This window comes from Pinus tabuliformis, chromosome J, assembly GCF_031772625.1.
Source record: "Pinus tabuliformis cultivar Carrire ecotype Pingquan chromosome J, CPIR1, whole genome shotgun sequence".
Lineage (NCBI taxonomy): Eukaryota > Viridiplantae > Streptophyta > Pinopsida > Pinales > Pinaceae > Pinus > Pinus tabuliformis.
In genome coordinates this window covers 584,687,376-584,831,554 of record NC_142295.1, presented here as the reverse complement: position 1 = coordinate 584,831,554, position 144,179 = coordinate 584,687,376, and the positions used below count along the sequence as shown (strand labels likewise).

At 38.0% G+C, this 144,179-nt stretch overlaps 1 protein-coding gene across 3 annotated transcripts; it reads right to left on the bottom strand.

Moving 5' to 3' along the window:
* Positions 1 to 46,169: 46,169 nt before the first annotated feature.
* On the bottom strand, positions 46,170 to 130,506 carry LOC149228337 (uncharacterized). Of its 3 annotated transcripts, none has more exons than XM_089378158.1 (14): positions 129,549 to 130,506; positions 110,705 to 110,879; positions 110,020 to 110,103; positions 109,691 to 109,932; positions 109,337 to 109,574; positions 97,718 to 97,797; positions 97,532 to 97,616; positions 94,945 to 95,076; positions 94,693 to 94,806; positions 87,695 to 87,742; positions 86,926 to 87,010; positions 50,339 to 50,389; positions 50,148 to 50,246; positions 46,170 to 46,686 (listed from the first exon to the last, which is right to left on the bottom strand). In XM_089378158.1, the coding sequence occupies exons 1-14, from the start codon at positions 129,770 to 129,772 to the stop codon at positions 46,553 to 46,555; spliced, it is 1,791 nt and encodes a 596-aa protein (XP_089234284.1). In that variant the 5' UTR covers positions 129,773 to 130,506; the 3' UTR covers positions 46,170 to 46,552. The 3 variants fall into 3 exon arrangements, with proteins under 3 accessions (XP_089234284.1, XP_089234283.1, XP_089234285.1); XM_089378157.1 differs by having other exon boundaries at positions 50,339 to 50,392; positions 129,549 to 130,504; XM_089378159.1 differs by lacking the exon at positions 46,170 to 46,686 and having other exon boundaries at positions 49,414 to 50,246; positions 50,339 to 50,392; positions 129,549 to 130,500.
* Positions 130,507 to 144,179: the final 13,673 nt, after the last annotated feature.

Sequence of the window (144,179 nt, the reverse complement as noted above, 5' to 3'; positions counted from 1 at the left end):
ATGGTGTATGGTCATATGTGGAGAGGGTTGGCCCTCTCTTTCCCCAACTGCCACGTATTATTACTTTAAATGAAAAGTGTGCCCCATATTTGTTTAGAAACATGGTTAGGGAAGAACGATAACACATTGGACTTGAGTGGGCTAGGTCGTGAGTTCAACTCTGCCAGCCTTCCAAATAATTTTACATGACCTTTGAGAGGGCACATGACGACCTCCGTGCTTGCCATGTGTTAGCCTCTCATTGGTCCACCTAAAATGCACTTGACCGGTAATATGCCAACACTTGCCACAATTTGATTGAGCCACCTGTGGGAATATTATTTTTACTGACTAGGCTATACGGATGCCTAGTCAGCATCCCAGTTAGCTTGTACCCAAAATTTTGCATGTTTGATAAAGTGGACCAAAGTCTCTATCTTTCTCATACGAACTCTGTTTTGAATGAAATGAGTTGCATTGAGATTGTATCACCGAGATGGACGCGATCGTTCAGGTTTTAAGCAATTTTGATCACTTCGATTTTTGAGCAAATTTTTTCCCCTAATCCAGGTTTTGATCACTCCTTCCCACTGACAGGATTTTGGACCCATAAAAACTGGTTATCTCATGAGAGCTTAATACTCTTCTCCTTCCCAAGTTCTATCAATTGATTCTACCTGGAAAAATCTGCATGACAACCACTTGGTTTCACTGACATGCTTGCCTTTCAAATGGCTTGGCACTTCAATCAATGTTCTCATTTTGTTGTTGACCCTATCCAACACTTGTTGGATGCTTGTTGATTAAACACCCTATTGTACCAAAGCGATCCCTCGGTGCTTGTAAAGCTAATTGATAGCCTTCCCACTGAGAATCATGTTTCTCCTTTGCAACACTTGCATTCAATGCAAGCTTCTCCTTAGCAACAACTTTTCCAAGTTAAGCCCATCTGAGTGAACTACAGTAATGAGTTCCAATTTCAGTAATAACAAGAATATAAATAACCATTATTATACCTCCACGGTTCCAAATTCCACATCTGGAAGAATGCATTTGCCATCTCTTTCGCTTCTTGGCATCAACACATCAAATGGTCTACGACGGCTGCAAATTTTTTTGGCATTTTTGTCCACTTTCGCTTCTTGATTCCATCATCCTCCAGTATTAACATGCTGCTTATTTCATGATTTGAAAATGAAGGCTAATCATGAGCCTCTTACTCAAGCGTGGACCTTCCAAAATCCTGGGACATCTTATCACAAGAAACACCATTAACATTGAAAAACACTCATGCAAGAATATAACTTGACGACCTCTTTCTTTTGCTTCTTCAAAGAAACAAATGTCACATGATGTGAACATCACCATGCACTCTTACATCTTAGTGTATAAACCATTGACTAAACACAAGTCAACAAAACATGCTTCTTCAAACAATTGACTTTCAAGTCAAGAAAAAGCATGTACAACAACTTGATGATTTACAACAAGAATTCCACATTCTCATGAAACAATTTGTCACATCTCCCTTTCATCTTTGGAGACAAAATCAACTCTTCCAAGTCGAAATAACATACATGTAACACTCATGTATGTGCAAATGATCAACATTCTCAAGTTGACAACATACATGTTAACAAAGAAATCAAACAACACAAGTCAATCACTCATGCATGTTCAAGCACAATGAAACTATTAAAAATTCCATTGTTCACACACGCAAACTCTCATGCATGTATAACAATTATCAACTCTCTCACAAGTACAATAATCCCATTGGTATGTATGAGTACTTAATGAGCTGAAATGACCAAATTCACTGCAATAAAGTGAATCAACATACTCCACTTTCAAACACCTTCCTGGTGTAAACATGCAAGTTCAAGAATGCAACATGCATGCAAATTTGTAGTTGAAAATTGCCATCTTTGCTGCATCTAAGTGAGTCAACATAACTCTACTTTTCCAATATCTTGCTTCATGCAATATGCAGCATACTTTCAGGAGAAAATAAATGCATCCAAATAACAATGAAATGCATCAATAAGGCAAGATTTGCATCAATTATCAAAAGAAATTCAAGGCCTTAATTGGTTAAAAAATCTAACCATCTCTTTCCAAACCATTTCAATGACGCTTCTTTCAGCTACACTTCATCATGTGTATCATCCTGACCCACATCAATTATGGAATCCTCCTTTCCATTCTTGCCAAAATCTCTCTCCACCTTCTTCAAATGTCATAGATGACTTGTTGGATGCAAAGTCCAACACTTGTCTACAAGATGATCCTGCTTATGAAAATGAGTGAAAAATAATTACATCTTATTTTCAACATGGTTTCCATTATCCAATGGACCTTTGACTTTCTGTCTCTTTTGTTTTGAAAGTTTCCTGTGTATGGCTATCCTCTTCCAACACCTTGAAACAGTATGGTGATTCAAACCACAAAAGGAACATGTAAATTTTCTCCAAACCTTATGTGAAGATTTACCATGTTTATCATAATCAAAAGAAACTTGATTAAAGGCAGATTTGTACCTTGCACATTCACCTTTGTCGCCTTATTGAAGAGGTGAATTTGATGAGGTAGTGGCTCTCTTCGAAATACCAGCAATGGTTTCAATCACCTTAGATATTTCAACATCCCCTTGTTTTTCATTTCCACTAGTTGCATGCTTATGAGCATATTCTTGCAAAGTGGGTATAAAACTTTTGCATTCCTCGTGAACACAAACTTCACAAGCTTGAGGTAATGAACATGTAATGAAATTCCTTCTTGGAACACCTTCATGTGCCTCCTTGGCTTTGGATCATTCTCCATCATGTTTTCCATAAACAAGACCCAAATATTGAGGCCTTTACTCAACAACAATTGGCTCAACTATGCCTTGTGCATGTTTGCCTAACCCTTTACCTTCACAGCCCATATTCATCAATAATTTGGACCCTATTCCTATAGTGTGTCTTTCAAAAGCACCAAAACATTCATTTTGAGAGGAAATTGAAGATAAATTTGAATTGGATAACTCATTTTCATGCACATACTTGGCTAGGGTTTCCTTGGCATCATGGAGTTGAATCTCCATCTCATGCATCTTTTCAAGAAGCTCTTGCTTCTCCTCCTTCATGGCCATCAACTCCTCTTGAAGTATAGTTTTCTCCTTCCTATCTTCATTCGTCTCTTTCACCATATCTCTCATGATGATAAGCTCTTGCAACATCTCTAAATCAAAGAGTCTTGCTAAGGAAGATGGATTAGAAACATCACTTGTTGAAGTTGCCATCACACTTGTAATACATCATAAATCTTGACAAAGCTTCAAAAATTTTCTAAACAAATAAGCATCTCAGACCATCTCCCTTCTTCAGCTTACACACATAAACTTGCACACAGTTAAATTCTCCTTGCACAAATACAAAACCAATAGCTAATTTTCTAGCTAACCTTGGCAAACCATCTCAGGGTTAAAATGATTTAAGAGTGATCTGATACCAACTTCATCTGAATGTTGGGCAAACTTTTGAATGCTATTCAAGCTCCCTCATTAGTATTAAAAATAAATGTGTTTAGGATCATCTCAAATTAACCAAAATGTGAGGAATTATGTGTCAAATGTTGAGTGTATTTTATGAGAAATTTATGAGGTTAATTAGCTGTTTAAAACACATATACAGCAATTAAATTTCAGAGAAATAAAACACATCAAACTCATAACACAAAGTTGATAAAGGAGTTCACCCCTCCTGGGCTACATCTCCTTGGACTTGCTTCAATGGCTAGGCCCTCTTTGGATTAATGGTCAATTCTCTGATTACATGCACCTATAGTGCTCCAATGGCTTTTAAACCTACTCCATTTGATTTATAAGACCTAAAAACCCCAAAAATGACTATCCAAGCTCTACAATTGGACTTCAACTGATCTAGGCTTGACCTCCTCTCCTGGTGGCCGCAGGCTTCTTTAAACTTAAACGTAGAAAAATCACATACATAGGTGCCTTTCTGCCTCTGAAAAATATTCCATTGTGTTCAGAGCATCCAAATCATCTAGGAATGACTATTTCTGAGCCAAAATTGGTCGAATAATGAAGAATTTATGGTCTCTTCAATTTTCCCTAGGAAAACTCTACCAAATCTAGAGAAACTCCAGTTAACCCCACCAAAAATGGAGCAATTTCGGACCTGCCAAACTACTGTCAAGTTAATCCGCAATTAATTAGGGATAAGCATGATTTAATTAATGTTAATCCTGCTTAGCGCGTAGCGCTGGCCTCCAGTTATGGTGTATGGTCATATGCGGAGAGTGTTGGCCCTCTCTTTCCCCCAACCGCCACATATTATTAGTTTAAATGAAAAGTGTGACCCATATTTGTTAAGAAACATAGTTGGGGTAGAATGGTAACGCGTTGGGCTTGAGTAGGCTAGGTCACGGGTTTTACTCTGCCGGCCTTCCAAATAATATTACATGACCTTTGAGAGGGGACGTGGCAGCCTTTGGGCTTGCCACGTGTCAGGCTCTTATTGGTCTACCTCAAATGTACTTGACCAGTAATATGTCGACACTTGTCACAATATGATTGAGCCACCTGTGGGAATATTCCAAGGTATATTGCTTGGAATATTCTTTTTGTTGATTGGGTTGTACAGATGCCTAGTCAGCATCCTAGTCAGCCTGTGCCCAAAATTTTGCTTGTTTGACAAAGCGGACAGAAGTCTCCATCTTTATCATACGAACTCTGTTTTGAGTGAAATTAGTTTCATTGGGATCATATCATCACTATGGACACAGTCATTCAGTTTTTAAGCGATTCCGAGCACTTTTATTTTTGAGCAAATTTTTGCCCCTAATCTAGATTTCGATCACAAATATAACCACTGGTAGGCTATCAATTTGTGGTATAACTGGGCCACTAAGACGAAAAGGAGTTCCATTATTTCAAGAGAATTTTGTTCCATAAACAAACACCAAAGCGAAGAGGGATAGGGAGAGAGCACATAAATAGGGTTTTTGCATTATAGTCACTCACGAGCCACATGCCTTACTTCTTTGTACTCACAGCCATTTTCTATTCAGAGAAAGAGAGCATTGTCGCCTCCCCTTCTAACTGGATTTTGTCTTGAAAGGGTTTCCCATGACACTTGTGTCACTGGAAGTTTGAAAGTTTTAATTTCACTATTATGCATAAATATGATTTGCATGCATATGCAATTAATAGTAATTTACATATCCATAAATGTAAAGAGAAATAAACCTTCATAGTGTAGATTTCGTATTTTTAAGTATAATTTTATCAGATCTGTTGTGACGAACTATCTACTGGAGTATCCACCATAGTTTACGAATCACCTAGAAAATCCCCTCTATGTGAGAAACGTACTAAATCAAACGCACACTTATTCCTCCATTATCACTTCTTAAATGGATTGTGGAATAATGCAATAGTCCTTCTTAAGGAGAAGTTCTAGGAAAATTTGTATATTTAAATTTGGCTTTAGGTAGATGGATAGGACTTGAAAATGATAACTTTGAAGCTCAAGTGATCCCTTTATTAGTTTTATGGTCGGCACAACTGGCGTGAAAGGAATCAACTTTCAAAGGGAAATTGATGAAGCCAAGAGTTATCTTCAATTAGATGTAAGAAGTAATCCCTTCTCAAGATTTTGAAACATAGGTGAAAACTCCTTGGACCTTAGTCCCTTTTCTCATTCCTAATATAGTTTAAGTATTTTTCGATGGGGCACCTTAAACAAAAATGTGAAAAAGTGGAGCAATACGCATATTACTAATTCCATATGGCTCCTATATTTCCTTTAAACTTATTCTTGGTTAAGGGACAAATAAACCAATTTTATGATTAAAATTTATCTTATTTCCATTACCTAAGAGACAAGCATTATAGACATAGAATTTATAGAGATTATCAAGTGGCAGTAGGGTATATTCAAGAAGAAATTCAAGTTCAAAATATTTGCCAATGTCTATATTTACCTCTTACTTCACTAATGAGACCAATATTCCGAAATCCAAGATCAACTTCAAATTAGTGTAACAACTCCCATATAGAATGGAAGAAATTAATTATCAATTAATATAATTGATGAACTAATGAAAACGCCTAATCGAAGACAACGTATTTTCACATATTTCTATTTTACACATTTTTATGGGACTGTACAAAAACTTGTTTTAGAAATCATAAAATGAAGATTTTTAAATATAATTTGTAACCTTATAAATTTTACTTAAGTCTTGATGGATTATAATACATATGTACTTAATTATCAATTTTAATAAATATTGATATGTATTTTCATATGGAGAATACACACAAGGAGTTATATAATTCATACACATGAATTTGTCAAAAATATATGACAATTCATAGTAATGTGTCATTTTAATTTGGTTATGGTATCTGAAATAAAATCTATACCTCATAACATATTCTAGTAATAAAAATTAGCAAAAAGTTTGTTGTTAAATTGTCAAGCAACTGTGACACTACAAAATTAACATGAATAAGAACTAATACATTTACAAATTTCATAATTATAAATAATGGCTATGAGGGAAATGTCATAATTTAAAACCAAACACACAAACTATGCAAATTTTATTTAAACAATATGAAGGATGGCATGGTATTTCTCTTTCAGAGGAATCATAATCTTGGTAGGGAGTATTTATATTATACTACTCGATAACTTTTGATATGGACATAATGGTATATCAAACATAAATCCATTATCCATTCCATATGGAAATATGGTCTTTTAATATTTTATAATAAAATTTATATTCATGGGTCCTTGAAAGGAATCTGGGAACCTCTGTGAAAACCCTAGCTCTGAATCTTCATTTTGATGTCTACTCCAAAGGGGTATCTCCCCCTCCCCTCCCGCCATCCTTGCCGAAATATGAGGTAGATGTTTTTCAAGTGCTGGTGTCTTCTCTGCCTAAGCATTAGAAGCTTGTGGAATAACAGTGAAAATTCGTGAAAAGGAATGACGAAGTCAAGGACGTCGTGTTGTCGACTGGGGCCAAACAAACCATGTTGGAATATTCGGATATGGTGTTGGTAGGAAAATTCACGGGCATGCCACCATCCCTAAGAACGATCAAATCATGGACTGAAAACAAATAGAAGGAAAAGATGAAATGTAATATTGTGATTTATGAAGTCTGAAATGGATTTTTTGCTTTCTTTTTGAGCTTTGAGAAGATAGGGATATAATTTTCTGTAACAACCCTTATTTTCTTCGGTCTCGGGGAATGTATTTAAACAAGTGGACTCTGGAATTTAATCTGGATGAAGACGCTCCAACATCCATCCCGGTGTGGGTGAAACTCCCCCGCCTTCCGCTCTCTTGCTGGAATGACAGTTGTTTAAGGGTGATTGGCAACGGGGTTGGAAAATACATCGACAAAGTGGAACCAAAGGGATCACAGTTCATTTGTGCAAATATTTGTGTGGAGGTGGGCCTAGAGAAAGGGCTTCTAGCTGAAGTCAACTTGATTCTAGGTGAATGAAAACATAGATAGGTCCTAGATTGTGATAAAAATCCTTTTAAAAGTAGGCATTATCATGAATATGGTCACTTTGCAAGGGACTACTCAAAAAAAGCTTCATCCTCAGGAGCAGAACAAAACCCGACGGCTGAAGAACAATGGCAGACCCAAAAAAGAAAAGGAAATAAAGGCTTTGTTGATGGGGAAAATTTTCAATCAAATAAATAAAATAATGTGGCGACAACATCATCAAACCCTTTCATTGTGCTGGAAAATGAGAAAGAAAGGAATGGGAACGAGGTGAGTCAAGGAGAAGCCCAAGAAAATATCCAAACTAGAGATGAATAAGAAGAAAGGGAAGAAGGTGAAATGAAATAGAACACTCCTCCAAAGACAGGTAAGGAAGTCTTGATGCCTCCTCATTGTAAATCAGTGTCGCCTAGTTCGAAAACCCCTTGACAGGTGCAAAGTCCATCGAGTATGGCTAAGGAGATCATGGGGGTTGTTACAAGGCATATGGCTCAAAAATTGGTATGGGATGATGAAGGCAGTAGTAAAGAGACATAAGGCAATAAAAAAAGGAATACCAAAGAATCAAACCCTACAGGAGAAAGAGGCAGAACAAGACAAAAAATTGGGAAACCAACCTATAATTTCAGAAATACTAAAAAATATAGGGGTTAAAGGTAAATTTGGAAAGGATAGTGGGTCATCTCAAATCCCCACTTTGAAATGATAATAATATCCTGGAATATCAGGGAGATGGGTAACCCTATTAAAACCTAGGTGATAAAAGATAAAATTAAACAAGAAACTCCCTGGATACTTTTTCTCCAAGAGACAAAAATGAAGGAACAAGAGGTTAATAAGTCAATAGAATCCTTTTGGAAAGATAGCATGGGAGTTACGCTACATGCTAGGGGTACCTCTGGAGGTCTTTGGTTCTTCTGGTCTCCCTCTTACTTCCACTTAGTAGAAAGTGTGAAGCAGAAATTTTGGATAATTGTAGTCTTAGAGGAGAAGGTAAGTGGTGAAAGAATTACTATGATAAATGTGTATGCCCCCGTTCAATATGGGAAAAAGACAAAATTTTGGGACTCTTTACATGAATTCATATTGAGGGGAGGAATTCAAAATTGCATCATAGGAGGAAATTTTAACATAGTTATTAGAACCAGTGACAAGTGAGGGGGGTCATTGGTATGGGATCTGTTTAGGGAACAAATGGAGGACTTGATGGCAGAGTGGGATCTAATAGACGTGGCTTCGAAAGTTGGAAATTTTACATGGACAAATAGAAGAACGAGAGAGGCTCACTTAACAACGAGATTGGATATGTTTTTTATACATAATGGTTGACTCCACAAAGGAATTGAATGCACGTATGCTATTATCCCAAATGGAACTTCTGATCATCGCCTGATTTGAATAAGGTTAGATATCCCTCTGAATTATGGACCGATCCCCCTTCAATTTAATCCAGCATGGGTCCAAGAAGAAGGTGTGAAGGATCTCATCATTGAAGCATGGAAAACTTCAACATAGGGCCCTCCATGCCTTATTTGGGAGTCCAAGCTTCGCACCATGAAAAATGATCTCAGAAAATGGTTGCAGGAAATGTATCAGTGTCTGAGAAAGAAAAAGAAATCTCTTAATTACCAGTTTGAAAATAACTACCAGCTAACAAAAAAATGCAGATAGAAGAATGGAACTTAATAAAAGAAAGAGAACAGAAGAAGGAATTTTTCTTTGTCAGCAGACAGGAGGAAGCCTTATGGCGACTCAAATCCATGAGTCTTCGGTTGAAATAAGGGGACCATAACATAGCTTTTTTCCATAAGAAGGAAAAATCAAGCGAGGCAAGGAACAGAGTAAAATAAATTATTCTAGAAGGAAAGCCCAAAATTACAGAGTTTGAAGAAATAAAAATAGAAGCCTTTTAGCACTTTAGAAGCCAAAACTCTGAAGAACAAGTGCATATCGAACAGGTAGATGATTTTTTTAGCAACATGCCCTCAATCATTTATCGAGAGGCAAATCAAAATATTTTGAAGCCAATAGGAGAGGAAGAGGTCCTTTTAGTTATCAAATCTCTCAATCTGGAAAAATCCCTAGGACTAGATGGTTTCCCTATAACATTATATCATTCATTTTGGTCCTTGATTAAAGATGATATCCTGAAAATGCTCAATTTTGCTTGGGACAAGAAAAAGTAGGAGGTATCAATTCAGCCTTCTTGGCCCTTATTCCAAAATATTTGAATCCTGTAATTTTCTCCAGATTCCTCTTAATCCCTCTCTACAACACATCTTATAAAACCTTGACCAAAGTCATAGCTAATCGACTTAAACCCTTCCTTTATTCCTTTATCTCGAAAAATCAAGGAGGTTTTATGCAACAAGGGAACATTTTGGATAATGTCATCCTAGTCCAAGAAGTATTCCACTCCAATAAAGAAGCAAGTCATGAAGGAATGGTTATTAAACTAGACATGGAAAATGCCTTTGATCAGGTAAACCACTCATTTCTCTTTTTTGTTATGTCTAAATCAGGATATGGTCAGGACTTCATTCTTTGGTTCAAGGCATGTATAGGTCACCTCTGGATTTCTCCTCTTATCAATGGGAGGTTGACCCCCTTCTTTTCAGCCTCTCGTGGGCTGAGACAAGGATGTCCCCTCTCCCCCCTTCTTTATACAATCATGGTTGAAAGTCTCAGTAGGAAACTTCAGGCAGCTAGGGAGGATGGTATTTTGCATGGTCTCAATATAGCTAGGAATGTTAAGGAAATAAATCACTCGCAATTTGTTGATGATACTCTCTGGTGGAATAGTGAATAAGATTAAAAGCTTAATTTTGGGTTGGAATAGTTTTGAAAACAATTTGAATGAAATTTCTCGTATTCTAGGATTCCCTTTGGCTAAATCATGGAGAACCTTCCCTTATCTTGGTCTTCCAATTTCATTGGGCCCATCTTCTAGAGAGGATTGGGGAGCGGTTCTTCAAAAAATACAAAAGAGGATCTTCTCTTGGGGATTAAGGTGGCTAAATGTTGCTGGGAAAACGATCCTCAACAAGTCTATAGTATCTTATGTCCCCATTTATATTGGATCAAATCTTCTCGCTCCGAAGAGTATAATGCACAACATCAACTACATGTTAGGAAATTTCTTCTGGCAAGGAGAAAAAGATAATGAGAAGAGATTCCATCTGATAAATTGGAACACAGTAAGATTACCAAAAAAATGGGGAGGATTGGAAATTAAAGATCCAAAATATATGAATTTGGCACTAGGATAAAAATTGGTTTGGATACTAGTGTCAAATTCTAAGGAGTGGTGGAAACAGGTCTTCCTAAGAAAATATTTCCATAAAAATCGGCTCCTTTGACCGGAAGAAGAAAGTTGGGAAGGAAAAGGAATCAAGATATGGAAGTTATGTAAAGCATCAACCTCGATAGTGCTATGAAAATATAGGGTGGAAAGTGGTGTAGAAATTTTGAATAATATGACACTTATTCACAGAGATTATCTTGATTATACACTATTGCGGAATACATGCATAATACATAACCTCCTCTACTTTGATCACCAATTTAGCAGCATTAAAATCAATGAAACATCAATCGCATGCACACATTAACACAGTATGTAATCCGGGGAAAGCATACAGCTAAAAACCCCACACTATCTGTATATTATAATGATTGAGAACATGTAACAATACATAGTACAATACTCCTCACAAGTACTCAGTACTATATCCACCTGTTACACACAAACTAGCTCAAATCTGATGCCTCAAATCTCCTCCACTGTTTGCCTGCCTCCACTGCGCAATCCTGCAAGAGAATAATAATGAATGGCTGAAGCAAACTCGTATTTCCTTGGCTGAACCACGCAATCTTCATTGGCATTACTCAATCCCACTGATTGTGCAAGATCTCATGCACAACTATAGTCACAACTGATAGCAATCTCAACCTCTAACACCTGTCTCCACTGAATTGTCCATGCACTGAATTAACTGATGTATTCTTTAGTTGCTTTATGAGTTAATAATCAGTGAATTAATTTAAAAATTAATTCACATCACTCATCACTAGTCTATTTGCAGTTAGACTAAATACAGCTAGTTTAACTAAGTCAAACTGAACGCAACTCCATCAACTCCACCGAAACTCAGCCACATGAGTTCTAACTGAAGTCCTGCATGCAATAGCTCAACTGACCCACAAGGAAAGCGTATTTCCTTCTGACAGCTGCATGTGCCACATCTGTAGCTCAAACTGAAGTGCTCCAAGAGGATAAGATAATGTTTATAGTCCAAATATTATTATGAGACAATAATATTCTACTGTTCTATTTTTAGCCTAGCAGTCTAAAAATAGAAACCGCCCATATGTCTAAAAATAGAAGTCCATCTATTTTTACCAACATGACCAATCATCCACAAATAGCATCCTGCAACTCATAGACCATGATCCATATGTCTAAAAATAGACATAGTCTAAAAATAGACTATGCGCCAAAAATAGCCTACGGGCCCACTTAGTGAAGGCGACTTCTTTCCACTAAGCTCCATCATCTTGTTGCATTCTCAACACTCCCTCTCAACAAGATATGGATTATCAGCAACCCTTATCCTGCCTCGGTGGTATTCGAATTTTCTCCTGGTGAGCACCTTCGTCAAGATATCAGCATCCTGATCCTCCATTGGAATGTACGAAAGTAACATGATTCTCCGCTGCACACAATCTCTGATATGATGGTACCTGATGTCCGTTGGGCTCCCTGCCCAATCTGCATCCGTGAAGCCACATAGCTTCACCTCATCCTCCTGTTTGTACCACAATCCATATCCCAATGTGCCTCTGAGATAACGCAATACATGCTTGTCTGCCTTCCAGAAGAGCTTTGTTGGCTTAACCATAGCTTGTGAAAGCTGGTTAATAGCATAGCATATATCGGGTCGTGTATTGACCAGATACATAAGCGACCCCACCAACTGTCGATAAACAGTGGCATCCACTACTTCCGCCGAAGTAGCATCCTCCTTCCTCCAACCTCCAGGAAGAGGAGTATCAACAGGCTTGCAGCCATGCATGTTGAACTTCTCCAGTATCTCCCGAGCATACTTACCCTGAGAAACAAATAGTCCATCACTGCACTGCCAGATTTCCAATCCCAGGAAATAATGAAGGAGGCCCAAGTCCTTCATCTCAAACTCCTTAGCAAGATCATCCTTGCATGAAAGTATCAACAACTCATCACCTGTTAGAATCAAATCATCTACATAAAGTACAATGATAAGCAACTTACCCTCCACCACAATCTGGTACAGGTTAGGATCCGCCTCACTCTTAGAGAATCCAAGTCTGGTGAAATAACTGTCTATCCGTGTGTACCAAGCATGTGGTGCTTGTTTCAACCCATACAGCACTCTCTTGAGCCTAAACACATGTGACTCGCTGTTGAAGATCTCGAAACCTTCGGGTTGTTCTATGTACACCTCCTCCTCAATGACTCTGTTGAGGAACGCAGTCTTCACATCCATCTAATGAATGTGCCACCCCATCTGCGCTGAGAGAGCAAGAATCGTCCGTATGGAAGAATACCTTGCGACAGGTGCAAAGATCTCCTCATAATCGATCCCCTCTATCTGTGAAAAGCCTCGGGCAACAAATCTTGCCTTGTACTTCTCCACATTCCCGTCATCTGCCTGCTTAACTTTGTAGATCCATCTCGAACCCACCACTGATTTCCCTTCCGGTCTTGGGACAATCTCCCATGCACTGTTTCTGACAATCAAATCATACTCTTCCACCATGGCATCTACCCATGCGGGATCCTCCACAGCTTCCTCAAAAGAGGATGGCTTAGTCACAACACATTTGCTCACAAGAGCCATGTATCCAGTGTACCGATCAGGTGACTGTCTCTGTCTACGTTGAGCTGTAGGTGGTCCTACAACCTTCTCTGCATCTTGAGCCAGTCGCTCAGCTTCTGTCAAGCGCTTTCGCCCTCTGATGGTTGGCGCTGCATGAGTGGTCTCTTCCACTCCATGAACTTCGTCCTGTGGCTGATCCATGTCCTGAAGCTCATCCTTAGGAACTAATAGCTCCTCATCTGCATGCAAGTGTGGCTCCCTCTCAAGCGAACACTTCATGGCTTTCTCCTCCTGAAATTTTATATCCCGTCGCACAACAGTCTTGCCACTGTCTGGCAAATACACACGATAGTTGTGGGGCATATCAGTGTACCCCACAAATATCCCAACCTCTGTGGTCGGCTCCAGCTTCTTCCTGGCATCCTTCGTCACATGCATGTAAACGTTAGAACCAAAAATCCTCAAATGAGAAATATCAGGCCTCTTACCAGAATAAGCCTCCTCGGGTGTACTCATGCCAAGTATCCTGTGAGGACAACGGTTCTGCACATATACTGCAGTATTGCATGCTTCTGCCCACAAGTGAAGGGGTAGGCCCTCATCATGCAACATCACCCATGCAGCACCCACGATCGTTCTGTTCTTCTGCTCAGCAACCCCGTTCTGCTGTGGGTTATGGGGAGCTATGAGCTCTCTTCGAATCCCTTCTGCGCTGCAAAAATCCTTGAACTCGCCAGAGATGTATTCACCACCATTGTCGCTCCTAAGAGCCTTCACCTTCTTCCTCGACTCCTTCTCAACCAGTGCTTTGAACTCACAGAACTTTGAGTATGTCTCGCTCTTCTTCTGCATGAATAATATCTAGCACTTCCAAGAGAAATCATCAACAAAGATCACATAATACTTGTGTTTTGTTGTCGAAGCTACTGAGAAAGGTCCACACACGTCTTTGTGAATTCTCTCAATGATCGTCGTGGCGCGACTATCCTTCTCGTGAAAGGTGCCTTTCACAAACTTTCCCAAAGTACACCCCTTGCACTGATCTGACTAAGCAAGAGTGCCTTTAGGAAGCCCAGTAGTGATCTGCTGCAATATCTTCAAGGCTCCATGGTGAAGGTGACCCAATCTCCTGTGCCACAGCTCACCATCATCCTGGCTCACCAATCCTTCTGCCTTGCATTCCATTGTTGTGCAGCCATCTACATGCAACTGATAAAGGTTCCTGACTCGAACCCCTATCTTCCAAGTTTCTCCAGTTGTCTTGCTGCGTAGGAAAGCCTTTCCCTCGCTAAAAACAACATCATATCCCTTGTCTTCTAACATCGCCACAGAGATAAGATTCTTCTTCAATCCTAGAACATGCATCACTTCCTTCAATACGAAGGGTTTACCAGACTCCCTCTCAAAGGAAATGGTACCAATACCGGTCGCACTGTATCTACCATCATCGCCCATCTCGATGTGCACTCCAAGATCTTTCTCCTCCAGATCAGAAAACAAATCTCGATCGAAAAGACGCACCACTGTCCAAGAACCATACCAATCTCATCACACTTTATACCAAGCATGCGATCAATGAAAAATCAAGCTCAAACTACGAGGCTAAGGCCTCTCCTGCTGCAGATCCAGTAGCTCGCTTGTTCTTCTTCTTCTGCGGACAATTAGTGGCATAGTGTCCGTGTAGGTGACAGTGAAAGCACTTCACCTTGGACATATCTTGCTTCTTGCCTTTTGCACCTAAATGAGAAGCTTTCTTGTTCTTCCCCTTCTTTTCTTTGGTAGCCTAAGCGCAATTTTCTTCATCAGGTGCCTTTGATGAAGAACCGTCCCTGGTATTCTGCCTGATCTCCTCCTGCACAAGATCTGACCAAAGTCTCTCCCATCCTGGCAATTTCTCCCGACCATTGACAGAGTCCTGATAGGAATGCCAACTCTTTGGAAGACCAAGGAGAGCCAAGCTCACCAAGTCCTCATCATCGACAGTCACCCCCACACTTCCCAGCTCATCCCTACACTGAGTGAACTTCGTGAGATACTTGGGCATACTGTCTCCCTTCTTGCATTTAATGTTTCTGAGTTTATCCTTGAGCGCCAGCTTCCTCTGATTGCTCTTGCTTTGGAATAGATCTGTCAACGCTTTCCACATCAAGTATGGAGAAGCCTTTCCATGCAGGCTGGACACAATGTGATCCTTCACGCCCTCCAACAGAATCCTTCGACACTTTGCTGTCTTCTTTTGCCAAACCTCAGCTTCGGCAGCATCAGTAGGCTTTGGGACCTTAGCCTCTATGAACTCCTTCAGCCCATTATCATCTAACACCGCCTCCATCCTGTCCTTCCATGCAATATAGTTCGAGCTGCCCTCAAGAGCATACTCCAATCGCAATCCGTTGAAAGACATTGCAACGTTGACACCAAGAAAACACTGCTGCAAATTCGAATTCCACCAGCTCAAAACTCAACCGCCTTTGATCTAGAATTCGTGAGAACAAAGTATTTCTCGTACAGAGATTGACTGTATGGGCTTTTATCGGATATATCACCTTACAAAGGAAGGATGAATCCAGAGGCTACCTGGCCCGATTACAGACTCTGCCTGAAGAAATAAAATGTAAACACTTTCTGAATAACAGATCTGATGGTCAACTACTCTGATACCATGTAGAAATTTTGAATAATATGACACTTATTCACAGAGATTATCCCGATTATACACTATTGCAGAATACATTCATAATACATAACCTCCTCTACTTTGATCATCAATTTAGCAGCATTAAAATCAATGAAACATCAATCGCATGCACACATTAACACAGTATGTAATCCGGGGAAAGCATACAGCTGAAAACCCCACACTATCTGTATATTATAATGATTGAGAACATGTAACAATACATAGTACAATACTTCTGACAAGTACTCAGTACTATCTCCACCTGTTACACACAAACTAGCTCAAATCTGATGCCTCAAATCTCCTCCATTGTTTGCCTGCCTCCACTGCGCAATCCTGCAAGAGAATAATAATGAATGGCTGAAGAAAACTCGTATTTCCTTGGCTGAACCACGCAATCCTCATTGGAATTACTCAATCCCACTGATTGTGCAAGATCTCATGCACAACTATAGTCACAACTGATAGCAATCTCAACCTCTAACACCTGTCTCCATTGAACTGTCCATGCACTGAATTAACTGATGTATTCTTTAGTTGCTTTATGACTTAATAATTAGTGAATTAATTTAACAATTAATTCACATCACTCATCACTAGTCTATTTGCAGTTAGACTAAATACAACTAGTTTAACCAAGTCAAACTAAACGCAACTCCATCAACTCCACCGAAACTCAACCACATGAGTTCTAACTGAAGTCCTGCATGCAATAGCTCAACTGACCCACAAGGAAAGCGTATTTCCTTTTGACAGCTGCATGTGCCACATCTGTAGCTCAAACTGAAGTGCTCCAAGAGGATAAGATAATGTTTATAGTCCAAATATTATTATGAGACAATAATATTCTACTGTTCTATTTTTAGCCTGGCAATCTAAAAATAGAAACCGCCCATATGTCTAAAAATAGAAGGCTATCTATTTTTACCAACATGACCAATCATCCACAAATAGCATCCTGCTGTAGAAATTTTGAATAATTTAACACATATTCAATGGAGATTATCCTGATCATGTACTAATGCGGAAAACATACACAATACATAAGCTCCTCTACGTTGATCAAGAATATAGCAGCATCAATAACAATAAAACATCAAGAGCATTCACACATTAACACAGTATGTATCACGGGGAAAGAATCTCGCTAAAAACCCCACACTATCTGTATATTAATGATTGAGTCATGTAACATTACACAGCATAATACTTCTCACAAGTATCTCCACCTCTGTTACACACAATACAGCTCAGATCTGATCTCCAAATCTCTTCCACTGCTTGCCTGCCTCCACTGCTCAATACCTGCTCAAGAACTGATGAGAATTGCTTCCCAAACTCGATTTTTACCTGCAAAATAGTCACTCACTCTTTGTGGACGTGAGCAAAGGCTAAAATGCGGGCCAAATACGTGAGCAAACTCATTGGCATACTCAATCCTTTGATTGTGCAAGATCTGGTGCACAACTATAGTCACAACTGATAGCAATCTGATTCTCTACCACCTGTCCCTGTTGAACTGAACATGCACTGACATGCAACTGAGTTAACTGATGTATTCTTTAGTTGTATTATGAGTTAATAATTAGTTTAACAACTCATCGTTAGTCTATCTGCAGTTAGACTAACTACAACCAGTTTAACTAAGTTAAACTGAACACAACTCCATCAACTGTACCTCCAGTCCACTAAACTCAACTCACTTGAGTTCTAACTGAAGTCATGCATGCAACAACTCAACTGACTCATAAGAAAAACGAATTTCCTTCTGACAGCTGCATGTGCCACTTCCGTAGCTCAAACTGAAGTGCTCCAAGAGAATAAGATTAATTTTATAGTCCAAATATTATTGTGAGATAATAATATTTGACTTTTCTATTTTTGACAGCCAGTCTAAAAATAGACTTGATCACTCACACTGTGATCACTCACACTTTCATCAAAAATAGAAGTCCATCTATTTTCCCAACTTGATCAATCATCCATAAACATAGACATGATCCATATGTCTAAAAATAGACATAGTCTAAAAATAGACTTGCGCCAAAAATAGCCTACGGGCCCACTTAGTGAAGGCGACTCTTTTCACTAAGCTCCATCATCTTGTTGCAATCTCAACACTCCCTCTCGACAAGATATGGATTATCAGCAACCCCTATCCTGCCTCGGTGGTACTCGAATTTGCTCCTGGTGAGAGCCTTCGTCAGAATATCAGCATCCTGATCCTCCGTTGGAATGTACGAAAGTAACATGATCCTCCGCTGCACACAATCTCTGATATGATGGTACCTGATGTCAATATGTTTAGATCTATCATGAAATACAGGATTAGCCGAGAGTTTAATGCAACTCTGGTTATCACAGTAAATCACAGTAGGATCCAAATGAGAACCGAACAAACCAACCAGGATCTTCCTCATCCATATAGCCTCGCATGCAGCCAAACTTGCTGCCATATACTCGGCCTCCGCTGAACTGAGTGCCACAGATCTCTGCTTCCTGCTGTACCAAGAAACTGCTGTCGATCCGATACTGAAGACCCCTCCTGATGTGCTCTTTCTGTCTGTTGGGCTCCCTGCCCAATCTGCATCCGTGAAGCCACATAGCTTCACCTCATCCTCCTGTCTGTACCACAAACCATATCCCGATGTGCCTCTCAAGTAGCGCAATACATGCTTGCCCGCCTTCCAGAAGAGTTTGGTAGGCTTAACCATAGCTTGTGAAAGCTGGTTAACTGCATAGCATATATCAGGTCGTGTATTGACCAAATACATCAGCGACCCCACCAACTGTCGATAAACAGTGGCATCCACTTCTTCTCCCGAAGTGGCATCCTCCTTCCTCCAACCTCCAGGAAGAGGAGTATCAACAGGCTTGCAGCCATGCATGTTGAACTTCTCCAGTATCTCCTGAGCATACTTGCCCTGAGAAACAAACAGTCCACCACTGCGCTTCCATATTTCCAATCCTAGGAAATAGTGAAGGAGGCCCAAATCCTTCATCTCAAACTCTGTAGCAAGATCCTTCTTGCATGACAGTATCAACAGCTCATCACCCGTTAGAATCAAATCATCAACATACAGTACAATGATAAGCAACTTACCCTCCACCACAATCTGGTATAGGTTCGGATCCGCCTCGCTCTTGGAGAATCCAAGTCCTGTGAAATAGCTGTCTATCCATGTGTACCAAGCACGTGGTGCTTGCTTCAACCCATACAGCGCTCTCTTGAGCCTGCACACATGCGACTCGCTGCTGAAGACTTCAAAGCCTTCGGGTTGCTCAATGTACACCTCCTCCTCAATGACTCCGTTGAGGAACGCAGTCTTCACATCCATCTGATGAATGTGCCATCCCATCTGCGCTGAGAGAGCAAGAATCGTCCGTATGGAAGAATACCTTGCGACAGGTGCAAAGGTCTCCTCATAATCGATCCCCTCAATCTGTGAAAAGCCTCGGGAAACAAATCTTGCCTTGTACTTCTCCACACTCTCGTCAGCTGCCTGCTTAACTTTGTAGATCCATCTCGAACCTACCACTGATTTCCCTTCCGGTCTAGGAACAATCTCCCATGCACTGTTTCTGACAATAGAATCATACTCTTCCACCATGGCGTCTACCCATGCGGGATCCTCCACAGCTTCCTCGAAAGAGGATGGCTCAGTCACAACACACTTGCTCATAAGAGCCATGTATCCAGTGTACCAATCAGGTGACTGTCTCTGCCTGCGTTGGGCTGTAGGTGGTCCTACAACTTTCTCTGCATCTTGAGCCAGTCGCTCAGCTTCTGTCAAGCGCTTTCGCCCTCTGATGGTTGGCGCTGCATGAGTGGTCTCTTCCACTCCATGAACCTCGTCCTGTGGCTGATCCACGTCCTGAAGCTCATCCTTAGGAACTAATAGCTCCTCATCTGCATGCAAGTGTAGCTCCCTCTCAAGCGAACACTTCATGGCTTTCTCCTCCTGAAATTTTATATCCCGTCGCACAACAGTTTTACCACTATCTGGCAAATACACACGATAGTTGTGGGGCGTATCAGTGTACCCCACAAATATCCCAACCTCTGCAGTCGGTTCCAACTTCTTTCTGGCATCCTTCGTCACATGCATGTAAACGTTAGCACCAAAAATCCTCAAATGAGAAAGATCAGGCTTCTTACCAGAATAAGCCTCCTCGGGTGTACTCATGCCAAGTATCCTATGAGGACAACGGTTCTGCACATAAACTGCTGTATTGCATGCTTCCGCCCACAAGTGAAGGGGTAGGCCCTGATCATGCAACATTGCCCGTGCAGCACCCACAATCCTTCTGTTCTTCCGCTCAGCTACCCCGTTCTGCTGTGGGTTATGGGGAGCTATGAGCTCTCTACGAATCCCTTCTGCCTTGCAGAAATCCTTGAACTCGTCCGAGATGTATTCACCACCATTATCGCTCCTAAGAGCCTTCACCTTCTTCCCCGACTCCTTCTCGACCAGTGCTTTGAATTCACAGAACTTTGAATATGTCTCGCTCTTCTTCTGCATGAAGAAGATCCAGCACTTACGAGAGAAATCATCAACAAAAATCACATAATACCTGTGTTTTGCTGTCGAAGCAACTGAGAAAGGTCCACACACGTCTGTGTGAATTCTCTCAAGGATCGTCGTGGCGCGACTATCCTTCTCGTGAAAGGTGGCTTTCACAAACTTCCCCAAAGTACACCCCTTGCATTGATCTGACTGCGCAAGTGTGCCTTTAGGAAGCCCTGTAGTGATCTGCTGCAGTATCTTCAAGGCTCCATGGTGAAGGTGACCCAATCTCCTATGCCACAACTCGCCATCATCCCGGCTCACCAATCCTTCTGCCTTGCCTGCCATTGCTGCGCATCCATCTACATGCAACTGATAAAGGTTCCTCACTCGAACCCCTATCTTCCGGGTCTCACCAGTTGTCTTGCTGCGCAGGAAGGCCTTTCCCTCGCTGAAAACAACATCATACCCCTTGTCTTCTAACATCGCCACTGAGATGAGATTCTTCTTCAATCCTGGAACATGCATGACTTCCTTCAATACAAAGGGTTTACCAGACTCCCTCTCAAAGGAAATGGTACCGATACCGGTCGCACTGTATCTACCATCATCGCCCATCTCGATGTGCACTCCAAGATCTTTGTCCTCCAGATCAGAGAACAAATCTCTATCTCCCGTCATGTGAAAAGACGCACCACTGTCCAGAAACCACACTGATCCCATCACACTTGAAACCAAGCATGCGATCAATGAAAAATCAAGCTCAAACTGAGAAGCTAAAGCCTCTCCCCCTGCAGATCCAGCAGCTTGCTTGTTCTTCTTCTTCTGCGGACAATTTGTGGCATAGTGTCCATGCTGGTGACAGTGAAAACACTTCACCTTGGACATATCCTGCTTCTTGCCTTTCGCACCAGACTGAGAAGCTTTCTTGCTCTTCCCTTTCTTTGCTTTGGCAGCCAAAGCACAATTCTCTTCATCAGCTCCCTTTGACGAAGATCCGTCCCTGGTACTCCGCCTGATCTCCTCCTGCACAAGATCTGACCATAGTCTTTCCCATCCTGGAAACTTCTCCCGACCATTGACAGAGTCCTGATAGGAATGCCAACTCTTCGGAAGACCAAGGAGAGCCAAGCTCACCAAGTCCTCATCATTGACAGTAACCCCCACACTTCCCAGCTCATCTCGACACTGAGTGAACTTCGTGAGATACTTGGGAATATTGTCTCCCTTCTCGCATTTGATGTTTCTGAGTTTATCTTTGAGCGCCAGCTTCCTCTGATCGCTCTTGCTTTGGAATAATTCTGTTAATGATTTCCACATCAAATATGGAGTAGCCTTTCCATGGAGGCTGGACACAATGTGATCCTTCACGCCCTCCAACAGAATTCTTCGACATTTTGCGATCTTCTTTTGCCAAGCATCAGCTTGAGTAGCATCAGTAGGCTTTGGGATATCCGTATCTATGAATTCCTTCAGCCCGTTATCATCCAATACTGCCTCCATCCTGTCCTTCCATGCAATATAGTTTGAGCTGCCCTCAAGAGCATACTCCAATCGCAATCCGTTGAAAGACATTGCTGCGTTGTCACCAAGAAAACACTGCTGCAAATTCGAATTCCACCAGCAACCAACTCAACTGCTTCCGATCAACCCTCGCTTGATATCCTGTAAAAATCTCTTCTACAAATCAAGCTGCTCCGATACCATGTAGAAACTTTTTCTACAATTATCTAGCTCGCTCTGATACCATGTAGAAATTTTGAATAATTTAACACATATTCAATGGAGATTATCCTGATCATGTACTAATGCGGAAAACATACACAATACATAAGCTCCTCTACGTTGATCAAGAATATAGCAGCATCAATAACAATAAAACATCAAGAGCATTCACACATTAACACAGTATGTATCACAGGGAAAGAATCTCGCTAAAAACCCCACACTATCTGTATATTAATGATTGAGTCATGTAACATTACACAGCATAATACTTCTCACAAGTATCTCCACCTCTGTTACACACAATACAGCTCAGATCTGATCTCCAAATCTCTTCCACTGCTTGCCTGCCTCCACTGCTCAATACCTGCTCAAGAACTGATGAGAATTGCTTCCCAAACTCGATTTTTACCTGCAAAATAGTCACTCACTCTTTGTGGACGTGAGCAAAGGCTAAAATGCGGGCCAAATACGTGAGCAAACTCATTGGCATACTCAATCCTTTGATTGTGCAAGATCTGGTGCACAACTATAGTCACAACTGATAGCAATCTGATTCTCTACCACCTGTCCCTGTTGAACTGAACATGCACTGACATGCAACTGAGTTAACTGATGTATTCTTTAGTTGTATTATGAGTTAATAATTAGTTTAACAACTCATCGTTAGTCTATCTGCAGTTAGACTAACTACAACCAGTTTAACTAAGTTAAACTGAACACAACTCCATCAACTGTACCTCCAGTCCACTAAACTCAACTCACTTGAGTTCTAACTGAAGTCATGCATGCAACAACTCAACTGACTCATAAGAAAAATGAATTTCCTTCTGACAGCTGCATGTGCCACTTCCGTAGCTCAAACTGAAGTGCTCCAAGAGAATAAGATTAAGTTTATAGTCCAAATATTATTGTGAGATAATAATATTTGACTTTTCTATTTTTGACAGCCAGTCTAAAAATAGACTTGATCACTCACACTGTGATCACTCACACTTTCATCAAAAATAGAAGTCCATCTATTTTCCCAACTTGATCAATCATCCATAAACATAGACATGATCCATATGTCTAAAAATAGACATAGTCTAAAAATAGACTTGCGCCAAAAATAGCCTGCGGGCCCACTTAGTGAAGGCGACTCTTTTCACTAAGCTCCATCATCTTGTTGCAATCTCAACACCTGCAACTCATAGACCATGATCCATATGTCTAAAAATAGACATTCTAAAAATAGACTATGCGCCAAAAATAGCCTGCAGGCCCACTTAGTGAAGGCGACTTCTTTCCACTAAGCTCCATCATCTTGTTGCATTCTCAACAAGTGGGGAATTGAAATCAAGTCAAAATCTGGGAAGACAAACTAATTCCTAATGAGATAGCTCAAGACTCTTAGGAGATGAAGGACTTTCCTAATTGGATGAAATCGCAGGGGAAAAGGAAGCTTACAGACATCTTGGTTTGGGATGAAAAGGGGCACTAGGTGAGATGGTCCAATATAAATTACCCTTCACAGATGGAATCATCCTAGGAAAAGGTATTCAAGACTATAAAAGGAAATGCTCCAATTGCTATTGACAGATTGGAAAGAGAATATGGACTGGTATAAAACGGAGTTTTTATATAGTGAAGAAAGGGTATGACCATTTAGTGAAGCAGTTACTGCATCCTCTCGCTTCAAGTATATGGGCGAAATTTTGGAACAAGGATGGTCTTCCAAAAGTAAACATATTATGTTGGGAACTGGTACATGGGAAAATTCTAAGGGCAGAGAATTTGAAAAAAAGGCAGATTCAAGGTCCATATTGGTGTGTACTCTGCAAAAAGGTGGAGAGCATCCCTCATGTTTTATTATGTTTTCCTTTCACATTAGATGTGTGGAAAGCTACTTTACAGCCAATAATTTAGATCTAGGTTATCCCACAAAGCTATACCGATATGTTTGAAAATTGGTGCACTTGTTCCCCTTGGACTCATGGTCAGTCTTCTAGTATCTCGAGATGCAAGAATGTGCTCCTAAAATACATTTGGTGGAAGGTATGGATTGCAAGAAACAACTCAATATTCAATGGAAATTTGGATATCGTCCAATCCACTACCTGGAAATCCCTGAATATATTATTTGACGCGATGTCGGCAAGAGGATTTGACCCAAGTGAAATTGATAGACATAAGGGAGAAGAGAAAGAATGGACAAAAAAAAAAATCCATCACTCATCTTGCTAGGTTTGTATCATGGCCAAATAAAGAACCCATATCTCATTCGTATGTCAAGAGACCAATTTGAGAAATGGAGGACAGATCTGGGTCGGCTTCAGGTCTTTTTTGATGGAGTTGCGAAAGGAAATATGGGGGGATAGAGAGGGATGGGTAATACTTAGCCCTGACTGAGAAGTAAGAAAAACATTCAGCTTGGGACTAGGAATATTCATAGACAACCAAGTGGAAGAATATTCTTTGTGGCAAGGATTAAGGTTGGTGCTAGTTAGAGGAATAACATATATAATAATTTTTGGGGACTCCCAGATCACCATCCAAAAGTGTGTGAACTGGCTAAAAACCAAGAAATTAGATCCAAACCCAACAATTCCAAGAATAACATTATTGATGGATAAATTTGAATCCTTAGATTTATACCACATTAAAAGGGAAAGTAATGGTTTATAAAATACGCAAGAAAATCATGTTGCTTTGTTAGGACAAGGTGAACTAAGGGTTAATGAAGGCGCACCCACCATATGTCATATCCCATGAATTCATATGAAAGGAAGGCCTCAAATATGAGGAAGAATCTTGACAAAAGAGCTCTTTTTTACAAGGGAATTAAGTACCGTAATTATTCCATGGTATAGTTGTTAAGCAAGGGAAGTATAGAGAATAAGTTGGTGACATTAACACATAGTTGGACTTTATTAAATACTAGTGGTAGGATGAAGGACATTTGGGCTCATGGAGGAAGAAACTTAAGGCAGAAAGGATGTATTGAAAGGGTGATCTTCGAGCTTGAGGAGGATCAACTTAGCTCAATCGTGTGGCCTTACAACTCGAGGCAAGCAGTTATGAATTCTATCATGGTTATAGGAAAGGAATTATCACAACATAGTAATAATGGGAAATCCTCTCGCGTTGTCAAACTAGAATTGATCATAGATATAATAATATGGCTCTGTAAATTCTATGCATTATGGTTAGAGGCACATTCCCGACAAGCCGAAGTGATGGCTTCATCATCGGGCAATGCTACTGGAGATGCATTTGGGAATTCCTTTGAAGATTTCAGGCAAGAGGTCAAGAATATGGTCTCAAAGATAGGAGGCCAAATTATCTCGAAGGCCATGTCTCATTTCACCATTATTGTGAACCAGTTGGAAAGTTTTCAAAAGGATGTAGAGAGAGTCTAGGCATCTGCAGAGGTCATTTGGACGAAGCTGGGAACTCTGGATAGAAATGTCAAGAACCTCAACGAGAGGGTGGAGATTGTTTTGGTGTTTGTCCTCAAATAAGTCTTCGTACTTGATGAGGGTGGTACCAATGATCACGCCGAAATGGGAGTTACCTCTCCGAAGCTAACCATGCAAATGGATATGCAACAAGATTCCGAGCAGCGGGAACCTAAGGTTGTGGGTCAGTTGAGGCACGTAGAAGAGGAAGAAATTGAAGACACAACGCAGCATCCCACTGAGGGCGCTGAATAGATGTAGTACATTAATGGTTTTTTGTTAGTATATATATATATAGATATAGATATTATGCAAGTATGTTGGAGTTAATGGATTTTTTTGGAGAATGTACAATAAAAACCATGTTGATTATCTCGAAAGGACGCATGTGAAAGCTCTTTATCTCTAGTTAGAGCGGTTGTCGAAAAATGAAGAATTGTCATGGCTTTGGCCAGATTCCAGTTTTATTAATATCGATACAATCGTTTCTTCAATATATATATATATATATATATATATATATATATATATATATATATATATATATATATATATATATATATATATATATATATTCAACACATTTCTTCTGAGGAATTCAAATCATTCAACAATTCTAATTATGTAATTTTAGATAGTGATAAATCACAGTCTATAAATTATTTAATTGTTTAATTACATTGATATTTCAATGATGGTTTCCTACACATAGCCGTGTTACTTGAAAAAATAGAAATATATACGCTAGATCTATCTAACTTTGGATCGATCATGCACTGAGAGGGATCAAATCACTCGACGTGCAAATTTTATTTTTGGAGTGTAGAACTTGAGGAAAGGTTTGCACCTCAAGGGATTTGATCCCTCTCGACACATGATATATCCAGAGTTAGACGGATCTAGGCTAGTTCCAATTGAGGGAATCAATGTCACATTTTTAGATTATCATTATTATGTATATGTTTGAAATAAACTTCATACTTTGAAATTTACATTTTTATTATTATATATTTGTCAATGCAATCTTCATTGTACTTGGATTGAGACTGGTGATTTCATAAATTTGAATTTGTCCATTATACACAAAGCTTGTAGGCATTTTTTGCATTAGGTCATTGTTAAAGATCTATGGTGAGTTTGTAGCTTTAAATCATGTTTTTCTTTTTCTGCATTTGGTCATTATTAAAAAGTTATGTAGTGGATTTACATCATGTTTTATTTTTTGTACATTTAAGTGTTGTTAAAAACTATGTGGTGGCTTTACATTATGTTTTATTTTCCTAACCCGAGCATAACATTCTCTTCTTTAATTTAGTCTATGTGGATGCTTTGAATGGGTTGTACATCTATGCTTGGATGTTTTGAGTGGTCTATGTGTTTATGTTTCTAGATTTGGATGGTAATGTTTGTGGGTGTTACAGTTCTTGTGTTGTATTTCTATATATATATATATATATATATATATATATATATATATATATATATATATATATATATAAAATTGTTTGTTAGTATTTAATTGTTGGTGAACAAGGGAGACGATCTTCTGAATAATTAACTTGCAGTTTGTAGGAGCATTAATTTTGCACATCTATTTCATTTAATTCTAGGTATATTAACTTTGAAAGCCAATTAATTATTAATAATGTCCCTCCATGTATTACTAAATATACCTTGAAGTGTATTTTAATAATTTACTGCCTGAATATTACTTATGAAATAATTTGTCTCTTTGTAAATGTTTGAAAAAATTATTTCCTTCAATATATTTTGATGATTTTTTATCTATAGTCTGATTTGTAAAGTCAATAAATAATGCATCTTTGAATTTTTGTAATGAGTGGCCAGGTTTACAAATTCTCCAAATAATTATCACATCTCCATTTTCTATATATCTCAAAAATGGATCTAGGATAGCATTTTGATGGAATTTTTTGAGACACTGATTGTTTTGAATGTTTATAAATATATCTTTTCCTTTAATAAATATTTTGAATATATTGTTTTATGCAATTGTCTATTAGTAATTTTGAATATATGTAATTGTTTTGAATGTTTATAAATATATATTTTCCTCTAATAAATATTTTGAATATATTATCATACACATTTGTTTGTTAGTAATTTTGAATATATGTAATTGTCTAAAGTAATTATTTCCTGATGCAGAAGGGAGATGATCTTGCCAACAATTAATTTGTAGTTGCAACAAAATTGATTATGCACATCAATTTCATTTAATTCCAAGTATCGCAACTTTTGAGAGCTAATTAATTCTTAATAGTGTCCCCCAAATTATTATTAAATATATCTTGAAGAATATTTTTAGTAATTTACTACCTCAATATTATTCCTGAAATAATTTGTTTCTTTGCAAATATTTGAAATAATTTATTTCCTTCAAGTATATTTTGATGATTTGTGGGTGTTACAGTTCTTGTGTTGTATTTCTATATGCATATATAATTGTTTGTTAGTATTTAGTTGCTGGTGAACAAGGGAGATGATCTTATAAATAATTAATTTGCAGTTAGTAGGAGCATTAAATTTTCACATCTATTTCATTTAATTCTAGGTATATTAACTGTGACAGCCAATTAATTATTAATAATGTCCCTCCATGTATTACTAAATATACCTTGAAGCATATTTTAATAATTTACTACCTAAATATTACTTATGAAATAATTTGTCTCTTTGTAAATGTTTGAAAAAATTATTTCCTTCAATATATTTTGATGATTTTTTTATCTATAGTCAAATTTGTAAAGTCAAGAAATAATGCATTTTTGAATTTTTGTATTGAGTGGCCAGGTGTACAAATTCTCTAAATTATCTGCCTCTCCAAATAATTATCACAACTCCATTTTCTATATATCTCAAAAATGGATCTAGGATAGCATTTTGATGGAATTTTTTGAGAGACTGATTGTTTTGAATGTTTATAAATATATCTTTTCCTTTAATAAATATTTTGAATATATTGTTGTATGCAATCGTCTGTTAGTAATTTTGAATACATGTAATTGTTTTGAATGTTTATAAATATATCTTTTCCTCTAATAAATATTTTGAGTATATTATCATACACATTTGTTTGTTAGTAATTTTGAATATATGTAATTGTCTAAAGTAATTAGTCCCTGATGCAGAAGGGAGACGATCTTGCCAACAATTAATTCGCAGTTTGCAGCAAGATTGATTATGCACATCAATTTCAATTAATTCCAAGTATCACAACTTTTGAGAGCTAATTAATTCTTAATAGTGTCCCTCCAAGTATTATTAAATATATCTTGAATAATATTTTTAATAATTTACTACCTCAATATTACTCTTGAAATAATTTGTTTCCTTGCAAATATTGGAAATAATTTATTTTCTTCAAGTATATTTTGATGATTTTTTTTATCTATAGTTTGTTTTGCAAGGTTAAGAAATAATGTTTTTTTTTTAAATGAGTGATCAAGCTTAACAATTCTCTAAATTATATGTCTCTCCAAACAATTATAATAGATTTGAAGGGTTAGGAACTATTACAGAAAAGTTTTGAGAAAGAATACCACATATTTATTGAAGTCGTTGTTATAGTTAATTGGTACAGATATTTATTAAGTAAATTATTTTCATATTAGGATTTCTTATGGAATTAGTTTTGTAAATAATCTATATATTTATTTCATCATATCCCCATTTTCTATATACCTTAAAAATAGAACTTGATAGCATTTTGATGAAATTTTTTCAAACACTGTTTGCTTTGAATGTGTATAAATAAATCATTTAATCTAATAAATATTTAATATATTGTTGTATGTGATATGTTTCAATATTTTATATTGATCGAATGTTGGGTCAAGGTTAAGAAAAATAAATTCTAATCAAGATAAATTATTGTAGAATTTCATCTTGTGAATTATATTATATTGCAAAAGATTAATTTAATTTTATTATTGTTAGATGGGCCAGGTATAAAACTGTAAACCTTTCAAATTCATGTCAAATATTGAGGGCCTCATCAACACCTTCAATGGTCGTTTCACGACATTTGTTACTTTCATGGGGTTTTTTTTTAATAATTCATTTTGTAACATCGTAGGAAGTTTAGACCTTACATTGGATTGTTATTCGACCATGAATCATTTTTTTTCAAATGAGTATTCTAGTGGTTATTGATATCACCTTGGAAGTTGTCTTGCTATCAACAACCACCTGCATGCCCAGTGACACTTTGTTATTTTTTCAAATTTTGTAGAGACTGACATATGGGGGGAATCAATAGATTTTACTACACGAACAATTGTGAAGCCATAGTAGCGTGGAGCTAGAGATCAAAGTGTATAGAGTTGTGTATGTGAAAGAACTTGTGTGCCTGCAATCCTTGTGAGATCCATTGTGAGATCCATTATGGGTGGAGCAATATGTTGTTTAATGGAATAAGGGAAGATCACTGTTTAGAGGGAGCATTTAACCTCTACTCATGGAGGGAGCGGATTTCAGTGGTTTTGGAACATATTGAGGCGCTATAATTTGTGTTGAACCCACAAATTGCACCTACATGTGCCAAACATTTGATCCAGCATAACAGGAATGAAACAAAGGCTAGAAGGATCATCCTTGAGGGGTTCAAAGACCACATTATCCTTCATATCCATGGGAAGGCGAAAGAAAACAATGTCGAAATTCATCTTAGCTTTGTCAAGGATCCAGTGATGCCAGCAAGCTTTCTTTGAAATACAAGTTAAGAAATATATGGATGAGAAAAGGAGAGCCCATCATTGCATACATTTCCAATTTCACCCAAGTTCGAGATGATTTAGATGGAGTGGGCGAGACTGTAATAGAAAAATACCTTGTGAGTCTTACGCAACTTGGACTTCGTAGGTCTCTGGAAATTTTCTAGGATGTAGTCAGTGGCTGAGAGAATCTTCCAAACTGGGAGAGGTTGTTGGGAAAGAGGAAAAGTAGAACTTTTCCTTGGTAGGAAAAGGAAGAAAATCCAAGGGAAAGAAGAGCCAAGGCAGGGCCAAGCTCATTTAGAAGGGCAAGAAGAAGAAGAAACATTTGAGAAAATCTCAAATGTTTATCTTGCCACCAGTTCAAACACTATGCCACTAAGTGTCCTAACCAAAACAAGAGGTCTAATAAGGACCATGTTGTAGCCTCAACTGAGGTAGATGTCTGCAATTCTCAGTTCAAGAAGGATTTATCATTGATATATTGCATGGCAAGCTTAGTGGGAAATAGTGTTTGGTACATTGATTCTAAAGAATCCTTTCACATTATCAGGAACAAGGAATATTTAGTCAGTTAAAAGAGAAGCACATGTGGTTGCATACTGAGCTAGGAGATGATGGCAAGTACTTGACCAAGGGCATGTGTACTGTCAATTTTGGGAGGGATTCTAGTAACTCTCTCCATCTCAAGGATGTCCTCTATGTCCCAGGCCTTAAAAATAACCTTGCTTTTGATTCCACCCTAGAGTACAAGGGTTATGGTGCCATTTTTAGCAGAGGAAATGACTACCTCAAGCACTTAGCATCTGGAACCATGAAGCAAATTGGTGTGAGGGTGAAGAATCTTTACAAGACGAAGGTTGAGACAAACGTACCCTTGAGCAGCAAGGTAAGGCATGAGCATGGTAGAGACGTGGGGGAGCTTTGGCACATATGCATGGGGCATTTTCATCATGGGGCACTGAAGATCATTTAGTAGATAGCCACAGGGCTACCACCATGGATTATTGACCAGCATGAACTATGCAAGGGTTGCACAGTTGGAAAATATTCCAAGTAATCTTTTCAAGGCCAAAATAGCAGAGCCAAAGGGATTTTACAGCTGGTACATTCATACGTATGTGGGCCCTTCTCTTCTCTGTCCCTCTTGAATCATGGGTAATATGTCATTTTCATAGATGATTATTCTCGAAAAATGCGGATACTCTTTATGAAGGAGGAGGTCTTCTCCAAGTTCATGGAACTTAAGGCCTTGGTAGAAAACTAGGGCAGGAAGAAGATCAAAGCATTGAGTAGTGGCAATGGTAGGGAATATGTCTCTAATTCTTTCAGGGACATGTGTGCAAAGGAGGGCATTAGGAGAGAGCTTACAGAAAGCCATAACCCTTAGCAAAATGGGGTGGTTGAGAGGAAGAACCGCAACATAGTTGGAGCGGCTAAGGCCATGTTTCATGACTAGGATTTTCCCATGTTCTTGTGGGAATAGGCATGCAACACTATGATTTTTGTGCAAAATAGGAGTCCTCACAAGGTTCTTGGATGAGTTACATCGAAGGAATCTTTCACGGGAAAGAAGCCAAATGTTTCTCACTTTCACATCTTTGGGAGTAGAGTTTACTACCATGTGTCCAAACAGAGCAGGAAGAAGTTGGAGCCCACAGTTGAAAAGGGAATTTTTGTGAGTTATTATGAGACACCTCAGGCATACAAGGTGTACATACCATCACTCAAGAATATAGTTATCAGGCAGGATGTGAAGTTTGAGGAGGACATAACTCTCAGGGAGTCCTTTGAGTGTGAGTAGGTTGGAGTGCCTAAGGAGGAGCTTCTCACTCCCAAACAAGAGATTCAACCAGTACTACAAACTGAGTCTCAGCCAAGTTGCAAGTAGGCAACACAGCAAGATGATAAGAACTCATCGCAGAATGAGGAGGACAGACTAGGACAAGTTAAGCAGTCACTTAATTAGTGACTCCCAACATAGTGAGAAAGAGAGTCAAGTGGGTCGAGATGTTGATTTAGGAGGCCCAGGAGAAATTTGAGGCCCCCAGCTCTACATTCAAGCAGATCAAGCATCCATAGAGGTACACTAGGTACATGGCATTGATGACTAAGTTTTTAAATTCAAAGCCTTCTTATTTCGAGGTAGCCTGTCAACAAGTTTGGTGGGATTCTATGGTGGAGGAATATTCCTCCATCATGAAGAATGATGTCTAGGGGATTGTGCCACGCCCAAAGAGAAAATTAGTGGTAGGCTCATGTTGGGTGTACAAGGTGAAGCATGGAGTATATGGAACTGTGTAGAAATACAAGGACATATTTATGTCCAATGGCTTCTCGCGGGTTGAGGGAATGGACGATGATGAGACATTTTCCCCAGTGGCTCGTTATTCATCCGTCTGGACAATTATGACACATGCATCTCAGATGGGGTGGAAGACCCACTAGATGGACATGAAGACAACATTCCTCAATGAGGTGGTTAAGGAAGAGATTTATATGGAACAGCCAGAGGAGTTTGAGACTTTCAACAGAGACACTCATATCTATTTGTTGAATATAGCTCTTTATGGGCTCAAGGAGGCACCAAGAGCTTGGTACACTCGCATTAACAACTACCTTCGAGGATTGGGCTTCACGAAGAGCGAGGCAAATGCCAACCTGTACTACATCATGGTTGAAGGGCTTCCACTCATTCTAGTGACCTATGTTGACAATATTGTCTTGACTGGAGCAAACAGCTTGATCCAGGATTGCAAGGAATATCTTGCAAGAGAGTTTGAGATGAAGGACAGAGGGCTTACGAACTATTTCCTTTGGTTGTAGGTATGGAAAGGTGATGGGGAAATATTCTTGGGGCAGGGGAAGTACACTACAGAGATTCTCAGGAGGTTTTGTATGCAGGAATTCAAGCCCATGACCACGCCTCTAGTCATAAACTGGAGGAAGGTGGACGCTAATAGAGCAGAGGGGGTAGATGCCACATTGTAAATGCAACTTATTGGGTCATTGATGTACTTAGTCAACACACATCTTGACATATGTTTTGTAGTGAATTAGTTGAGCCAGTTCATGATGGATCCCACCAAAGTTCACTAGGTTGTTCCCAAACATGTCTTGAGGTATTTCAAAGGCACAATTGATTATGGGTTATTGTACAGATAGGTTGATGGAGTGAGGGTTGAGGGATTCACAGATGCATATTGGATGGGGAGCTCCATAGATTGAAATAGTACTTCAGGTTGTGTCTTTAGCATTGGCTCAACATTTGTTTCTTGGTTTATCAAGAAGCAGAGATCAGTTGCTCTCAATTCAGCAGAGGTTGAATATATGGTTGTCAGCTTGGAAACATGTGAAGCCATCTAGATAAGGAAGTTTCTTGTGGGCCTTTTCAGATAGGAGGTTGAGCCCATCATTATTTATCGTGACAATAAAAGTTGCATTAATATCTATGAGAATCCAATTTTTCATGACCACTCCAGCACATCGAGATCATGTAAAATCATCTCAGGGACTATGTGCGAAAAGGGATAGTAAATAAATCATACATTGTTGGCTGCAAATATCTTAACAAACGCCTTAGTCAAAGGCAAGTTCAGTTTTTCAAAGATAAGTTGGGAGTTGCACAAAATCCCTTCCTCGCTAAGAGGGAGTGTTGAAAATATAGCGAAGGAAGGTCTTATGGCTTGTGCCTTAGCCAGTAAAGACATCATATTGTCTTTCTTTACGCATGAATGTGAATTCATGAGATAGACTTCAATATGATGACTTGATTTTTAGTTCACTGGAATGGTCATTAGTAGATTTCATGCGTAGTGTTGAAGCTTCAATTCGTTGGAGTCTCCTTTTGTTAGATTACAAGATGAGGTGTCAGAGACAAGTCCAATTAGGACAAGTTAAGACTGCAGAGTCAATTTCAAGTTAGCATAAGTTAAGACTTCAAATACAAGTGAGGAAATAATGAGTTAAGTCCTCCATTAACTTGGTTTAATACTAGAGGAAATCAAGGAGCAACTTGAGCTACTTAACAAAGAGCTAGTTTGTTGTATTATTTTCTTCTCAAAGATGTACAAAAAGAATCCACTTAAGGCTATGGATGACAAACAATATCAACAATGTAAATGGCTGCTAAACATTGTAGATCTGCAGCAACTGATAGAAACAAAACCTACCAAAGTCCTGATCTATGCCACAATCATAGTTAAACAGCAAAAAGAAACAGTAATAACTCCAATCATCCAATGGAAACCAGATATACAAAGAATAGATTTTATTATAACACCTGTGAAGGGAACAAATAATGTTACCAGACCCCCTCTATGGGATGGGTTCTTGGCTATCCTTAAACGTCTTCAGATTTTTGATAGAGTCTCTCTCATCTATAATGTGTATACCCAGCAAATAAAATGTTTGAGCTCAATGGGAACTCAAATGGAAGAAAAGTGGTGGTAGACAATGAAAATAATCAGAGTTACAACAATGAGTACAACAATGAAAATAATCAAAAGTGAATAATGAATGGAAAACCCTTATATTTATAACAAAATATTGAGTTATCCTCGAACAATGAACAATAATAAAATATTATTAACCCCATTCTTGGAATAACCACTTGGAATATTTTATTATATTTGGTTAGGAGGGAAAAAGTATTTAAACTTTTATTTATAAATAATAAATAAATAAATGATTTATTTATCGTTTCAAGAAATTGGTTAAGGAATAATAAACAAAGAATGATTTATTTAGTGTTCCTAAAGGATTTAGTCGAATTTGACAAGGAATAATAATTAATTAATGATTAATTGATTATTCCTAGAAAAAAATAAGATAATTAATCATTTATTTGTTGATTTTTTATAATTGGGTCAAATATGACAAGGAGTAATAATTGAACAATGGTTTAAATAATTATTCCTAAAATAAAATCAAATAAATATTGATCTATTTAATTATTCTTCATGGGTTTAATTATAAATTACTTAAGAAAGGTGGTTTATTAAGTAATTTCTCATAGTGAAAGCAATTTTACTATGGTAAAATTGGCCTTACATGGTGTACTTCGATCCATCTAGTAAATTAGGCTAGATGATCAATTTTTTGGTGATAACATAGTTCAAGTGTAATTGATACTTGCTCCAGTTAACTCGAAAAATGAACTTGTTGCACTAGTGTGAATAGTCATTCTAACTTGGCCTCTTGAATGCATCGAAAGTATATTAAGGTAGAGGACGAAGGCACAAACATTTATGATTCTTTGGTGTTGGCAGTACGCACTGGTTGAGGAGCTACGATGAGGAATTCAAGGAGTAAGCCGAGATTAGTTTCAGCAATGAGAAATTGTGTATGCAGGTCAAGATCAATAGGCAGGGCCAAGGACATCTTCTAAAGGCCGAGAGCAGTGACCAAGGTAGGGACGAGAGAAATTGTGAAGCATGTAAATTAGACTCTCGGAGGCTATTTGTTCATTGCAATAGCAGCAAATTGAATTTGTAAATGATTTATTTTCTCAAATAACAAACAATAAAAATCCCATAACAATGAATGCAGGTTTTCCCATTTGGGTTTTTTAGGTAAAACGTTGGTGTCAATTTAATGTGAGCATGCGCTTTTATCGCAAGTATTTTTTTGTTGCTTATTAAATGTTAAGAAACTTTATATCTTGGTAAAAGTTAAACTTGGTTTTAGTTTTTAGTTACCTTTATTTTCAGAAGATTCATCTAAGTATTTGCAAAGTTTCAAGAAAATTAACATGGTATCAGAGCATAATCTATCAAAAATTGAATACATAAGCATAATCTATAGCTCATATTCCTTCAAGAAACTTTGAAGAAGGAAAAAGCATGCAATTATTTTCACTCCAAAGATTTAGCATGATGGATTTTAAATTTCTTAGCTTTGAAATTAATTCTATATGAGTGGCCTCTATGTGGAACCAAATCTTTATCTACATAAATTCCCTTCCTCTATATTTTATTGTGCTCCTATCTTTCTTTTTTAAGTGATTTGTGTTTATCCAAACTTGTCTTATGGCTTGAGAAACCGCGACCTAGGGAATCTAAGCCATCAAAATCACCTAGGGATCACACCTGGCCTGGGCCACACTAGCCTTAGGCTAACTGGATTTTAGCAAATCTCCTCCCTCTAGCACTGGCACAACAGCCTTCGTGAGGTTTGATCCTGGGTCGTCTTCCTAACGAGGCCCATCCACAACCAGTTGTGCTAGTGGGACTTGACTTTTATGCTCCTATCCTTATGTTTAAAGGAGACAAACAATAATTTGACTTCCTAATTAGCATGTATGGCCCATCTACTCTGATATGTAAAATATTATCGATATTCCACTAGAACCGTGCTTCACAACAGATCTTATAGTATTCTAAATATCTTAGATAATGCAAGTTAAAATTTCCTTAGATCCAAGGTCATGGAGGCGACGTAGTGGTAAAGTCGGCCTCGTCATGACGGACCGGTATTATGTTCGATCCCGAGCAAGGTCGTAGCTCGTCGTGCGAGTAGTTAGTCTAAACCAGGCCAAGCCCACTACTTTTTCCCCGGATGCGGATGGTAGATGAGCATGTAAGTCAGGCGTGCTTCCAGACATGCAAGAGGCGGAACCACATGGTAACCCGCTTTCCCTTGTGGGAATTTAACGCAGACCACTATCCCTCAGCCAGCACCATCATCACATTGGGAGGATCGAGACATCCCATGCAATAACATAACCATGGAGCCATACCCTCTACAATTTTCCATTCAACCTCTGAGCTGCGCTTGCCACCCTGCAGCCGCATAGCCAAGCCTTCGCACCGCTACGGGTAGACGTTACAGACTCCTCTGTTGCGTCGACCTAGGAAATGGTCTGCACTTCTCTCAATCCCTCCATTGCACCCGGTAAATTGAGGGCTCAGCCCCTGTCTCTGGCTCGAACTTGACTTCACCTGTTCAACTCAATTTTCCCTCAACTGTTCTTACACCACTCCCTGCTCCTCTGGCTCATTCCTCGTTGCAACTTCAAACCCAGAGAATCATGCAGCAACGCCATCGCATGCGAAGTAGGCGAGGTGGCAGTCGTGGTAATGCCACTCGGCCCCCGTCTTCACCTCCATCTGCTTCTACTTCCCCTTCAGCCTCCCCGCACCCTAGCCCTTCCTCTTCCCGCTTCCAGGGGAGATATCTGGATACTCGTAGCGGCCGAGGTCAAGTTGGCTCCCGTGAGGCTCAGCACGTCGGTGGAACCACCCAGCACACGGATTTCTCTGCTACATCCCAGCAGGCTCAATTCAGGTTTCTCTGCTCCATGGACCAGCCGGTAATCATCGCCACCGTCACGGTGGACTTCCGGGAAGTCCCTGGCTCATGCGTAGTTCCAGAACACAACCAAGAGACACACCAAGCCTCTCCTTCAATTGTCAATATCCAGGGGGAGCCAAGCTCCAGCCACCCGCCGATAGAAATGGACCATCCGTCCAGTAGAAAACAGAAGACTCCAAGAGGCAACGCCACCCGCAAAGACAAAGGCATACAGGTGGAAGACCATGAGCCTTAGGACACTGCAGGTGGCAAACAGGCAGCGGAAACTGACTCTGAAGATTATGGCTGGTGTCCGATCATGGAAGAAAAGCCGCCATCCTAAGACACCTTGCAGCTGCATGCTATAGGTCACATGTCCTGTTCGGGATCTGAGTTTTGTTTTTTTAGTTTTACCATGGTTATTACTGGCCAATGTTTTTGAATTCTATAGTGGTCAATTTTGGCAGATATTTCTGAATTTTACAGTCTTTTTGTTAGTAAGTTTTGAGTTCTGGAATTGTTGCCCCTGCGTGGGCAGAATGAATCAAATTTTATCTCGTTCTCGGACTGGTTTCCCCATCTGGGGTAGTCTAGACTTCAAGACTTGTTGTTTAAAATGGTCATATGGTTTACCTAATCCTGTAGAGGCCAGTGCCTCACTGTAAATTATGTTTTTATTAATAGATTAGTTTTACATTTTAAAAAAAAAAAAAATCCTTAGATCCTAAATTAATTAATCATTAGCTTCACTTGAATTATCAAATACTGAAATAACAATGTAAACTATCAAACGGGAACTATAAACTTAAAACGAGAACTCTAGCAAAAAAAACCCAAAAAAACATGAACAACAACATAAAAACGAAAAATATTGATGTTGGAATACTGTTTTTTTTTCGGGGTAAATTTTCAATATTTTAAAAAAATGACAGTAAAAGTTAATAAAAAACAATTTTTTTGTGCAAAAAACACCCTGAAAACAAAAGGTATTGATGTTGGACTAACTTCCTTTTTTTCGAGGTAAAATTTCAACATTTTTTAGCGATTGCGTTAAGGATAAAATATCATGACTCCTAAAAACCTTAAAATTCCAACGATTTTTAGGGATGACATTAAAGATAAAATATCACGTCTTTGAAAAGCCTTAAAATTCCAACATTTTTTAGTCATGGTGTTAAAGATAAAATACTTATAACTATTTTCAACCATAGCATTAAATATAAAATATGATGACTTGGAAAAACCTTAAAATTTTGACAATTTTTCAACCATGACATTATGGAGAAAAAAAAATAATAGTAAAAATAAAATAAATAAAATAAAATAAAATAAATTAATAATAATAATAAAATAAAATTATGACAAAAAACTTTAAAAATGAACATCTGAATGAAAGAGTCAGTATACCAAGAGTAATTTCATTTTTAAATCTTAAAAGTATAATGACTTTAAAATCTTAATCTAAGACAACTTGACACATTACAACAAAAAATTAAAAATCAACTATCAAATTGACACGCAATGTAGGGAAACTTGACTCGTTGTAATGAAAACTTAAAGACTCACCATGAAATTGACACATAGTGGGGGCGGACTCGGTCCTTTATAGCAAAAACTTTAAAATCAACTATCAACTTGACACATAATAGGATTGAGTTGTTATTTCAAGATCACAGGCCCTGTAAGCAAAATAAAATAAAACAAAATAATAAATTAATATATAAATAAATAAAAATAAAAAATACAAAAGAAAATAAAAAATTAAACAAAACACACACACAAAAGTTTTTAAAACAATAAATAGATAAAAATATATATTTAAAAAAATGTGACCAAGAAAAAACATTGAAAAGAATAAAAGCAAAAATAAAAACATGAATTTAAAATTATATATATTAGAATATAAAAATAAAAAAAATAAAAAGCATGGAATAAAAAACAAATATAAAAAAGGCAACAATAATAATACATAAAAATGTAAAAAATAAATAAAAACAAAAATATCTTTAAAAAAAACTATAAAAAAAATTCAACAAAATATTTCCAAACAAATATAATTTAAGAAAAAAATTAAAAAATTAATCCAAAAAATAGAAAAATAAAGAAAATATTAGATTATACATATATGTATAAACACGAAAAATAAAAATAAAAATATTAATTTAATTAAAAAATAATAATAATGATAATAATAATAAAATAAACATTTAAAACACTATTAAAAAAAAAAAAATTGTGGACCTGCCTCGCGGCCTAACGGCCCTGGGCTTGGAAATCTAATTCCCGGAATCAGATTGTCAAACCCAGGGTCGTTGGGTTGGGTGGGGTCCAAGTTGTGGGCAGCTCTGAACCCTACCTAACTTAGTGTCCCTGCACTTGGCAGTCTGATTACGGAAATCGACCTGCCAGCAGCCGTGGGCTTGGCAGTCTGATTCTGAGAATCAGCTTGCCAGTGGCCCAGGGTCGTTGGGGTGGGTGGGCGTGGCAGGACTGCCAAGCGCAGGTCGGTTAGGCGAGACTGGCAAGATTGCCAAGCCAGGTCGGTTGGGCGAGGGTGGCAATTGCATGTGTGTCACCCCTGCCCAGCCCAACGGCCCAATGGCCCTGGGCTTGGCAATGTGATTCTGGGAATCAGTGTGCCAATCCCAGGGTCGTTGAGCCGGTTAGGGGCCACGCGTCCCAACAGGGCCTGGGCGGGCAAGGCCAACAGCCAAGCCTCACCTAGGGCTCATGGGGTCGCTGGATTTTTTTTTTAAATGTGTTGTATATATATATATATATATAATTTAATTTTAATTTTTTTTGTTCCCTTCAATTTTTTAATGTCTTTTTGTTTAATTTTAAAAAAATGGTTTTAATGTTTAAAAAAATGTGTTTATTATTTTTAATGTTTTATTATCAATGTTTTTTTAAATTGTATGTTTTATTTTTATTTTTATTTTTTAAATTTGTTATTTTAAATTGAAATTTTATCAGAATCAGTTTTTTTAAAACAAAAACCTTACAAATTTCATCACTTTCAATGTAAAATTCATAAATATTTCATAAATTTTGTTATTTTTCCAACATTTTTTATTCAATTTTTTCAAAAATAAAATATTTAACATGTCGGTTTTAGCGAAAAGATCCTGAAATATGTATTTGAGGAGACATGTAGAAGTTACTCAAGTAAAAATTTCATAATCAAATTGGATATGTGGCATGTTTTGAAAGTTTGTTCATGGGAAGACGACAAAAACAATAACTTTTAAGAGACGCAGAGCTAATGAAGCTAGAAATAGCAAGCAAACCTATTGAAGGTAAAACCAGCAAGTAGACCTAGTGAAGGGAGAAGTTGCGAATAGATCAATGAAATAAGTTGGTACCTATGAATATTTGCAACAGTGGGGGGTTTGGTGTTTCTAGTAGGTTGGTGCCTACAAATATTTGCAACAATGGGGATTGGTGTCTCCAATAAGTTGGTGCCTATGAATCTTTTCAACAATGAGAATTGGTTTCTCCAATAGGTTGCTGCCTACAAAGAATTATAACCAAAAAAAAAAAGGTTTTCAAGTTTTCTCCCAAAAGGGTTTCTACATAAATCTTCTATTCCATGTTCTTCAACTATTAATTCTCATATGTGATTTTTTTTTTGGTTCATGAATGTTTGAATAAGTAAAAAAAATTATGTTGATTCCCCCCGACTACTCTAAGTGTGTGCTCAACATTCTAGTTATTGTTTAGTAATAGATATTGTTGTATATGGCATATACTCGAGCACTTTGTGTATCTTTAGGCACACAATTGTATTTCCATTAGAAAAAGGTGGATATTTGATTGTCAGTGATCCACACAAAATACATTTTCCTAAGAAGAAAAATTATATTTGTACTATTTTTATACCTCAATAAAAATAGATAGATAACTCTCTCTCTCTCTCTTATATATATATATATATATATATATATATATATATATATATACATATTAGAAACACATATATCAGTGATATTAATGGAAAAAGGATATTGCATATTTTTATCGAAATGCAAGTATTATAGCTTATGATTCAAACTCTCAATGCCCAAATGAGCTCTACTAGAGGGAATTTATAGCTAGAAAGAGGAATCTAGAGCCCTTGGACCAAATTACAAGTTGAGGGTTTAGATGAATTCACGTTTTTAAAAAGAAAATTAACTTTGAATAGCCAAAAGTAAATAGCAAAAGTTTACTATTATACATAGTGAGGAATCTACTTTATGGAAAGTTCTCTAGATGTTGTCAACAAGCTTGGACGACTAGCTAATTAATATTGTTTCCAACATGCTTCTATACAAAGTATGGTCAAAGGGGTTGAGAATCAAATCTTATATGGCTTCAATGCGGTTGACATCAAGATTATTGTTGGTGGAGTCTTCAATATTCCAATAATTCATGCCACAAAGGCTAGATTGACAAATCTAAAAGGATTTTATTCTAGGTAGTTGTGTTGAATAAGTATGTTCATGAAAAGAACATATATCCAACAGTTTGTATTCTATATATAGCATATTATATTCAACAAATAAAATGATTTTGTCCCTGTGACAAAGGTAGGAATATTGCAAGGAAGAAATTATGAAATAAAAATCTTGAATGAAGAAACCCAAGACCTATAGTGGCAACTACACATGCTACTAAGTGGTAAACAAACTTTGTTGTGTTTACTTACAAACATTAAAATCTCTTGGTATGTGAAAACAAGCATGAATCCATCAGTTATTGTCAAGGTCTTTTCATTTCTTCATTCTAATTTCAAGAAAAATGATTAGTATATTTCTAAAATTTTACAATCACTTCAATAGGAAAATAGGTTATGAATGTGAATATATCGCATTTACTAATGAATTCTCTGAAATTTAATGGAATTCCCAAGTCTAGGTTACTTGGTGATTGCTCGCTTGATCTAAGTATCTTCGCAATATGGACAAGAGTATGGAATTCTCGTCACAAAGTCAAGTATGGCATTTCAAGCCAAGCATGCCAACTAATTAATTTGGCATTTCCAATCTCTTGTATTTTTGGTGGTCATAAACTCGACATATTCTTTTAAAGAAACAACTATGGGTCTTTATATTATAAGAGATTTGGTTTCGAAGCCATGACCTATTACATCAATTACTTCATCTACATCTTCTATTGTCTAATATTTCCAAAGAAATGTTCTTATTTTCCCACCCCTTGAGCACGCTATTCTATATAAAATATTATATGTACACACTCGCCAAAAAACTCTTGAAAATTCTATGTATCAGCAATACATAAAGTAATCGTTATTTTGGTTTTATTTTGCTTTGACTTATGGTTTTTCTTAGTGAGACATTTTTCCCTTTCTTCCCAATTTGTATCCATATGGTGCTTTCCGTTTATTTTGGTTGAACATGCTGGGTTTGGTTCTCAAGATCTTCACCTGCCTGGTCTACCCAAGAGGTCGCCTCTCCAACTTTATGCATGTTTTCTTTTTGCGGGAGCCCATTTTCCACACGATTTCACTGCTCTTCCTCTTTTCTAGAGTCTGGAGGACCCTATTGTGTTTCCCCCTTGTTTCATCTCTAGTGCATCTTTTTTCTCAGCACCAGCTTTCAATATGTTATATAATTCTTTCTTTCTTTGATTGATCCTCGTTGTGTTTTCTTTATCAGTGCCTTATTCATATTTATTTTTTGAGTCTTTCAATTCTTCGAGTTCTTCCTTTTTATAAACCGCATAGTGATCACCCTTCATTCCTTCCCACCAATTTGACCTCCAGTATTTTCTTCAATCTTTATTACCATGCCGCTTGGGCAATATTTAAACATGTGTAATGTTTCATAACATGCTCTACACCTGAAAGCAACATTTTTGTAACCTAAATTTTGGGCCCAAACATAGTTTGGGGCCTTCAAATTTATTTCAGCAGGAAAGCCCTTACTAAAGTCCATCTCCAGACAAATGCAAGGATTAGTTGTTTAATAATAATACTCAATATCTAGACAATGGCAGCGAAATTTTCCAAGAATGTTCCCAATAGATGCTAACGTTTGAATGTTCCACAAATGTAATGGGAGATTCGAGAGTCTTCCCCAAACTAGAGTCGCGAAGATTGAAGTCGTTGCGAGATCGAAAGTGGGAGACCATGGTTGTAGGAATAAATTAACACTACCCCAAAACCATGATTTGCAAATAACCTTCTTATCATCGATGTTGTCAAAGACAACAATGAAAAATCCTCAAGCCATGGGGTAAATATTCAAGTTATCTGATATATGGGGCTTCCAAGATGCATATATCCATTTATGCAGAGCCGCCAACCACAGCCAAAAATCATTCAACCGACAAACCAATCCTTCCTCTAAGAAAAACTTTTTGTTATTGCAAGCTTCCTTGTCTAGATCCATATTAAGAGAAGAGACTTCTTGAACTATCGAGAGGGCAGAGCCTAACTTCAAAATGGAGCCATAAGAGGCATAGGATGAACCTGCCATTCCAACCAACATACCAACAATAGGGATTGTCTTCATCACAGAGTCACCAAGATTTGTCATTGTTCCATAAACCACAAAAATTTGTAAAAAAACTACTCTATCTAGACGTAAATCGGCCCATTTGTTTTTTTATCAGACCCTACAAATAAACTTTGAATATTTTTTAAGGCAAATTTAGATAGTAAAATTTTCTACAATCATAAAAATAGTGAAATTATTGACTTTTAATGGTTGTTGAATTTCTTTGTCAGTGGAGTGATAGTACAATTGTGCTCCATCAAATGCACCTAATGCAAACCTACATATTTCTTCATGTCAATGCAAAGTGGTTTCTATAAGGTTAATGCCCTAAAATTCATCGTAGACATCTATATTGATATTGTTATGTCCATCATGTAGTAGCTTTAAGGGAATCAAGGACTTGCATTTTCTTTAATGTCTTTAACTATAATTATATGGTCAAGGTGGTATTTTCTTCTTGAGACATTAATTGAGAATATATTATCTATTATAATTTGTAAGTATAAGGAAATAATATAATTAATACTTACTAAGAACCTTTGTGACTGAGGAATATATACAATGGCATCAATGAAGTATTGAATATTTGTAATTACGTTACCCTAGAGAATATTTTTCCAAAAGAAACAACTTATCCCATTTGGCTAACTGCATTTGAGAGAGTTTACTAGCTTCCACTCACAAGTTTACTAAGAATGTCATCCATAAATGTGACTAAGCATCCATTTAATTTTCCCATAAGTTTTCCTTGGATATCTAATCGTTTAGAATTAAATTTGTTATTACATTGTCAGTGTAACACTTTTAATGTGTACCACAATAATAACACCAATTTCATTCTCCAAAACAAATCCAACCACAATATGAGAAAAAATTATAAGAACATATTGTTATACTTTATCATCTTTCCATATAGAAGAGATTGAAGATGATATTACTATGCATCTAAACATATTGCAAAAAAAATGGCATTAACTAAATAAATAAATTTGCATATTCGATGTTCTTCACAATTTTGCTAATTTGATCAAGAAGCCATGAGCATCATGCAACTAATTTGAGAATTCATTGTTATAGTCCAATTCATTTCTAAGTAGGATTGATTACATAATAGAAAAATCATTTTTTTTCATTTTTTATAGAATGATAAATAAAGCTACTGCATAAACTAAATTTGGTACCCAACGTAGTTGTCATACAACAAATTTGAGAATTCATGGTTATAGTCCAATTCATTTCTAAGTAGGATTGATTACATAACAGAAAATTCATCTTTTCATTTTTTATAACGATAAATAAAGCTATTGCATAGACTAGCTTTGGTACCCATCGTAGTTGTTATATGTATAATTGCATGGTATCTTGAATTGTTATTTGCTTGACCATGTAATTATGCTTGACTATGTAATTATTCCCATATATGGAAAATTTTCCAATTATTATTGTTAAGTCACTAGGCATCCTCCCTAATGAAAAGTGGCGAAATAATCTCTTTCTTTTAATTAAAAATCAGAATATCTCTTTCTTTTAATTAAAAATCACAATCTTATGGTCAAGAACCACAGAATAATCTCTTTCTTTTAATTAAAAATCAGAATATCTTTCTTTTAATTAAAAATCACAATCTTATGGTCAAGAACCCAAAGATGTCAAGACATATTGGCATCCTCTCCAAGGATACATCCTCTCCTAGGAATTTTCAATATTAATTTCTTTGCATCTCTAAAGCTAAATTTATAAGACTAATTAACACATTTAACTTTTACATTTGCCTATTTACGATTATGAAATTACTATATATGTTTTCAAATAACAAACGACATCTTGGCCTATGAAATGGATAATGGTGTGTGAACTTAATTTGCGGAAAGAAATCGGTGCATGCATGCTAAAAACATGAATTAAATATTTACCTTAAAGCAATACTTATATTAATAACACAAAATTCAAATTTTTTAATCTTACTCTTATACAAGAAAGTGCCACTACCTATAATGGGTATTATTAATTTTGATATATATATATATATATATATATATATATATATATATATATATATATATAATACAATGCACTACTCAATACTTTTTTGTTTATCTTTAATACTAAATCATTATTCCACGATACACGACTTGCAATATTCCAATACACTATATGGACAATGTCCAAGTGGCAACTTTTCGCTATTATGTCATAATTAAACAACAATAGAACAGTGACGCTTATGCACAAAGTTGCAAACACCACCTTCAACTTTTGAACGGTTGATAATGTGAATGATGGCAGTCAGTCTACGCAATGCAATGCAATGCACTGCTGTTACTTTCCTTTGCCTTCCCTTGTAATAACCTTAGAGGCCCTTGCAAAAGCGGATTATCCTTTCTGCTCCACTCTCTCGGGTTGCATCGTTTCTCTTGAAAAGTGCCTAATGCAATAAGATATGAAGTCACTGTAAGATACACTTTGATGCAAGGTTCGATAGTTTGATGCAACATTTGACACAGATTAAACCGATTCTTTTTTAGTGGCCACAAGGTTTTTTTGTCAAGTACTTTGATTCCTAGCAACGGCGATAAATGACAAGAGGGTGATTTTAATTCCAGTGTATATCCGTAAAACACTACAAAGGAAGCAATGGCGGGTGCCTCAACAATTTGGGGCTCTGCTAAAAGACACATGCTTGACAACCGTTGCTATTTGAATGGGTGGCCTGTACTAATTGGTTAAACTAACCACCATTGAACTTTCCCAGAACCAATGGTACATTGGCTATTCATAATGTTTCTCCTTTTGTTAACAATCGACCACATTTTCTTGAATAGGGAGGGTCATCCGCTGTTTACAACGGGACAAGTACAACGGCAACAGCTAACAGAGGTGATCTACACTTGCATTGGTCGAAGACTATGATACAAAACACACCTAGCCTCAATGAACACTTGAAAAAATATCGGTATGCAACACAACAATGTCCGAAAGCGATGTGGCAGACTTCATATAAATATGTTATCATTTATTAATATGTCCATAAGATGTGTCTTTTAATACATCATTCAGAATGAATCGAGAGTAGGCTTCTTTTGATATATACCACAGTAATGATCCTCTTTTGTGACCAGGTGACATAAGATAAATCTTGGTTGTTACCTAATTTTTTCAAGTACTCGTCATCGAGCTTCTGTCACTAACCCGAAAAATGAATGGCTAATCACATTACAACACGAATGTGAATTGTAACTTATGACTATGAATATGAAAAGTGGATAATGTGAATATGAAATCTGAAAAATGCCTTTACAATGACGATGAAATTACTTACATAAATACTAATTTCCAATGTTAACAAAAGATAGGATTTAAAAGCCTCCAGGAAATCAGGTTTATCGGGTCATAATAAATAGTTTGATAAACGTACCAATAAGTAATACCATATATCTAAGTCGAATATTAAAATAGTTAACCGCCATTTCCAACCTTCTTTTAAAATGTAATTTTTAACCTTTTGTCCACACAAGCATATACAATTATCTTGAATGCAGACAAACGTTAGGCACCTTGTAAAAACAGTTGCAACCATATATAATTGCCTTAAATGTAGTCAAATTATTCACTTTATACAAATAGTAGCAGCAAAAACTGGCAACTAAGTCTGTTATTTTGTAGAATATACACTAAACAAAAATATTAAACCAATAATAGTCTTTACAGTAATGATGAAATTACAAACATAAATGCTGATTGCCGATATTGAGAAATGTATAGAGATATACAAGCCTCCACGAAAACAGGTTTACAGCTACATTATAAATGCGTAATATAAACATCACCAGACGTAAAACTTGGATGTCAAAATAATTTCCCAACATTTAAAGTCTTTCTCTAATAATTTTTAATCTTTTGTCCAAACAATGCTTCAGTCCTTTTCCAATAATTGTTGACCTTTTATGCAAATAATGCTTCGTGGGATAAGTCCGTTTTGATTGTAATATGATAGTCCTAAATGCAATCAAATATCATTTTCACCTCTAGAAATAGTTGCTCCAAAAACTGTCACCTAAGCTGCCTACTGTGTACAATATATATTCCACACAAGAATTGAATTACCTTTAGTGTCTTTTAGAAAAGGCACTTTCATGTGAGAATGAATAGATTGCCTGAGTTTATATTCTACTTTTAATATGGAGGATAACAAAAACTAAAAAACCTTTCACAGATATTCAATTCACCTTAAAGTTTATCCAGACACTATATAGCTTATTCAGCATTCGATTAGGAAATTGATTAGTGCATCTGCGGGTTACATAATGTTCAAAGAATATAAGAAACTTCAAAACTATTTATAGATATTTAATTCACTCTGAATTTTTTGCAGTGACCCGACAGACAGGCAGGCAGTTCAACAAATGATTTAGATCATGGGCAGGTTATCCAATGTTTAACATCATCACAACCCAGAAACCTTAAACCGATTGACTCTTTTAACTAGTAGCCTAATTTTGTAAGTGTGAAAAAGACCAACTTCCGCTGCCTAAGAAAAACAATGAAGGATGTATTTTTGACCCCGAGTGAAAATTCAGGAAAGAAATGCAACTCTTGTTGAAAGAAATTAATTTGAAGGAAAACAAAAGTTGAGAATGAAAATGCTTCATTAGAAAAAAGAGAATATATGCATTAGTTTCCAACTATTTATTGGTTTGAAGCATGTTATGTGCTATGTAGTTGATCTAACATTTACCAGTCATGTTCCCCCATTCACTTCGAAGTTTTCTATGTATTACATATACCTTAAATATGATCAAAAACCTTCAATGTTATCATCAACCACGTTATCTTCATATTGGTTTTGTATTTTAATGGATTGCAATCCAAGCTTTTTTCGAGGCACTTAATCGCCGACAACATCTCATAAATGTTTTATCAAGATTAAGCTGTGTAGTGATTAACTCTGGACCTCTGGTCATTTGGTTTCTCATCATTTTCTTTAAAACCATTAAGTTACAATCAGACCAAAGTTCCGCTTCAGCTTAATGAGACTCTAGCCACTATTAACACTTAGTACAAGACAACAAGATGACAAAAGACTGTCTCAGTACAGCTGGATTCAAAATTTAACTTGAAAAAATTTAGCCACCAGATGCAATGGCTCAATCTATTAAGGACAAATGTGTTGCTTTTCTTCCTTGGTCATTGTCCAAAATAATCACTATATTTGAAGAACAGATGTCGGTTTTATCTATCTAACGCTACAACATGATTGGTACATGAAACATAATCATAATGGCAGTGAAGAGTTGAATATATTTCCAATGCCAACAAGGCAACTAATATAGGACGAAGTCTGAACGAATAAAGCATAGATATGCATATGACCCCTTGCAAACATATATGACACACCTTGAAAGAATTTCTTAAGTAGTTTAGACTGATATACAGAACTCCCCATTCATAGAAAAGGAGACGATTTGAAAACTGATTATAGCAATGTATGCTCATTGCTTATACCACAACCCTAGCAATCACTTGAGTGATCCTGAATTCAAGTCTCGCTCATTGGCATGACAACCACAAGCAACAAAAAAAATCCAGTAAGACTGCCTCTTGTGACTAAAGGCAGGCACATTTATTGCAAGATTTTGGTCTTCTAAGAAATCAGGAAACTTAATCAAAAAAACTAATAATATCAACATTATGGCACAAAGTTGGCCCACAGGTTCCCATATGGGTTACCCAAGGGTCCAACTTCAGTACAAATATGGACATGCAACTTACACTGCAATACTGTCACCAATGCATGGCAACACTAACAAAGCAGATCAGAATAGAATCATCTTGGACGCAAAGGTTGTTGCTGGAAAGAACACAAGCGAGTTGGTGAAGACATACTACCTGGAGGAGAAGGTTCTGGACTCTCAGATGTTTCAATTTGTGTTGGCAACATATTCATAAAACTTCCTTGGTAAGGTTGGCTACCAACAGCTGTTGAGTCTGCAAATCATTTAAGCATTTTTATAGTTATGGGTATAAAAAGGAAGATAATTAACATGCCCATATCATGACTACAATGAAAGATGACATACCAAATAACGTTTTGATGGAGGGCCGCTTAGGTTTACTTTTCTTCTTCAACTCTGCTGAAGAAAGAATCCAACTATGATAAGTTTAAGAGAAAAGTAGCATTATATGCTGTCCATAAAAGTACAGTAACTATGAATTTAATGCTTTCAAGAAAAAACAATAGTTAAATCATTGCATGACTTTTGCTGAAAAGACAATTGTTCTACAACAATGTTCAGTTTGCAGCAATGTTACTTGGGAGCGGGAGCGAAAGCGGGGAGCAGGAGTGAAAACGGGAGCGGGAGCGACATTTTCAGAAGCTCCCGCTTTGGGAGCGAATCCCGGAGCGTTTTTTATATAATATATATATATTATATTTTTTATATTTTGATACATATATGTCAACAAAAACATGTAGAATAATGAATTAGATATCAAAAACAAAAAAACATAGATTAAACCATAAAACAACAATCATCTAGAAGTTATAATCTTCATCAACCACGTCCACAAGTTAGTAACATAGTAACATACAACATATTGAGTCTCATGATTCATCAATCTTAAAGTTTCAAGCTTTCAAAATTCAATATATTACATTTATCATCATTGATCACCAAAGTTGTACTTGTAAGCTAAGTGTAACCATTACAACAAATAATATCTAACATGAAATGAAATGTTATAAAATGAAATGAAATGAAACAACTTTCAACTTTCATGAAGCATCATATTCATAATTCATTACTAATGAGTTATAATTGCCAACTTCAAACTTAAATTGTCATATATTGTTTAAAAAAATATCATAATAAATATGAAAGAGTCAATAGTTATAAAAGCTACTAGAAACTAGTAAAGTAAATCTATTATCTATTTCTTATTCTTGGGCCTCTTGCCACCACGAGAAATGTCTAATTTTTTAGTCTTGTTGGAAAATCGGGATCTTTGTCATTAATATCACCCTCTAAGCATTAATATCCAGAGGTATCTTTGTCATTACCTCTGTATCTGTATAGGGATCTTTGTCATTAATATCACCCTCTAAGCATTAATATCCAGAGGTATCTTTGTCATTACCTCTGTATCTGTATAGGGATCTTTGTCATTAATATCACCCTCTAAGCATTAACATAAGATAGAAAAGGCACAGCATGTCAAGTCAAGATTTTGTTTGAGTGATGCATACATTTTTAGGAGGGTCATGATAGAGGAGTTTGACAACCAATGTCACTAACATCAAGGTACATAGAGGGATTGGTGCTCTTGATTAAATACGAGTTCCATACCCTAATACATGACAAAATTCAATGGAAACATTGCAATCCCCCAATCCTGAAATCCTGAAAAACTGATAAGTCTGCTGGATTTTGAATGAAATCTAAAATTCTACTTTCTCCATATGAAATCCAATGAGGCCAAAACCACTCTCAAACATCCTGAGTCATTTCATGGTAATATTAAAAATTTAAGTAAAAGGATGAATAGCATATCAATACTAGGGCCTAGACTTTATCATTAAGTTGCCCGACTCAAAAATTATTTGTTTCTTTCAAAAAAAATGCATTTCGAACATTACTACAAAAAAAAAATTACAAAAAAGGCAAAATGCTCCCAAAAAGGCAGGGAGCGAAAAAAAATTTAAGGAGCGCGCCCCCGACCCGCTCCCGAGTCGCTCCCGCGCGGATTGGGAGCGGGATCGAGAGGGGGGGAGCGCTCCCCCGCAACACAGGTTTGCAGTGTTCCACCACCAAACAATCAAGGTTATTCATGTCATCAAACTTCTGAGAAAACTTTAGGTAGACTACCTGAACTCAGGTATATGAATAGCTACAACTCATCCCAAGTATATCATAAGATGAAAGTACAAAACCATTTATAATGGCCTAACTCAAGAAAGTGCATACAAAATCCACTGAGGTGGGGCAATATCTCGACACTACCATCATCATCAAAAAGAGCGGTCTCCATGCTCCATCCTCTAAATTTTCCTATTCCGGATAGTTGTCTGAAATCTGACCTCTTATCCATCCTCGCCTCCTCACAATAATAGGACACCACAAGTTGTAATGTACATAAACCAGGCTCTCTGCCCAGTTTTGACACAATATGAAATTGTAGGTGCTTCAACACCTCTCTGCACAAGAAAGTGTTCCAGCCTAGGAAAGCACCCATTTCACCAAAAAATGTGAGAATGTTAATGTCATTAACGGTTTTCAATTGGAGGCTTGCAATGTTCTTGGGTGATGCAACAAAAGATGAGGAGTCATGGGCTGCAAGGAAGATTGAACAACTAGTCAACACACCAAGAACATTTATAAAATGTTAGTTTTCAACATTTGTCCCGCTGCCAAATATAATGGAAACCACACTATATGGCCACTCATCTATAAATTGTCCTAGACCTTCCTAGACTTCAGGTTTTTCCCTGTCTAACAATTCAATTCTAGCTTTCTCATATCTAAGGCACTTACAACCTTTAAAAGCATGGTGGATGGCCTTAACCATAGCATGCCAATCAGGCAAGCAAAGAACATGTAATGGTATACCACATGCATAAAAAAACTTTGCAACTTTTGCATCCACCTTGAGCCCACAACCAACATTAAGGAGATACCCTATTGTTCTACTTAGACTTCCACCACGCACATGTGAGATCCCAACCCCAACGCCCACTAGAATAAGGAGAACTAGATATGGTAAATTTGGAAGTGGCCAAACATTCATGATATGCCATCAAATTGAAATTTATGTTTTGAACCACACTTTATTTGTGTTGCTTCCTATTCCTTGATGTACTCTATCTTAATTTACAAATCGCTTAATAACATCATTAGTTACTTTTATAGAGGCTCAACCAATATCTTACCACATTCATTTATAAAAAGGAGATTTTAAATTGTGAAAAATAGAGTCAGTATATCAAAGGTATTGAAGTGGGGGACGTGAAGTAGGAGGGAATTATAAATTGTTGGAGGGTACAAAAAAGAGTATTCGAAAAAATATGGATCATTTTTATTAGAAAGATGTATTGGGAGGGGGTTAAACAAAAGGATTTTGGGAGGACCGGCACGCTTTGATTCCACCAACCGTAACGATTTTGGGAGGGTGGACAGGCTTTGATTCCACCAACCATGTTGTTGTTATCTTACAATATCACACAAAGATGCAAATTCTCACACAAGTAGATGAACAGGTGCTTTCATAAGTTGTGAACATTTTCTTGTGAATCACTACCCTTCGATGGCAACACCAATAACTTTGTTCAAGCAATGACAAACAATATTGAGTAGAAGCAATACACATTGTTGTTTATGCTTTCATAAGTTGTGAACATTTTCTTGTGAATCACTACCCTTCGATGGCAACACCAATAACTTTGTTCAAGCAATGACAAACAATATTGAGTAGAAGCAATACACATTGTTGTTTATATGTTGAATTGCTGTTCTATAAAAGCAATGTGACAAGTCACTCTAGAAGAGAATTCATCATGCAGAAAGATCAATCATCTTAAACATCTTGATTTGATAACATATGTTCTAAAGCCTAAAGAAAAGAGAACAAAACAAAATGCAAAACTAGGAAATTGATGGATCTCAGTTATAGTAAACAATGAAAGAAGTATTGGTTGATAGATGTTGCAACTAAGAAACTGACAAATCAGTCGAGATGCTATGATGAATGAAAATGAAGGTGCTTATTTCTTGATTCAGATATGAATTCTCATCTCCAACTTGATAATGGTCATAGTTTTGAGGTTTGAAAATTCATCCAAGTTGTATTGCAAGAAGGTGCAAGATGAAGGATGTTCATTGGGAGCTGACAGCACAATGACAGAGTGAAAGCAATGCTTATTGCACGAGAAGATCAGACAAAAGAAGTAGGGTTGGAGGAGCATCCTCAACCAAAAGAGAAAACAGGCCAAACAGAAAATTTATTAAGTAGAGGTAAGCAGTTTGAACATGTGAATTTTTCTTTAATATTTGCTGTTCAAAACTATTTTGAACCTCAAAATTATGAAGAACCCAAACCCACGATGAGTGGGTGTAGAAAGTCCATGAAATTCTGATCTGCTGATAAGAACAATCTGAAAAACACTTTCTCTTCTTATAAACACGGAATTTCTCTACTTGATTTGCAACGGAATTACGAACAGAAATAAAAGCACAATCACACAATTGAACAGCATAATTTTTACAAGGAACCCAACGGGGAAAACCCTCCGCTTGATTATTGAAAATTTATTGAAGAAAATTGAGCATTAGATCTCTTACAATACAACTGTTTTAATCTGAAAGACACACTTGTCTTTCCTGCTTAGTCTAAGCTTGAAACCTATGCAAGAATTCTGATCCCTCCTTCCTCACCCAAGGAATTCGTCCTTCTCCAATTCCAACAAGCCTTTCCTAGGCTTGTTAACCTTCTCTCACAAGCTCCACGCACAACCTTGTGCTTCTTATTGTTTGGTCTCACCAACTCGTGCTCACCAAAACAATGATTAAACTTGTGCCTTCGTTCCTTCTTTTAAAAGCAATTTGAATGGTTAAAATTAGTGAGTTTCTAGTCAAGGATTGAACTACAGCTTTTCTAGTTAACAAAAGTCAACAAAACTAGTTAACTAGATCCTCCTAAAATTTAGGAGGCTAACTCCACTTAAGCTTTCAATTCCCAATTTAAATCACACTAGAAGATCAAAACTTGACCTTCAACTTCAACAATCAGTTAACTACCTCGTGCACTCCTACTTTTTAGGGAAACTCCTAAATTTTAGGAACTCGACTTTGACTCCTTGAATTATGGCACAAATCAAGGAATCACTTTTGTCACTAATTTCAACACTCCCTCTTAGCGAGGAAGGTGTTCCTAGAAGAACCTCGTCCACCTGGATCTATCCCCAACACTACCAAGTTCTTTATTCACTACCAAGTTCTTTGTTGTTGTAGTTGCTCCCTCTAAACTAAAAGGCTTCCCTACTTACTTCTATGGAACCTGCTTTGAAGACATGTTTTTTCCCACCATACTCTAGGAGCTCTGGTCCTCCTCAACATCATCCTACTGGTTAGCCCAACTACCAACTAGCTTAACCTGAAACTGAGATACTAGTTGAGGCTCTATCATAAGAGCTCTATCCTGCTCCCGCTCAACCATCACTTCTCTACTTTGTGCACTACCTGCCTTGCTGCTCAAGGCTACACTCGTCTCTACATGCAACTTGTAGAGATTCTTCACCCTCACACCTATCTGCTTCTTACATCTAGAAGCTAGGTAGTGCCTTGCTGCTCAAGGCTACACTTGTCTCTACCTACAACTTATACAGATTCTTCACCCTCACACCTATATGCTTCTTACATCCAGAAGCTAAGTGTTGGAGGTATGCCTTACCTCTGTTGACTTGTTGAGATTCTTCAGCCTCGCACCTATCTGCTTCTTACATCCAGAAGCTAAGTGTTGGAGCTATGCCTTACCTCTGTTGAAAATGACATCATATCCCTTGTCCTCAAGGGTCGCTATTGAAACGAGATTCTGCCTCAATACTGGGACATAAAGAACATCTTTGAGATGAAGGGAATTACCTGACTCCCTCTGAAAGCTAACAATACCAACTCCTCTAGCTACATATTGACCATCATCTCCTAGCTCAATCTGAACCTGCATGTCCTTCTCCTTCATGTGGCCGAAACTCTTGCTGTCCCCAGTCATGTGGAAGGGATCTCCTAAATCAATATACCACATTGATATCTGCTAAGCTTTCCATGCAAGCTATCAACGAGAAATCCTTCTCGAACTAGGCAGAAAATTCATCTATCTCCGCTGATGCAACAGCATGATATTTCTCGGCCCCCTTCTTCTTACCAGGACACTTAGAAGCATAGTGTCCAAACTCATGGCAATGGAAGCACTTGATCTTACTTAGATCCTTCTTCTTGCCCTTCTCATTGGACCCAGCCTCTCCTTGGCCCTTCTTGCCCTTAGCCTTGCTACCCTTGCCTACCATGGCATAGTTCTCCTCGTCCTCTGTCATAATTAATCTCCCTTCTATGGTTCCTCTTCGGATCTCTTCCCGTATGCAACCAATCCAAAACCTTTCCCAATTTGGAAAGTTCTTTCTCCCACTAACAGCATCATGGAACCCTTTCCACAACACGTGAAGTCCAAGTAAGGCAAAACTCACAAGATCATGATCAGATACAACCACAACCACCCCACCTAGTTCATCTTGTACCTAAGTGAGCCTTGTCAAATATGGGATGATGGGCTCACCCTTGCTCATCCGGATACTCCTCAACTTCTCTTTAAGAGCAAGCTTCCTGGTATCACTGGTACTCTAATACAACTTCAATATTGTATTGTACATCTCATACGTTGTCTTCTTTTCATGGATGTGAGGCACTATATGATTTTTGACCCCTTCTAGAATGATCCTCTTTGCTTTGATATCATTCTTATTATGTTGGGCCAATTGCTAGGGGTCTTCAGGTGGTGCTATCGCTTGCTTGATGTACTCTCCCACCTTATTATCTTCCAGCACTATCGTGATACTCCCTTTCCAAGCTATGAAGTTCAATGCTCCCTCTAGACAGTGATCTGCTCTCAACCCTTGGTAAGCCATATTGCTTCCCTTGAGAGCTCTCTAAAAAACTTGCCCACTAACAGTCTTGTAGTCCTTCACAAGAACTGTACTTAGGGCCTCTAAAACTACCTCTCTTAGCAGACCAAACGTCCTTCTCTGATCTGCACTTAGGCCTCCTTTTGACACCTACTAGCAGCCCTCCTCACTACTCTTAAGATGCCAAACAAACTATCCAACCTGAGCAGTATCCACTTGGCAACAAAATCAACTTAAAAAGCATCATTCAACATGCCTCTAGCTACTCTAGTCCTTCTCAGCCTGTGCAGTATGTTCTGTGGCTCTCGGCCCTGGTTAGGGCTGCCTGTAGCAACTGCTACAGCCCTCCAACTAGGCTTCAACTTGCTCAAAATGCCTTGTTGTCTCCCTTCCAAGACTCCTCCCCTCCTGCGCAATTTCCATCCCTACATGCACTATTGTTGCAACACTTTTTTGAGCACAGACCAGCCCTAAACTAGGGCTCGGCCCCTCCCATAAAAACACAGAACCTTGGATGCCTTGATCACAGAGAATAGGATCAAAACTTATACACAAAACCAGCCCAAACTTGCTTCTCCAACTCACGACATGCATTCCCAAGCAAACTCGGCCCCAAACCAGTCACAAGAAGATACATCACAATCCTTATCTTCGGCTAGGGCTCCTTCTGATCTGTGGCCTATTTCAAATTGATGTTTTCTATGAATTGTTGCACTTGCATGTGCTATTTTATTCTGCTCCAGGCTCTGATACCATGTATAAAATCCATGAAATTCTGATCTGTTGATAAGAACAATCTAAAAAACACTAACTTTTCTTACAAACACAAAATCTCTACTCAATTTGCAGCAGAATTAGGAACAGAAATAAAAGCACAATCACACAAATGAACAACACAATTTTTAAAGGGAACCTGTTAGAATTGACAACTAGGGCCAAATTCCACTTTGGTCTGCTCCTTTGAGGAAGATTATTCTGGCATTGAATTCCTCTTTTTGAAAGGTCCAAAATCGACCTTAAGATCACTAAATTTGGATAAGGAAAAATATTTATTCATTCAAAAGCAATTTCATAAGGCGTGACCTTATCAAGGTAGGCAAAATTGAAAGTTGCAAATTTGAATTTCCCTCCTCAAGTGACCAAGTTGGCCTACCCATGAAGGATATAAATAGTCTATTCAAGGCACATCAATCATACATCATTCTTCTCTCTGAAATAGCCGCAGAAGAAGGAAGTCTCCAGCGAAGGTGATAAGGGCATGATCAACATTATCTTAGTCTTCTTGATGGGCCGTATTCCACAGGCAAGTGACCGAGGTTGTTTGGGCTCTTTTGTGACTTGATCTAGGGCTTATTTATCCACCATTATAGATCTGAATTTGGAGCAGAGGTTTCCACACTGTTTAAGGGCTGCTTCATACTGTTTTAGACATGAACCTCGTGGAAGATCCCTCCTAGAAGCAGGCCACACTTGATATGGCCACCTTCATCCAGGTCACAAGCCTTGATCATCAGTTCAGGAGACCGAGAAGTTACTAAAAGGAGGCCACTGTCTGTCATTCTTGAACAGTGGGTGGTATAGTTCGTTCTTGAAACATAGAAGAAGATTAAAGGATAACATTCTGATCTGAAAAGAGGCCGCAGTCATATCAAAGGTTTGCTTGGTGTGAACAGGTGCCATAAGCAGACTGTATTTTGACCTAACCAGTATTCAGAATTACAGAGAAGATGTCTCCAGCCTTTGATGCATCAGAATTTCAGATTGATTGGACTTAAGGGCAATGCTTTTAGACCTTGAATTGGCAAGACAATTTTTATTGTACTCTCTCTCTCTGCTGAATATTTGACATTTATAATAAGAACAATTAATAAAGGGTTTTTCCCTGGCTTGAGCCATATGCTTGTGTTCTTGTCTTGGTTTGTCTTCTGCTCTTATTGTGTATGTTCTTTCTTCAGTTTTGAGCTATGAGATAATTAATGGAAATGATATGGAAAGTTAAATGTGCTGATATGGATCTCTGTAACTGTCCTAAGCTAAGAACATGTTCAAAATTTAAGAGAACCCAACTGGGGAAACCCTCTGCTTGATAATTGAGAATTTATTGAAGAAAATTGAGCATTAGATCTCTTGCAATACAAATGTTTCTATCTGAAAGACACACTTGTCTTTCCTGCTTAATCTAAGCTTGAAACCTATGCAAGAATTTTGATCTCTGCTTCCTTAGCCAAAGAATTCGCCCTTCTGCAATTCCAACAATCCTTTCCTAGGCTTGTTCACCTTCTCTCACAAGCTCCACGCACAACCTTGCGCTTCCTATCATTTGGTCTCACCAACTCGTGCTCACCAAAACAATGATTAAACTTGTGCCTTTGTTCCTTCTTTTAAAGCCAATTCAAATGGTTAAAATTAATGAGTTTCTAGTTAAGGAATTGAACTGCAGCTTTTCTAGTTAACAAAAATCAACAAAAATAGTTAATTGAATCCTCCTAAAATTTAGGAGGCTAACTCCAATTAAGCTTTCAGTTCCCAATTTAACTCACACTAGAAGATCAAAACTTGACCTTTTAACTTCAACACATCAGTTAAGTGCCTCATGCACTCCTAATTTTTAGGGAAACTCCTAAATTTTAGGAACTCAACCATGCATAAAAAAGGAACTCGACTTTGACTCCTTGAATTAAGGCACAAATCAAGGAATCACTTTTCTCGCTAATTTCAACAGTGGACACTGGAAAACATCCAAGAACACTAAATATGAAGAACTAATGACAAATGAGACGAGCATTAGAATAGTTGCCTCCGGGTAGGAAACCCATTAGCTGCAAATGGATTTATCAGACAAAATATATGGGGAATAGTTCGTTAGACAATCAACAGGCAATGTTGGTTGCAAAAGGATTTGCACAGTGATAGGGATGGCTTCTGAGAAAAAAAAAATCCCCAAAAGCAAAGTTGTTGACCATTAAGTTGGTTTTGGCCATGGCAACACAATTTTAACTGGAGAATTTACCAAACGGACTTAAGGAGCACTTATCTCAATGGACACTTGGCAGAGGAACTGTATATCTATTTGTACCACAGATTCCAGGTTGCAAGGCAAGAGCATCTAGTTTGCAGATTGACAAATGCTCTTTATGAACTGAAACAAGCTCCAAGAGCTCAGTATATAAAATTGACAAAGAACTTACATGATCTAAATTCAAAATAAGTCCTTTGATCCAAATCTTTATGATTTAGTGATTTTAGTGGTTTATGTTAGTGACATCATCATCATCAGTAGTAAGTCTTGAATTTTCGTGATCTTTTAATCTGATAATTATTTTCCAATGATTTCTTCATTAATCCATCTTAGGTCATATTCATCATTAAGAAATTATACATAGAAAATCTCAACATAAATGCAATAATAACAGTAGAGCAGTGTTTTAAAAAACGGCCGGCTCGGAACCGACTCGACCAAGTTGGTCCGAGCCAGCCTTGGATTTTGTGACCCGGCCATTGAACCGGTTCGGCCAGCCGTGTTAATACCGAGCCGGCTGGCTGGCTCGGCCAGCACAAGATTGAAAGAGGTTTCTCAATGAGTGTGTGCTGGGTCTTAGAGAGTGCAGTGAGGCTGTTGATCAGTTTTGTAATTTGTATTTTCTCAGTTGGCCCATTATCCCAAGACGGGAGCCCAAGTAAGTTCTGTGATTAATTTATGAATGAAAAATTGTTGATTGGGAAGATATCTGTTTACGTGTATGTGATTCGGATAAAGTAATGTTTGCTTTTGTTAAATATTCTGGTTAGGAACTTAGCCATGTATAATTGTTGGGAACCAAATACAAGGTGCTGGGTTCAGGAAATTCTAATAATGTTTTGGCAAACTATCCAGTGCGTTTGTTTCACAAAACAAGTATGCAAGAAGTTTGTTGCAGAAGTTAAATATTGCAGTGTGTAAAGCAGCATCTACCCCATGGAGTTTGAAGTGAACTTAGCAGCCACATCTAACTCTAGATCAGCCATGCAATTTTATTTATATTTGTCTCTTATGTATCTGTTTTTTTTCTTTCTATGAGCTAGTTACTGATGTCCTTGGATTTTTTCTTATTGCAGATGATGTAGCTTCTGAGATGCTTCTGCAATCCCATTTTTCATATTACATTAGATGTACCCTTTTTAATTCCAATTGACCTACCTTTGTAGTCATATGTTGGACTAAAAGTATATCATCTCGTCTTATCTGAGACAACAGGTCAGATTTGAGTTTGCATCCAACAACATTTCAAGATTTATGAAATATCCTAAGGTTGATCATTGGATGACAGCAAAGATGATTTTGAAGCGTGTGAAAAGTAGCTTGGAGTACAACATCATGTATGTCAGAAGGGACGATTTCCAACTAATAAATCACACAGATTTAGGTCCTGCAAGTTCAGTAGATGAAAGGAAATCCACCATAGGTTATGCTTTCATCCTCAGCACGTCTACAATTTCCTGGTTGAGTAAGAAGCAGCATGCAGCAGCTCTTTCCTCCAGAGACACATACTATAGGGCAACAGTGAGTGCAGCTTGTGAGGTAATTTGGTTAAGGAGAATAACAGTCAACTCGCATGTTGAACAAGTTGATCCCACTAGACTTATGCAACATGTGAAGTGTTCCATGAAGCTGGAAATCTCATTTTCCATGAGCCAGCAAACCTTGTGGGAATACATTATAAACGGTTCAAGGCATGACAGTGAAAGATTCATAGTGGGTGACAATGGTAGATTCATAAGGGTTGGTGGATAGTGTAGAGACTCAAGTTAGTTTACTTTGTCATCAATGTTATGGGCATTTAAATTTCCAATAACAATTATTCTAAGTAGGCTAGAAACAGTAAGTGATCCAAGCTTCTATTCACAAGGACGACAAGATGTGTGCACCATGTTTGGTTGAAGAGCAGCACAAAGAAGTTAACAAAGGTAGAGCTTAGAGAGAACACAAAATGTTGGAACTTGTGCATGCAAACGCTATTGGTCTAATCTGTAGTAATTTTCCAAGCTTAGGGCAATTAATGCAACTTAAAAAATTTCAGCTCCTTACTAGAGGTTGTAGAGCTTAGAGAGAACACAAAATGTTGGAACTTGTGCATGCAAACGCTATTGGTCTAATCTGTAGTAATTTTCCAAGCTTAGGGCAATTAATGCAACTTAAAAAATTTCAGCTCCTTACTAGAGGTTTATTGGATCTTAAACTTGCAAATTTTCACCCTTAAAACTGCTATGAAATATAAATAGAACAGCAACAACAACAAACAATATTTCACCTCTTAAAAACTGCAGTCCACTGGGCAAGTCAAGAGAAAAGCTACCAAGTGTTCCAACAAATTTCAAGTTTTCGGCCCTCCAAGGCAATATTATCATGCAAAAAACAAATATGAATTTCACTTTATGACAGCTGTAAATTGAGCATTTAATCTGCCCTATATTCTTCAATATTATTGTTAAATCACTTAACAATTTCAACCTTAACTTAAGTCAAATCAACAAGACATAAAAGTGTTAGAAATTACAAAACCATGAAGAAATGGATGGCTGAAAATCAAATTTGCAAAAGGGAAAATTTTGAAGAGTTGAAGACTTCATATATATGTATAAATATGAAGTTCATGCACATATTATATCCTCGTCTTCAAGTACAAATGTCGCTCCAAGGTGATATTGTACACAAGAAAGGCTCCATTGCAAGGGAACTCCACAATAAGTGTCAAAGCCTCCTCCTCCAAGCACTAAGCTACCCCCATGCTATCTAGGGCTAAACACCCTCCTCTTGAATGTCAAACACCCATTCTCCAATATTGGGCATTGTCTAAGAAAGCAACCTCCTCCATTTGGCCACCATGTAAGATGTCACCAAGTTGTCTCAATATCTCCAACACCATAAGGAAAAATGTCATGCAAGCACCCAACTAAATTCAAGCAACCACTAAGTTAGTCATCTCCAATATGCAAATCCATCACAAACCATCCAAGGGCTAATCATATACCATGTACCCCAAATCCCATGATGCACCCCAAAATATGGTTTAAAGTTTAAACACTTTCGTAGTAACCCCAAAACCATTCAATTTCTTCAGTAGAGCAATAGAGATCATAGTGAACAGTAAGACAAGAGACACCAAAATTTAGGTTAGCAGCCAGGGCAAAACCCACAAGGGGAAAACCCAACAATCTTTCCTTATGAGAGAGAATTCAGTTCATCAAAATGTACATCAAAATATTCCAAACAAGATTCCAAGTTTCTGACCTCAGCATTACCAAGTCAAACCGGTCAAAGGAGAGAAAATAGTCAATGCTAGTCAATGTTACAATCTGCAATACAGGAGCTGAATTTCAGCCTGAGGTAGCTGAACAGAAGGGCCAAAATTCAGTCAAAATCACAGTCAACAAATCCAATCAAATATTAGTCAAAGCACAAAGTTGACCTACGGTCAACCTTCAGTCAAGAGACCAAAATCAGGAGCAAAATCTCTATCAAAGTCAACGAACCTTTAAAAGTTTTGGCCTCCCAAAATAGTCAACAATTCGGTCAAACAAAGAGTAACGAACCAAATTCAATGCTGGTCAAAACAGTTGTCAAAAGGTCAGTCAACACAGAAGTCAAATCTCCTCCTTTCCTTCGCACATGTGATCTTCTCCTTCTGTTTCAGATCGAATGATGTGATGGATGAGATGCCAAATTTGAGGTCAACGAACTTGTATTTATACGAGTTAGAAGGAAGGTTTTGACCTTGGGGTCAAACCCATTCATTTGTGTGGCCCTGAATTGGGCACTTTAGGCCAACTTGGTCAACATTCAAAAAAGCAAAATTCCCTCTTTGATTTGCCAATGAAAATACCGACCATAGCTACCAATTTTTAACACTCCCTCTTAGCTAGGGAGGTACTTTTCATTCTCTCTCTCTCAAGATCAATCTCCTCGACCAATCCTCAAGTCTCTCAGCAACAACCAAAGGGAGAGATCAAATGTACAAGTCTCTCTCTCTTTCAAGATCAATCTCCTTGACCAATCCATAGGTCTCTCAAAAACTACCCAAGGGAGAGATCAGATGCATAAATCTCATTATGAGGAGAGATACATATCGCATTCCATAAGCCAAAACCCTATGGCATCAAGGCCAGTGCCCATCTAACCATGGGATCAATCAAAGAGGCCAAACTCTCCAACCATATGCAATGGTTACACAAGGTCCATCTCCCCAACCATGAACAATGGCTCTCAGTCCATGACCGGAGGGAGGAATCCTTATCTCAATCCCCGACTATATAGTCTCTTAGTCAAATGACCCAAGGGAGAACTAAAAATTAGTGTCCCTGACCAAATTGTTTTCTCAATCATCACAACCTAAGGGATCACTTCATGCCTCAGACCCAAGCTCCACGGCCAAACTCACAGGCCTCTCAGTCAACTGACCTAAGGGAGTGACAATCTTCCTGACCATAATCTATGGCCTCTCAGCTACATCCCAAGGAAGATTGTCAATCACATGATGTTATACAATCAGTGCTCCCTCTCTCTCAAAGAGGGATTCTCAACAACTCCAAGTTGTTCTCTGAAATAAGCAAACTCCATCTGAGACAATGGCTTCATCAAAACATCAACAATATGTTGAAAATTGGCAGCTAAGGGATGAATTTCTAAAAAATAGAAAGTCATGTCTATCATTGCAACCATGAATTTCCAAAAATCAGTAAGTCACCTTGCTTCAATTGGTAATCATGTATAAATGATGAAAAATCACTTAACTTATCCTTAGTCAATCTAAATTATTTAATTTTTATTAACTTATCCTTAATCAATCAAAATTGTTTAATTTTTAGTTTAACCATCAATATTATTAATACTATTATTATTACACTTACGATACTATAATATTATCTAAAGAGGAATTACGTTTTACCTCTACTACTTGGCACTCAATCATGCCACTTCACATCTCTCTCCTTGATGGCAAATCGAACTCACATTCAATGATACATTACTCTCTCTCTCTCTCTCTCTCTCTCTCTCTCTCTCTCTAAATGGAGTCATTCCTCTCTCTCTTTAATATTGTCCAGAAAACAAAAGAGCTCCAAAATCCAATTTAACATTCGTTCCAACAAATCTGATTATAGAAGAAGAGAAGCTCCTTCTACTCGTAAAGAGAGCTTCCATTCTTCAAGTTACCCGAGGTATGATAACAATGCAGCTGAAACACAATCAGAATACTTTCTTGTTTCTGCTCTTTCTAGTTCCTCTCCTGCAGATTCTTGTGATGGTTTGTCGATAGTGGTGCCTCAAGGCATTTTACTGGCTATAAATAAGTGCTCCATAATCTAGTTGAGAGGGAGACCGATTTGAAAATCATTCTTGGAGACAACACTACATAACTTATAAAGGGATCTGGTTTTGTTTCCTTCCATCTAGATCATGGTAAAACCTTATCTCTTCAAGAATTTTTGTATGTACCTAGTCTAAAAAAGAATCTTGTTTCTATTTCTGCTTTAGAAGATAAAGGAATGAAAGTTGTTTTCATAAATGGTAAAGTTCTCTCTTGGCCGATGAGATCTAGCATGAAAGATGCCTTCACTCTGAGATCAAGATGTGAAGGTTTGTATAAAGTCAATGGAAGACCTATTCATGCATTGATCCATGACAACAATCATCAAAGTGAACTCTGACACCGAAGGTTCGCTCATTTGCATTATAAAGCATTACTTCATGTGAGAAAGATGGTTTCCGAAATGCCAAACATTAAATCTGATCATAATGGAGTTTGTCAAGGGTGCACTAGTGGGAAGCAAGAAAAGGGACCATTAAATTCGAGCAAAAGTAGAACTAGTCAAGTACTCCATCGAGCAAAAGTAGAACTGGTCAAGTACTTCATCTTGTACGTTCTAATTTATGTGGACCAATGCTAACTTCTCTTGGCAGCTACATGTATTATATAATCTTTGTGCATGATTTTTCTTGCAAGACATGGATCTATTTAAAAAAAATAAAAGTCAAGCATTTAACATGTTTTAAGATTACAAAGCTTTGGTAGAAAAACAAATTGGAAAACAAATCAAAACCTTCAAAACTGACAATGGAGGAGAATTCACTTCAAACGATTTCATTGACTTCTGCAAAGAAGTTGGAATCAGGAAAGAGACCTCAACATCGTATAACGTAGAACAAAATGGTGTAGTTGAGAGAAAGAATAGAACTATCATGTTAGCAATCAAACTTATGTTGCACGATCAAAAACTACCAATGTTTCTATGGGGAGAAGCTACTAACATAGTTGTTTACGTTCAAAATAGATCTCCTCACCATGCCCTAAACAACAAGACTTTGAAAGATGTCTACTCTATTGAAAAACCCAAGGTTGGGCACTTGAGGATCTTTATTTGCCCTATTTACTTCCACGTGCCAAAAGAAAAGAGGAACACGCTAGAAGCATCAGGTAAGAAAGGTAAGTTTGTTGGTTATTGTGAAAAATTGAAGCTTACAGAATATATGTACCTAGACAAAGAAATAGATAGTTTGGCAAGGATGTAACATTTGATGAAGATGCAGCTCTTGGAAAGGCAAGAGACACTCCTCTTCCTCCTGCTAATGTTGATAGTCAAGATGATGCATTTGAGATACAAGAAAATCCTGAGCCTGAAATTGATCTTGTTGATGAACCCATGGAGCCCATGGATCCTCCTCCATGTGATCCTCCTGCTAAAAGGAGACCTTTATGGCTTCGTGACACCCTTCAAGATGCTGATAAACATGCTACTCCCAAAGGAACCTTCAGAGAAAGCAAGAAACCATGTTGGTTCCAAGGATATGTTGTAGCCATGAGCAACATTATTCAAGTTGAACCATGCACTTTTGAAGAAGTTGTGAAGGCTCAAGTGTGGAAAGATGCAATGGTTGAAGAATATGAGTCCATCATTCATAGTGATGTATGGGAAGTGGTTCCAAGACCCCAAGGTAAATTTGTTGTGTCTTCTAAATATATGCATAAAATTAAGCATGGTGTTAATGGCAATATTGAAAAATATAAAGTTAGATTTGTGGCTAGAGGGTTCTCTTAGAAAGAGGAAATAGACTATGATCAAATCTTTATACTTGTTGCTTGTTATACAACCATCCGATCTATTGTGGCTCTAACTGCTAGCAAAGGATGGTCCTTTCACCAAATGGATGTGAAGGTTGCTTTTTTGCATGGCTTCCTCAAAGAAGAAGTATTTTTGGAGCAACCACAAGGCTTTAAAGTACATGACCGGAAAACTCATGTGTATACTAAAGAAAACCTTCTATGGTTTGAAGCAAACTCCAAGAGCTTTGTATGCCCGCATTGATAGTTTCTTGATGAAACTTGGTCTTACTAGAAGTAATGTTGATCCAAATCTTTACTTCAAGACAGTCCAAGCTATGTTTTTGATTTTGGTAATATATGTCGATGATTTATTTCTGATCGATGGTGAACCTCTTATCCTCCAGTGTAAGAGGGAGTTAACTTCTGAATTTGAAATGAAAGATCTTCATTTGATGCACTACTTCCTAGCCCCTGGGTCTTGAAGTATGGCAGAAACTTGGTGAGATTTTCCTTTCTCAAGGAAAATATGTTGTCAAGCTACTAGAAAGATTTGGTATGACAAAATGTAAATCCATGAATACTCCAATGGAGATGAACTTCAAGAAGTTGTGTGGTGAAGCTGCAGGTCCTGATTTGGCAAATCCTTCTGAGTATCGACAACTGATTGGAGCACTGATGTTCTTAGTGAACACTAGACTAGACATATGTTTTGTGGTCAATACTTTGAGCCAATATATGATTAAACCATCTCATGCACACTAGATTGTTGCAAAGCATGTGTTGAGATACCTGCATGGGACCATCAATCTTAGATTGAAATATACTGTCAGAGATGTAAGACTACTTGGATACTCTGATGTTGATTGGGCTAGTAAGTCTACTGACAAAAAAGCACATCTGGGTGTTGCTTCAACTTAAGACCTACCATGATATCTTGGATGAGCAAGAAGCAAAAGTTTGTAACCCTCAATACGGCTGAAGTTCAGTACATTGCGGATAGCATGGCTAACTGTGAGGCAATATGGTTGAGGAAGCTCTTTGGGGAGTTGTTTGAGCATATTCTGGACACAACAGTGATTGACTGTGAGAATAAGAGTGGGATTCGACTTGCAGAAAATCATGCGTTCCATGACAAGTCCAAGCATATTAAGATCAAATATCACTATATCCAGGATATGGTGCAGACAGCAGCAGTAAGACTCCATCATATAGCAACTAATGACCAGATCACTGACATTCTTACCAAGCCTTTGTCGAAAGGGAAGTTCTTAGTTTTCAAAGAGCAGCATGGACTGACAGATGTGACCCTTCCTAGAGAGGGTGGTCATGGATGATGTGCCTCGGTTGTGCGAGATCATTGTCATGCGTTGACAAATGGATCCCCCCAAGCAAAGGTGTGACTTGGTTGTGCAAGATCCATGACAAGTGGGTTATCCCCCCAAGCAGAGATGTGACTTGGTTATGTGAGATCCTTGACAAGTGAATTATCCCCCTAAGCAGAGATGAGACTTGGTTGTGTGATATCCTTGTCAAGTGGGTTATCTCCCCAAGAAGATATGAGACTTGGTTGTGTGAGATCCTTGACAAGTGTGTTATCTCCCCAAGCATAGATGAGACTTGGTTGTGTGAGAACCTCGTCAAGTGGGTTATTCCTCCAAGCAGAGATGAGACTTGGTTGTGTGAGATCCTTGTCATGTGTTGGCAACTGGCAATCCTCCCAAGTGAATATAGGGAGATGGATGAATCTCCCCTATGATAATTTTTCTTCAATAGGTTGTGACATCATTGTTCCAAAGCAAAGATTGCAAAGATCCTTGTCAAAGAGAAACTCCTCCCTAGCTAAAAGGGAGTGTTGAAAATTGGCAACTAATGGGATGAATTTCCTTGAATAAAATTTCATTTCTGACTATTCTAGAGCAACTTTATAAAACTAGAAAGTCATGTCTATCATTGTAACTATGAATTTCCAAAAATTAGTAAGTCACCTTGCTTCAATTGGTAATCATGTATAAATGATGGAAAATCACTTAACTTATCCTTAATCAATCTAAATTGTTTAATTTTTAATTTATTCATCAATATTGTTATTATTTCACTTATGATACTATAATATTATCTTAAGAGGAATTACACGTAACCTCCCTTACTTGGCACTCAATCATGCCACTTCACATTTGCGATTGATGGCAAATCGAACTCTCTCATTCAATGTTACATTACTCTCTCTCTCTCTTAATGGATTCATTCCTCTCTCTCTTAATGGATTCATTCCGCTCTCTCTTTAATGCTTTTACGCACCTCTTACCCTCTCTTACACACTTTAATGACTCGTGATAAAAAGATTCCTCTTACACCTCTCTAATGCATATGTTACAATTCTCCTTAATGGCTTGAATTACTAAGGCATGCGTTCTCCTTCTTTATGGCACAAGTCACTAAGGTGTGTGTACTCCCTCGTGATGGCATGAGTTACTAAGGCAAGTGTATCTCCTTTATGGCATAAGTTACACTCCTATTTTGGCATACGTAACTCATCCTCAAGGCATGGGAGTTACTCCTTCATGAATTCAACCTCCTTGCTCTTCCTATATATTTGTGCCTCTCATCCTCTCTACTACTCACCTGTGCAGTGTGAAAGGAGAGTACAAACTTGAGAAATAGAGAACTAGAGAGACAATAAAAGAATTGAGAGAGAGAGTCTTGAAGAGTAAGAGCAGAACTTGGTGAGCCAAAGTAATTCAATGTTTGCATCAACTACTACTATCAGAGATCTTCTTCAGATTTGGGTGAACTTCTTCATTCTCTCATTGTATTTTGTATCTCTGTTGAACATTTGATTTCTAATAGAAGAAGAATCTGGTTGGGTCTTTCCCTTGTGCGTTTTGCCCTGGTCATTGGACCTAAACTCATTGTGTCTTATTGAGTTCTTCATTGTCTTCTATTGCGTATATGGTTTATGTTCTATCTACAATTGTTTAATTAATATTGCAGATTAAAAAAGTTATTGGATCAAGTAATTGTTACATCATAGAACTTCAGAATTTCAACACAATATGCTCATCAGTAGGGCCATATTCGAGCCTCACAACTCCCCTCTGGACAATATTCTGAATGTAATGATATTTGACGTCAATGTGCTTCGACCTGTCATGAAAAACCAAGTTCTCAAAAAGCTTTACACAGCGTTGATTATCACAATATACAATGGTCGATTGTAGCACTTGATCAAACAAACCAGTTAACAGATTTCAAAGCCACACAACTTCACAATAGGTTGAACATCTAGCTATATACTCAGCTTCAGCCATAATCAATGGTGCCACGCAAATATCTCAATATATGTTTCACTATAACCCAATGCATATGTCAAGAGTCAACCAAGAATTGGATCAACGTGTTCACAACATAGAAAATATCAACTCTAATGTTCACAAGATAGTTCAACGAGCCAATCAATTTGTGATGCATAGAGGGATCAATTAGATCAAAATCACAATCACGTATCTTCTTCAAATTTGTCACCATAGGAGTGTCCATGGACTTGTAATCCATCATGCCAAATTTCTGAAGGATCTTAATAGTGTACTTGCCTTGTCCAACAAAGATTCCATTAGGCTTTTGCCAAATTTCCAATCCCAAATAATAATGCATAAGACCAAGATCCTTCATCTCAAATTTAGAAATCAGCTCCTTCTTACACTAGACTATGAGAACTTCAGCCACTGTCAGGAACAAATCATCTACATACGGCATCAAAAAAAGGGCTCACCTTCAACAACTTTTAAGTAAAAATTCGGATCAACATCGCTCTTTTTGAAACCAAGGCTCAACAAATACCTACCAATGCAAGAGTACCATACACGAGGAGCTTGCTTAAGCCCATACAAGGCTTTGTTCAATTTGCAAACGTGTGTCTCTCTATCATGAATCTCAAAGCCTTGAGGCTACTCAATATAAACCTCCTCTTCAATGACTCCATTCAAAAAAGCAGACTTGACATCCATTTGATGCAATTTCCAACCTACACTAGAAGCAATAGCAATGGCAGATCTAATAGAAGCATACCTATCAACAGGAGCAAACGTGTCTTCATAATCCTCTCCCTCTTTCTGGGAGAATCCTCAGGGAACTTCTCAATACTTCCATCAGCCGCATGCTTGATTTTGTAGATCCATTTGGAAGACACAACAGATTTCCCTTCAGGCCTTGGCATGATTTCCCAAACATCATTCTTCAATATAGATTGGTACTCTTCAATCATAGCATCTTTCCAAACTTGATGCTCAGTTGCTTCTTCATAGGTGGATGGCTCGGACTCAATGATCTTACACATCATGGCTGCATAACCTGAATACTTCTTCGGCCTCTTGCTTTCCCTGAAGGTCCCACGAGGTGCAGCATGTCCTTCAGCGTCCTTCAAAGTTCTTTCAATCCAGGCAGGTCTCTTTCTAGTCTCAGGTACAGTGGTTCTTTGAGAGTCAACAAATTCATGATCACCAGACTCTTCATGCGAATATTGTTCCATAGGTTCAAGTTCTTTGGATTTTGATATTCCACGTTCTTAGGAGCCACCTGCATCTCATCATCACAATCCAAGGGTGATCCCTTGCAATGTTGCGAACATCGACATCGGGATAAAATCGGCAAGGGTATGGAAAACCAAAGAATCGTAAAAATCAGGAAAATATCGATAAAAAATTGGCAAACATCGACAAAATTAAGATACCATAAAAATATCTTTAAAAATCGGAAAACATCGACTAGGCCAAAAAATCATGATTTTGAGATAAAATCGAGATGTTCGCAACACTAATCCCTTGGACTTCCAGAAAGCAGCATCCTCATCAAAAATACCATCCTTGAAAGTTTCAATAAATCGTTGTCCTGGTACACAAAACCTAAAGGCCTTTGAATTTTCACTATAGCCAACAAAGGTTCCTTCTTCCCAAAAGGTTCCAACTTCGTCCTTTTCTCCTTGGGCACATGAACATAAACAAGACAACCAAAGATTCTTAAATCTTCCACATTGGGTCTCTCACCTGTGAAGACTTCTTCAAGAGTCTTATAATCCAATATTCAATGTGGGCATCTATTTTGAACATAAACAACTGTCCTTGAAGCTTCTCCCCATAGAAACATTGGCAACTCTTGATCATGAAGCATGGCCTTGGAAACTTCCATAATGGTCCTATTCTTCCTTTCGACAATTCCATTTTGTTGAGGATAATAAGGAACTTTCAACTCTCTTAATTTCAGCATCCCTACAAAAAGCAATCAATTCTTAGATACATACTCTCCTCCATTGTCAGGCCTTAAAGTCACGATCCCTCTTCCTATAGCATTTTCAACATGTGCCTTGAATTCCCGAAACAACCCAAATACTTCATCTTTGTATTTCAAGAAATAAATCCATGCTTTACGAGAGTAATAATCAATGAAATTGACACAAGTATAAATGACCACCCAAGGATATATCAGACATAGGCCCACAAACATCAGAGTGCACAAGATCCAAGATTCCTTTGGATCTACTATCACTACTAGTATATCTTTCTTTGACATTTTTCCCAAGAGCACATCCCTTGCGAACTCCATCATGCTCAATTTTGATTTCAAGTACACCTTTAACAACATCTTTCAATCTAGACAAAGCTTTATAATGAACATGAGTGGACCTTCGATGTCGTATCTCACAAAGATAAGTGGTGTTGTGTAACAAGTCTTGAATAGATCGACTAAGGAGACGATATAGGCCTCCAATTCACACACCAATTACCTTGGCAAATTCAAAGGAGAATCCTTTTTCCAAACTAGAACTTGTCCATCAACGAAAGCAATTGTGTTGAATTTCCACCAAATTTTGCAACTGCTTGAATGAATAATCTAAAACTAATTTATTTTCACCAAGACACAAAATTTCCCAACAATAGATAAGCACTGGAATAAAACGTAGGGATAAAGAATGCAATCACACAAAGACATTCTTACAAAGTATGATGCCATAGTATCATTCTTTGTCATCTTGATCTCATGAAGTTGACCCCTTAGACTTATGAATGAATGAAATTTTAACGTCCATGAGACTAAAAATAGTCTATGGGACAACCAGCCTCCTTGCTTTTCGCCTTTTTCAATTCAATCTTTTTCTTCCTCAAATTAATGATGAGCTGACCCAACCTTCTAACAATCCCCTCACTGAAAAGACAATGCGAAGGAACCGATGTTAACATACTGGCGTAACTGTCTCTGATGTCTCTGAAAGAATCACACTCCAAAATGAAATGTTTTTCCGATTCCACTGCCCCAGAAGTGCAAAAGGTACACACCCATTCTTCCCAAGCTTCTTTAGGTATTTTCCACCGACCCATTTCGCATCAAAGTTAATGCGAGTTAGTTCTTAATTGAGTAATAAGAATCTTTGCTCTCCATGGAATGCTAGCTCCAATGTACTCTTTTTGTTGGAGATCACAAGTGGGCTTGAATTCCTTAATATAGAACTTCCTCTTTCTACCCAACTCTTTTCTCCGTAACAAAATTCTTTAACTCCTTGCTATTTGTGGGACAGACATTGAGTTAAATATTCCATTTTTGCATCCATTTGTTGTTTTGTCTCATCCATGATTTCTTTCTTTCACTCATGCCTTCATTGAAGATAACTTTAGGCCATCTACCTACTCCCATTTGCTCAATTCTTTTTAGGTACCTTATGAGACGCACCATAGCAATTGCTTCGATGGGAGTTGCTCCTGTTTCACTCAACATTATCTCATAAGGAACCGAACTTTTTATTTTGAACTTGCTCATGATCAAGCGTTTTTGGATTTTCTCAATTTGCTTCCATTTTGAGACAGGGATGTTGCTAGCCCACAGTTCACACCCATATAATATCACTGGACAAACTAGGAGCCCAAAAACCACTTTAATCGTTTTCCAATCCCATAACTCTGCCTCTCTACAATCCAATGAGGGCATCATACATTTCCTTGGAAGTTTCGTGAACAACAATATAGGGAGTTAGATGATCCCTAACAGATTCCACAATGATGCTTCTAGCCAAGATATCTGTTCCTAAAACTTGTCTTTTCCTGCTTCATTAGTTGGTTAGGTGACTTTTCCCAATACAATACCCAAGACTTTATGCCTAGCAAGCACTAGGTCAATTTTAGCCTTCCATGCCATGTAATTTGTAGCTCCTGCAAGCTCGTTCTTTGTCTTCATGAAGGAATTCATGGTGAACATGTCCAATCAAAACAAAAGATGTAGAATCCCAAAGCTCTTCAAAGTGCTCTCAAAGCTCTTTAAGGTGATCTCGATGATCTTTCTCTTCACCAAAGCGCTGACCCCATGTTGATTTTCTAATGCAATCAAGACTAGTACAATTTTTCAAATTGATAACTACTTCCAATGATACAATTGATAACTACTTCCAATGATCCAATCATTTATACACGAAAAATTTCAACCATTCACTTCCTTCAATAGAGCAATAGACATCACAGTAAACAGTAAGACAAGAGACACCAAAATTTAGGCTAGCAACCAGGGAAAACCCAACAATCTTTCCTTATGAGAGAGAATTCAGTTCATCAAAATGTACAACAAAATATTCCAAACAAGATTCCAATTGTCTAACCTCAATAATGCCAAGTAAAACCAATTAAAGGAGAGAAAAATAGTCAACATTGGTCAATGTCACAGTGTGCAATAGAAGGGACGAAATTCAGTCTAAATCACAGTCAATGAATCCAATCAAAGCACAAAGTTGACCTGCAGTCAACCTTCAATCAACAACGCACAAAAAGGAAGAGAATCTCGATCAAACAGAGTCAACAGACCTCTGAAATTTTTGGCCTTAAAAACAATCAACATTTTGGTCAAACAGAGAGCAATGAACCAAAGTCAACACTAGTCAAACAGATGTCAAAAGGTTGGTCAACGCAAAAGTCAAATCTCCTCCTTTCCTCTGCATGTGTGATCTTCTCCTCCTTGTTTCAAATAGAATGATGCGATGGATGAGATGCCAAATGTGAGATCAATGAACTTGTATTTATACATGAGTTAGAAGGAGGGTTTTTGAAATTGGGGTCAAACCCATTCATGTGTGGAGCCTACTTGTGCACTTTAGGCCGACTTGGTTAACATTCAAAAATACAAAATTTCCTCTTTGATTTTCCAATGAAAATACTGACCATCGCTACCAATTTTCAACACTTGATATGCCTGCAAAAGATCTTCCGATTGATTATTCTTTTTCTTTTTCCATCCTTCAAACAATGCCTTCACACTTGGTTTTGTCTCAAGAAAATATTGGTTTCCCCTCCTTATGAAGATAGTATGCCACATATAAATATAGGGGATACCGAACACTAATCACAAATAACAATAGGAACTACATTGACTTGCATTTCATCAATGAAATTCGCACTAATAGAAATCTAACCTTACACTATTTGGCAAGGTATAACTCTACATCCTTATTCACCCAACCCACAAGGTATGGATGATATTGAACAAGCATTTCTAAACCAAGTTTACTTACTAGATCTCCTGCAATGATGTTTTTCTCTAAACCTAAATCAAACAATGCATCTTATTCTTCTTGATATGAATCTTGATATGGGAAAGCATTGTCATCTTCTTCTCCTCTATTATGGGGACTACTCAAGCTCACTTCCATCTGAGTTATTTTCAATCTATTTTCCTACTTTCATTAGAAGATTCTTCTTCTTGGAATCCCCCTAATTGTAGCTACTAGGATTCAATGTTAGATGCTAATTCCAACATTTTTCTCTCGTATGGCACTCACTATTTCAATGGTCATAGTGGCTATTAGGGTTCTTGCACACATGCTTGTGGCAATAATCTTCTTATTTTTCCCTTTTCCATTCTTATTCTGACTCAAAGCTCCATGCTCGTTTGACTGCTTTGAACCATTTGGTTGCCTTTTGTTCTTGTCAAACTCAATGTATTGGGCCGATAAACAGGCCTCATCATTTGGAATAGTTGAAAAATTGCTTCCTCATGCAAATTCATACATTTCACCTCAAAATTGGGGTTTCCCGAATCTATCTCCTATGAAATTTCAACCTTAGGGGTGAATACATAACATAAATTACACCAACATATAATTCATTTTTGTCCAAACAAATACACAAGGACACCCAAGAAAATAACATCGAATAAATGAACTTTAAGGAAATAATGTTTCCAGTGGTTAGGGCACAAATTCCAACATATAATACACCTAAAAATTACTTATTATAATATATTTATTACATCCCACTTAACTTCTATATCTTTGTCAAATTACTCATCCAAATCAACTAGTTGTTCATGTTAAATCTACATACCAAAAACCCCTATATTTATATAAATATAGAAAGCATGCCTCTCATAAATAGAGGGGATACTGAGCAAGCAATCTCCAATGTGCAAATTCATCACAAACCATCTGTTATGTGCCAAACCATCTCAAACAATCCAAGGGTGAAATATACACCATGTACCCAAAATCTCATGAAGCACTCCCAAACATGGTGCAAACACTTTAGGAGTAAATTGAAAGCCAACAATAGACAGATCGAGATCATATTCCAAATTGATGAGCAGTGCTATGGTGGCATTTTTTCAAGAGTTGAACAATTCTATATTGATGATCGATGAATATCTATAAACCCTTCCACTTTAATATTGAGTTGCATCATCAAAAACCTACTCTCTTATTTCAAATATCATTAACTCTTCTCTGAGTTGGGTTTCCCACTCACTCTTGTATCTTCTCTCTCTTGTATTCATGTCTCTATACAGCACCTCTTTATAAAAAGTACAAAACAAAGATCATAATCGCTAAGTTGCACTAAAACGGATATGGGAACAAATACAAATATGAGGTTCGAAACGGATACGGCAAATATTCAAAAAAATCTAAAAATGATACAAGGAAACGGCATATATATATATATATATATATATATAATTCATACCACCATTCATCTTTTAGAATCTAGATTCTATATTTAAAAATACATAAACATCATCATGAATTCAACATAAACAAATCATCATCATCAATTCAGAAAAAAAACCTGCGGCAATATAAAGATTATGAAAATTTAACATCCATTGATGTTAAGTGAATAAATTATAGGTCATATTAAATCCCCACTTCATTCCAAATTCTAGCAACAACTATTTTCAGAATAAGCAATGTCACATGGTTCGGGTTCGAGATTGAATTCAACAACAATAAAGTTTGAATCAAATTCATATTTAGCGATAAAATTCGAATAAGGTTCGATATTAGGTTCGTGTGTGTGTGTATATAATTTTTTCAAAATATGTAAAAAAATTATATATAATATAATTTATATTAATTTTAATTCTATATACAACTAAAAATCATATTAATTTATAATATATATGAAGTATAATAATTTATAATATCATAATATATCATATTATTAGAATTTATTAATTTATATATATATATAATTTAGAACATAATTAAATTTATTATTTGAAACGTGTGCTTTAATGAATCACCCTGTAAATACATGACCCTATAACTCCCGTCCCCAATACAACTCATGTAGAGTCCCATAACATGCCTCCAGTAATTTAGGTTGACAGCTGTAACCTACCCAGCGTAATTTTCATTGACTCTCTGTTCACGCATAACTTGCACACACTTCTTTAGTTTGGTTAATGGACATGCAATTCTTATGGGTTATATTTCTTAATCAAATTGTTTATTCATGTGATCACCCTCTCCATTGACAATACTTGAAATGGGGATTTGTTGTTTGATTTATTTAAGCCTTGAACACCTGAACCTGAACCAAAGTTTTTAGATTGGCCTAAACTAAACCCTGGCTCTTTAAATCCAGCAAACCCTAACTAGGTTAAGAGGGGGGTGGGCCCAAAAATGAAAAAACTCTATGACTTCACGTTCCCAATTTTGGGGTTTTACAGGTGGTGGATCTGTTTTCGGAAACGGATCACGATTTTACGTGATACATTTCCAGATTTCAGGAAACAGCTCCAAAATAAATTACCAAAGTCTGAAACGTTTCGAAACTAGGATTCGATGCTTCTGAAAATGTGAAGCGCTATTAAATGTTTCAGTGATGTTTCACTGGCATATCATACGCGTCTCTGTTCCTAAAACGTTGAATAGCATTTCTGGGGGTTGGGAGGGACGATTCCAGTAACTTAGCACAATCGTCAGATGATGACCAATTCAATGGTCACATTTCTTCAAGAGTCCAATGTAGAAATTTTGAATAATATGACACTTATTCTCAGAGATTATCCCGATTATACACTATTGCGGAATACATGCATAATACATAACCTCTTCTACGTTGATCATCAATTTTGCGGAATTAAAAACAACGAAACATCAATCGCATGCACACATTAACACAGTATGTAACCCGGGGAAAGCATACAGCTGAAAACCCCACACTATCTGTATATTATAATAATTGAGAACATGTAACAATACATAGTACAATACTCCTCACAATTACTCAGTACTATCTCCACCTGTTACACACAAACTAGCTCAGATCTGATGCCTCAAATCTCCTCCACTGTTTGCCTACCTCCACTGCGCAATCCTGCATGAGAATAGATGAGAATGGTTGATCCAAACTCGTATTTCCCTTGGTTGAACCACGCAATCCTCATTGGCAATACTCAATCCATTGATTGTGCAAATTTCATGCACAACTATAGTCACAACTGATAGTTGTATTGCCCTTTCACTCACCTCTTACACTTGTCTCCATTGAACTGTCCATGCACTGAGTTAACTGATGTATTCTTTAGTTGCTTTATGAGTTAATAATTAGTGAATTAATTAACAATTAATTCACATCACTCATCACTAGTGTATTCTGCAGTTAGACTAAATACAACTAGTTCAACTAAGTCAAACTGAACACAACTCCATCAACTCCTCAATCAACTCCACCAAACTCAATCACTTGAGTTCTAACTGAAGTCCATCATGCAATAGCTCAACTGACTCATAAGATAAGCGTATTTCCTTCTGGCAGTTGCATGTGCCACATTCGTAGCTCAAACTGAAGTGCTCCAAGAGGATAAGATAATGTTTATAGTCCAAATATTATTAAGAGCTAATAATATTCAACTGTTCTATTTTTAGCCTGGCAGTCTAAAAATAGACTCCGCCCATATGTCTAAAAATAGAAATCCATCTATTTTACCAACATGATCAATCATCCATAAATAGCATCCTGCAACTCATAGACCATGATCCATATGTCTAAAAATAGACATAGTCTAAAAATAGACTTTGCGCCAAAAATAGCCTGCGGGCCCACTTAGTGAAGGCGACTCCTTTCCACTAAGCTCCATCATCTTGTTGCATTTTCAACACTCCCTCTCAACAAGATATGGATTATCTGCAACCCCTATCCTGCAACTCTGGAATGTTCTGCATGCAACACATTTGCCCGATCCACTTGCTCCAACAACACTTGGAACAAAAAAAAACACTCCCAACTGACCACTCTGTTGGGCTAGGAACATACTCTGATGCTGAAGCTCTACCTGCTGCTGACAAGTGCTCCCTCTCTGACATCTGCGCTACTGCAACATCTCCATGCATCTCGTACCATTTCACACCTCTCTGTGCCACCTAGCATTGTGCAAAACACTTGTGCCTCTCGCATCGCTGCAGCCTGCTAGCTATGCGTTGTCCTGGGATTCCCTGCACTGTCGCTCTCTCTGTCGCTCCATCCGCATCTGTCTCTACCCAATCAGTCAGTTCTTGCTACTCCACATCGGGGCTCCCGTAGCAAGGTCTCATCCAAGAGGTTGGGTACCTCAAGGATCCTGCCCCTCCTCCTTGGGACGATCACTCTATATCGCCCCACCTCCTACCTGGAGGTATGGCTGCATGTGATCCCTCAGCCCACCTGGTTCGAAGTTTCCCCCTACTGGAGGTCTCTGTTTGAGTAGATGCCTCTACTAGATCTCCTCTCAGCTTCCCTTGTTGTGGCTGCTCCACAACCTCCTGAAGCTGTTGCACCAATCGTGGCTCCTCCACAATCGTCTGAGACTTCTTCTGGCTCTGCATGTTGAGAGATAATATACGCTCCCTCTCAACCACCAAGTCTCCATCAATTGCCTCACTGCTCAAGGCTTTGCATGCATTTGAACCTCAAGAGCATACAGGTTCTTGACTCGTGAACCAATCTGCTTCACCTGTCTAGTGATGATGTGTCTAAGGAAAACCTTTCCCTTACTGAAGACTACATCATAGCCTCTGTCTTCCAGCATCGCGATCGACACCAAGTTTCTCTCCAGTCCTGGTACATACTTGACATCGGTCAAGGTAAGGCGAGCTCCATGCTCCCTCTGAAAAATAACCGTGCCTACACCTGAGACACTATACTTCTTATCATTACCCATCGCTATGAGTATTTGGAGATCTTTCTCCTCCAAAGTACTGAACAAACTCTTGTCACCAGTCATGTGGAAAGAAGCTCTACTGTCAAGAAACCAACCACTTCCCACCATGGATGAAACCATGCATGCGAAGAGTGTGAAATCCAACTCAAATTGTGAAGCAAGTGCCTCACCTTCAGATCCTTCCTTGGATCCCTTCTTGAATTTCCTCCGTGGACAATTTGCAGCATAATGGCCCACCTCATGGCAACGAAAGCATCGTACTTTCGATTTGTCAACCTTCTTCCCATCATTGGAAGAACTGGATTCAGAAAGAGAACCCTTCTCCTTCCCCTTCTTTTCTTTGGCAGCCAAAGCACAATTTTCTTCATCAGATGCCTTTGATGAAGATCCGTCCCTGGAATTCCGCCTGATCTCCTCTTGCACAAGATCCGACCAAAGTCTCTCCCATCCTGGCAATTTCTCCCGACCATTGACAGAGTCCTGATAGAAATGCCAACTCTTCGGAAGACCAAGGAGAGCCAAGCTCACCAAGTCCTCATCATCGACAGTCACCCCCACACTTCCCAGCTCATCCCGGCATTGGGTGAACTTCGTGAGATACATGGGCATACTGTCTCCATTCTCACACTTAATGTTTCTGAGTTTATCCTTGAGCGCCAACTTCCTCTGGTCGCTCTTGCTTTGGAATAAATATGTCAACGCTTTCCACATCAAGTATGGAGAAGCCTTTCCATGCAGGCTATATACAATGTGATCCTTCATGCCCTCCAACAGAATCCTTCGACACTTTGCTGTCTTCTTTTGCCAAACCTCAACGTGAGCAGCATCAGTAGGCTTTGGGACCTCAGCCTCTATGAACTTCTTCAGCCCATTGTCATCTAACACCGCCTCCATCCTGTCTTTCCATGAAATATAATTCGAGCTGCCTTCAAGGGCATACTCCAATCGCAATCCGTTGAAAGACATTTCAACTTTGACACCAAGAAAACACTGCTGCAAATTCGAATTCCACCAACGCAAAACTCAACCGCTTCTGATCTAAAATTCGTGAGAACAAAGTATTTCTCGTACAGAGATTGACTGTATGGGCTTTTACCGGATATCTCACCTTCCAAAGGAAGGATGAATCCAGAGGCTACCTGGCCCGATTACAGACTCTGCCTGAAGAAATAAAATGTAAACACTTTCTGAATAATAGATCTGATGATCAACTCTGCTCCGATACCATCTAGAAATTTTGAATAATATAACACTTATTCACAGAGATTATCCCGATTATACACTATTGCGGAATGCATGCATAATGCATAACCTCCTCTACGTTGATCATCAATTTTGCGGAATTAAAAAACAATGAAACATCAATCGCATGCGCACATTAACACAGTATGTAACCCAAGGAAAGCATACAGCTGAAAACCCCACACTATCTGTATATTATAATGATTGAGAACATGTAACAATACATAGTACAATACTCCTCACAAGTACTCAGTACTATCTCCACCTGTTACATATAAAATTAGCTCAGATCTGAAACAATCACAGGTTCAAATCTCCTCCGCTGCTTGCGTGCCTCCACTGCGCAATCCTACATGAGAATAATGAGAATCGTTGATCGAAACTAGTATTTCCCTTGGCTGAACCACGCAATCCTCATTGGCAATACTCAATCCATTGATTGTGCAAATCTCATGCACAACTATAGTCACAACTGACAACTGTCTTGCCCTTTCACTCACCTCTAACACTTGTCTCCACTAAACTGTCCATGCACTGTTAACTAATGTATTCTTTAGTTGCTTTATGAGTTAATAATTAGTGAATTAATTAACAATTAATTCACATCACTCATCACTAGTGTATTCTGCAGTTAGACTAAATACAACTAGTTCAACTAAGTCAAACTGAACACAACTCCATCAACTCCTCAATCAACTCCACCAAACTCAATCACTTGAGTTCTAACTGAAGTCCATCATGCAATAGCTCAACTGACTCATAAGATAAGCGTATTTCCTTCTGGCAGTTGCATGTGCCACATCCGTAGCTCGAACTGAAGTGCTCCAAGAGGATAAGATAATGTTTATAGTCCAAATATTATTAAGAGCTAATAATATTCGACTTTTCTATTTTTAGCCTGGCAGTCTAAAAATAGACTCCGCCCATATGTATAAAAATAAAAGTCCATCTATTTTTACCAACATGATCCATCATCCATAAATAGCATCCTGCAACTCATAGACCATGATCCATATGTCTAAAAATAGACTTTGCGCCAAAAATAGCCTGCGAGCCCACTTAGTGAAGGCGACTCCTTTCCACTAAGATCCATCATCTTGTTGCATTTTCAACATCCAACAGTTCTATATTGATGATGGTTGTGTATTCATATTGAGTTGGGTCATGATCACAAAGCCACTCTATCTTATTTCAGCTACGACTATCCTTTTATTGAGATGGGTATGCTCGCTCCTTTGGTAATTTAGCATCCTTCTTCATGTCCCCATGCTCACATTACAAGAGAATGTTGAAATGATGGCTCATTTGTAACATCATATTGATTCATATTGCAATTGATTATTTGACCTACCAGCACCATATCTTAAGTGTTTTAACTTTTACTTGGTTGGATTAGGCTTTGGTGAAGGTGTCACCATAGATCTATGCCTTCAACAACATTTTCGCTTGCTTGAACAAAAGGTGGGGTTGGGGGAAAGGGGGGGGGATACTAAAGCAGGTTAGTTGATGCTAGTCCATTTGAAATCAACTTCTTTTAAGCACCAAGTCTAAGGGTAGATTCTGCACCAACAAGCATTGGTTGTCAAGAGTACAATTCATTAGGCAGGTGTGACAGGTGTTGCTTGTGTTTTGTATGGCAAAGATGAAATGGCCATGCATGTATTTTGGAGCTGTCAGGCTAAGCTGGAGTTTTGGAAATGACCTGGGGTTGAACTTCACTTCTTTACTCCCCCCACTTTGGAAAGGCCCTCTCATAGGTGATAGTAGATAGTAGATACTTGAGTGGTTCAAGACTTGCAAATAATTGTGGCACTTACTATGGTTGATTGTTATTAGTTTTCTATGGAACCATGAAATGTCCTGTTACTTTTCAATAGGATTCTTCTTTTAGCCTTGGCAATATGAGGAGGCTTTAAGCAAGAGTTTCCTTTGCTTCTGAAAGTTAAACTGTCTTCGCCGTCATAAAGTCTCTCTTCTTTGTGTACAATGACATATGTAATTTTTTTGTTCCCTTTGTTGATTTGACAATGAAGTTTTAAGTAATCTATGCATCTTTTTCAATAAAATGGAAAAAGGGCACAACAAATTTGTAAATTTTGTACAAGTTCAAACATTAAATGTCGTGTTCATGCAAGTCATTAAAATACCTCCAATTAAAGATTTTATGACTCAAATCATCATTGTGTCAAAAGGGTCAAAAGGATCCTCTCTATGCAAGTTCAATTCCAACTTCTAATTGCTTGCCGCCCTGTGACAATTTGCCTCTGCAGGGAGCCAATTCATGTGAATAGAATTAAGCAAGACTCTTGATGACTTTGACCAAATAGATTCCCTCTAGCAACTGCTTAGCCAAGTTTTACATTCACAGATCCATGAATGCAATTCCCTTCATTGAACAAGGCATTTCAAACAAAGAAAATGTAATTGCAAATCATGACAATGTCTACACTGGAAAGGAAGTAAATCAAGAGTATTTCTTCTTGGATAAGAATTCTTTTGGAAAGAACGATGTTCACAGAGGAAATAGGATGTAAAAATAGGGAAGTCTTTTACAAATGTCAAAACTAGATTGATGTTGTATATTTAGAAGAAAAGTTCTAAGACACTGGTTGGAGGTAATCAAAAAAACTTTTACTAGTATTGAACATGATCCTATAAAGAGCTCTGTGATTTACTTGTGTCCAGGAATGACATAATCTGCTTGATCGTATATAGCATGAAATTGATCTTTTTAATATACCACTTGCACTCGACATCAGTCCTATCTAAAGAAGGTAGACACTAGACTGCTGCCTCACTAAATAGGCAACAGAAGGACCTTTTATCTTGAGGTACACTGGTAATCTAAGTACTAAAACATTCCATCTCCAAATCCAAGAAGCAAAATTTGCATGTACCTCACTTTTAAATTTTCTATATTTGAAAGAAAAGGTGGAATAAACTTGAAAGTTAAGAGTAAAGCCAAAGAGGTACCTCACTTTTTGTTCAACTATCCACCATGTTCCTATAATGAATTCTGATAATCCACTTGCATCAATGATAAACATAATCCAGATTCCACATACATAGTGAACAAAAATACTATGAATTCCAAATTTTATGTAAATGATTATTACAATTATTAGTCTAGACTCTAGAGGCAACATTCTAAAAATATAAACCTATACATTCTAGTCATGATATCCATAGAATGCAGAGATTAACCTGCTGTCATCATTAGACTGCAATCTGAATCTCTAAGAAACAAAATGTTTTATGTCCCCATCTAAGGGAGTTAGCTAATGTCTTCCGCTCTTTGGATATGCTGTTCAACATCAATCCTATCAAGGGGATAAATGACACCTGTGATATGCTTAAAAATATTGAGCATAAAATGTATGTTAGAAATAAATGTCCTCTTAATAAAAGTATCGAACATATGTAATCTCTTAACAATCAGGTTTAACTTGGGAAATTGGGCCATTTGAAGAAAACTTTGAGAAAACAGACTGAAGTTGTGCCCATGGTTCAGAGAAGTAAACAGATTAGTATAAACAATGGCATAGTTAGGTTATTGGGAACATTTAGTTTCAAGTGCAAAGAACAAGATTGAGAGATTTTCTCTCGTCAAAACTATGTCAGCCATGAAACTTATCATATTCAAAAAACTTACAAGTATAAACCAAGAAATAGTTTTCTCATCCCTTCCTCAACTCAAGTACAAATTGGTCAAAAAGAGAATGCCCATAAGGAAACATGGAAATAGTTTTGAGCAGAAAGACCATAAAGCAAGCTGCAATCCAAGTAAAAGGGAATGGATCGACCTAGCTCCTTTATGTTATGTCAATCATAATGCTTCCATTCGATATCACGATTCACACCAAAGTAATTAGTTTTAAAACCAGTTAACATCACATTTTACGATGGTCTAAATTCAAAATGTGTAAACTTTGAATTCATGTCTTAGACTTTTAGCTAGTTGGAATGATAAACCAAAATAGAGTGGGATAATGATGAGGTGCCCTATAGCCTAAAAATATAAAATATAAAATATAAAATAATAACAATAACAATAAATGGAAGGAAAACTCTCTTGCAATGTTGAAGGAAAATGTTTATTCATCCATGGTTATAGAAACTCTAGCCAATCTAAATTAGTAACGATGACATAAAGGATGGACCAAAACTTTCAGATAAATTTCTGCTGAGTAGTAGCAAGAACTCATGTCCACTGCCTATCAACCTCAACATATGTCAAGCAGGGAATTCTTTAATACTTTGCTAAGCTATATTACGGATGGTGTTAGCTGTACAAGAGTAGACAGAAACATCAAGAATTCACTTGATTAGCAGATGGTTGTGTTAAGTCCACAGAGATCTCTGGATCAAATATCACAGGTCCTTTCGGGTTACCACTTACCAGCCACATATGCAGTTGGTGTTTGATCCACCTTCCATCTGGAAATTCTGAGGAAGAAGGGAGAGAGCTCAGCAAGGGCTGGTATGGTGCCAGTGCCCTCAATCTTTGCTTGAGCATTTGAGAATGGGGTGAGATTATTTTCCTCGGAAAGGGAGGAGCTCCACAAGGGCTGGCATGGTACCAGCACCCCCCAATCTTTGCTTAAGTGTGTACTGGTAGGGTGAGATTATTTCCATGAACAGAAAAAAGGATAGACAGATCATACAATACATTTTTGGGAAAACAATGTCAGAAACTAGCATGCTTGCCCTCACCTAGTATTAGCAAATGAAGTGATGTGGATGATGGTAGGGTGAGAATATTTCCTCGGACAGAAAAAGGATAGACAGATCATACAATACATTTTTGGGAAAACAATGTTAGAAACTAGCATGCTTGCCCTCGCCTAGTATTTAGCAAATGAAGTGATGTGGATGAAAGGTGAAAGGCTGATACCTTATGCAATGCATGTCTGCACATGTGCATCTGTGTGTGTATCTAGGTGCATATGCATACAACCTAGGGTGAGAATATTTCCTTGGACAGAAAAAAGGATAAACAGATCATACAATACATTTTTGGGAAAACAATGTTAGAAACTAGCATGCTTGCCCTCGCCTAGTATTAGCAAATGAAGTGATGTGGATGAAAGGTGAAAAGCTGATACCTTATGCAATGCATGTCTGCACATGTGCATCTGTGTGTGTATCTAGGTGCATAGGCATACAAACTATAAATAAGCATGTGTGTGTGCCATGTGTCTTGAGAAAGAGGGAGAGCGGGAGAGAAAAGAGGACTAACCAACACCAGGTACTTGATGATCATTGACAATTTCAAAATTCTTGTAGGTATAACCTACAAAATTTACATCCTTTGACGAAAGCATCTGCCATGAGACAATGAGCATGTAATTAGATGCCCATACTTTACAATACAATGATGGGACATTCAGCACATTGGAACCATATTGAAATACTTTATAACTATATGCATACAAAACAATTCCCATCTTCACTCTTAACCATACAAATCAATTACCATCTTCACTCTGGGTAACCAATAGATCATTCACCAAAAAAAATCAATATCAAACAAAACGAATTTTGTGGTGAGGCCAATAACAAGATCATAGCAACAAAAACTTTAAACCCATAAATAGATTCCATAATTTTCTAGAAAAATTCTCATGCAAGTAGGTAGGAGAAGTATAACAAAAGCTAATAATAATAAACAGTACAAAACATAGATGTAACAAAGATCAAGAGAATTTGATATGAAATACAAACAAAGATAAGGATCATCATTCTGATTGGGTAGAAAAAACATAGATGTTTTCAAGAAATAAAATGAACAAGATTGCAACACACAACAAATCATAATTAAGTTGCAACTCCTTCAAACTGATAACAAAACAACAACAATTTCAGAGCCACTCCACATCCGAATCCTCAATTTCACAGGTAGGAAGATTTAAAATATTTTTACAGGTTAAGATCACTAAGCTCATTTTTAGAAAGTAATACAGCAAAAAAATGTGCATGTCTCATGCTTGCATGAACCATCCACTTACCTTTCTCCATGGACCTGACCTTGAAGAAGACTGCATTTGGGGTCCAGCCTGCATTCAAACATGCAATTAAAATGTCATGATTTTACGAAAGGAATCAACAGCATGTTACCATATTCATTAATTTACATAAATACAAAAATAAAAAGCATAGACATAATGACACAGGAAATCATGTGTGCTATGGAAGGACTTTCAGAGTATAATGATTCTACAACGCATATACTAGCCCAAGACTTCATGGACACTATCCAGAAGTTTTCCAAACAAGAACCAAAAAGTTAAATACCATTTACAGCATCACACATAATCACAGATGTGAGACTGTCTGAGCAAACCACAATATTCTGGGTAGGAAGAGTCCACCATGACACCACTAACAGGGGAGGAGCCAAGCCAAAAAGTTGATGCAAAGATAAAGAAGGAACCACAAGAAATGTATCAAGGATGGATAAATTGATCACTACAGTAGTTACAACTTTTGCAGGAGCTAATCCTAGCAATACAATCACAACAGTAGCTACAGCAAAAACTAATAATCGATATGCAAACAGAGCAGGGGCATGGGGGACTTGTCACAGACCCAGGAAGGAAGATCCAAATAAAATTTGCATGGAAACTGGGATGCAATCAAAATAACATATCAGATATGCAAGCACTGGATAAAGGTCTTGATCTAGCACTCTCAAAAAATATTAAAGGGGTTGTGTTAAGGCCATTAGAAATTGGCCACGGACATTGTGAATGGATCCTATATTCCAAGGAGCATCTACATTAGAAGAAAAAGTGATAGGGTGTAACTGAAAACCCGAAATTCAAATAGATTACCTTTACCCACATGAATAGTGAATTTAAGGGGTAGCAGATGAATTAACTAGTAAAGGGACTTATATTTAGTCCCCAAGACTTTACAATTATGGAAGATTAATGAGGCTGGGACAACACAACAATATCTATCTCACACAATGTGAGATACAGGTGATCCAGCCTCACCACCTTGAAACAACCGGTGCACTGGAAGATGCAGAGAGTATGTGAAAGCAGCAGTAGGGGATGAAGCAGATCCCCAACCTGCACTGTTAAGCATCTGTTGTGCAAACAAGCCAGGAGAATATCACCCAAAAAGCTGAAAACCCAAGTGGTCATATTAGCAGAAGAGGTGACTGCACTAAAAGAGACATTTAAGCAGCTAATTGAGAAAACGACCAACTTAAGACAATACCAAAAGGCCAAATTTTGTCAGATGTTGAAGCAAATAACAATGTCAAAGTGGAATTCAGAAACTGGCAATCTGAAATTTTGACAACTGGAAGAAAATGTAGGCGGCTCCCGAAAAAAGATTGGAAACGCAAACCTAGAGTCCTACATGGAACACTAGAGTACTCAGGAGGTAAATGAAAGTCCTATAATACAACTGGCAGATCAAAAATTGGTGGGTGACTCTGAAACACCTAACAGCAGCTCTAGCAATGACTGGAAGGAAATGAGCTCAGCATGGGACCAGACACAGATAAAAGGAAGGACCGTTATGCTCCAATGCCTGATGTAATGTAAGTAGGCTATAATGCATTGTACAGGCTGAATTTGCAGCTTATCCCCTTTGACTTCAGAGCATTTTCAAGCTCACCTTCTTCCTACACAGGATATGCTAACACAGCCACAGATCATGGGAAGTATTCTTATTTGGCTCTTTAATCCTTGTCAAGATTGCTTCTTTAGGTCTTTCATGTCTGAAACAGTGTTGGTGGTCCAAGTCAGTGCGATCTCCTCTGATCGCTTCACACTTTACAGGTTCTCCTGGAAACAGGAAATTATCAGGGCAATAGGAGATTTACCATCATTAAATCCAGACCACTTCGATCACTTCTCCCTGTCCCCTTAGCCCAAGGTTCTCCTTCTATGGATTTACTTCTTGGAAATTGTGGATGTTCTTATTATTTGGTCGAATTATTTACAGCAGCAATCTCATGGTCTTCTTTGGGTCCCATTGGGCCAGTTGAAAGTGCACTCTCACCAGCATCATATTGAGTTAGATTACCATATTACTCAAGAGAATAGATTCTGTTGGCCCTGTTCTCCTCAAGAGGTTAAGACTACGGAGCACTTCATCTTTAGGTGGCAATATGAGGAGCACTTCAATGTCTCTATAGAGACTTCACAGGGTCAATGTCCTCTTTCTTCTGTTACCTCAACCAATGACACCTAGCCTTGTGCCTCTAACAGGCAGTTTACCTTTAGGCAGTATGCTCTATGCAGCCCCTCCAAATCTACAACATTGACTTATCCTTCTTTTAGGCCATCTTACCAATGGAAATGTTAAGCACCACACTAACAATATGAATGTCAACTTAAGCAACAAAAGACTATTATGACAATGCCTTCCCTCATGGAGTACCCCACAGAGATTGGTACACTAGTTCTCAATGATAGGGGACCTTTCTTTTCCCCCTCCTATAAACAATGCATTTCCTCTAGGCAAGACCATATTATGAAGTGCGCAATGTCTCTTAGCATCAAAAAGAAAATCCATTAAGCATCCTTTCCATTCAATGACAATCCAAATTGTCTCAATTATCGGTTCTCACACTCTACACCAATGAAAAGAGACAACTTTTTCCTTGCCACAATATGTCGCATGTTGTTTACAACATAGGCGTTTCTTCAAACTTCTTTTACTCACCTCTCTGCTCTATTCACTAGCACATCAAATCATTACCTATTGACCTCCTTCCCACCACCTTTGTGATAAAATAAAAACTATTTGATCTCCAACTGCAGTAGACTTGACAAATTGAAGTTACCTCCCTCCAGCCCTCTACACCCTCCCTAACAAGTCTGCCCCTATCCATGTGAGATCCCAATGTCAACAGTCTCCTTGCCTGTGTCAATTTGAGGTCCAATTTGCAGAGCAAACTAACAACCTCTTCATTTTCATTCTCAGCAGCTTCAACAATTTTTTCAATAGTGAAGGGTTGTGACTTCCGCTCCTGTTAAGACTTCCTCCTTGGTATAGAGATTACAATATCATCATCTAAAGAAATACATTAAAGAAATTAAAACAAACAATGAAAATGTCACCACCATACACTTGACCAATTCCCATGCACTACATGTTATGTGCACTTACTCTTAACATTCTGTCACTCTATCAGCTTGGTAGATTTCACCAACTAAACTAGAATCCTTCCCACCCATCTCAAAAATCTCATCACTTGGCAATTTCCCTTCTCAAATTCCAAATGCAACAGTGGCACAAAATATTGATTGTTCAATCCACTTTAAGTTAGGAGCTTGGAATAACATGAGACGAAGTTAATCAAGAAATAATGCTGTGACTTCCTCCTCAGCATAGAGATTACAATGTCATCATCTTGATAAAGGCATTAAAAAATTAAAATAAACAATGAAAAAATCATCATCGTATAGCTGAATGATTCCCATGAACTATAACCATGTGGAGATGCGCCTAGTCTTAGCACTCACTCAAAATGGGGGACTTATCATGAAGTTCTTTACATTATATTCACGTGATCAACAAAAATGGACATAATGCAAAATATACAATAACTACTCTGCTTGTGATAAATACTCAAAGGAAAAGAGCCTCTTCATATTCATTCAGGAACACAAGAAACCTAGTCGATAAAAGACCACTCACTCAACTATCAAGATTCCCTAACTAGAGTCTAGAACTTCATAATAACCTCACAATGTAACTCACTATTTCTTCCACCTATCTTTTTGTAAAAGCTTATTACTTAGTTGCCCAATTAGTTGCCCAAATGTCAAATCAACATCTCAAGAAGTTATATTCAAGGTTTCAACGAAATTTTCATACCAAATAGGCTTTTTAATGTAATTATGCCCGTGTCTTCCACTTCAATTTTTCTATCAATAGCTTTCAACTAATCTCTAGTCTTTGTTATTTTCAATTAATGTTCCTAAAGCGACTCATTACTCCATATTTATTGAAAACAACAAATTTCTTGAGAAAAAATTTCTACCTTTACTCATCTCATGCATGTTTTTCAACCACTCCCAAATCTTGAAAACATCATCATCATCTTACACTTCAGGCAACATATCACCAGTTATCAAGAGAGTAATAAGCATCACACAACTTCCCAATTTCTTGCATCAAATGCAGCTTGAGCATCTTCATTAGATGTACTATGCACCTCCTTTCATATGAAAATCTTGTGACTCGTCTAAGAACCTATCTTCAAAAATCGCAAGCATTTTTTATTTCCGTGTGAAAAAAAAAATTACAGTTAAACATTTGATTGCTCTTCCAACATAATATGGGATAGACCAGCCATCCTTGAAAGGCCAAATGAATCTGAATGGAAACTCTAGTATTGTCTAAAACACCAAAATGGCAAAAGGTTAACTACATCTCTAGTGTTTTTCTAAAACAATATCTTTGTGTGCTCGTCTTAAACTCATATATTTATTATCTTACACAAACAAAGTTTTTGTTTTTACATTGAGCTGATTTCTCCAAGATCACACTAAATCTCAAAAAGTTTTCTGAAAGATCCTTTTTATGCCCAAACAATTAAATGGACTTCAACAATTTTCAAATAGCCATGACAAATTTTCTTCCTGGAATACAATCTGATTTGAAACAAAATGACCAAGAAATTATCCTTATTGTATCTTTGGAAATCTGGATGGAAATTAACATTCAATAATCGTGTCAACACTTCACCACAATACTTGAGGTGGGCCTTCACCAGGTTGCAATAAGTGTTTCAGCCCTCACTGGAATCTTTGCTCGTGCTGCTTAGGTTGACCCAAGCCAAGTACTCTGGCTGCTCCTATGCTTACGAAAACTCCACCAAAATGATGGTTGCTCTATCTTCAAACCCTTGACTCCTTTCCTTACGGGATTTCCTTTGCTTTTCTCCAATTCATCACCCCCATAACAGATTTGGGGCTCATAATCCCCAAATTCATAATCACATGACAATGCTATAGTTGTCCCTAGATTCTTCATTCAATAGGACGTGCAGATGCCTCTGACAGTGTTAACATTCTCATTGCACTGAAAACACCTTCACATCTGGATGAGGTGACTCTTCACACAAACATAACAAATCTTTAACCCAACTGCAATACCCCTACAACTCTAAGGAAGCTCAAGTAATTTCCTTATCACAACGTTGCATGTAACGGGCTCTTCACAACACAAGGTTTCCTTATCTTTGACTAGGATCATAACAACACACAGCCTTGACAACTTCTTTGACCAGGGCAATAGGAGATTCCTCTGACAAAGGCTCTGAAAAATCTTTTCAGATTTTGCCAACAACTATACCTCAGTTTTGGTGAGCTTGCCTTCTTCTGTCTAATACTAGCTTGATATGTGTTTGCAAACACTAATCACTAGTGTCTCTCAGGTTCTTCGCCCATCAGCTGCTTCCTCAGCTTATCCTCACTGTGACTCTGATACCATGTCAGTTTTTACACTTATACTGGAATGCACAAAAGAATAAGAGAGAATATATTGATTCATTATTAAGCAATAAAATATCTCATTACATGGTAAAAGAGAGAGTAGTTATGCAACTCCCTAATGCCTAATATTTTAATGATGACATTTATTAACTAATGATTACATAAATTTATTTGAAAGTCTCTAACTAATCCCTTTATCAAAAGTCTAAAGTATGCCCAAGTCCCATCTACTAAATATTGTACCATGAGGTTCGAGATTCCAAAACAGTTAGCTGGCAAAGGCTTCCGTTGCAGCACACTTTGTTTTGTATAGGATACCTTGTATGTATATAATTAATTATCCTAATAGTTAATAGAAGCATTTTATCCCAAAAAATTGTTGCACTGACAACAAAAACCATTCATTAGACACTCAATGGATGTACAATACATTGTCACTCAAAGTTCAAGACAAGCAGAACTAACATAAATCAAGAATTGCTACATATCAAATTTCACAAAGATAGCAACAAAAGTTATTTCCGAAGTACTCAAAACCCTAAATTTTCCCATTTGACATAATGCTTTCGTAGCTTTATGCACTACTTATAACAATTTTCTCAGATGTGGTCATAAGCTAGACCTTCAGCTAATGGCATACAGAAATATATCGAGCAGTAATATGTTACATTACTTTATAATTTCACATGCACATTATTGGTGAACCTAATAGAGATGCTCAGACACAAATGCACCTACGACCACTAGTTCAACACTACATATATAACTATCAGCAAAACACCTATCCATGTGAACATGAGCTTTACAGTTTGAGAAAGAACTAAGAAGAAAAAGATATTGAAAGGTGAAACTGCAAGATTTATTGTGAAACTGAGTGCATTTCATTAAGTGTGTACTCATTTTGTTTCTTTTCTATATAATATAATAACTAATTCTCTGAGTCCTATTTGCATCCTTTGATTACATAGATGGTTCACGGTAATTAGCAAAGTGCCAAAATACTGCACAGACTCAAGGTTGCTGCTATGCAATTTTGCTGGGGTGTGCATAAGATTATTCATGTATCTGATACAAGGTTACTGATGCATACAACATCGATGTATAGATCTTTCTTACATTACATATAATGCAAAAGTTTTGGAGATTTCAGGTAGAACACTAATCTAACAAATACCAGTCACCAAAGGATAAAAGAGAGCACGGTGTAGGCCATGGCATAACTGAATATGACATGAACAAAATTTTCTTTGAGCAAGAAAGTTAACAAAAGAGATAAACAGAGATCGACAAAAACACAAAAATAGACAAAGAGAACATGCAACAATCAAATTTCTAAGGGTTGGGACTTAAAATATGCCAACTGTCATTTCTTAACATATATGCTTTATCTTCATGCAGTTCAGTACCTCCGATGTTTTTCATTTTCTAAGAAAAACCTGGGATTTTCAGTACTATACAGAGTCCACAAGCAAAATGTTAATTTTCTTGTGTCAGTCAATTAAAAGGTTGAAAAGGTCAAATGAAAAAGATGGCCAGCTAACCTCTTCAAATTTCTCAAAATTCTGAGTATCCAGTTCACTATTGACCTCTGGCAAAAATGCTGCTTCCATCTGATATAATTTGTCCCATTGAACATCTTTAAACCATGGATGTGCCTGAGACAATCAAAGAAGATAATCAGAAGAAAATTAAAGAGAAAGAAAACCCATATTGGATAATGACAAAGAAAGTAACACTTATAGATTAAATTAAGATTAAAACGTAAACAACGGATAAATAAAGTCACCTCTTACCTTTATTTCATGGGCACCTTTTGTTCCAAGCCTCTGCTCTACATTACAAAGAAGTTTACTGATAAGATCTTTAGCCTCTGCTGACAGCTTTGCTTCTTCTGGAAATTTAAGGTGAGTTCTCCAGTTCACTATCTGCCATTATATGTTAGGCCTTATTAGAATTTAACATGCTTGATAAATAGCCCATAAACATGCCATTACCAGGTTAAGTCAACAATTATCCAGAAATACCAATTAATGTGCAAATCCAGAAAGAACTGAAAACAATACCTACTTCAGCTGAGCTTAATACAAAATTGCAACCTATATTGCATGAAACAAACATGTATGATGTGATCGATATATGGCATGTGCATGTTATATAAATATATGTATACGTAGGTTTCATAAATTTAGATACTTATAAATTGGTGCATGTGGAACTCTAAGACTTGAGCGCATCCTGCATAGAGCAATTAATAGGCCAATTCATGTATATTGTATACAAGCAAGTCAGCAGGTTCACTGGTTCAGATATTCTGAAAATCGATAATGTTACTTACAAATTCATTATATTATCTATGGAGAGTATATCATCATTGTTCTTGAGTTAAATGAGCATGCACAGCAATTTTAAGCGGGTTCGGGAGATGGAGAGTTTATGTTAAGTCAAAGTACATAGAACATATACATTCACAAAACCACAGTACAGAACGACATTGGCTCAAGAAAAAAGAAATTATATTTATATCCACCAGTGACCAAAGATACCTCCAAGATAGGTCAGTGAGGCTAATGTGTACAGCAATAGTAACAGTCAAATAATAATTTCCCAAATAGCAAGTCAGCCAAGCAGTCTCTACTGGAAGAGGAGCATGAATCATCAACCACTATGAAATCACCAATAATGTGTCTGATAATGTCTTCTGGAGAAAGGTCTACATTCTAGAGTAAGGGAACCTGCTTTAAATAGATCCCAGAAAATACCACATAGTTGAACCTTCTAATGTTAGAATGGCCTGTAATCTATACACTGCTGCAATTCTTATAGATTACATGAAAATAATGACTGGCATGATAAACAATTCAACTTGGGCTACTTGTCAGCAAGCTCAACTCTTATAACTCTCCATATTTTTGTCATACAGGAGACTATAACAGCATAGCTTGTGCAAGGACAAATTGTGGCCAAAATATATTGTATGACTGTTATAAAGATCTAAACTGCAATTAGATTAGTAAAGAAACAAGAAGAAAAAAAACATTAATCTAGTAACTTTAAGTCATTAATTATAGGATTGACATAGATTGATAACTCTTCATTAGATGTGTGTTTCTAAGGAGATCTATAAAGGCTTTACACTTTGCTTCCAATAAAGATGCATTCCAGGTCAGACCAATTGTTTGAAATAGTCCTTGGATTTGGCTAGACAACAGTTATTTTACTTTGCAACATGCTTCATCTTGTAACAAACTAAGCAATGTACTGAAACAAAAACAAACCAATCAATGTACCAAGAAAAAAAATCAAACCAAGCAATGTCCATGCTCACAGGCTGAGAAACATCTACTTCAATCTTAATAGGCAATCAGTGAATGCCATTATATTACATGGATGCATGTCATTACTTGTGACTTGAAGTTAAGGTCAAAAAAAGCATCTGCTAAATATAGACATCCAAACCTTCAGCATAGCAATGGAAGTAAAGATCAACTATCCTGAAGCACAACTTAAAATCGCTTTTCACTTTTCTCATCAAGGACAACAATATAACAACCACCCACAATCTCCCAGTGTGCCTTTTCACAATCATATCTATGTTAAAGAAGATTCACCCATTCACTAGGCAGTCCAATGCAATCTCCATTTGCAACTGAACAGACCACTATCACATGACTAATGCTTAGATGACAAATGCATGGCTAATGCCTAACATAATAATGATGTATTGGGCAACTACATATACTGACCTCAACTTCAAGGCACAAGTAAATGCATACATCCATGTAATATAATGTGTCCTTCAACTTTCTATCAATCTGTAGGGAACAATGCTAGCAAGTTTTATACCATTACATAGACGAATCCCGTTTAAGCTCTAGATCATTTTTTATGAAATGGTTTGCTTTTAGAAGCATCTGCTATCAAACCCTCCTAAGCAAGAAAGTGTGGGAAAAAACGTGTACCCTATCCCCTTCACATTTCCAAATATATACGTTGAAAAATGACACGAGGAATCCATAACATGTGAGCTAGCAAGAAATTAATGTTAAATTTAAAAGCAGGATGCAATAAGAAATCAAGCAATTACCAGCTTATCCATTCCAAACCAAAACAAACATTTCTAACAGATATATCACTTTGAAATTCCCATAATATACAGACCTTTCCATAATATCAAATAACCAGTACATTACCAAATAGATGGTTTTGTCTTCCTGCAAGTTGACATTGACTCTTCAGAATAAAAAGGAGGGAAACCTATAAGCATTTCATACATAATTGCACAAACATGTCTAAACAGATATAACACTTTGAAATTCCCATAATATACAGAGCTTTCGATAACATCAAATAACCAGCACATTACTAAATAGATGGTTTTACCTTCCTACAAGTTGACATTGGCTCTTCAGAATAAAAAGGTGGATAACCTATAAGCATTTCATACATAATCGCTCCAAGTGACCACCTGATGTAACAATGATGAGCTAAAATTATAACCTTTTTCGATAAAAAGCCTGCATAAAATGTCAAAAGAATTATAATTCAATCATACAAACTTCAACTTACCAATCGCACTCCTTTCCATAGCCTTTCTTCAATAATACTTCAGGGGCAATGTAGTCTGGTGTACCAACAGTTGAATAAGCCTACATAGTTCAGACAGAGGAGATAAGTTCACTATTCAATACCCAGATAAAAGAAATACTTCTACATGATTCAAGCCGAGAGCATTGTTAAGTTTTTTATGGCTGTTATTTCTTTTAAATGTACATCTTTTGTCTAGCCATTCTCTTTGTATATTTGAAAACTAAAAAGGCATCTGTGTCTGAGTAAATTTAGTTATGAAAAAGTTTCATTTATGCATACAAGATCATGCATAGAGAAATAAAAAAATATTATATGGCTGGCCAAAAGCAATGATCATTTGAACAAAATGTCCATGGTTATGATAGATCTTGTCAATGGAACAAAATTTTTCATTTCATCCATTTCACAGCAGTCTAGTTATCAAAGAGATATGAGATGATCACAAATGAGCTTTGATCTCTTTTCAGAAAACAAGCACTAAGATCAATATATCTTTGAACTTCTTTTCAATCCAGGTTAGAAAGTAACATAGAATCTTAACCTTTGGAAAGATTTCAAAAATGAAAGAACATTTTCAGCTATACATGACACCTTGAGCATATTTAGTGTTAATTATCTTCTAATTTCTGAGACAGCTTTGCCACTAGTCTTCTGAATCTACACTACACATAAAACTTTCACTTCATTTCAAAAGTTAATATGTATGGGACTATCACTAAGTGTAGTAACTACTTACCAAAGCTCGACTAGCCAAGAAATGTTCATGGTTTTATCCGTTGTGACATGAGAAAAGAAACAAATAAATACCCAGGTAATTTCAGTAGTGCTTGATTTCATTTGCCAAGGTTTCGCTGTTAATTTACAGTTAAGATGAAATATGAATAAGATTAGATCATGTTAAGGCCAAAGAAAGCACCACCTGCCCACGATGAAGACAATCTACACTGCATATTACCACAACAAAGGAAAGAAAAAAACTTTGAGATAAGGCTCTCAGCTAGAAACATATCGTAGGTGGCATACGGCAAGATACTGTGCTCCCTGGAGTACAAAAGCAATTAAAATCTCAGCAGCATATTTGTAGGATACCAAGCAAGCCATTAGATTAAACTAGTCATCAGTCATTTTTATGTCGTCGAGCTAAATAACAAGCTTTGCTCAATCAATATGGTACAAGGAAAACATGTCACATCACATATTGACCATGGATACAACAAGCTGATCTACACCTCTGTAGTGGAGTCGAGCAATGCCAGTATCTCCATTGCAAGGAACAGCCCAACATATTAAATTTTCTTCCTGTTAAGGTGAAACTTTGCCCTCTTGGGAAACAAAACTCAATTACAAGGCAAGAACTTACACGAGAGGAATTTTCCACATCTCGAAAGTTGAAACATCTTTGATCCAAAGTGGATCATTATATTGTTTGTCATCCATCTCGATATTTTTAGAGTGGAAAAAGTGGAGGAATCAGCTCACAAGACCATATTTACCGGCGGGACCCAGTTTGGCAAATTGGGGTCTAAGTGACTAAAGATAAGTGACTTTACTTTAGTTAACTATCCTATCTTTAGCTTTCTCTACTTTAACTCAAGTACAAGTCATAAATTTAACTTGCTTTACATGCATCTGATGCATGTCACATGCAACACATCCACATGTGTGCAACTCACTTGCATACTTTGCATGTCACATGCAAGCTCCTAAAGAGGCAAATCAATGTCATTCTAGTCAAGACACAAGACTAGAGGTACCTTCGGAGCTACAAAACTCAATAGTCTCTACTTTTCCCTCCTAAACAGAGGAACCACGCAATGAAATTCAAAATTGATAAACTTTTTACAATACAATAAGTACAACCCTATATAGGAAGGGAGAGCAAACAATGCCAAAAAGAGGAATATCACATGGTAAATCCATCCCTCTCAACATCAAGCCAACCATGTTGGAAGATGGAGGTCACTTCTCACCTTACACACCTGAATGCACCTACAAAACATCCTTAGGACAAGATGATCACAACTATGATCTAGAGCAAGGTGATGGATTGTCATGAAGCATCAAGTAGTTGAACCCACTAGTGGATTTATGTTCTGTGCACTAGAAATGTGACCCTCAGATTTCAGAATTTGGAAACATGGTATTAAAAAATACAAATATATAAATATCTCAAAAAAATAGAATTTTTATAAAAAGCACATATTTTTAGTTTCCTTTCTTTTTTTCGTATTATTGTTAAAGTCATACTATTGTCTAAGCATCATTATCAAAGGTTTAATAGCAAGTTTAGTTGTTTGGGTAGCTCTCAGTGTTCATTTTCCAACCTGAAATATGCTTATTGAAGGTTAAAACACAAGCATTGGAGGTTGAAATGCCACATGGTGTTTCCCCTCTCATTTCCAATTCATTTGGTACATGTTTCAGTGTTTCTTAAGCTTTAGTGTATATGGAGAATATGCCCTGTGAACTTTTATAACACCACTTTTGATGATAATGGCATCCTATATTCAACGATATTCTTGATATCACTAAATTTGTATAACACTTGCAACAACTGTATGATCCCCTTGATGTTGACCCCATTTTACTGATCTTCTACTTTGACATAACTTCCTAAATTGATGAAAGCTAACCATATTGATATCATATCAACCATAATGGAAGATGGAGGTTGATAAATGGAATCTAAGAGCCTACAAAAAAGTCATATGCCAAGATGACCACAGCTACAATACGATGGCAAGTGGATGGGTTGTCGTGGAAATTTTTGTTATAAACCCTGGTACATTTATGCTACATGCTTGTGATGTGTCCACAGTAAGACTTATTCTTTGTATCACGGATAGTCACAATGAATATGTTAAACCCCATGGGCTTTTAGAACACAATTTTTTATCATTGCAATGGAATGATAGTTGTGATAATTGATTGTGTATTGTGGTTCCTTTTTTATTATAAAACAACCTCAGACGTTGTGGTAGTTTGTTATATTAATGAACATTATATTTTTTTGTATCCAGAGGAATTGGCAACAGGGTCAGTCTCGTACTTGTGTGGCACAAGGTCGAATCCAGTTGCTACCACTATAACCTCTTGGACCTACGACATGTCGTCCTCTTCGTACACCAGGTTACGTTTGAGGGAATTGAACCTTCGATCTCTTGTGTATTGTGGTTCTTTTTTTATTATAAAACAACCTCAGACTTTGTGGTAATTTGTTATATTAATGAAAATTATATTCTTTTTTTGTATCCAGAGGAATCGACAACTATGTCAATCTCGTACTTGTGTGGTACAGGGTTGAATCTAGTTGCTACCACTATAACCTCTTGGACCTAAGACATGTCCTCCTCTTTGTACACCGAGTTACGTTTGAGGGAATTGAACCTTCGATATCTTGCTCACAAGACTTCATTTTCATGGCGATCACCAACTGAGCTACACCCCGGGGACAAAATTATATTCATTTTAAAAAATATAATTAAAAAACAAAAATAAAAATTAAATTAAATTAAATTAAAAAAATGTTAGATTGGTTGTCTTCAAAAGTACTAAGCATTTTATTGTTAAATGATCCACATTAATTTCATTGTATGGAATTATAACACCAAATGTTCCTAGGGTTTTCAACCATTGAACTAGTAGTATTATGTCAATGTCCTATATAAGCATGGGTAAAAAATATAGATGTCATTTTTTCCATTCTCATGCTTGACAAAACCTTTTTACATTTCTAGTGAGCAAGAAAATATCAACAACATCAAGAAATATCACAAAATATTGAAGAAAATTTCAAAATGTATTAGAAAAAAAGATGAAAACAAGTCAAAAAATCACTTTTATGTCCCTTATTCTGTGAGCAAGCAATATTTTCATTCATCACATGTTTTCAGCAAAATAATTGAAACATCACGATAATATCATGATGTTTGCAACAACGAATTACATGAACGATCAATTACATGCTAGATGGTGTTTTTATTGTTGAAGGGAACATGACCACCTAACAATAACCTTGGAGTTGAGTGTGGGGCTATTTTTTACCTTTAAGGAAAAAACAATTTATTTTTCGAGGGAACTGGAAAAACAACAAACAACCAAGCAAAAGCATTGGCCCATTGGAGAGGACTCCTAATAATGAAGAGTTGACATAAAAAAATATATCAATAATTGGGGCTTCAATGGTCATTATTTGACTTGATAATCAAAACTCTCCCAAAGAAACTCATATGAATAGGTTGATTCATCACACTCAAAATATAATCGAAGAATTTGAAAGTGGCGGGTTCTACCACTCATTGAGAGGGTTAAACACTATGGCGCATTCTATGGCCGACAAGGCTTGTAACCTAGCTTTTTGGAATTCTTTGGATGGGAGGGTGGGGAATTGGGCAACTATCCATTCTTAACCTCCTTAATGATCCAATTAATATGCTAACGCAAATGGCAAAGCCAAATGAACACGCATTCATATTTGTTCCTTGGGACTGTTCACCATGTTGCTTAAACATTCTCAAAGCCTTTCACCTTCATTGACGCTGGTTTATGGGATGGCATAAAGCACATAGGTTTATGTTTGGTATTTGGTGCAATACCATGAAATTTTTGTATAGCTTCAAAGGGAGACTTGAGTTACTATCTCATATTGTCTTGTTGGAGCTTCATTACTTTGGAATGCAATGCCGCTAGGGGACTCTTCCAAACTTGGGCGGTATTAAATTTTAATATTTTCTGACCGCATTATGAATGCTTGATGATGGGAGTTAAAGGTCACAAAATGTCCTACAACCACAAGTCTCATTTGTGGGTAGATTTTTCACCTCTTCATATCTTTTGAGTCTCTGGTATTGTCTCTGTAATATGCTAGGGCAATTGTTTCACTTAGGGTTTCTTCAAAAGAATTCCTTCATTTACCCAATAATGGAATAAACAATGGTTTCCAACAATAACTAAACTAATGCATGACTGAGTAGTTATGATTTTTAAACAATCATCAATAAGGACTTCCAATCACAAAATTGTATTCAACAATAATTCTAACACTTAACACCAAATGATCTTAGTTCCTAAACTGATCCACAAATTGGACAACAAAAATCATAAACTCTTTTATTGCAAATTCATAGTATTCAAAACTGGTCGGTTCAAACCGTAAATAGGTCAAACCAACTAGTTCATTAGGCTAAGCCATCCAATTGGTACAAAAATTAGTTTTGAACCTTGAGGGCTAGGGTTTCTAGGCCCAACTAGCCATATTGCCAGGTTGGCCATGGACCCCATGGAAGGCAATTTTGTGCTTTTTGAAGAGGTTTTGAGGGAAACTTGGGGAGCCTAGAAATGTTGGCAATCAATGGTAATGTTAAATTATTGAAGTAAAAGTGATCATTTTTACTTAAATTTTTAACATTACCATGAAACGATTCAAGATGTTTGAGACTAGTTTCGACCTCATTAGATTTCATATGGAGAACTAGAATTTTAGATCTCACTTGAAATCCAGCAGACTCCATAGTTTTCAGGATTTCAAGTTTTGGGGGATTGCAATGTTTCCATTTGATTTTGTCATGCGTGACGGTATGAGATTGGCATTTGATCAAGAGCATGAAGCCCTTTAAGTACTTTGATGTTAGTGGCATTGATTGTTGAACCTGGTTGATGTCAGTGGTATTGATTGGTTAACTCTACCATGGCTTTAACAAAAAAGCACCCTTCACTAGAAGGAATAATATTGGTGAGGCATGCTAAGATTTTTATACCATATTATAAGATTGAGGAGATGAACTCTTCACTCAAATCAAAATCATTGGTTGGGCATGTTAAACCTTTTCAATTTCTACCATATTACAAGGTTGAGCAATCCAATCCTGAAGATTTTGAGCTAGATGATGTTTATGTACCTCTTGTTGATGATCCCATTTCTAATGGTGTTGAACCAATGATGAGTCTTATAAGAGATCATGTTGATCAATGATTTGTAGTTGAGATGTCTAGTTTTGCTGCTACTACTACTATTGAGGTTGCAAAGGGGTCTGAGTCCTCAAACTCTAAGCCAGATGATGTTTATATAGCTCATGTTGATGAACCAATGTCTTGTAGTGGTGACGAGTTTGATCATGATGAGCAATGATCACGTTAATCACTGATATGTAGACGTGTAGTAGGCCAGACTTGTAGTAGGCTAGTGGCCCCATAGCTTTTAGCATTTTTTTGGACTCTAGAGGCCATTTAAAGCCTCATTGATTGTGTATTTTGTTGTTGATATGTATTGCACTCGATGCCATTTTAATATATTCACCTTTATATGGTATATAGATGAGAAAACTTTGCATATTTTATCTCCATTTGTTTGGAATCATGGTTTTAATTCTTAAAAATAGTCTTTTTCATTAAAAAATAATTATTTCATGTATTTTTTAAAGATTGTTGATTGAGAACTGACCAGTCCCAATTTGAACGGTTCCAATTTGAAATCCAATTTGATAGGTGGATCGGTCTGATCACCAATTCCGGTTTTGAATACTATGATTGCAATTGTTACTTGTTCCCTGAAGTTATGAAAATCCACAAGAAGATACCCTTGCGTCTCTTACTCAAAACGATAGGAATAGCCAACAATATAATGTTATCATTCAACCAACCAACAGATCCACAAACCAGCATAACCCAAGTTCAATAGTTATAGTTTCAAACAGACCATAATAAATTCAACAACACAACAATACCCTAAACAGAGATCCGAATTAATCTAGGTTAATCTGCAGACTGATGAAAACATTGCGCAAGTTTTGTTTGGACAAAGGCCTAAGTGGCCTTAGGAACGCACTCGTTTTCTGCCTTTACTCAACAAATTTCGGATCTGATGCAGCCTTGTGCCTTTGCATTCCCTCAGGTACCTCTGTTGTTCTGTTACAGGAGTCGCACTTCCCTCAAAACTTCGGGTCTATGGGAATGGCCTCACGAAACCCTTGTATTTACCACATGAGTATCAAATGGTGTCATTTATCCTCAAAAGATACTCAGTTTGCTACAGAATCTAACAAGATCAACCCCAGAAGGTCTCACCTTGCCTCAGAGAGGTCGAATTACTAGCCCTAGATGGTTTTCGTGCCTCAAACTTCAATCTGCTGGCTATAGGTGGTCTCGGCTGCCTCATTTAATTTCATCTATCTACTTCAGATAAATTTCAGTGGGCTTCAAGATAATTTTCTTAATATCAAACGAATCCAAACTTGCAGTTTTCTCAAATTTCCACCACAGAGTCGTTCCTTTAGTTATATAGTCTCCCTACTTGCCAAAACAAAAAAAAGTGACTAGGTAGGGTGGGAACACATCCACCGAAATTAGTCCAAGGAGAAAATAGTGTCTTAAACCCACAGAACCTTAAGCTCAACAAAACACAAACAAATAATTCAATCCAATGATGCCTCAAATTAATTGAGGTTCACACTAAACCCCAACTTTGGGCATTTTTGCCCCAATTGCCCCAAAACTTGCCCTCCGCTACCCAAACATTGGGTATTTTGGAGTTTTCCCCTTTATCGAGGACTATAGCCTACGGGATCAATAGGCTACTTTGTCCCTTCAGCAAATTAATCCCTCAGGTACATTACAATTTCATACCTATGTCACAAGGTTCACCGAACTTCAACCTTGAGGTTCAAAATTTGACGAACCTAAAAAATATTTCAAGGTTCGATGAACTTCAACCAACCTCATGGCCACTAACCAAGTCCATATCTCAAACTCATAACCTCATGTAACAGCTCAAGTTTGTAATCTATCCTTGTAGTGTCTTAAACCCCCAGAGCCTCAAGCTCAACAAAACATAGACAAATAATTCAATCCAATGATGCGTAAAATTAATTGAGGTTCACACTGAACCCCAACTTTGGGCATTTTTGCCCCAATTGCCCCAAAACTTGCCGTTCGCTACCCAAACATTGGGTATTTTGGAGTTTTCACCTTTATCGAGGACTATAGCCTACGGGGATCAATAGGCTACTTCATTCCTTGGGCAAATTAATCCCTCAAGGACATTACAGTTTCATACCTATGTCACAAGGTTCACCGAACTTCAACCTTGAGGTTCAAAATTTGATGAACCTAAAAAATATTTCAAGGTTCGATGAACTTCAACCAACCTCATGGCCACTAACCAGGTCCATACCTCAAATTCATAACCTCATGTCATAGCTCAAGTTCGTAATCTATCCTTTAAGTGTCCAAGTCCATGATAGCATTTTTTGTTTATCAATGTTGATTTCTTACCATTTTATGCTATATTTCATTTTAAAGTTAATATATATGTATATATATAGAAAACGTATATAGACGAACCTAATGGTGAACCTCATCTGAAGCCCATCAAAAAATAACTCGAAGTAAACCTAATCATTGTTGAAGCTTAACTCAAACCTGAACTGTGTGACTTAGTGTCATACTATCTAAAATTACTCCATTAAAGTCGACTTTCCACTTTAATCCTATAAAAATAGTAGAAATAAGTTCAAACTTTAGCATTGGGAGCACGTTGTCTATCAATGTTCCTAATCCAAAAGTTTTTAGGCATAACAACAAACCCTGCTCAAATTATTTTGAGAAGTTTGCTTTGGAATCTATCTCTAGAAATTGTAAAATGGATATCCATAGCCATGTGTGTTCTATGGACACTCTACTCTCCAAGATTCAATCTAGAGGTGTGAACAACACAATGATGATATTCAAGAAACTCTCGCTTTAGCAATAGGAAGATGGGAACAATGAAAAAATGATTGGGAACAAAATTATGCAAGGGATTTAAAGGCTATCCAAAGGCAATTTCTTAAGATGAAAGCCTAATTGGAAAAACACAGGGAAAAATTGTTCTTTTGGAGGTTGTGGAAGAAAGCAACAAAGAGAAGTTTGAGGAAGACAATATCAATGAACTTGAGTAGAAAGCAAAGTTTTTGGAATTGGAGCTAAGTCAGATGTTTTGGGTTCGAATTCAGGTTCGACAATGATTAGGTTCAATTTGAATTCGAATTTTTAGATGAGGTTCATCTATATACATTTTCTCTCTCTATATATATACACACACACACACACATATTAAGTTTAAAATGAAATATAGCATAAAATAGTAAGATATCAACATCAATAAACATAAAAAAATGCTATCACGAACATGGAAATTGCAAAGATAGATTACAAGCTTGAGTTGCGACATGAGTTTGAGTTTTGATCTTATGGACTTGGTCAATGGCTATGAGGTTTGATGAGGTTCGTCGAACCTTTAAATTGTTTTAAGGTTCGCCAAAATTCGAAGGTTGAAGTTCGACGAACCTTGTGACATAGAATTGGAGGAAAAGCCTGGGTTTGAGGAGTTGAGGACAACTTCAACTCCAACGGCCTCAATTGGTTCTTTTGTACATGACAAATTAGTGGCTATGGATGAGGACACAGTGGAGCAAAAAATGAAACAGGCCAGGACAACAAACCCCTCTCTTCTCCTCTCTTCTATCTTTAGTAGTGGTAGGAAAGAAATCGACCCAGTTAGGCCCTAGTAACCTAAATGTTTGATTATCTTTAACTTCACTTCTGCTCAAGCAATTTCTAAGGCTGTATACAAGCCACTCAGTTAACAGTTGCAGCAGTTTGAACATAGGGCAATTTGGGTTTATCTAACAGCCCTTAGTTTTTTTCATCTCCATGGAGAATTTTTAACAGTGGATCTCCAATAGTACATTGTAGCCCCCTTTTTATTATTGATACAAATAGTATCTGCTCCTATTAAAGAAAAAAATAAATGAGCATGGATCCATATTAACCATAGATCTATTAAGAACTGAGAGGGATCAAAATGAAACTAAGGTGCAAACCTTTCAAATGTTACCTTCCCAACTTCCACTTAATGGTAAAATCCCAAATCCACAAGGTGCAACCCAAGAGGGGACTCCTATTGGTGTGTTTATACTCCAACAATCCTACATGTAACATAACTAGAAGAAGGCCCCTCTTTGCAAGTTTGCACCAAAAAAGCACTCAAGGAAAAATGTTAGCTTTCAATGGGTATTTCAGTCTACAAGCACGAGTGCACCATGGAAAGTACTTGTTCATCATCGCATATATGATTTATAATGTTATCCAAGTAAATGGCATACCAGGCCCCCCCTTTGACATCTATGACATGGTGATGCCGAGGCATGTGGTATCAAGAGAGTAGTACTGAGACTTCTGAGGTAAGTGTAGGATTTGACTTCATGTTCAATTTAAACTCTCACTGGAGCAGCAGCAAGTTGGGTCGATTCCTTCTTTAAATGGAAAAGTTGAAAAACGGATAGCAAAGAAAGGTTCCCATGCATGGGATGATTGTGGAACAGGGAATCCAATAACTGGCTATCTTAGAGAACCCTCATTCAGACTTGAAGTCTCATAACTACAGATAAACTTGCAATCACTGGAATTTGCCAAATAATGCCGGACAACAGCTTGTCAAACCAGATTATGGACCTATCCTGAAAGATTGGAAACACTCATATGAGAAGCATCTTTATTCAGCTTTATTCAAATATCCAACCACAGTATTGCATCATCTTGATCATATTAATAACAATACAAGAATGGTTAGGCAGTGTCCGCATGTTTGGAAGTCCCACTCTTCCTGCAAGTCTAGATTACTCGAGTGGCTAGTTCTTCATGACAGTCTATCAGTCAAGGCTCAATAGCAATATACTGGTTTTTAACAATGGATGTTGTGTTGTTTACAAAAGGCACAATGGCTAAGCATGCTATGTACAACTGCAGCGTCGCTAGAAATTTTTGGGCATGGATTGTTCCAAGCAAAAAACTCTCTTTGTTGTCCCTCTTCAGTGAAGGCAGTCGTTTTTTTTGGATAAATGGATGATCTGGCAAGCAAAGAGGGTGCATCTCCTTCTTATGGAAAGATGACATCGAGCAACCTTTCATCCATTCCATTTGAAGAACTAACAGCTTTTAGATCAGAGCTGGCTATGCAGAACTCCACCAGAATGGAGATATTTAGCAGAGACATAGATTTGCTTGAGCTTGGGACCAACACAGATGTGTGTCCCCTTCACAGATTTAGGGAGTGGATACCTGTGTGACTGCACTTTGGCCTCATGATGTATTAATATTATTCTTGATACACTTACGTTGTTCAGTAAAGAAAAATCAGTTGCGATTTCAAAGAAAAAACCAATGCCCTTCTCATTTAATCTTGATCTACCAACAAAGTGGAGACTGTGTGATTCCCTCTTAGACGCCAGTATATGATGCTTTCAATTTCCCATACATAACTCTCGACACACAAGGGACAACAGGCAGAATTGTTTGTTTTTATTGTTATCTTCATCTAAAATAAGATATTTATAAATGGTCACATGATGATTAAAAAGAACTAGGAAAAGGGCTACAGTACTACCTAATAAGCCTTGCATAATGCTAATTTGGAATATAATGTGCACACTTTGGATGCCTAAAAGTATAGAGAGAAAACAAGTGCATTGACTTTTGTCTTTGTGGAAGCATTCCTTCTTTTTTATTGCTACTTGTTATTTAGTACATGGATCATTTTCCACAGAAAAAAAAGAAAATATATACCAGCATGCGCCTGTTCCTTTGCCAATGTGAAAGCTGCTCCTGTTGAGTGCGCTTTGGTGTGGTTGATGTGTTCAAACGCCCATCCATATCCAAAACATCTTTTAGAGTTTTTCCAGCGGTGAAGTCATTTTCATGGAGAATGGGTAGATTAGTGCAGTCCAATGGTTTACATAAACCAAAATCTGAAAGCTTCATGTGTCCATATCTATCAAGTAATAAATTATCTGGTTTGATGTCCCTGCAGATCCATAATGCAAGAAAAGGGTTAATCTCTTCTTTTCACAAGGTAAATCCTATTTCTTAAACATGACAACTAAAATAGATTCATAAAAATAAAAATAAGGGCATATGAACCTGTGAATGTAATTGTGCTTGTGAATTGACTCAATTGCCAAAACCGTCTGTCCAACATAAAACCTTGCCTCATCCTCCTTCAAAGTATCCTTCCGCATCAGCAGTGTCATCATATCTCCTCCAGGTAAATACTCCATTATAAGATAGAGATGCTCATCATCTTGGAAGGAGCAATAGAGTTTAACTATGCAATTACTGTCTACCTCGGCAAGAAGATTCCTCTCTGCCTTCACATGCTCCACCTGCACAAATTAGATGATGTATTATCAAACATAGTACAAGGTACGCACTGTACATTAGATGCAGCTTGTATACATTAGAGGCAATACCTGGCCTCGACGAAGCATCTCCGCCTTCTTCAATTTTTTCATTGCATAGACATTACCTGTTGTCTTCTCTCTGCACAACCTCACCTACAAGAGAACAGAATTGGTATTTTAAGGTCAGGATTAAGAACTATTTAAATTTCAGACACCTCAAATCACTCATATCTGTAAGAAAAAATGGAAATAAGCCTAAAAGATGATCAACCTAACTGTTATCTCCTAATAAGCATGTTAAGTTATATCCCACTCTCAAATTAAACCAACTCAGGAGACACCTATATTCAGTTCTTCAATACTACTCCCATCTAATCTCCAATCTTCATATTCACCCTGGAAGCCCCACTTTACAACAGCCAAAAGTATCCAAAAAATATCTCACCATTGAGAGAACATATTTGCATAGGCAACAATCATAACACGAAATTTTAATAGGAATAACAAGGTCACCAATGACAACTGAATCTCTTTTACAGAAGAAGAGCAACAGAAGAACATTCACATTTAGTGCAAACTTTACTAGCATATCAGACACATAAACATGCATCCATAGAAACAATGAGTACTGTAATAAAAGCTTACGAGACAATGCAAAGCGAGGCAAGCACATGTTCATAAGCAAGAGAGTATATGTTTCTGTATCACAGAGAGAGAGAGAGGGAGGGAGGTAAGGAGGGAGAGAGAGAAAGACCTCCCCAAAAGCACCCCTTCCAATAATAGTCAACATTTCAAAATCATCAACACCCATTTTATGCCGTTGAAGACGCATGTACTCTGTCTCCTTTCTCTCCAGATATTTCAGGAGATTATTTTGTTCCTCTTCAGACACTTCTGCATCTGCCAGTTTACGTTCCAAAATCCATCTTCTGACAATACAAATATCAATAGGCATGTAGCCTGTGTTAATACTCACTGTATTAAGACCTTAGACCTCTGTTTAAGTAATATAATATTTTGTATCTACATAGTTTTGAACAAATTGGATTAGCTCATGCCCACACCTGTTTGACAAATATAGTAAAAACAGATACGCAAAAAAAACATATGATTAATACTTTAGCAATGAGACATAATTTTAAATCTTTAAACACATCTTATTTTGTAACGAAGTTCAACTAAGGAAGTGATTTAGAACTACTATATGGTTAATGGAAGAAAAAGTTATTCAAGTAGGAAATATTCAGAAAAGTGATTCAGGCTCTTTATAATATGATACCGAAAACCCCATTAGAAATATCACTGAACTATAAAAAGATCAAAAAAAAATTATGATTTCTGTATGGAAGCAACGATTTAACAAAGAAAAATTCATGAAGCTTTGGCCTGAAGGCAATGAGTCAACCTCTTTTCAGTGCACTAGATTAAAGATGAGCACCAACAGAGAATTCATCTTAGTTTAAGGCTTCTCCGTGGATTCCCCAGCTTCGGTAATAACTCGTGAATATAATAGGCTATGTTGCCAAAGAAATAAGCCACATCCAACCACTGGCATACTTCTCGAGGCTCACACCACTGATATCACACTTATATAAGCAAGCATAACATGTAAAAGTTCAGATAAAACTTAGATAAACCAAGTACTGGAACTGAAAAATCTGTTACTGATACTAAAGAATCACATATATATATATGGGAAGGCTAGTCTCATTAACCAATAAACAAAATAACCCAATTACCAAATGAACAACATGTACAGACAGAAGCACAACTACAAATACACAACTAAATTTTGAATGTACATGATCCTGGGCAATCTTAAGTGTACATTTTGTGAAGACTGTGCCTCAAAAAACACAATAAGATGGAGCACACTAAAAGTTGCTCCCGAAAATAATCAAGTATATTATAAGTTATAACATCTCCAGCAAATGATTCAATTGTACTCCCTTTAGAGAAAGAAAGACACTTCTGGTGTATTTTATTATGAACCAATTCCTCAGTTATTAAAAAATGTAACATATTCCAAGCACGCCCATTGAGTGGATTCTATTGATTTTTATTCGACCTTTGCTCCTTGGCAGAGGTAGAATATCCGTCTGATATTTCATATTGTATTATGAAGAAACTCCTTTTTGATTCAGAAAAAAAAAAAAAAAAAAATCTGCTGGCATTTCTCAGTCAAGGACATAAGCTACTTCAAAGCATTATAGTCCAAATACCTTCTCCCAGATAACATCCTCAGGACTTGTATCCTTCAAAAAGCTTACAATAACAGCCCTAGTTCCTCTTCTGACTTTGTTGTAGATAAGTGTTTCTCTTCTTCCACAAAGTGTGCCTGTCTCTGTTTCTTTATCTAGAGTTTATTTCTTGTGTTTATCCTTTATAGGTCCTTATCTTTATTTTCCTATTTTTGCAACCAGAGGTTGCCTTCGACACTCCCATATTGACATTGTGACATTCACTTTCTAGTCCTATTAACCTATTTTGGTCATCTAGGGAAATTAATATTTTTTTTCTTCTCTTCTTCCTTTTTTCCTTTTTTTTCTTTATATATGCAAACCTGGGGCCTGATATACTAAACGTATGTGACTATCTTACCCCAATGCTTCCAAATTTCTGCGTAAAAGATAAATGCGCAAGTATGGAGTGTTATATGGACAGCCAAACCCTTTGGGCTCCCTGGAGTATCAGGTGTATCTTTGCCCAACTCAATATAGGGACAGCTGTGTTGTAATAAGAAAGTACATTTGTGATAACCCTACACACTACAATGTCGAATGGTTTATGAATACTCAACCATCATCAACATAGAATGCTCTACTCTTGAAAAAATGCCACCACTGTATTGCTCATCATTGGGGGGAATATGATCTTGATCTATCCAACTGATAAAGAAGTGTTGTAAAGAGGCATAAATACAAGAGAGAGAGAGGGTATAAAACCTAAGTCACAGGGTTCGGCGAACCTGAAGCTTCAGGTTCGAAATTCGCCGAACCTGTAAAAAAAATTGAGGTTCGTTCAGGTTCGCCGAACCTGAAAGCCGAACCTGAAGCCGAACCTGAAGCCGAACTCGAACCTGAACGAACCTGAAGCCGAACCTGAACGAACCTGAAGCCGAACCTGAACGAACCTGAAGCCAAAGATGCATCTAGTTCCTACGAGCCAGAAGAAGATGATATTAGCACTGATGGTGATTCACTAGATGATCCAAATGTTGGAATTCCATCTATTGATGACTTTGATGATCACCATTCTAGTGCCTTTACTATGCCATATGCACATGATGATTGAGAGCTTTTTGATCATACTAGAGTCTAGTAGGCCATAAGTATAGACTATCTATGTTTTTTGAATTTCCTAGAACAATTTTATGGATTATAACTATTTGGCAATGGTCTTTATGACTTCCTTATTATATTAGCATTGATGATGATGAGCCAAATGATGGAATTCCATGTGTTGATGACTTTGATGATATTATGACTTTGAAATTTGAAGATGTCCTACAATGATGTGTATGTTTAAATTTTGATCATGTTTTGATTATGTGATTTTTTAAAAGATTACTAGTATTTGACATTCATTTAAATTTTGAAGACTGAAAATTATGTCATTTCTTTTTGCAAACTACTATTGTGTATGTTTACATTTAACTAGATGTTAGAATGATTACATTATTGATGTATGTTTACTAATAAGAATTTGTGTTCATGTGTTTATGGATTGATTTTGAATTTTCTATTATTTTGTCATATATAGATATATATATATATATATATATATATATATTGAAAAATATGTATAGTCGAACCTAATGCCGAACCTCATTCGAACCTGATCGGAAAATTCGAACTCGAATCGAACTTAATCGTTGTCGAACTCGAACTCGAACTCGAACCGTGTGACATAGTATAAAACTGAGTGGGCATACCCAAGTTGGAAATGCCCAAATGATATTAAACATCTTATATATTAGTTTTTTTATCATATTTAAGTGTCAATGTATTTATTTTATGTTGTAGATGGTTTAGATATTAAAAAAATTGAAAAAAAATGAATATTTTTGTACCAAACGATTTTTTCCCAATTTTTTCCTATTTTTTCCCGATAATTCCGATTTTTTCCGATTTGTTCCCCGCGCCGATTTAATCCCGATCACGATTTTCACAACATTGTACCCAACTCAATGAAGAGTTATTTGTAGCTGGAAGAAGAGCAAGCATCTACAAAACTTGAGGGAATCAAAAATACAGGAGCTGAAACAGACTCATTCAGAAGGCAGGAAGCCTAAGTAATTTGTAGCAATCAACTTCACATGAAGTAAATGTTGCTTTGATGGATAGAGTTAGTACTCCGAGAAACCTACTTCATTCATAAAAGCATATGCAAAGCAAGAGTGGGAAAGGCCATGGAGGAATATAATGCCATAAAAAAATATAAGAAATGGAAGCTTATTGAATTATCTACAGAGAAACAGGGAGTTATGGGGGGAAATCTGGTATTAGGAGCTGACAGGGCAAGGGAAAACAAGGTAGGACAATCTTTGGGGTCATTCTTGCCACCCAACTTATACAAGTCCACCAGGTTGTGGTTTGGTTGGGCAAGAGGCTAGTACAGAACAAAAAAACCCAAGAAATAATTCTCTTTACGAAAATCTAGAGGTGGTTAAATCAAGGCTTGTGAAGATTTAAGAGTAGCTTAAACTCAAGAAAGTGTGTGCATAAACTTGGCCTTCTTTACCAATGCCGAATGAAGATGGTCAAGAACTTCGGATGGTTGTTAAAAGAACAAGTACCAGGCACAGTCATCATCAAGGAAGAGAAATAAGACACAGCAACACAGGCTCAACTATGAAAATCTAATTTGTCTAAAAAGTTTAAGGTTAGTCGAAATTTTAATTTTGTTACGAGTTGCAATGTAAACAGTACCACATTGGCATATAAACATCTCTACAATGAAAATCAAAGTTAGAAACTTAGTCTAATAGATCTGATGCATGCAATCTTGATGAAGTAAGACATGCACACAGCTTGCTTGCATGAACTGCAATTATATAGAATATCACTCTATAAGTGCAAACAAGTTAGCAGCATAAGCAAAGGAGATAGATCAGATTAGATTATGTGGGCAATTCCACAGTCTAACATCATGGAATATCATTTTCAGATTTAACGTGCTTAAACAGAGAGAAGGGAGCTTTGAAGAATGTTCCTAATGCATAATACTTGTTAAGATTTTGCAAATGGATTAGCAAGCTGAGCAGGCTTGACCACAGAGAAAAATTCCATGGTGACTTAGCTTATTCTCTCATAACATAATATGGTAAAGTTATGGTCCTGGGTCCTTGGGACATTCATTGTATTATTGACAAAGGCCATTTTGGACTACTTAGAGTGATTAGTATAAATGAGGACCTAATTATCTCATAGAGGTAGCTCAGCCACAACATAGGGTTCATTCTCTTTCTTTATAAATAGGGTTAGCCAACTCTATGTAATCAATTCTGTATATCGATGAATCTTAATTCTCAAAACATTTGAAAGTTCCACCTCCGTCAATCTAGATTTGCAGGTGCAATTGGGTGCACAGGTTCCCCCAAACCTTTTGTAGTGATTTAATCATTTTAGGTTTGCTATTTTGGTATTCTTAAATCCTTCCAGATATATTTTCAGATTTTATCATAATTTGCAGTGGAAGTGTCTATTTTGTATTTAAAACAAAAAGAAAGAAAGAAATTTTATTAATGTTCACAAGCAACCAAAATATAGGTCAAATGGGAGTAAAAAGTACAAGTCATAATAGCGATGTCAGCGTACCAAAGACAACAAGAACAAAATCAATAAGAGGGACCAAGTAGAAGGTAAGCACTAAAACAGAATACTTCATTGTGTGAGGAGATAAACGAGAGCAACTACTCCACACCACACACAGAAGCAGAAGTAGAAGAAGAGTTATCTCAATCATCACCAATCATCATGAAGGTTTATAAACATCATCAACAATCACCATGGAGGGACCGATGCAAAGTCTAATAATGTCCTCTAGGGAATGGCCAAGATTGAGTAGACCAAGGTGGGTAATCCTTGGAGCCCAAGTACCACTCACAAGAACTCTCCTAACATTCGAGGTTGAAGAGTTGCATATAGTAACAAGCACCTCACTACACTATCTAAAAGTGGGAGGCAATCTGATGCCAAAGTCTCACACAAGGAAGGAACATTTGAAAGAAAGAATCACAACAAAAATCAATTGGAAGAGTCACATGTAAAGGGCCAAGGAAACACATTCTACCACCCCAATGTTCTCCAAGGCTTAGGGAAAATCTACCAAGACGCAGCATTAGTTGTTGCCACACTAAAATGCATTCACCACTAAAGACAGATGGATGATAATGGAAAACACAACTAATACTTGCTAGCAAGTAGGTTGATGATCCCCACATCATAAGACACTAATTGGTCCATGCATCATTTGCAATCCTCCACCATCTCTCTACTATGTTGTTTATGTCCATCTCAATGTCAATTGTGCATTCAAAAGATAAAATAAAATAAACTTTTTTTTCTTTTTTTTGTGGGGGGCGAGGCAATCGAGGGGTCCATTATAGCACTAATTTTAATATTTGGTATTACTGTGCTCAAAGATGCCCAACACATGCTACGTACATAATAAAGTGCCTTAAAAGCCTTTGTCTAGTTTCTTGCATTTGTAAGGTTGTCATATTAAGTAGAAAATGAACTGCAACAAATTGAAGTTGTCTAACGTGGACTAACTCTTAGAATACTTGATATAGTCAATTAAGTGCCCGACTAATTGTGGCTTACACACATTTGAACATGCTTAAATAGCCATAATTAAGCCCTAACTAGAAGGGCCATGGGTTTAAGCCTAACTATACATAATCAGGTGAAAGAATGCATTTTCCCAAATAAAGTGACTCTAGAACTAAAACTAGGCTGGCTCTTTATAGCTATATGTCATTTTTAACATTTTTGAAGCATCATTCAAGGTCCAATCTCTTGTATTTTTAGTCGAAAAGGGCATTTTCTCTTTCTTAGCATTGTAGCTGCACCCTAACACACATGCCAGGTGTGCAAATGTCCACACCCCACCCACCCACCACCATTCTATTATTATGTGATATTTTTAAATTATTGTTGATAATGTTTGCTTTTTTGTTTAGAATCTCTGGTGTTCTTTGTCTATGTTCCATCTTAGGAAATCAATTACGCAAGATGGGTGAACTTTTGCTTATAATCTGCCAAGCTAGGCATGTGACTGCCAAATTGGCTTGTAGGTTCCCGTTTGTGAGCCTATTTTTATATTTTTATGAAAAGAAATGTACACTATTGATTTATTTTTTATTTATATGTATGAAGTACATGTTATATTAAGATTAAAGAATCACAATGGTCAATATAAGGTCGATTGGACAATGAGAAGCTATGTAGAGAATTTCCCACGCAAGCCAAGAGGCAATATAAATAAGGAAAGATACAATGGCATGGGTATTGCAACAAACAACCATATTTCAAACAAGGTTAGAGGGCAGCAAAATAGAAGAGGAGAATTTTGTCATAGACAATTCATCAAGAGATGAAGATATGCTCAATATGGGAAGCTTGAAAGGTAGGAAAAATGTCTTTCTTGTTGCTTGGGACTCGGGAGAATAGAGAGGAGGCCAAATATATTTGGTGTTGAAAATGTAGCATGGAAGTTCTCCTAGCTTATGCCTTATCCGATGAAGACCTCAAGTTCGTCTTTCTCTAGCATGGATGCAAGTTCATGAGATGGAATTCAATTACGATGAGTTGATTTCCAATTTACTGGAATGGTCGTCAAAGTTGCATGCGTAGTGTTGGAGCTTCTTTGACGAAGTCTTCTTCAATTAGAATATAGAAAGAGGTGACAATTACAAGTTCAATTAGAACGAGTTAAGTCTTCAATGTTGTGGAGAGAGAACGAGTTAAGACTCTAGTGTTGATTGGAGAGAGAATCTGTAAAACTCTTAGTTAACTCGCAATCACAACTCAAACTTCTAAAGTGAACTAGGCCTTCTTGCATGCTCGAATTCTATCTACAAAGAGGAGGACAAAGGCACAAGATTGATCATTCTTGAGACATCACTTATTTGTGGGTGGAGTGCACAGAATTGAGGAGCTTGTGCGCAAAGATTTAGGAGGCCATAAGTGCGCAAGGAAATAAGTGATTTGCACTAGAAAATAGATGCCTAATTGTGCGCTAGGAAATAGGAGCAACTGCGCAAGGAAATAGGGGCTCCAATGCACACGGATCCCTTAGTAGATAGCCACGGGGCTACCACAATGCACATTTGACCAGCATGATGTGTGCAAGGGGCGCACACTTGGAAATTATGCCAAGTCATCTATTCAGGGCTGAGATAGCGGAGCCAAAGGGATTTTGGAGCTAGCACATTCAGACGTATTGGGCCCCTCTCTTCTCCATCACTCATGAGACACAGTCATTATCACTTTCATAGATGACTATTCTTGGGAGACGTGGATCTTCTTTATGAATAAGGAGGAGGAGGTCTTCTCCAAGTTCATGGAGTTTGAAGCCTTGGCAGAAAACCATACTAGGAAGAAGATCAAAGCATTGAAGAGTGACAATGGCAGGGAATGTCTCCAATGCCTTCAAGGACATGTGTGCCAAGGAGGGCTTTAGGTGAGAGTTGACAGCATCCCATAACCCTCAACAGAATGGAGTGGCTGAGAGGAAGAACCGCAACATACTTGAAGTGGCCAAGGCCATGTTACATGACCAGGGATTGCCCCTGTTTTTGTGGGACAAGGCATGCAACAGTGTAATATTTATGCATAACAAGAGTCCGCAGAGGGTGCTTGGACAAGTTACACCAGAGGAGGCTTTCACAGGCAAGAAGCCTGATGTTTCTCACTTTCGCATCTTTGGGACAAAAGTTTACTGCCATGTGTCTAAAGAGAGTAAGAAGAAGCTGGAGCCCACAGCTGAAAAGGGAATTTTTGTGAGTTACAATGAGACATCTCAGGTGTATAGGGTGTATATACTATCACTCGACAAGACAATTATCAAGCGGGAAGTGAGGTTTGAGGAGGACAGAGCTCTGAGGGAGTGTTGGAATGAGAGCAAGTTGGAGTACCTGAGGAGGATCTACTCACTCCGAAGCAGGAGCCTCAATTAGTATCACAGATTGAGTCTCAACCAGGTAGCAAGCGGGTTGTACAACAGGATGTCAATATGTCATTACAAAATGAGGAGGAGAGACCAGGACAAGTGGAGGCAGCCATTGAGTTAATGACTCCCAGCACAAGGAGGAAGAGAGCCAAGTGGGCCAAGAGGTTGATTTAGGAGGCCTATCAGCGAGTTGAGACTCCTAGCTCTTTGTTCAAGCAGAGCAAGCAACCATAGAGGTACACCAAATATATGGCATTAATGACTAAGTTGTTGGACACAAAGCCTTCTTGTTATGAGGAGGCAGCCTCTCAGCAGGTTTTCCAGGATGCCATGGTGGAGGAATATTCCTCCATCATGAAGAACGATGTCTAGGAGATTGTGTGAAAATTTGGAAGCCCAAATTTCTACTGCAACAACTGATTATGTTTCTTCTATTTGTTAATTATTGAACAAAATTATTTATTGTTTCCTTCAGTAAACACTGAAACTAATACACTGCAGCCTTCACCATTTAAATAAAATGCAGAAACAAGAAACTAAACAAGAAGGAAATACAAAACACATCTACACAGTTATTTTTGGACAAATGTCCTCGGAAAAACCCAATGTGGGAAAACCGATGCAGCGATTGAGGGTTTTATTATTATGCAGTAGTAATTTCTTAATAAAATCTTTGGATGCCCTCCTAGCTATCCAATAAAGAGAATATAACTGATAGAGAGATAAGTGAGATTACCTATTGGCTGATCCAGCCACTGAATGACTAGCCCCTGGCTGCCTCTGCGCAGTCACTGCGTCAACCCAACGTCACACTGTCTAGGGTTTGCATCACTCTGTTGGAATTTCTAAGTTTAACCCGTTAGAAATTCTTCCTGTACTATCTTATTTATTTCTTCCTACTTGTTCAATTACTTAACAAGTTATTTACCATGTAAATATTGAAAATAAATACAAGTACAGTATCAACGCATGCAAATCATCAACTAAAAGTAAACAAGCACACAAGTGACACCGTTGCTTTTGGACTAACGTCCCCAGAAAAACAAAATGCGGGAAAACCGGTGTAGCTATTCAGAGGGTTTTATTATTATGCAGTTTCAGAATACAACCTGGGTGCCAGAAATGGCTCACCCAACAGAGAATGCACTCGGCAGTAGTACCTCTCAATCAAAGACAGATATTCTGGCTAAATCACCAGATGAACGATCCCACAGCAACAATGCATCTTCTGCTACTCTACGTCACTCTGATAGGGACTGCATCACCCTATCCAGCTCTCCAGCTCTCAATCTGTCCCACGAAATTCTCCCAGCGCTGCCTCTAAGCCCTGCATCAGCCTCTCTGGGCTCTGCGTCAGCTTCTGGAGCCTCTGCGTTAGCCCCTAGACCCTCTGCGTCCCACACATTGGCTCTGCACAACTCCTGGCTGTCTCTGGATGGCCAATGGTTGCCTCTACATAGCCTCTAGCTGGCTCTGCGTCAACCTCTCCCAGCTCTGCGTTGATCCTCCTGGTACTAACTCTGCCTCTCTGATATGTATTCACTGCCCCTCAACTGCAACTCAGATCACTCACTCTATTTCCTCAGCAAACCCTGCCCCAGAAAATCGAATTCTTGATCTCTCTTGGTGTGTTCTCCAACTGACCCTCAAGCCTCTTCTTATACTTTTCTTTTTGGTCCATCAACGGCCGAGATTAAATCTCTAATCAACGGCTAAAATTAGATTTGGCTTGATCCATGACTTTTGGACCCTTCTAACCCAGTTTTATGTTAATACCCATTAATATTTTATTTTTCCTAAATTTAGACTTAGGAACTCCATTAAACATATTAATTATTTTAATATCTCCCAAACCAGGTACAATTTGTCCAAACCATTTATGGATCTTGGAGATCTCATGTGCCTTAACCTCTCCACCAATTTTCATGGCTAGAGCACATCCGATGCTACCCCAAATCAACATTCCCTCTTAGCAAGGACTGTGCGTAATACTCCTCACTGAGTATCACCCTGATCATCTAGCATCGGTCCCTATGATGATGCTAGGCCTCCCGCCCAACATCCTCTGCACTGTTGCATCATGTGTTGCTACCCATGGGCCTGCCACTGTTGCATTCGTATAGCAACTCCCTCTGCATCTGTGCTGCTACCCATGGCCCTGCCACTACCAGTGCTACATCTGCACTGCAACCCCTCTCATCATGCTACATCGTGGTGCCCATAGCACTGCCACTGCTAATTGTTGCACTGCAACTCAGTTACTGAGAAGTAAGTAACTGATCCTCCCAATTCTGACATCTCTGTCAGGCTAGAAACACTCTTGATGTTGAAGCTCCCTCTGTCGTTGACAAGTGCTCAATCTACTAACCTCTGCGCTGCTGCAACAACTCCATGCATATCGAATTGCTACCTCACGTTGTCCCGGGACTCCTACACTGTAGCACCCTCTGTCGTTCCATCTACATTCGTCTCTACCAACATCTGTCAGTCCTGCTACTCCTCTTCGAGGCTCCCGTAGCCAAGTATAATCCAAGAGGTTGGGTACCTCGAGGATCCTCCCCCTCATCGCCTATAGTCCGTCTGACTACAGCTCGATGTCTCCCCACCTCTTCTCTCGAGGTGCATGAACACTCATGGCGCAGTCGTCATCAATCTCCACTTCCTTCTCTGCCTTAGCCGGCGTAGCCTTGGTCTCAGAAGTCTCTCCCTTGCTCTTCTTCCTAGGACACTAGTTCGCATAGTGACCCAGTTCCCCACAATGGAAGCACTTGACCTTGGAGATGTCCTTCTTCTTTCTTTTCCCCTGCTTTCCCGCAGATGTGAGAGTCGCATCTTCTCCTTCCTCCTTGATTTTGACCCCTTTTTCGCTACTCCCCGCCTTGGACACCCCTCTAATCTCTTCTTGACGAAGAGTCGCCCACAGTTCCTCCCAATCTGGAAGGCTCGCCCTGCCTAGTATGCTCTGGGCAAATACCTCTCAATCCTCTGAGACTGCATTCAATGCAGTCCTCACCATCAGTTCCTGATCCGATGCAACCCTTATGGAAGTTAGTTGATCACGGATCTCCTTCAATCCACCAAGGAAGACATCTATCTGCTCTCCCTTCTGAATCTGATATGACCGCAGCTAGTTTTCAAGTAACATCCTCCTCTGCACAAAAGTATGCTAGTACAATTTCTTCAGGACCTCCCACATCTCATTTACGGTCTCCTTCTCGGCAATGTGTGGCACCACATGATCCTTGACACCATCAAGGATGATGCACTTTGCCCTCGCCATTGCCTCCTCGTACTTGTCATTTTCAGCTGGGTCAGCTGGGATCGCTATCATTTTCAAGGCGAAGTGTTTGATGCAATACCTGTCTAGAATGGACAAGATCCTGGCCTTCCATACTACGAAGTTTGAAGCTCCATCCAATCTATCATGATCTCTTAGCCCATTCACTACCATCTTGTTGCTCTTCTATCGACTCCTTCGAGTCTCTCTACTTCCCGCCTGGAAGTTCTTTGTTCGACTCCTGCTGAGTCTCTCTACTTCCCGTCTGGAAGTTCTCGGTTGAACTCCTACTAAGTCTCTCTACTTCCCGTCTGGAAGTTCTCAGTCGACTCCTCCGAGTCTCTCTACTTCCCGTCTAGAAGTTCTCTTCTGGACTCCCTCTGAGTCTCGTTTTCCCTCCTAGAAATCCTTCTACCAACTGTCAAGTTGCTCCTCTTCGATCATCTGTGCAACTGCAACACTGATCCGGATTCCTTGGCTAGAAATCTGCCTCGACAGCAACTCCCTCTACCTTGGTCTTGCCCTGTTAGGTACTGTTCTAATCACAGTACCCCACCACCTTCGCTCCTGCAAACTGCCCACAACTTCCTTCGCCCCAGCAACTGAAGGATTGAGCCTCTAAGCTCTGCTCAATCCCGGCACCGGCAAAATCTGCACCTCCTGGCCACAGCGTTGATCCTTCTTAACTGAGAACAATGACCGGGCACTGCGTAGGTCAGGCATGCTCCTCTTTGCCTCTGCACTGATCCTCCTCCTGGCTCGAGCTGATGTCGCAGGCCCTCTGCATCACCCCTTCCTTGTTGCTTTCTGCTAGGAACAGCTTCTGTTACTCGAGACAGTTGTTTCTACTACTATTGCTCTGCTCGGCTGATGCCTTCAGTTATCTTGTGATCTGCAACTATGCTCTGATACCATGTTGGAATTTCTAAGTTTAACCCGTTATAAATTCTCCATGTACTATCTGATTTATTTCTTCCTACTTGTTCATTACTTAACAAGTTATTTACCATGTAAATATTGAAAATAAATACAAGTACAGTATCAACACATACAGATCATCAACTGAAAGTAAACAAGCACACAAGTGACAATGTTGTTTTTGGACTAATGTCCCCGGAAAAAGTTAAAACCCAATGCGAGAAAACCGATGCAGCTATTCAGAGGGTTTTATTATTATGCAGTTTCAGAATACAACTTGGGTGCCAGAAATGGCTCACCCAACAGAGAATGCCCTCGGCAGTAGTACCTCTCAGTCGGAGACAAATATTCTGGCTAAATCACCGGATGAACAATCCCACAACAACAATGCAACTTCTGCTGCTATGCGTCACTTTGATAGGGACTGCGTCACCCTATCCAGCTCTTCAGCTCTTAGTCTGTCCCACGAAATTCTCCCATCGCTACCTCTAGGCCCTGCGTTAGCCTCTCTGGCCCTGCGTCAGCCTCTCTGGGCTCTACGCCAGCTTCTAGAGCCTCTGCGTCAGCCCCTAGATCCTTTACGTCTCACACGCTGGCCCTCTCTAGCTCTGCGCAGCTCCTAGATGCCTTAGTGTGCCCACTGGCTGCCTCCGCGTGGCCACTGGCTGCCTCTGCGTCAATCTCTCCTGGCTCTGCATTGATCCTCCTAGTACTAACTCTGCCTCTCTGATATGTATTCACTGCCCCTCAGCTGCAACACAGATCCCTCACTCGATTTCCTCAACAAACCCTGCCCCAGAAAATCGAATTCTTGATCTCTCTTGGTGTGTTCTCCAACTGAGCCTCAAGCCTCTTCTTATACTTTTCTCCTTGGTCCATCAACGGCCGAGACTAAATCTCTAATCAATGGCTAAGATTAGATTTGGCTTGATCCATGACTTTTGGACCCTTCTAACCCAGTTTTATATTAATACCCATTAATATTTTATTTTTCCTAAGTTTAGACTTAGGAACTCCATTAAAAATATTAATTATTTTAATATCTCCCAAGCCAGGTACACTCTGTCCAAACCATTTTTAGGTCTTGGAGATCTCATGTGCCTTAGCCTCTCCACCAATTTTCATGGCTAGAGCACATCCGATGCTACCCCAAACAACACACTCCTCCTGGCTGATCGATTTGCCTCTAAGATTTTGACTTCTGCTCTCCCGGTCTCACACCCCGACTTCTATCTACAAAAATCAATCCCTTCAGCAAATTTTGGATCTCCTCAAGGCTCTGTGTTGCCTCTGCATCAGCCTACGCTACCTCTGCGTGGCCCTGCGTCAGACTCTTCTAGCTCTGCGCTGCCTCTCCCGGATCTCTCTCTACCTCCTCTGTTGAGTATTCCCGGATCAGGAGAAATCTCCAACCAGAACAATCCCTACCCCTCACTGCAAAAGCTCACTTCAATTTTCTCACTGGCAACTACTCTGCTTCAAAAATTCGATCTTCTAAACTCTATTCGATGTGTTCTCCAAGTGCCCATCGATGTCCTTCTTATAATCTTCCAGTTGAAAACCAACGGCCCAGATTAGATCCTAATCAATAGCTCAGATCATTTGGACTCGATCTCTGTCTTCTTCTAGAAGTTTCACCCACAGTTTAGATTAATACCCTTTAATTATTTTAATTCCCTAAGTTTAAACTTAGGCCTCCATTAAAAATAATTAATTATTTTAATAAAACCATCTCCGGGTGGAATTTCCCAAAACGATTTATGGGTATTGGAGAATGGATGTGTCTAAGCCTCCCTGCAAATTTTGAGACTTAGGGCACATCCGATGCTACCAGAAATCAACAAATTGTGACTAAAAGGAAAGTTAGTAGTAGGTTCACACTGGTTGTACAAGGTGAAGCATGGAGCATATGGAGTCTGGAGAAGCACAAGGCCAAGTTTGTGGCCAAGGGATTCTCGCAATTTGAGGGCACTGACTATGATGAGACGTTCGCTCCAATGGCTCATTGTTCATCCATAAAGATGATTCTGGTACTTGTAGCTCAGATGGGGTGGAAGATCCACCAGATGGATGTGAAGACATCATTCCTCAATGGGGTGGTTGAGTAAGAGATTTATATGGAGCAGCCAGAGGGGTTTGAGACTTTCGATAGAGACACTCATGTCTGTTTGCTGAAGAGAGATCTTTATGGGCTCAAACAGGCACTGAGAGCATGGTACACTCACATTAATAGCTACCTTCAAGGATTGAGCCCCACTAAGAGTGAGACGGATGCCAACCTATACTAATACACGATTGGAGGGATTCTGCTCATTCTAGTGCTCTATGTTGACGATCTTCTCTTAAATGGAGTAGACAGCTTGATTCAGGATTGCAAGGCAGATCTTGCAAGAGAAGTTGAGATGAAGGGCATAGGGCTTATGCACTATTTCCTTGGGCTAGAGTTATGGCAAGGTGATGAGGAAATCTTCTTGGGGCAGGGGAAGTACACTACAAAGATCCTCGAGAGGTTTCATATGCAAGATTGTGGTCCCATGATCACGACTCTAGTCACAAACTGGAGGAAGGTGGACACTAGTAGAGCAGAGTGAGTAGATGCCACATTATACAGGCAGCTCATCGAGTCGTTGACGTACTGAGTTAACACGCGACCTGACATATGCTTTGCAGTGAACCAGTTGAGTCAGTTCATGATAGATCTGACCAGAGTTCATTGGGTTGTTGTGAAGCATGTTTTGAGGTATCTCAAAGGCATGGCAGATTATGGATTATGGTACATACAGGTTGATGAAGTGAGGCCTGAGGGCTTCACGGATGAAGATTGGGTAGGGAGCTCCACAGATCGAAAGAGTGCCTCAGGTTGTGTCTTCAACATTGGGTCAGCAACTATTTCCTGGGTTAGCAAGAAGCAAAGATCAATTGCACTCAGTTTAGCATAGACCAAGTACATGGTTTTGGCAATGTGTGAAGCTATCTGGATGAGGAAGTTGCTTGTGGGACTTTTCAAGTTGGGGATGGAGCCTGTTGTGATACATTGTGACAGTTAGAGTTGCATTAAGCTCTCTGAGAATCCAATGATTCATAATCGCTCCAAGCATCTCGAGATCAGGTACCAATTATCTCATGAACTATGTACAAAAAGGGGTAGTGAAGTTACCATATATTCCAACAAAGGAGCAGACAGCAGAAATCTTGACCAAGGCATTGGCAAGGAGGCAATTTCACCTATTTCATAAATAAGTTGGGAGTTGTACTAGCCACAAGGGTTAGCTCAATTGGTCAAAATCAGTGCCTCGCCATCGGGAGGTCACAAGGTCCATTCTCCCCGAAGCCCTTGGGGTTAGGCCTAGCTAGTGGGCCACAGGGCTAGATTCCCTTCGGGGTCGATCAGCCCAAATTTTTCCGTGGACGTAGCGCCACCCGTTGACCAGGGTGTCCGTAAACCACAGCCCAAAAAAAAAGTTGGGAGTTGTACATAATCCCTTCCTTGCTAAGAGGGAGTGTTGAAAATGCAGTGTGGAAGGTCTTATGGCTTGTGCCTTAGCCAATGAAGACCTCAAGATAGTCCTTCTCTAGCATGGATGCGAGTTCATGAGATAAACTTCAGTTACGATGAGTTGATTTCCAGTTTACTAGAATGGTCATTAAAGTTATATGCGTATTGTTGGAGCTTCAATTACGTGGAGTCTTCATCAATTTGACTCCAGTGATGATTGGAGAGAGAACAAGTAGAACTCTCAATTAACTCACAATCACAACTTGAAATTCTAAATCGAACTAGACCTTCTTGCATGCTCGAATTCTATCTATATAGAGGAGGACGAAAGCACAAGATTTATCATTCTTGAGAGATCAATAGTTTGTGTGTGGAGTGCGCAGAATTGAGGAGCTTGTGCGCAAGGATAGTGGTGCAGGGATCAGAGATTCTCCCCGCGGGTCGAGACTATTTCTTAGTGACAAATTGTTGGTTGCAGTTACAGGGTGAATTGTAATAGATCCAATTGCTTAAAGAACAATCAATAAAATACCACAACAAAGAAAGCAAGTTTCCCCCTTTGGGTTTCCTAGGTAAAAAAAGTGTGTCAATTTGTGTACGTGTGTTTTTATCTCTAGTGTTTTCTGCCAGTGTTATCAGGGTTGGACCGAACCGGTCTGAAATAACCAGTCCAACCAGTTTGAGGCCAAAACCAGTTCATATCGAGTGACCTGAACCGCTTTTGGCCAGTTCAGTACCGAATCGGCTTATTCTTGTACAAAACCGGTCAGTTCAGTTCTAAATTGTCCAGTTTGGCACTAAACCGACCGTTTTGTACGTTGTTGCGAAGGACCATTTGAATGGAATTTTTTTCCAAAAAACAATGATTTATGACAAAGGAAGCCTAATATTTGACCATATTACACTAGTAATATTATGCAATTCATGGTAATGTTAAATTCTTAAAGTAAAAGTGATATTCGTTAAAGTTTGAGAGTGATTCTGACCTCATTGAACTTCATATGGAGAAAGTAGAATTTTAGGTCTCACTCAAATTCCAGCAAACTTAACATTTTTCCGGGATTTTAGGAATGGGGGGATTGCAACGCTCCATTAGATTTTGTCATGTACAAGCGTATGGAACTAATATTTAATCAAGAGCACCAAGCCCTCTATGTACCTTGATGTTAGTGCCATTGGTTGTCAAACTCCTCTGTCATGGGCCTACTAAAAGAAGTACCCATCGCTCAAACAAAATCTTGACTTGACTTGCTATGTTATTTTAATCTTATGCTAAAAGGGTGATATTGATGACAAAGATCCCAATATAGGCAATGATTTAGATGATATGTAGGTATTTGCTCTAGCAAGTTTTTTTTGGATGCTAGAGGCCATGTGGAGCTTGTTTGTTGATGTATTTTCAATTTAGAGATGGATTACACTCAGTGCTATTTTGGTTATGTGCACCCTTACATACTATATAAATGAGAACTTTTGCTTCATTGTGTATAAATGGTTTGGATTCATATGGATGCATGTGAATATATATGTGTTTCTTTAAAATTTGAATATTTTGTGTTTTTGGTTGATCGGTTTTTCATTCTGGTTTTTTTAGCAGTTCGATGACCAGTCTGGTTCTGATAACATCATTTTCAGCTACTTAATGATTGTTAAGAAACTCTGTATCTTGGTAAAAGTAAATTTGGCTTCAGTTTTTCAGATCCCTTGCTTTCAGAAATTCATCTAAGTAGTTGCAGAGTTTCAAGAAAAATAACAATTGGGCAGGGACTGATGAGCATGTAAAGAACTTATACACAGGCTGTAGATCTCCTGATAAATGTTTTACTGGTGAGAATCTAATTTGAAATCTAAACAAATGCAAAAGAAGAATCAAGGAGGAAATGAAATGGATGAAAGAGTTATTTTGTAAGAAGGTTAGCCCCATGGAGAAATAAGGCAGAAGACAGCTGAGCAGGGCACAATACAGACGAATTATGCATGGGATAAAAATTTATTATTAAAAAAATCCAGGCTCATTAAAGGGTCACGTGGAAGCACTTCCAAAAATTGATCCAGCAAATTCTGAAATCTTGATAATTTCTGGAAGGGTTTGCTATTGGAACCTTCACTCATATCTTTAGTCTATTGGTTGTCCCTGTCTGGCCTGTTTTCGTTGTATCTATATAATGGCAGTTAGCTGTTTATATCTGTGGGCAGTACTGAGTCGTTGACATAGCGACTAGGATAATATTAGTATATTTAACAGGATTTTAATCAGGATAGAGAGACAGAATAACAAAGTTTCACTGCAATTATAGTCCCAAGGGTCTGCATTAATAAATTATCTATTTTATCAGGACAGAGAATTAAAATAGAAGAATGTCACTGCAATCGTAGTCCTGAACTCTACATTTGTAAATTATTTATATTTTAAAAAAACTTTCTAAAAACAAAGATTTGTTGGAGGCCTTTTAAAGCATCCGCGGGATTGAGGAACACGACAATTCATTCACAATAAATACGAATCAAGAACGTCATTCTTCCTCAAATCAAAGTCCAAAACCATGACGTTTATCATAATCCTTTCACTTCAAGTTATTCTGCTATCCTGAGGCCTTCAGAAAGACAAGTGTACATGCAAACATTGCGAGAGCTAATTCGGAATATAATTCTTGAAATGAATTACCAGATTCACAGTAATGAAATTTATAGAAATCAAATGCAGATCCAAATAAGTTTTTGGAAACCCACCTCTCTTTGCGCTCCTGCAAATTCTTCATTTGAGCTTTATAGTGGTTCTCTATGTATTGCTTGGCGGCAGCTACTTTCTGTTTAGTGATGTTTGAGGGAGCTTCGTCGTGAGCTGGTCTGGGGCCATCTTTACCCTTTTCCCCTTCCTTCTTTTTCCCCATCGCCGCTTTATGCCTGTCTGATTTCGGTTGAAACCGCTGAAACCAGCTTCTCGTGGCTTCCATTTCTGTATATGTGTATAAAACTAAACGCCTAACTTTTAAATTGAAAAAAAAGGCATCCTATATCAATAACAAGGCTAATTTTCCGGCTGATCACCACGCGCGCCTACACAGCTACTCCAAACCACAGGCCTGGACTGCACAATCGGACAAAAGAAAGTCAGAACACTGCTTCCAATCTGCACTTACCCTGACCCTGACGCCTGAAACCCTATCCCAGCGATTCTTAGATCACAATTGAGCGCACAAACTTCCAAACCCCAAGAAACAGCATAAAGAAAACCGCTAACGCACCAGAATATCGCGCAAACCCTTCATTTCACAGCAGTTTCAGCCCCCAAAACCCTCTACGCCTCGAATTAAGCATGGAAACCTGCCACCTTCATCCAAAAAAGCACCAGAAAAAGCCAATCGCCTCGCAAAACCCAGCACTGCCTCGATCCGCCGTCATTGCCGACCAAATTACGCTCTGTACGCTGTCATTCTAATTTCCATAACCACATTCCATTCCATCTAACCTATAATTTTCTTGGAGACCTTGGCGCTGTGCAAATACAATCCAAATCTATGTAATGTTTCTCTATACCATGACCTCGACATTAAAGCCGGCGTATCTCGAGAGGCCTTCACGGCTGATCAAGATCAACGGCGACAATCTATCCGTCCACAGATGTTGGGGTTTAACCCAAATGTCTGCCAGGGCGAAAACAAAATAATTGCAGATAAAGCGACATGTATAGAACCGTGAGGTCCGCACCGTAACTTTTGTTCTTGTTTTTTCTTTAGATCTTGCTCGCCGGTAAATACACCTCTGCCTCTCCTCTCGGAAATCAATCGTTCACCCTACGGATGACTGCCAGTTGTCCAGCTTCCCGCGGCATTTCAACCGGTCCCGCTATGGATATACACACGAGATAGTCCGGTCAACGATCCAACCAGCGAATGGTGAAATTTCACGTGGTCCGCAATTTCTTTAATTTATGTCTCCTTGCAACATGCCAATATGCTATTCTGGGCTGGGTTCCATTCCACTTGCCGCGTTTTCTAACAAACAACCTCCTCCTGTCACTACCGCTCACCTAATTCCATTTCAACGTATTCCCCCCAACAAAGAATAAGTTGCTTCAACAGCCACCATCCACACTGTTCTCAAACCTATATTCATGTTTAAGTTTGTACACAACCCCAATATTTCTTTACTCCCAAACGTGCACGACTTGCATCCGCACGGCCACGTTTTAAATTCTCATCTTTTATGTTAAGCCCTTTTCTAAAGGATTTTATAAAGTTTAAGCAAAGTCCATTCGGGGCTTTGTTTTTTAAATCAAAGTTGTATCTTAAAATGTTTCTTTCAAACTAGGCCCACATTTCTTCTAAGATTTTTTGCTTTGTGCCAAAGGTTCATGTCAAAGTAATAAATGTGATACTTTTTTCTTTCAACGATAGTATTGTTTTTATTTTTACAAAATATTTTGAATTTAATCTGGGTGGGATTAAAACATCATGTTCAATATTGTCGTCGTATTATTTGTATGTAATGCTTTTTCCCATCGCTAAGTCGCAATTCAACAAAGCAAGCATTAACATGTTGAATAACTGAAAACAAAAAATTTATATTTCAAATTTCAATCATTAACGGATAAAACTTGTCATGATATGATCATAAGAATAAGACTAATAACCTTCACAAGGGAACCAATAATCGCATGGAACAAGATTTGCTAAGGGAGTTTGCTCTATTATGTTTCATCAATTTATTTTAAAGGCTTGAGAGTTATTTTCATGATATGAATTTTATAAGAAGAATTTGCATACTCCATGTCTTATCGGGAGAGGTTGGTTATGAGGTATGATATATTTATCTAGTTTACAAACTTTATTTGTATTAGTGTTTTAACCACTTTTTTTCTTTTTAGAATATACTAAATCAATGTTGGAGACTATGAAATATAGAGGATAAATATGTTAATCACTTCTATATAATTGGTCTTATAAATCCCTAATATCAGGTGCTTAAACAATTGACTATATAGTTTGCATGTGATAGAGACAAGGTGACACCATTAGTGAACACACGCTGCCATGAGCTTTTCCCACCACATCTAGTTATGGGCATCGCCTTCATACATGATTGTCAAGTGCTAGACACAATTCAGGTTAGCACGTCGGGGAGTTTTGTGGAATGATGACTTGAGACGAAGCAAGAACGATGACAAAGGGTAGCACCATTAATTTGTCTCGAATAGAACATGTACAGCTCTGCATCCACCACTACCCGATGGATTATTTGTAGCTTTTAATCTTTGTACAATTAATTGTTGCAAGCAAATTCTTAATAAAACATATAAGATGCAATAACAAATATATATGTAGCACCCTAGTGCATGGCTCGCGTGGTGGGGGCTGTCGACTTCTTCACACCCCACACGCGATCAAATCCTGTCGATCGTGGCGTTGCGCGATAGAGCAGCTATATTGAAGATTGATGTGACCGTTGTAAAATATGTACATACTGGGCCTAATATAATTGCTTCTGCTGGGACTAGCCCCCCCTTTTTAATTAAAAAAATATATATATATGTATATATGTGTGTGTGTGTGTGTGTGTGTGTGTGTGTGTGTGTGTGTGTATATATGTATGTATGTATGTATATATATATCATGGAATCCATTAATCGCCACTTCAATTACCATGGATTAGAATACAACCATAGTTCCTTAATTAAAACTACAAAACCATGGGCAAGGTCACCATGTGCCACTAAACCACTAAAGGTGAAAATCATGTGCTTAAAATTGTTAAAAATAGGTGCAAAAAATGGCCCAAAAAAAAATTAGGGGGCCCCTGAACCCTCACGTAGAGGGGCTTCCAACCCCCCATTATGCCCAATGCAACATTCAACACATGCGAATACTCATGCAAAGAATTTAACACATACCCAACATTATTTGAGTCGCTCCTTTGTTGTATTATGGTTGACTATTGTCATTCTAGATCACTCCAACAATTCCCCTCACTCTTTGTATGATATCTGTTTCTGGCTCTTACAAGTTATTATGGCTCCACATTCTCACTGTCATGGGAAGGCTCTAATGCTTCAGACCAAGGCGCCACAGGGAACTCGTGATACAATGAAGGCCTTACAATGCTCCTTTTCACCTGCAATAAAACATCACTTTCAAACTCTGAATGATGAGGTTAAGAAGGAGAGGTCATGTCACTCTAGTGAGGAAATAGACTTCATGGTCAAGCATCTCATTTTGAACCCAGGAATCAATAGATATCGGGACACCAAGTTCTGTTGTACCCTAAAGCTCTACTAGCACACTCATATGTTTGTAGCTCACACCGTCCTCCTTTAAGATGCAAATTGCCTAGAGCTTAAACATTAAATAATATCATGACAAACTATAAAAGCAATGTTGCTTATTGGTTACTCCTTGCACCTAGCTAACACAAAAGCATGGTGGTATCCTCATCCCTAAAATTGTTGGATGCTCCAAGAACAAGCCCATCAATTTCTTAGCAACCCCTTTTGCTTGGGTAACCTTGCTCTATTTCCTCTCTCAGTTCCCATGATTTTTCTTGTTATGAATGTTTTGTTAACTTTTATTTCTAGTCTTTGGTGGTTTGAAATTTGACTCAAGGCTAGTCTAGTTTGGAAGATGGCAAGCTAACCCTAAGAACTCTTGTAAAGAATCTCTTTGTAATGTTTGGTTTCCCTCAGTGCAAGCTCTAAGACTCTTTTTTCCTTTTGTCTTATTTAAACATTATTTATAATGGGCATGGAAGAGCATACCTTTCATGGTTGCTCTAGTCTCTTCCAAACTAACAAGGCCTAAAGCTCTCTTGCTTTTGTATATACGTGCATCTCTTATTTCCTAGTAATAGAATAGTTAGCTTACTTACAAAACAAATGTGGTCTTACAAGTTCTCCTTTAGGATGAGAGTTGTTGCTTAATTCATGGTATGTCAAGGATTGCATGTTAAAGAGTGGCTTTCTCATTTGGGACTAACATATGTGTTGTGTGTGCATTGCAATCAACATAAGACTATTTGTCACATTTTCTAGAGTCGCAAGGTTGCCCATGACTATAACGAATATATTTAGAACTATTGCAATATATTTTCTTAAAAAAAAAAATAGAAAACTACTTTAATAAGAGATGAGAAATATTTGTTACAATGTTTTTTTCTAAGGTTAGGAAATTTATATTAATTTTCAAAAAAAGAGATACATGATTGTTTTTCCCATGCTACTCGTATGCCACTTGGAAACTTGACCAGTAGTAGAAATTCATTTGTTTACATTACATATCGCGAAAGCAACTAGTCTGTCACTTAAACTGAAAAGATAACTATTCAAAATACATTGTCAATGATTAACTACCAAAATCAAAATAGTGCCATTGCATAAAATGTTGACCAAAAAGTTAGCTCACCTGATCATGTCATGTTATGGGAGAGTCCACCTGGATTGGTGGAGGAGAGTCACTTTCTCCTTCAAAGGAGGTAAAAGTAATGTCTACCTGCTAGGAAAAAGACTTTTCGATCTATCTTATTAATTTTCTCCATCATTTATGTAATGCAGACCAGAGTCTGTTGTTGAGTGTTTAGCCGCTTAATAAGAACTCTTCCTATAATAGTTTTGATGTGCCAATATAAGTTGAAGGCCTGCATATAAGAGGTATTATGGGGTTGAGTTGAAATACCAATTTTTGGGATCCATTTCCTTGTTTCCCTTTCAACATGATGTAACAGCCCCGATTAAAAAATCATGTAAAAAATATGAGACCAAGGTCGTGGGACATGTATTCCAAGCTGAATGGTGGGCAAAAACATCCTAGTGGGTATTCATTTGGTTTATTATGGCTAAGGAAATTGGCAAAGGCAAAGGTAAAGACATGAGGCATTAATTGGCATTTTATTTATGAAAATAATGGAAAATAGGAGAAAAGGAAGGTGAAAGGTCACAGGTTGCATGTGAGGAGGAAATTGAAGGAAAATAATGGAAAATGAAGAAAATAGAGGTCTCATTTGATAAAAAGGCTTTGAGGATCAGTTCATGGACTCTTTTTCAGTTCACTTATGGTTCTCATCCTATTCTCTCTCTCTCTCTCATACACTTTGACACTTAGATTTTTCTTGGAGCACTCTTGGAGGAGCATGGCATACATTAGATTTCGAGAAAGAAGGCAAAGGAAAGCAGGAAAGCACAAGGGGACAATGGGATCAGCAGCTACAGTTGGATTGCTTTGCAGGTATCGAGTTGCATGTATGGTTTCCTTGCTAGTTTTGGCATGCATGTGGTTTCTTGGTTATGACCTGTCATTGACACAGAGGAATGCCTCGAATGACGATGGATTTGCCTAGCCTTGACATTTCCTGGATAACCATGATGTTGTGGGTTTCTTTCCTTTTGTTTCTAGTTGGTTCTCATGTTCCTTTAGCTGTGGGTTGAGCTACTAGTTCGTAGGGGCCTTGGTGGGACAAACGCTATGGAAGCCCTGCAATAATTTGGTTTGAGTTATTAGTCCTGGAAGCCTTGGTTGGAAAAATGCTCTAGAAGCCCTTGGTGGGTTGAGTTACAGTTCTTGGAAGCCTTGGTTGGATAAACGCTCTAGAAGCCCGACAACATCTGTGCGTTTAGTTACTAGTCTTGGAAGCCCTAGTTGGAACAAACGCTCTAAAGCCCTAGACAACTTGGGTAGAAATTGATATGATGATGGTTAGTGATGTCCGACCATGAGGTGGACTCACTGGATGAGGGTTGAGGTGGTTTGGCCTCTAAAAGCCTTGGTTTAGTTTTTTTGGATTGTTCCATGAGATCCCACATTCATGCTTGGAATATGGCATGGGGGTGATTGGCTGAAAGAAATATTTGGTTCAACCAATCTATGGTCAGGCGGTACATGGAAGTCTCAGACCTCATTTCATTTTGCATATCTTAATAAGAGCTTATTTCCTCTTGTATTTTATGGGTAAGTGTGCTTGTTATTATGTGGTTTATATGGTTGTTATATCCTTGTTATTTGTGTTGTTTATATGATGGTTATGAGCATATTTTATGGCAGTTATGGTGTATGGATCTCACAGTGTTTTGATTTGTAAATGAATGAAAAACAAATATATGACCTAATAGATGATAATGCAGTTAATGTGATAAGGCATCAATGCTTCTTAGCGATTCTCAGATAAGTATGAGACCCCTATGCTCAGATTTGTTGTTATGACCTGTAGAATGCATGTTTGTGACATGTTTAACGAAATGTCTATCATGGCTAGTAGGGGTCAGATCAAAGTCTCTGTTCAAGTATTTGCATTGGTGTCATTGTTTTGATGTTATCTTTTCATTTATGGAAGTTTGATGAAGTTTTAGGCAGTGGCCTGAGTCTTGGCCCTGAAAAATTGGCACAAAATTCGGGGTCATTGGCAGAGGATTACCTGAAAAAGTCCACAGTCATTGGGATGGCCTTGCTTTGGGAGTGACTGGAGGGTCCTAGTCACATTATTGCCTTGTCATGGGAGCGACTGGGGGTTAGGTCAGTGAAAAGACAAGTTGCTTTAGGGGTTAAGCACTTGGAAGGGTTGGTTGGATCCTGGAGACTCTATAGCATGTGTGGAAGGTTAGATTGGTTTTGTTTGTCAGTTCCACTCCCTTAATCGCACATGGGGAGTTGAATCACATCATAGTATCCTCTTGTCACATGTTTACCCTAGTGGACCAATTAGCTTAGGTAAATGTGGGAGGAGGGGGGTTACAAAGTGGTATCATATTGAGTTTCTTTCTCTTTGGGTGGTCTCTGGTTTCCACTCTCTTTAGGTAATATCTTATACCACAGAGTGGTGTCAGAGCATGTTTCACCCATTGGACTAGATGGGTGGTGTGTGTTGGTGTTGCATTCATGTCGATTGCATATGTGTTCCTTATGCTTGTGGGTTTATGTGCTTGTTGCATATGCATGGCGTTGGTCATAGTTGTAGTGGTGTCACTATGTGAAAGTTTATGGTGTTGTTGATTGGATGTGGTCATCATGAGTGTATGTCGGTTATGCATTTGTTATGCATGTCAGTCTCTATAGGTTGTTGTGTGTGCATTGTTATGGTTATGGTTATGCATGTATAATAGGTTAGCTATGCATTGTGAGGTCATTGTATGTAGTTATGTCACCATGTTGTTGTTGATAAGATGTGATGTTGATATGTTAGCTAAGATATAGCAGGAGATGCAGACTATTAGAGCGAGGTTCTAGCACTCGACTTTGGGGGTAAGAGCATATCATTATACAGGTATTGTATGTTTGGCATCCATGTATGTTAGTTAATCGATTGTTATATGCATTAGGGTTATTTACATGTTTGCCATTTTATTGTTGTTGTGGTTACATGCATGGTAGATGCTAGTGAATCAGTGTGGTCATATGCACATGTGTCGAATAATCATGAATGATAGTACCTTGTTGTTATATGCATTGTTGTTGTTGTTTTATGTTAGTTAATTTGATGATCATGTTATATGTTGTTGATAAGTATGTTATATGTTAACTTGTTGATTGTTATATGATAGTTAACTTGATGATTATGTTATATTGATCTAGGTGGATTATGGTGGCCACCCGCCTACTCCACCTAGACCTCCAGTTGGTTTCCTCTGTTTCCTTGTTCATTGCAACATTTACTATTTTTAGCAATTTTCCAGGTCTTGAACTTCTGGAGCAGTTTTGACCCCCTAAATAATAAGATGTGATGTTGATATGTTGGCTAAGATAGAGCAAGAGATGCAAACTATTAGAGCGAGGTTCTAGCACTAGACTTTGGGGGTAAGAGCATATCATTATACAAGTATTGTATGTTTGGCATCCATGTATGTTAGTTAATCGATTGTTATATACATTAGGGTTATGTACATGTTTGTCATTTTATTGTTGATGTGGTTACATGCATGGTAGATGCTAGTGAATCAGTGTGGTCATACACACATGTGTCGAATAGTCATGAATGATAGTAACTTGTTGTTATATGCATTGTTGTTGTTGTTTTATGTTAGTTAATTTGATGATCATGTTATATGTTGTTGATAAGTATGTTATATGTTAACTTGTTGATTATTATATGATAGTTAACTTGATGATTATTGTTTCCTTGTTTATTGCAACATTTACTATTTTTAGCAGTTTTCCAGGTCTTGAACTTCTAGAGCAGTTTTGACCCCCTAAATGATAGTTTTTTGAGGTTTGCAACACCACAAATCTTGTAGTACTCAAAGAGATATTTCAAACAAGGTACCATACGAGCTAAACAAAGATAATATGACCAAGTTATGACCCCGGGAAGTTGGCTTCCCAACTAACCCCAACGGGGCCCACATACTCTTGGTGTTCTATCTCCTGGGGTCAGGTTTTTGGTTGTTTAGGGTTTTCCCTTGTTGTTAAATAATAACTAAGCCCTTGAGCCTCATTGTAACACAGTTAAGAAGCATGTAGCCACCATATCTATTCTCAGAGATAAGATACCATCGCCCGAGCTAGTTTATTTCCATTTTATTTGTAAGCATATTTCAGTATTTGATATTAATGAAATGAAGTGTTATTTTTGTTGCATCTTTGTATTTAAGGTTATATCTGTAATTTGTTGCGTTATTGTTTAATTTCATATTAGTGGTATCAAAGCGGTCTGCTCTTTACTATTTTTGTTTACATGTCCCCAATGAGATCGAGATATAAGTAGTTAGGGCTCGAACTGGTCGAACCTTTGCAAGACCAACCTCGCAAACCCCAACGACCTCCAATGGTAGAATAGAAGAAAGGTGAGGGGGTAGGAGATCCTCTCAAAATCTTGCTCGAAGAAGCCCTCGAGTGACAAAGGAACGCGTTGATGGAAAACTCTGCCCAGATCCTTCAGCGGTTACCCAAAGGCGATGCATATCCTTCCAGCAGTCACTCTGGAAGTGCCACACCCTTAAGGTACAAGTTAAATTTGACATCCCCATATTTGAAGGTCAGATAGATGCGAACGTCGTAGATAAATGGTTAAATCTGTTAGAAGGATATTTTTTCGTTCATGATTTTTCCAACTGAGAAAATATTATTTTTGCACTTCTCAAAGTTGCCCCCCACGTCAAGGACTGGTGGGAAACATACTATGAGAAGAAGGATGAAAGTACACCCTCACTATTTTCAATCACACCCACTTGAAATTCATTTCGGGACGCCATCAAAGAGCAGTACTACCCTGTCGGGAGATATGAGGATAAATACATAAAGTGGACCACGTTGGGGCAGGGAAGGGACCAAGATGTGCCAGAGTTTACCAATGTTTTTCATACCCTTCGCACGAAGTTGGGTATCAAGGATTATGGGCGAAATTTCGTACTAAAGTACTGCGACTGTCTACATAGGTACATCCAAGACAAGATGGAGTTCTTGGACATCTCCTCGCTCGGCACGACGTACCGATATGCTATGAAGATTGAGCAGAAGTTTAAACAGAAGAAGCGAGATTTTGGATCTGTGAATCCGAAGTAAGGGAAAGACGCCCCCAAACCTCGCAGCAAAGGATAAAGCCAAGGTGGGGCGACCCAAGATAACCTGTTGAACTGCAAGCAAAGAATAACACCATGAAGGTAAAGAAGGATGCAAGAAAATGGTGTGAGTTCCATAAGAGGTCCACTCACAACACAAGTGAGTGTCGAGCCAAGCAGTCACTAGTGGCCGAGCTGAAGGCTTTCGAATCAGACGCATGTTCTGACTCTAAGTTAGAATCTGATAGGGAGAATGATAAAGGGAAGCAGATCATTGACGTGGAGCCTAGTGCCACCATGGCCACCACCAAGATTCAGAAGAATGAGCCTGAATATCCAGAGGAGGGGGAACACCTCTTCCACTCACATATGTGGGTGAAGGGTTCCCCGCTACAGTTCATGGTCGACAACGAGAGCCAAAAGAACCTCATTTCAACAGAGGTCATGAAGCAGATGTGCCTACCGACTACAACACGTCCAAAGTTGTACACCATTGGGTGACTTCACCAAGGATGAGATCTCCTCGTTAGCCAACAATGTCACCTTCCCTACAACATTAAGCCCTTCATAGATGAGGTACTATGTGATGTTGCTCCTCTTGAAGTTTGTGATGTATTGTTAGGACAACCATACTTGTGGAAGTGACGTGTTGTATATGAGTCTATACCTGCTCTATGATTATTACTTTTGGCAATAAGTTGTACAGGATACCAGAGGTTGACCCGCCTACCACCATCTATTTGATCATTGCAAAGCAATGCAATAAGATCATTTCACAGACCAGGGAATTTGTTTTCCTTATGATTCGCCCTCAAGGAAAGAAGAAGATTGAGGCCACAACTTCTAGACAGTGCTCCTCCCCACAACAACAACAGATGGTGTTATCTAGGCAATCCCTTCTACAAATAGAAGCGATCCCTCTAGTCCAATGAGTGGATATAGTAACAACCAAAACAAATACATGCAAAATTCTCCTAGTCTAACTAAGAATGACATGAGAGAAGAAGGATGGCCTACCTCACTCCTATACGGTCACTTTTTGATGCCGATCTCGATCTCCTCACTTCCAAACTCAATCCTCGCTATTCCGTTGCGAACGAATACTTGCAAGGGAGATCAAACAAAGAAAACAAAGGAAAACATAACATATTGCATTCTAATGTAAACCATATGACAGATCAAGGAGCATCATACTATGCAAGTAGTCATTTACACGCTTATGGAAAGTAAACATGCTTTTTATTAATAATAATCAAAAGAGGGAAACATACAATCACTGCCTTGTTGTTGGAAGCCTCCTTTGGGATGGGTTTCCAAGTCCAAGCCAAGACTTCTCAACCTCTCCTTTCTCCTTCACAAAAAGGTAGCATTTAGGCATAATTTCAGCATAGGAATGCAACCAAGCAATGACCAAATATTGATCAACCATTTGTGAATGGTATGGGATTAATTTATATGGAAGGAGAGGGAGTTAGGGATCCACAAAAGGGGGAAGAAGGTCCACATCTTAAGGGGAATATCCCTAAACGCAAGATCAAGGACTCAAAATGGTAGAACTCGACCATATCCTTATTCAACAATAACCATCTCATCGTTTTCGAGGCTTCTGGTAAGAGAAGCTTCTACTCTATTTTTGGAGAAATTGCCTGAAGAGGACAAGCGCGGGTTTTCCTATCAAAAGTTGCACTACCAATGCTAGTCACTAGTTAGACAAAAGGTTACCAACATGGATTTGCCTACTAAAAGTAGCGCTACTCTTGCAAATTAGGGTTTTTTCACAAGATTTTCGAGAATTGCTTCAAGACATTAGTTCTCCATCTCTTCGGGGATGTTTTGAGCATGCTCTTCATGATGAATACATTTTTACAACTTTTGTCTCTTTGCGACATTTAGGGCAAAGTCCGACGACTCATGATATTATACTGGGAATGCGACAAAATAATGTATAACAAATGGACAAGGTCGTGGAGGGGTACATGGACATTTTCTTCTCACCTACGAGGGTACCTTTGCACTCTCAAGTCAAGAACTCCATCAATCTGAACCTAGGTGCGCCGCTACCCAATGGACCGATCTATCGACGCTCTGTTATGGAGAACTATGAGATCAAGAGGCAAATTCAAGACTTGTTGTAGAAAGGGCACATTATGCCAATCTCATCACTATGAGGGAGCCTAATTGTGTTGGTACAACAAAGGACGGGACCTGGAGGCTCTGTAGCAACTATCGGGTGCTAAACAAGATCACTGTTTAGAATAGGTACCAATCCCATAGATTGATGACCTTCTGGACCATCTCAAGGGGGCCAAATGTTTCAGCAAGATTGACTTGAAGTCCAATTATCACCAGGTGCCTATCGAACCCTCCGATGTGTGGAAGACTGCCTTCAAATCTAAGGAGGGCCTTTTCGAATGGTTGTTTATGTGTTTCATGCTGTCGAATTCCCCCACAACCTTCATGAGATTGATGGACAACATCTTGCAGCTCTTCACCACCAATGCATTAATGGTGGTGTATTTAGATGACATCTTGATCTCCAACCAGAGTTGGGAACAACACCTCCGCCATATTCGACATTTCCTCCAAGCCCTGTGGCAACACAAGTTGTGTGCCAATTTGGAGAAACACACTTTTGGCATGACCTAGGTTCAATATCTGGGGTACATCATTGATGAACAGGGTGTGCATGTGGACCCAACCAAGATACAAGTAATTTGGGATTGGCCAACCCCAACCACTCTAACAGAGCTCCGTAGATTTATGGGTCTCGCCAATTTCTACCGCAGGTTCGTGTTGGGGTTCTCTCATATCATTTGACCTTTAAGTCAAGTCACCAAGGGTGGAGCGAAAGCAAAGTTCTTTTGGTCTGAAACCAAACAACATGTGTTTGCCAAATTGAAGCAACGTCTCTATACTATATTAGTGCTCACATTACCAAACCTGCAACAACCATTTGAGATTGAGACAGATGGCTCCGACTATGCTATTGGTGCAATTCTTACTCAACAGGGGCATCCAATGGCTTACCATAGTGAGACACTTTCATACACAGTCTGAAAGTATCCCACCTATGACAAAGAAATGTATTCCATTATGCAGGCCTGCCGTCAATGGAAGAATTACATGATGGGGAAGGAAATGGTCATCCAAACAGACCACTGACCCCTACAGTTCATACAGATACAAGGGAAGTTGTAGAACGAGCACCATAAAAAATGGTCCACATGCCTGCAACAATTCCATTTGAATATTAAGTACAAGAAAGGCATCACCAATAATGTTGCTTACTGCCTCAGCCGACCACTAGTCATGGCATTGATCACTATGCTCGACTCCTGTGGGAAAGAGATTTCGGGGTGGTTGCATCTTTACAAGAGCAATCCATAATTCATAGCACATACCAGACACTCCTGGAAGGTAAGAAAGTTCCAAATTTTCACCTCCAGGATGCACTGTTATGCCACCTAGGACACATATGTGTACCTTCAAGCGAGCGTGCCAAGATGATTTGGGAGGCTCACTATAGTAGGGTCATTGGATATTTCAGAGTAGAGAAAACAATGACAGTACTATAGAGGTATTTTTATTGGCCGAACCTTCATCAGGATGCTGGGAAGTACATTAGATCTTGCACTGCCTGCGCCATTTCCAAACCAATCATCAAGAAGCAAGGCCTATATACTTCTCTTCCTACTCCTAGTCGATCTTGGGAATCCATATCCATTGATTACATTTTGGTCCTTCCTTCTACTAATGATCTGAAAATGGGGCTCTTAGGCTTCTGGTCTAACTTACAAGAACCTTTCCCACTTCCAAAGCTTAAACATTCCCAAGTCCTTATGATTAACCAATGCGGAATTGATAATATGTGCTTGAAATAATAGGTGTATGCTTATGTTTGTTTAAACTGTTTATGTGCTTTTTAAATTCTTTTGTTTGTGCTGATATGTAAATACATATGATAGTAGACAAATGTAGCAATAAGCAAACACATAAGAGAGCAATTTAACATGGAGTTCCCCCAAAACTCTTGGGCTACATCTCCTTGAGCTCTAGTCAACTCAACTAGGCTCTCTGGGATTATGGCAAAGTTCTTTTTACAAGCTCTTGGCTCAACTCCACTATTTTACACAGAAACAATGGGTTTAGACACCATTTTATCCCTAACTCTTGAAGCTCTCGGCTCTCGGCTCTAGCTCTTCGGCTTTGGCTTCTTTGGCTTTCTGCAATCTTCTGCTCTCTAGCTTTTCACTTGAACTTCAAGTGACCCCAAAGGCTCCCTCAGCTGCGTTGCGCAATAGCTTTTCGACTCTCTCTGCTCTCTTGCAACTACCTTCTTCTACCTTCTTCCTCTGTTTCTCTCAATCGTGCTCCCTGGCTCTTTTGAGGCATCTTTCGACTTTTTGGCTTCCCTGGCCATTTCTCTATGATTCATTGTCCCTCTGCGGCTCTGTCACTTCCAGAATGTATTATTGCCTATAAAAAGGCCTGTTGCAGCATGGCATGATGATCAGGAGCGTTACAGAAGGAATCAAGGTCGTTTCATACGAAAAAATCCCAAAACTGAAAGAAAAAAATCCATTACACAGAGTTTTCCGGAAAATACACTATCAGACGTGTATTCCGGACGTGAAAATCCCTTCAATTGCCCCTAAATCCCTATCGGGTCCGCCATTAGGTGTTAAATCGCATCACACAGGCATATTGGGCAAAATCCCAAATACGCGAGAAAAACACGTTAAATTGCTTTCTATCGGACATCAAAATGTATCGAATCCGTCCTATTATCGCATCGAGTTCACCTTTGGCTGTTGTTGCACTCTCCACCATCGATCTACGGGATCTCCGATCCAACGGTTGATACGCAATTTCGGGTGGCTTAAGGGCGT

What these genes read in the sequence shown, in the direction of transcription:
- LOC149228337 (XM_089378157.1), bottom strand. Translation starts at nt 129,772, where the DNA reads ATGGAAGCCACGAGAAGCTGGTTTCAGCGGTTTCAACCGAAATCAGAC. An exon ending in TCATCAAGTACCTGGTGTTG is followed by an intron (nt 50,393 to 86,925) that starts GTTAGTCCTCTT and finishes TTCTTTCTTCAG; the next exon opens with CAGAGTTGAAGAAGAAAAGT. An exon ending in TCCAGAACCTTCTCCTCCAG is followed by an intron (nt 46,687 to 50,147) that starts GTAGTATGTCTT and finishes TTATTGCATTAG; the next exon opens with GCACTTTTCAAGAGAAACGA.